The sequence below is a fragment of the Mesocricetus auratus genome, unplaced genomic scaffold (genome assembly GCF_017639785.1).
Source record: "Mesocricetus auratus isolate SY011 unplaced genomic scaffold, BCM_Maur_2.0 Super-Scaffold_6730, whole genome shotgun sequence".
NCBI lineage: Eukaryota > Metazoa > Chordata > Mammalia > Rodentia > Cricetidae > Mesocricetus > Mesocricetus auratus.
In genome coordinates this window covers 35,025,845-35,170,023 of record NW_024429184.1, presented here as the reverse complement: position 1 = coordinate 35,170,023, position 144,179 = coordinate 35,025,845, and the positions used below count along the sequence as shown (strand labels likewise).

Sequence of the window (144,179 nt, the reverse complement as noted above, 5' to 3'; positions counted from 1 at the left end):
TACTCACCTATAATCCTACAACTCAGGAGGTAGAGTCCTCAGAGCCAGAAGCTGCTACAAAGCAGCAGCTTTGTGCTGCTGTACAGTGAGCTTGAGGACAACCCATGCTGTGTGAGACCTTGTCCAAATGACAAGACAATATATAAATGTTCTTCTCTAAGTTATAGAGACTTCTAAATCAGCTCACAAATACAGTGGGAGACTAGATACACAAACAGGAACAGGATATGTGTGTGTATGCATATGTATATTATGATTATGTATGTATGTGAATATTAATGTATGTATTTGACTCTGGTCTCAAAACCAGCAGAAACTACCAGTGAGTCAAAGTCAGTGACCAGACCAGGAAGCCATAGATAGTCCATAGACAGACAGACCAATAAGCCAACCATGAAATTCTGTCTTAATTTTATTGCAATGGACAGTTTCCCTAGTTTTTGTTCCTGCTTCCAATTTATATTCAACCTGAGAAAGCTAAGCATGCGCTCTTAACCAATTATGTAGGATATCTCATCAATAGTCAACCTATCTACTGCCTCCCTATGTTTAAAGCTTCCAAGTGTACTATGCTCAATGGTTCCCTCTCTTCTATGATAAAGTATTTTTCTCTCCTCTGCCTGTGTTTGAGTTTTTGCCAAAATGTAAACAATGACTCTCTTGCTGTGTTATAGCAATTTTGGAAAAAATTACTATTGCTTGTTTGAATTTGATTGTCTTCATTCATTTCCATAGTCATTATCTGGGAAACAACCTAATTGTTTAATGTATGCATCTGTAGTCTTTGCTGTGAATAAAAAGAAATCTGGAATTCTATTGATTAAAATAATATTTTCAATTATATATTTAATGTACCTACTTATTTAATTAATTGATTTGTGTGCATAGAGTGCTGAGCTAGGATTAATCCAGGGATTCATACATGCTAGGCAAGCATTCTATCAATCATTAAGCTGTGTTCCAAACCCACATATTAAAAGAGAAAAAAAACAAAAAATAAACAAACAAACAAAAAAACACATTAATCCTGCCAGGGTCCTAATATTGCTATCTTTATCTTATAAATGAAGAGCCCAAACCCACTAAGCATTAATGATTTACAATGAAGGAAAGCCAGAATTAAAATTCAAACTTGACATTTTTGCCTCATAATTAATCTTTTAAAAACTATAATGGAAATGGTAAGAAAAATAAGTCTACAACTAGGTTTTATTTTTATCTCATTCTTTGGAGAGACAAGAGTGAAACTGAAAAATAAAGGAAAGACTGGGCACTCAGGAGGCACAGACAAGTAGACCTCTATGTGTCTGAGGCCAGCCTGGTCTACAGAGAGAGTTCTAGAAATAGCCAGGGCTGTACAGAGAAACTTTGTCTTGAAAAACAAACACAGCAAGAAAGCAAACAAAAACAAAAACAGAAAAAATAAAGGAAAGAAATCACTATTTTACTCCTGATCTAAAACATGTCTAAGTCTGCTAAGTGGACAATGAGCTTAGTAGAACTCTACCTTTAAGCACAAGCCATAGGTCTACTTCTCAACTTGGGCTTGCCTGAGTAGCTTCAGGCAATTCATGTTACCTCTCTATATTTTAGTTTCCACATTGCTCTGAGCTGCAGTTTGCAACTTTTATCTGGCAGACTACTCTATGGTTCACTGAGATAAGGGGTAAAAGAGTGTACAACGGGCACCTAAGCATGTTTTGGTTTGCTTTTCTTCCTAGTTCTGGATGTCATCACTATAAGAACTGTAACTGTGCATTAATCATGTACTGTCATCATGACTGGCTTACTCTTCATTGCCTCCCTTGTCTGAACTTCCCCAGGGTAGGGGTAAAACATCACTCCGCTGGGTAACCAGACTCATAAACCCTGGAAAGAACAGTCAGTACAGATAAAGTAGGAGACAAGTGTTCAAACTTCAGGAAGCAGGCACTTTTAAAGAGTAAGGTGAGATGTGATTGAGGAATTATATAAGACAGCAAACATTAATTAAAAAAGAGTAAATAAAGGTGGGGGAAACGTCATTGAGAACGGATGAACCTTTTCAAGGTAGACCTTAACAAACAGATGGTCTTGGTACTGGGGAAGCACACACATTACAGTGCACGATGAATAAATGAAGATGAAGGCGTAGCTACAGACACGAGTCTCTTCCAGGGATGATGAAAATGACATAACTAGAAGAAAAATCCTTGAGGAGTGAAAAGAGAAAGATTATGTAGTGATGATCAGATTAAAGTGAATTTTGCATTTCCATAAATGTGAAAGCTTGCAGCAGCCTACATCTTTTGCTAAACAAAAGAAGAAGGCATTATAAATCTTAGACTAAAGAATAAAGCTTAAGTCTGAATAGCAGCTCTCATAGCCCTGCTGGTCTATACTCCTCATTGGTCTGCTTTGACTTCTCTTACTCATGCCCAGAACTTAACACTACTTTTTTTCCATTCTTTTTCTTTTTAACTATTTCTGGAACATTCTGGCCATCAAGCTGCCACCGTGTTTGTTCTTGCTATTTTATCTGTCTACTGTGCTCTTTGCCTGGATAATTTTGTAGTATTGTCCCTCGCCCTTCAGTTTTATTCTGTTCTTTTTTCCCCGTGAGGTCTACTTGGCCCTCACATTTAGTGCTACAGTGCCTTCAATCACCCAATTGTCCATCTTTTTCTCATAGCACCTCCTACTCTATGAACATCAATTTCTATTTTTGTTGAGCACATTGTCTTATGTTGCTGATAGTGAATATTTTACTTTTGTTCAGCGTTGATTCTCAAAGATCTGGTACACGTTGGGCCTGATAAGCAATCACTCAATGAGAAATAAACACATAAATTTTAGTTGTAATAAAATTTGAAAGAAAAGAGATGGAACTGGAGCGATGGCTCAGTAGTTAAGAGTACTGATTGCTCTTCCAGAAGTTTTGGGTTCAGTTCCCAGCACCCATATGGTTGTTTACAATTGTCTGAAATGTCTCCAACCATTTCCCAGGGTCTTCTTCTGATCTCTGCAGTATCTTGTACATACATGCCACATATTTTCCACATACATACACTTATACACACACACACACCCTAAAATAAATAAATATTAAAAAATAAAACCACGAGTAAGGCTTCAACTTATGCAACCCCTCTCTGGCTAGTGTTAGGTAATTGATGTTTTAGTATCCTAGTCTGGCCATTTTAGTAACAGCAACTTAAACGGAATCTGGATTTGTAATTGTTTACTCATTTACCTGATGAAAGTCTCTCACTTTATAAAGGCAAGAAGAGAAAGGAGAAAGTAATGAGGAGAGAGGCACAGACTTGCCAGCAATATTGACTAAAATAGAAGAAATAAATGCAGAACCAAAAGCCCTCAATCAATGAACTTGGTTTCAAATGTGTATTAAGAAAGTCCGAAGTCTTAATTCCTTTTCTCAGAAAGGCCAGGAACCTTGGTGACAGAATTTTGTTTGATCTTTCAGCTGAGGTTTCCAAGTGTTTTTCAGATATTTAAATGTGGATAAAAGGTCAAACATCATGAACTAAAAGTTGCAGTCAGGTTTGAAATCTCCTCCCTTCAAACAGTTTTGCTAAACAGTTCACCACAGGAGGATAAGAGTAACTTAGGCAGAAAAGCCATGGCACTGAAACATGGGTACACTCATGGGAACTTGACAATTGCCTCAGTTCTGGGCAAGAAACCCTTTTCTCCTTAGTAGGCATAATGGCTCTAAGCATAATGAGAATTCTGTGCCAAAGGGAGGTAATTCAACCATCCACTAGAAATTCACGTAGTTTCTTACTGAAACGCATGATGCTGTTTGTCTATGGCTGTCTACTCATCTGACTCAAGCTCGTTAGCTGAAAATGAAGTAGGAACATAAAAGTTATCTTCAACTTTTAATACACTGACATCTATTAACCTATGATTAAAGCCTGTGAGATTTTCTTCTAAGAACTCACTAGTCTAATTCCTTTTCTATTTCCATTGTTACATCTCCATAAATATCTCTAGCGTTTGTTTCTTTCTTATCCAAGATCTGTTACATGTTGCCTCCAAAACAGTCTTGCCAAAATTCCTCTTTCAACTTAGTAAAGCTGCATTAGCCACTTGTATATGAACTTAACTATGTGGGGCATCATCTCAGTCCTCTGTAAGCAATGTGATGGAGGCTTTGGATCATGGAACATCTGTCCTATTATCTAACAGAGAAAATGGGTGTCAAGATAGATTCTTTCCAGTGCTGGTCAGTTTTACTCACTGAATATTTTTTTTTATATTTTATTTTCCAGTTTAAATTTAGATAAGAAACAAGGTTGCTTCACACGTCAGTTCCAGGTCCCTCTCCCTTTCCCTCCCCTCCTCCTGTGCCCTCTCCCCAACCCCCCCCCTTATCCCCTCATTCCCCGAGGGAGGGTGAGGCCCTCCATGGGGGTGTCCATAGTCTGTCATTTCATATAGGGCAGGGCCTAGACCCTTCTCCAAGAGTTCAGGGTGAGAGTGCCCCTCACATTGTTCTATGGGAGTCCAAAGTCCATGTGTATACTTGGGATGGGTACTGATCTGCTGCCCAAGGCTCAATAGATTACCTAGGCCTCCTCACTGACACCCGGATTCAGGGGGTCTTGATCAGTCCCATGCTGGATTCCCAGGCTGATGCCTGGGATTCAAGAGATAACCTTTGTCTGGTCAACTGTTTCTGGGGGTTAAACCAGCCCAGTCTTAATCCCTTTGATCATCAGTCCTCCCTCTCTGTTACTGGCTTTCTTGAGTTCAGCTCAGTACTTAACCAAGGGAGTCTGCCTCTTCTTCGATCAGCCACTAAATGAAGTTTCTGTTTCCCAGACTCTCTGGCCATAGGATTGTAGGCCGACACTCCCCAGATCTATGTCTAAAATCCATATATGAGAGAGTACATGCCATGTTTCTCTTTTTGTGACTGGGTTACCTCACTCAGGATGGTTTCTTCTAGTGTCATCCATTTGCCTGCGAATCTCATGATTCCATTATTTTTTTCTGCTGAATAGTACTCCATTGTGTAGATGTACCACATTTTCTCTATCCACTCTTCGGTTGAGGGACATCTAGGTTGCTTCTAAGTTCTGGCTATTACAAATAAAGCTGCTATGAGCATAGTGGAACAGACATCTTTGTTGTATGAATGGGCATCTTTTGGATATATGCCTAAGAGTGGAGTTGCTGGGTCTTGTGGTAGGTTTATTCCCATTTTTCTGAGGAATCTCCATACTGATTTCCAAAGTGGCTGAACCAGTTGGCAATCCCACCAGCAATGGAGGAGTGTCCCCCTTTCACCACATCCTCTCCAGCATAAATTGTCATTGGTGTTTTTGATTTTAGCCATTCTGACAGGAGTGAGATGGTATCTCAGAGTTGTTTTGATTTGCATTTCCCGGATGGCTAAGGATGTTGAGCACTTTCTCAAGTGCCTCTCAGCCATTTTAGACTCCTCTATTGAAAACTCTCTATTTAGTTCTGCAGCCCACTTTTTAATTGGGTCCTTTGCTGTTTTAGAGACTTGCTTTTGAGTTCTTTGTAAATTTTGGAGATCAACCCTCTGTCAGATGTGGGATTAGTGAATATTTTTTCCCATTCTGTGGGCTGCCTTTTTGTCTTGCTGACTGTGTCCTTTGCCTTACAGAAGCTTCTCAGTTTCAGTAGGTCCCATTTATTAATTGTTGTTCTCACTGTCTGTGCTACTGGTGTTATGTTCAGGAAGCTGTCTCCTGTACCAATTCGTTCAAGGGTACCACCCACTTTCTCTTCTAAGAGGTTCAGTGTGGCTGGATTTATGTTGAGGTCTTTGATCCATTTGGACTTCAGTTTTGTGCATGGCGATAAACATGGATCGATCCGCATTCTTCTACATGCCAGTCTCCAGTTATGCCAGCACCATTTGTTGAAGATGCTTTCTTTATTCCATTGTATATTTTTAGCTTCTTTGTCAAAGATCAGATGTTCGTACGTGTGTGGGTTAATACCCGGGTTTTCAATTCGATTCCATTGGTCCACCTATTTTTGTGCCAATACCAAGCTGTTTTCAGGACTATAGCTCTATAATAGAGCTTGAGGTCAGGGATGGTGATGCCTCCGGACGTTGCCTTGTTGAACAGGGTTGTTTTGGCTATCCTGGGTCTTTTGTTTTTTCATACAAAATTGATTATTGTTCTTTCAAGGTCTGTGAAGAATTGTGCTGGGATTTTAATGGGGATTGCATTGAATCTGTAGATTGCTTTTGGCAGGGTTGCCATTTTTATTACATTGATCCTACCTATCCAAGAGCATGGGAGATCTTTCCATTTTCTGAGGGCTTCTTTAATTTCTTTCTTTAAAGATTCAAAGTTCTTACGATACAGGTCTTTCACTTGTTTGGTTAGCGTTACCCCAAGGTATTTTATGTTGTTTGTGGCAATTGTAAAGGGTGATGCTTCTCTGATATCTTTTTCAGCCCTTTTATCATCTGTATGTAGTAGGGCTACTGATTTTCTTGAGTTAATCTTGTAGCCTGCCACTTTGCTGAAGGTGTTAATCACCTGTAAGAGTTCCCTGTTAGAGTTCTTTGGGTCATTGATGTAAACTATCATATTGTCTACAAACAGTGAAAGTTTGACCTCTTCCTTCCCAATTTGTATCCCCTTGATCCCCCTTTGTTGTCGTATGGCAATAGCTAGAACTTCAAGTACCATGTTGAAAAGGTATGGAGAGAGTGGACAGCCTTGTTTTGTTCCTGATTTTAGAGGAATTGCGTTGAGTTTCTGTCCATTTAGTTTGATGTTGGCTGTTGGTTTACTGTATATAGCTTTTATTATGTTTAAGTATGTCCCTGTTATCCCAGATCTCTCCAAGACCTTTATCATGAAGGGGTGTTGGATTTTGTCAAAGGCTTTTTCAGCATCTAGTGAGATGATCATGTGATTTTTGTTTTTCAGCTTGTTTATATGGTGGATTATGTTGATGGATTTTCGTATGTTGAACCATCCCTGCATCCCTGGGATGAAACCTACTTGATCGTGGCGAATGATTGTTTTGATGTGTTCTTGGATCCGATTTGCCAGTATTTTATTGAGTATTTTTGCATCAATGTTCATGAGGGATATTGGTCTGAAGTTCTCTTTCTTGGTTGTATCTTTGTGTGGCTTGGGGATCAAGGTTATTGAAGCCTCATAGAAAGAGTTTGGCAAAGACCCTTCTGCTTCTATTGTGTGGAACACTTTGAGAAGAATTGGTATAAGCTGTTCTTTGAATTCCTGGTAGAATTCTGCACTGAGGCCATCTGGACCTGGACTTTTTTTGGTTGGGAGACTTTTGATGACTGCTTCTATTTCCATAGGGGTTATAGGTCTATTTAAATTGTTTATCTGTTCTTGATTTAGTTTTGGCAAGTGATATCTATGCAGGAAGTCATCCATTTCCTTTAAATTTTCGAATTTTGTGGAGTACAGGTTTTCAAAGTATGACCTAATGATTCTCTGGATACCCTCAGAGTCTGTTGTTATGTCCCCCTTTTCATTTCTGTTTTTGTTAATTTGCGTGTTCACTCTCTGCTGTTTGGTAAGTTTGGACAAAGGTTTGTCTATCTTGTTGATTTTCTCAAAGAATCAACTCTTCGTTGCATTGATTCTTTGTATTGTTTTCCTGGTTTCTACTTTATTGATTTCAGCCCTCAATTTGATTATTTCTTGGTGTCTACTCCTCCTGGGGGAGTTTGCTTCTTTGTGTTCTAGAGCTTTCAGCTGTGATGTTAATTCTCTGGTATAACTGTTCTCCTGTTTCTTCATGTGAGCACTTAGTGCTATGAACTTCCCCCGTAGCACTGCTTTCAAAGTGTCCCATGGGTTTGGGTATGTTGTGTCTTCATTCTCATTGAAATCGAGGAAGTCTTTAATTTCTTTTTTTATTTCCTCATTGACCCTGGGATGGTGCAGTTGAGCATTATTCAATTTCCATGAGTTTGTAGGTTTTCTGCAATTTGTGTTGTTTTTGAATTCTAATTTTAAAGCATGGTGGTCTGATAAGATGCATGGAGTTATTCCAATTTTTTGTAGCTGCTGAGGTTTGATATGTTGCCAAGTATGTGGTCGATTTTTGAGAAGGTTCCATATGGTGGTGAGAAGAAAGTATATTCTTTTTTATGTGGATGAAATGTTCTATAGATATCTGTTAATCCCAGTTGGGTCATTACTTCTATTAGACCCTTTGCTTCTTTGTTGAGTTTCTGTCTGGTATTTCTATCTAGTGATGAGAGTGGTGTGTTGAAGTCTCCCACTATAACTGTGTGGGGCTTTAGATGAGATTTAAGTTCTAATAATGTTTCTTTAACGAATGTGGATGCCTTTGTATTTGGGGCATAGATGTTCAGGATAGACACTTCATCTTGGTGGGTTTCACCTGTGATGAGTATGTAAAGACCTCCTTCATCTCTTTTGATTGATTTTATTTTAAAGTCCAGTTTGTTAGATATTAGGATTGCTACCCCTGCTTGTTTCTTGGGTCCATTTGATTGAAAAATTTTTCCCAACCTTTAACTCTCAGGTAATGTCTGTCTTTGAGGGTGAGGTATGTTTCTTGTATGCAGCAGAAGGAAGGGTTCTGTCTTCGAATCCATTCTGCTAGTCTGTGTCTTTTTATGGGTGAATTAAGGCCATTAATATTGAGGGATATTAATGACCATTGATTGCTCATCCTTCTTCGATTTGCAGTGGTTGTTGGTGGTGGAATTATGTGTGGAATTTCACCCCTTTGTTCTTTTGGCTGTTGGTAGAGAGGGATTCTCTAATGCCTATGTTTTTCTGGTTGTAGTTAGCTTCCTTGGGTTGGAGTTTTCCTTCCAAAATTTTCTGTAGGGCTGGGTTAGTGGACACATATTGCTTGAATCTAGTTTTGTCATGGAATATCTTGTTTTCTCCATCTATAGTGATTGAGAGCTTTGCCGGGTATAGTAGTCTGGGCTGGCATCCATGGTCTCTTAGTGTAGGTAGAATATCTATCCAGGACCTTCTGGCTTTCAGAGTTTCCATGGAGAAATCAGGTGTAATTCTGATAGGTCTGCCTTTATTTGTTACTTGACCTTTTTCCTTAGCTGCTCTTAATATTCTTTCTTTATTCTGTATGTTTGGGGTCTTGATTATTATGTGGTGAGGGGATTTTTTTTTTTGTGGTCCACTCTATTTGGTGTTCTGTAGGCTTCTTGTACCTTCATTGGCATGTCTTTCTTAAGGTTGGGAAAGTTTTCTTCTATGATTTTGTTGAATATGCCTTCTGCCCCTTTGAGGTGGATTTCTTCTCCTTCTTCTATACCTATTATTCTTAGGCTTGGTCTTTTCATGGTGTCCCATATTTCCTAGATGTTTTGTGTTAAGGATTTGTTGGATTTAAGGTTTTCTTTGGTTGATAAATCCATTTCTCCTAGTGTATCTTCAACACTTGAGATTCTCTCTTCCATCTCTTCTATTCTGTTGGTAATGCTTGTATCAGTAGTGCCTGACCATTTGTCCAGCTTTTCTATTTTCTGCCTTTCTTCTGATTGTGTTTTTTTAATGTCTCTATTTCAGTTTTCAACCCTTGTAGTGTTTGCATTGCTTCTTGCAATTTTCTGTTTATCTTTTCGTCCATTTGTTGCCTTTTGTGAATTTTTTGGTTTGTTCTTTCTTCCGTTTCTTGCATTTTTTGGTTTGCTTTTTGTTCCATTTCTCGCATTTTGTGCTTTGTTTCTTCTTCCATTTCCTGCCTTTTTTGGTATGTTTCTTCTTCCAATTCTTGCATTTTTTGCTTTGTTTCTTCTTCCATTTCCTGCCTTTTTTGGTATGTTTCTTCTTCCAATTCTTGCATTTTTTGCTTTGTTTTTTTCTTCCATTTCTTGCATTTTTTGCTTCATTTCTTCTTCCATTTCCTGCCTTTTTTGGTTTGTTTTTTCTTCCAATTCTTGCATGTTTTGATTAGTTTTTTCTTCCATTTCTTTGAGGGATTTTCCTATATCCCCTTTTAGGGCCTCTATCATTTTCATGAAAGTGCTTTTAAGGTCGTTCTCTTCTGCTTCGTTCGCATTGGAATGTTGGGGTCTTGCTGGTGTGGAGTCTCTAGAATCTGGCGGTGTCATATTTGTTTTTCTATTGCTGAGTGTGTTTTTGTATTGTCTCTTTCCCATCTCTTCTTCTAGTGGGTGCAGAAAGAGCCCCTTACTGGTCTGGGGACCAGAGTTCCCTTTTGGTGGGTGCTAGCAAGTCCAATAATCTGGTGGTTCTTCTATTCCTTGTCCAAATGCTGGTCCCGTGGGTGGAGAAGAAGAACAGGAATCTGGGGAGCTTAGCCTCCTACCTGGTCCCCTGGACCCTATGCTGGGTCCTGTTGTACCTGATCCGGAACAGCTACTCCCCTGGTCTCCCTGGCTCCTCTGGTTTCCTGGTCTCGTTGGGAGAGAAGACCTGGAGTCTGGGGTGCTTGGCTCCTGCCGGGATTGGGAGCTCTGTGCAGTTCCCAGGCTATCTGCAGGCACTGGAACACAGGCCGGGAAGCCGGCCTGTTTACCTGATGCTGCCGGAGGAACAGCTGCTTCCCTGGACTCCCAGTCTCCTCTGGTTTCCTGGTCTCGTTGGTGGGAGAGACGCCCTGGAGTCTGGGGTGCTTGGCTCCCACCGGGATTGGGAGCTCTGTGCAGTTCCCAGGCGATCTGCAGGCACTGGAACATTACCTGATGCTGCCAGAGGAACCCTCATTGAATATTTTTAAATCTGACTTTTCTTTAATTTCCACTGATATTGTGTTAGTTTAATATCAGCCTTTCATTAGTGGATACAGTGAGCTCTGAAATTGGAATCTTTGTGTGTTTCTTTGGGTCTTTACTATATTTAGAGAATACTTTAAAATGTAAGTCTCAATTTGTCTTTGGACACTATAATTTTTTTTCAGTAGTTTCCCATTTCCTCCAGTATAAAATTCAACTTATTTGATGTGGTCTATACCATCTATCCTAGTCTGGACTTGTCTTGAGCTGGTCCTTGACATCATTTTTGCCTCTGTTTTCCATGACTTAAGTCCAAGCATTCTGGTGATGATAGAGATGGGGTATTGCGTAGAGAATATGCTTCATTCTTTAGCAGTGCTCTAGCTTTGAGAGTAGTCTCCAAGGAAGTAGGTTCTTCTCTTCTGATCAAATGGTCTCCTTCACACCAGGTTCATCAAATCCAGAAAAAAATCCAGGCAGGCATTCCATGCCAATATCCACTAGACCAAAGGTGAAAAGTAGTTATATTTTCATCCCAAAACACAGTGAAGATTTTCAAGTTCTATCTCTCTGTATGGAGTATACCAGAGTTAAGAATTAGAGTATGGAGTGATATCACCCCAGAAATTATTACAACACTCTGCTGAGCTTGAGGACCAATCTTTCAGCAGGCGTGTGTTTCCTGTTACTTTAGGCTGCCTGAGAAAAAGTCTTAGGGTAGTGGCCTCAGGATATTAATTGGGTGGAGACCAGGTTTGTTCTGAGAACAATAGGATTCCCCGGAGGAGGCTATGTGCTTGTGTTTGGTATTTCTAGACTTTGTCTAATTTCCCTTTCCCCTTTGTTGATCTTCCTTTTCATCTTACTGAAATTAACCATCACTAGGACTAAGGTAACTTTTTCACTCTTGACATTGGTCTGCACACAAAGCCACAGGACCGTATATTTTTTTTTAAAAAGGTGATTTGCCTATTTCTATTTCAAACACTGTTTCATTTAAGTTTATGTCATTATGAAAGATGTCATGATCTTCTACTACCTTAGAGCTGTAGGCTCATTTAACTTAGGATACATTCAGATCAAAGAGTTAAAAGATTAAACAGTGGCATCTACTTGAAACATTATTCCCCAAAGCAAAACCAGCTGGACATAGATTTAAGTCCTCACCAACCTACACAAGTGACTTTCATGAGACACAAAGTGAGTTTCTTGATTGGGCCAAAGTTTGATAGGTAATGAAAGTTCTGGCAAAGTCAGAACTAGGGAAGCAAGTTCAGAGTTCAGAACAATGGCTAGTTCCCAGAAGAACAAATCTTTATACCCTCTGCAATGAAGAGGCAATTGTGATTAATTTGTTCCCTGAAATCTACGCTCTATTCAGACTTATGCACTAGCAGCTGTAGCTCTTTGTAGTTCACACTTAACACCACTGTCTAGCAAATGTCCATTGACCTGCCACACTCGCCTGCCAGCCTGGCAGGCCTTTCTTTTTCTTGCCCACGTGGCTAATGGCTATTTATATCCTCAAAGGCAGATTCTATATCTTTACTCTTGCACTTTTATTTCTTCATATTTATCCTGATAGAAACAAGAGAATATTCACTGAACTGAGTGGGAGAAGAACTCAGCTAAAGAAAATAAAGAATAAGACTAGAGGCAGACCTTTAGAGGATATATAAACTTGGGTTCTGGAGAAACAGAATATGATGGAGGATTTTTGTACTATCAAGTAATAGTATGTTATTACTTTATATCACCTGTGTCAGTTTTTATATGTGATGTGGAAGTAGGGGAAGAAAGGACCCAGGAAGGAGGCATATGAACTATTAGACCCTTCAGAGAGGTCAAGTCACCAAGATTACCAATTGACATCATTCTCAGGTTGACACAGCAGCCTAACTATTGACTTCTGATCAAGAGGTTAAATCTCTACCCTGGTGGAGACCTAATATTCTCATTGGGTAAGTCAATGTCCTGCCTAAGGCACTACTACTAGCTGATGAAAGAGGCAGAATAACTAACCCTTTAGTGAGGTAATGTATTTTTAGTTCCCAGAACTCCTACTCCCTAGCATAGCAGCTGGCCATGGTTGCTTGTCCTCTGACTGGGGGGTTGACTTCCCTGTCAGTCTAACTCAAAGAGCAAGGGATTCTTTCCTTATTTTTCTTCAGGCAGCTGCCTTCATTTACAACTTCCCTGCCCTGGGGTTTTTCTTTTAAACTCTAATAAAATTGTCCTTGAGTTTCTATTTGAGTCCATTCTCAAAATCTCTTATTTATCTGACTACCGAACCTCAAGTGGGGAACCCCTATTTCTTTGGTATTATCCAGCAACTGAGATGAGAGTCTGTAAGATTTTTCCTAGCAAGACTAACTCCAATTGGTGTGGCCATGTCAACTAACTAACAAAACAGCATCTATTCCCCACTGTCTTCAGCAAGAGACTCAAGGCTAATCTTCACTAACCCTGATGAACCAGCCACATGGCCAGAGACAAAGGGTTATGCTAGGCCAATTCTATTTCATGGGGCTTCTCCCATGGTGGGTGTGGGGTCAGCCCCATCTGAACTCTACTGAGAATGTGTGAGACTCATCCCTAAGTCAAGTACAAGTACTGTAAGTAGGCAAAGGAGGGTGTACAATCTTTAGAAAAAAATAGAAATCTGCTATAGAAGATACTAGTTAAAACATCTGAAACAAAATGCGTATACACACACACACACACATATGTGGTCAACCTAACTTTTATATAAAGGAGCAATAAATAGTGGCGATTAAAACCATTTGTATACAGGTTTGGTGGCACATACATTTAATCCCATCACCAGGGAGGGAGGCAGAGGCAGGCAGATCTCTGAGTTCCAAGGCAGGCCTACATAGTGAGGTCTAGGCCAGCTATGTAGTAGACCCTGTCTTGAAAAATCAGAAACAACAACAAAAATCTGTAAACACACTTGGATCTCCATGGATAAAACAAGTACATTAGCTTCCTGAATTGTGGGTGATGGAGAGCAGAAAGCAATTCAAAGAGAACAGGGAAGAGGCCTGAATGAGTTCATGCAGAGATGGCTCTCTTAATACTTTGAGCTAGAGATGGATAGAGCTTGGCAGAGTGACTGTCCCTGGTACTGAAAATGAGTGTGGTGATGCCTGCCTTTAATCTGAGTATTTGGGAGGGGAAAGTGAAACCTAAGGTCAGAGTTGTATAAAGGGACCTTTCATGCTCTGGGACAGGCAGAATTGGTATTGGAAAAACGGTCTTATCTACAGATTCAATTCAATTCCCATTAAAATTCCGACATTCTACACAGAACTGAAAAGAAACAAAAAACAATACCCCCCACAAAAAAACAACAATTTAAAAATTCACATAGACACACAAAACGCCATCAATAACCAAAGCTATTCTTTTTTATTATTATTTATTTATTTATTTTTCGGGTTAAATTTAGATAAGAAACTAGGTTGCTTCACAAGTCAGTTCCAGGTCCCTCTCCCCTTCCCTCCCCTCCTCCCGTGCCCTCCCCCCAACCCCCCCCATTATCCCCTCACTTCCCCAGGGAGGGTGAGGCCCTCCATGGGGGTGTCCATAGTCTGTCATTTCATATAGGGCAGGGCCTAGACCCTCCCCCCAAGAGTTCAGGGTGAGAGTGCACCTCACATTGTTGGATGGGAGTCCAAAGTCCGTGTGTATACTTGGGATGGGTACTGATCTGCTGCCCAAGGCTCAATAGATTCCCTAGGCCTCCTCACTGACACCCACATTCAGGGGGTCTTGATCAGTCCCATGCTGGATTCCCAGGCATCCCAGGCATTCAAGAGTTAACCTTTGTCAGGTCAGCTGTTTGTTGCTGGGGGTTAAACCAGCCCAGTCTTAATCCCTGTTCAAAGCTATTCTTAATTAAAACAGAAGTGCTAAAAGTATCACAACACCTGACCTAGGGTTGCACCAAGCAGTCCCGCATGTCCCGTTCAAGTTTGATTTGACTCAAGCCTGGAGCCTTTGCTTCACATGCTAGTCTCTTTCCCATTCTGTAGCAGTTAAAGAGCCAGGGCCATCGTTGTTCAAACTAAAAAGGATTATCAGCCCTTACAGGGGGACTGGTACTGAGAGAGACTGCCCTTATATAGTAGCTAAGTTCTCTACAGGCCTTTATGTCTTGTCTTCATGGACTAACAGCCATTCTTCCTCTTTAGCCATACAGGTTGATAGTGAACTTAACTAGATAGAAGTATCTGGAACTACCGTGCGTTCCAGGCATGGCTAAGGTAATGTAGTCTGACCCAAGGTGGTTGAGCTTCTTATGTTGGGCTGGACGATTCATTGCTCTTCACTGTTTATGTTCCTTACTGTCTATGTCTCCTGACAACCTGATAGGGGATGTCCTTAGGTATATATGTTTCTTTTATTGGTTGATGAATAAAACACTGATTGACCAGGCAGGAAGATACACAGGACTAGGAGACAAGGAGAATTCTGGGAAAAGTAGGTGGAGAGAGACTGGAGAGATGCCATGTTGCCACTGAAGGAGTAACATGCTGGATTACGGATAAGCACAGCCTCGTGGCAATACATAGATTAACAGCTATGGGTTAATAATTTAGAGAGAGCTAGCCAGTAAGAAGCCCAAGCCATCAGCCAACAGTTTAATCACGAATATAGCATCCATCTGTGTGTTTATTTGGAGTTGAGGCGGCTGCTGGACCAGGCAGGCAGGAAAGAAACAACAACGTCTTCACACCAGAGCTGGCGTTGTCAGCCCAGTATAAGCAGTCTTTCCAGAAGTGTCTGCTTCTCCATCAGCTGTTTTCTCCCTGGCAGTGCCTGTCACGACTGCTTGCTTTCCTAGGAACAGTGAGTGTTCAGCCACACAGTTTGCTGTGTGGAACCTGTCACTGAGGGCACTGTGCAGCTCTGCACTTCTGAGAGGCAGGGACAGCAGAGCTGCACTGGAGCAGATTCATCCGCTATTAGAGCATAGGGGCTTTGATGCCTTCGGTGTCTCAGTTTTATTATCCAGTTTTAAAAAAAAATGGGGACAACAGTTACATCAACCAGGGAGCATGCATTTCTTTTCCTCGTCCAAGTTTATGAAAACAGATGCCCCTTTATTTTTTTCCATCACAGGATGATAATGTAGGATTTTTTCATTCTCATTTCCCCTTTCTGGTCCTTTACACTTTCTGTGTAAAGCTATATGCTGAGCTATCTCTGTAGTTCTGAAATGAACCTACCATTCCTTCTTTAATACTTAAAATCAAAGTGATGTTGACCTTATCACTTTTTTCCAGTTTTGTGTCAGCTCTTTAGGGTGTCTGGTCTGAAGTCTGTGCTCACTTGGTTGGATGGATGAAGGCTTCAAACAAGGAACACAGACAGCTCCTTTCTTTATCTATGTCCTGAACCAATTTATACAGCATAGAAACAATTCATTCCTGGAAAGCTTGAAATAAATTGTTTGCAGAACCATCTGGACCCTGCACATTTTTGAGAAGTACTTCTACAACAACTTTATTTTTTTTCATGAAATTTGATTTCTTTAGATTTTCTACCTCTTGAAGGGCCAATTTTAGTAATTTATACTTTCCTAGACTACTGTTCATTTCTTTGGGGTTTTACTAATATAGATGCATGCAAAGTAATTTATTTGAGTTATTTTAATACTCTATCTGCTCCCTTTTAAGTTCTAGCTTTGAGGACAGTGTAATTACAACAGCATAATTTGTTCTTCTATGATTGAAATTGTGTAATACTTAGGTGAATTCTTTTCATCCTACACAGTCAACATTCTAAATTAGAGATAACAATACTATGACAATCATAAAAGTAAATACAAGGAAAGTTCACAAAATGTTTGGTAACTAGAGATGAATATTTATAAATACATAGATGAAATATTTAGAATAAAGTGCAGTTTTTAAATATTCTCCTCAAAGGGTTTTTCTGTCTGTAGTTAGACTATGTACGATTCCTCAAAAATGAATTTGGAAAGTTTGGAATTGCTTATTTGTTTCATTTTTCTGAAAGATTCATTGAAGTAAATCGAAGCTGTTCTGCTTTGAATATTTCTACTACAGCAAGCTATTGAATTCCAGATGCTGGGTTATTTTACGCTAATTTCATATGGGTGATCCTAGGACACAATGGGAAGAGAAGAGTCTGGAGACTGGCAGAGCACAGCACCCTCTGTGTCATGTATGCGTTTATGGTGCCATCTGTAGAATTTGGGGCCAGCATCTGTAGATGGAGGAAAGCTCTTTAAGAGCTGAACTCATTTGTGAAGCCTGGTCATAGTGCATATGTAGTGTCTAGCGGTGACTGCACAGTAGGTGAATGGTTTAGAAGAGGGGAGCATGAAGTCGAGGATCCCAGTTATGCCAGTGCTGTGGACTATTAGTTTAAGATGTATTGCATTTGTTTATGCTGTGGAATATTTGTTTAATGAGGCAAAGATGTGTTGCTTTCTTTTATGTAGCATTTGTTTAACTCTATAAACCTGTGTTACTTTGCCTGCCTAAAACACTTGGTTGGCTGGGCATTGGTGGCGCACGCCTTTAATCCTAGCACTCTGGAGGCAGAGGCAGGCAGATCTCTGTGCGTTTGAGGCCAGCCTGGTCTACAGAGCGAGTTCCAGGACAGCCTCCAAAACAATACAGAGAAATCCTGTCTCAAAAAACCAAAAAAAAATTGTTGGTTTATTAAAGAGCCAAATGACCAATAGTTAGGCAGGAGAGAGAAAAAGGCAGGGCTGGCAGGCAGAGAGAATAAATAGGAAGAGGAATCTTGGGAAGAGAACCAGGAGCCAGAAAAAGAGCAGGGTAGTGAACCCCCAGGGGTAAAAAAAAACCACTTATCCTACAGTACAGAAATGAGTTTGGAGTCCAGAGGGTCAGACACAAATATCACTTAAAAAGCAGGATAGCAAGTTTGAGAAACAAACTGAAAGTGAGTGGTAAGGTAAAGGTAAAGTTTCTAGATCACCTAAAACTCAAGTCTTTGGGTGGATGACAGCATCAGTCATTAAGATAAATTGGAAAAGGAACATGGGTTCACAGGAAGACAATAATTAGCTTTGCAAATGTTGAATTTACATTAAATCAATATTATCCAGAACATTTAAGAACCTGCTGTATATTTTAAAGTTCAGTGGGAAGGTTGGAGCTGGGCTGGGCATTTTGGTGTGACTAGAGTGACTAGCACATTCTGACAATCGAAGTGAGTTTGTCTGGAGAAGGTGTGCTATGTAAGTGAGGAAAAGAATCCAGTACCAAAGCCTGACAAACACTGCACTATAAAAACAACTGTGTTTCAATGAAGGGATTTCCATCATTCCTTTTCCAAACCGGATCTCCCTTTTCTGATACATTTCTCCCCAGGAATTCAGACATGAGCCCTGGAGTCAAAATACAACTTTTTGCCCTCCTTCTGTGTTCATTAAAAACTACTGGTAAGTCTTTTGTAAACCAATTTCTTACTTTTTATTTCCCCTATCTTATCCACCTGAGAAGACACTTCTCAACATGGAGGACTCTGATCTGGGCCACTGGACAAATAGTTTATCAGTTCTTTTTTTTCCCTCAATATATGTTTTTATTTAAATTAGAAACATGATTGCTTCACATGTCAATCCCAGTTCCCTCTCCTACCCCTCCTCCCTTGTCCCTCCACCAACCTCCCAGCCCCCCACCCAATCCCCACGTCTTTCCTCAGGGAGGGTGAGGCCCTCCTTGGGGGATCTCCAAAGTCTGTCATTTCATCCAGAGAAGGACCTATGCCCTTCCCCATGTGTCCAGGCTAAGAGAGCATCCCTCTATTTGGAATGGGCTCCCAAAGATCATTCATACACCATGTTAAACACTGATCTACTACCCAAGGCCCCAGTGATTTCTGTGGCCTCCTCACTGGCACTACATTCATGGAGTCTGGATCAGTTCCCTGATGGCCTCTCAGCCATCAGTCTGGGATTCAAGAGCTCCCCCTTATCCGGTCAGCTGTCTTTGTGGGTTTCACCATCATGGTCTTGACCCCTTTGCTCATCACTCCTCCATCTCTGTCACTAGGTTCCAGGAGTTCAGTTCAGTGTTTAGCTGTGGGTATCTGTCTCTCCTTCCATCAGTTCCTGGATGAAGGTTCTAGGATGGCATATAGGGTTGTTATCAACCCTATCATCAAGGAGGGGCTATTAATGTAGTCTCTCCACTATTGCTTAGTTTTGCCAGTTGGTGTTATCCTTGTAGATCTCTGGAGATCCCACTAGCATCAGCTCTCTCCTCAAGCCTATAATGACTTGGTCTATTGTGGTATCTAGCATACTGCTCTCCTCTATTCTTACCTTGACTCAACCTTCCTGCTTCCCCATGCCTTCTTCTCCCCTCCTCTTATCCCCCTCTCTTTTTCTTGGTTCCCTCCCCCTCCCCTGATGTTCCCAATCTGCTCAGGAGATCTTGCCTCATTCCACTTCTCTGGGGTATCATGCATCTCTCTTGGGAACCTCCCTGTTTCCCAGACTCACTGGCACTGGGATTGTAAACTATCAGTTTTGTTTAAGCCAGCATTCTGCACAGCCCTTTTCTAAAAATCACTTCCATGATGCACAAAAAATAATAGTTTAAAAAACTATATGAAACAATCTTCTATAAACTTTAATATTTTAACTGTATTAGTTGCTACTATAAAATATGAAATAGGTATTGTGAGGAATTCTAATAATAAAATAAACCATAGGGCATAGTAGTTAAGTGACTTATCCAAACACATATAAACCACAAATGATATATTTGAAACTTGATTTACTGTGTCTTGCTCTGTTGGCTCTAACTATCTATTATGCCTCTGAAAATGCAAGATTTGCAAAGACCATGAAATCCTACACAACTCTACTTTTCTTCCCAGTCTTTTACCTCTGTCTCACTCATTCTTAATTACTCATTTAGTCTTTCCTAAGCAGATAGTTTGGATTTCATGAAAACACTTACCCTTTTTCTTTCTGTACTCATAATTTTTGAACATACTTAAATTATGTATTACAGCTAAAGCTCAGAAAGTTCCATGAAAGCATGGGTTCTGACTTTTGCAGAAAGTCCTCCTCGGGAAGGAGCAAGCATAGACCTGATGTACTAACCTATGGCTATTTCTTTTGAGACAGGACTTTCCTGTTCTTGTGAGTGTGTGATCCTCCTGCCTCTAATTCTTGAGTGATGGGATTGTACGTGTATATCACTACACCCAATTCAGCCTGTGGATTTTGGAGACCACATTGAGAGCAAGGTTAAAAAGGCATTTAATCAAGAATCGGTCAGTTAAGAGAAACTACTGGTTTCTGTTTCCAGACTTGCCAGGCTGTTTCATATTGCTCAGGGCTTTCAGGAAGAGGCTATTTTCTAATGGTTATGTCATTCACTGATCAAAGACAGGCATCCATTTCTCCATTGCCACAGAACAAAGTCCTGAGGCCATCACAGACTCACATTCTCAGCATGGCATTTAAAACCCTCAGTGATTTATCACAAGTCACCACTCCAAAGACATTTGTCCCTTATCTCTTCTATGCTCCAGGAATATTAATCTAAACAGAGTTTAAACTTTGAGAATCCATTAATAAACCTTACTAATAATTTCCCTAAGCAAAGACTAATCATATTTAAAACTCTGCCTCCCTCTTCCTTCAAATAGTAAGAGATATTAAGGGTCTAGGAAAAGGAACAGAAGGGAAGAAACACAGTATTTATTCTTTAGGGCCCTGTATCAGCTTGAATTTTCCAAATACAGCTATGGCAATATTTCTGATCTGCCTACTTCCACCATTATTTTTAAAAATGTTTTGTTACATTGTGTGTGTGTGTGTGTGTGTGTGTATGTGTGTGTATGTATGTGTTTCCATGTCACATGGTACATATGTAGAAATCAAATAGCAAGTTTCAGGAGTCATTCTCCTCTTCCATCATGTAGGTCCTAGGATTGAATTCTGGTCATCAGGATAGCTGCAGACACCTTTACCTGCTAAGCCATCTCCACAATCCCTACTTTTGCCATTCTTGGTGAGGTGTATTCTTACTTAACTGTGTATCTGGATCCTGTAAACACTTCCAAAAAATGAATATGACAAAATTACCAGCACTATTTGATTTACAAAGGTGGGCCACCAGACAAGACGAAGCTATACTTCCCCCATTCCTTGGCCTTTGGCTTTTGAGCTCTGCCAATGTAAAAAAAAATGAGGCCAAAATGCTTTTTGCAAGAGGGATTCATGGAAAAGCACAAGTAAGAGGAACTCAAGTCTCCAGCAATTATCCAGGGTTGAGCTGTGAGACATGAGATGGAAGTCCAGCTATCCACTTCAAAGCTGAGAAAGAGTAGGGTTGATACAAGACAACCCCATTGTCTTGTTCCAAATCCTGACCCCCTGTTTCCAAACATATAAACTGTCTTGCTCTTCTAGTTTTTGAGTGATTTGTTATAGACATAGTAAGAATAAGTCCCTTGGGCAAAGAAGCAGCAGTTTAGTCAGAAATTTCAGCTAGAAGTGACTGAGAAGCTTTTCTATTTGGGGATTATCTTACTCAGCCTTTCACATTGAAGTTTGAAGTGCTACCTGGGGCCTGCTGGTCTCCACTGACAGATTCTCACCTCAAGTTACCCCTTGTGCCTGCTTACTGTCTCTGTGTCACAGGTTTGTCTCGCGGTTCCTTTGGGTACCACTATGTCTCTCCTGGTGAACCCTTGAAATGTTATATAGATCACAATCCCTAGTTGTTTTGAGTCATTGGAGTAAGTAAAAGTATTTCCTAAGTGTGCTCTAGAAAAATCACTTTGGGGTCTGTGAGATGGATCACAGACCAGAAAGCTGCTTGCCACGAATTCTGAAGACTTGAGTTCTGTTTCTGAGACCCACATGGCAGAAGGAGAAAAGCAACTCTCACAAGGTGCCCTTCACCCACCATGTCTTGTACGAGCATGCACAGGCACACACACACACACACACACACACACACACACACACACACACACACACCCTGATTTCATCCTCAGCTTTGTAGCTGGATGCCTTCTGTGGTCTCCCTTTCCTCTTAGATCTCTTCCCCCAAAAGATCACAAAGATCATCTCCTTCCATTTTCCTTCCCCCAACTCATCCCAATTACCCAGCCTCTAACTCCCACAACCCTTCTCTGTGAAAGTACCAGCTGAATAAGCCAGGAAAACAAGTAACACACAGATATCACACTCTGAAAATACAGAGAGGAAAGAGAGACCCAACAAAAAGTAACAAAACACCCACCCAATAAAGACAAACCAAGAAATCAGCTCCTTAACTATCCCAAACCCAAAAGTGGGCAAAGGGACTGGTCCTTCAAAATAGTAACTGGAGGATCTCCCTGACTCTGGGCAACCATAGGATATCCCAGAGGAGTTGAGGGCCTAGTGATGATGGTGTGCCAGAAACCAGAGGCCTTGAACCATTGCAATGAACATTTTGCCAGTAGGGATGATTGAAAAAAAAAGGGGGTTATTTCATGGCACACAGCAGTGGGGAGCAAGGGGCAGATACGGAGAGACAAGGAGGTGAGCAAGATTGGGATGCATGATGTGAAATTTTCAAAAGATAATTACATTCAAAAAAGAATGAGAAAATCTGAGGGTGAACTTTTGAACATCATAAGTGATTGAAATATAAGAAAAAATTAGTACTTTTTATTCTTACCCTAAATTTAAAAACTACTAGCATTTTGCTATTCCAAAGGATTTACTAGACATATTGAAGAGTTTTTGACTTTGGGAGTTAGATAACCACTTAAAATAATTGTTTAGAACAAGTGTGCATAAATGCATTATTTCTTACTAACTATATGATCATCCATTCAAAGATATTAATATCAAACCTTTCATTATGCAAGATTTTCCAGCTATAGCATTCAATTAACATAATCATCTATTTTCGAAGGAACAGGGGTCTGTGCTAATTTTGCACTAGTTCTAAAATGAATAATTGAGATATTGGATGCAGTGTGTCAAAGAGGTGTCTGAGGAAAAAAGTCCAGAGCTGAGTTAATCAAGTAAACTATACATAGTGCTTCATGAATACACTAAGAATCAGACCACAGATAACAGCATCACATTTAAAGGTGACAATTTCAATCACATAAAGCACAGTCTGGAATATCAATATCTTAATTATTCTTCATGCTTACAGGGACTAGAACCTTCCTGTGGGAAGGGCACAGGTCTTTTGCATATTTGCCACACTTAAGAGCAGCTGTCATTATCCACACTTGACCATGTAGCAAATGAAGAAATAACTGCCAAGATCACAATGCCAGAGAAAGTTCTAAAACACCTGTAGACATCCTGCTGTAATTAGCATACTCTATGTTTCTGTCTCTGGACCCTTCCAGGCTATTTGTGGGTTCTCAGCAGTACTGTCATTGTTTTCCTCCCAACAACACATGTAGTGAGTGAGAAATACTTGGGCTTAGGGAATTGGAGGTAAAATAGAGGTGCTAGAGTTGTCTAGACAACTGACAGTGCCTAATTTTGGTGTTTGGCTGGTACCTGCATCTAGGTAAAGAGTGACAGATAAATAAAAGGAAAGAAAATCATGTTCTATAAGTTAAGGTTGGTACTAGCTCTGGATTAAAAATAAGGCTTATATACCCGCTTTTCTCTGCCCTTTGGCACTGGAAATAAAAATGATTTGCCATCTTGGACTACATGGGCTTTGGGAATTCTACTACATATATGATCACCTTTACCGAATCAGATAAAACACTTGTAAAAATTACAGAAAAATTCAGTGTATCCCCTATATTCTGGCTACTTGTTTTTTTAATACATATAAATGTGGCTAATTTTAAGTGAAACACCATGAGGTCCTATCAGCATCAAGAAAGAGAACAAAATGTTCTCTGTTTATATATGTACACAGCAAAGTTTGCAGAGAACGTGACCTGACTGATTCAATGTGTTTCCAAAGGAGAAGGCTATATTAGATTCCTGAAGAAAAAAAGGCTGAGGAAACTTTGGCCATAAATCAACAATTACTGGTAGTTATTCAATATCATAGGTTTGATGAAGTGCCAGAGCTTACTAATGGTATGAGAACATTAAGACTTTGGTCACAAAGTCACAGCAAGTCCTTATGCAGATTTACTTTGAAGCTGTCTGGACTTGGAGCAGTTGTTCTGAATAACAAGTGTAATGTTTTTGCTTATGCCCTCATTTCCAAGGCACCTGGTTGCTCTCGCACTTGCTGAAAACAAAAGCAGGCCAGAATGGACAGCAGGTGCAGAGGTGACCTTACTGCACCAGAGCTCTGGCATATAGAAGATAAAGTGTCACACTCAGGTATTCACAATATGAACCAATGTGTTATCCCCTAAATTCTGCTAATGTTGGCTACTAGGTATTTCCATTACTTGTGATATTGGGCCAGTTGAAGTCTTTTGAGATTAAAACACACCTTCTCATGCCGTCACCTTGTGGCTCTTATTTTGTATCACGTTTCATGGTAAATGAGCATAGAGCATGTATTGACTCTTCCCAGTTCTTGGGACATCTAGAACAGTCTAAAGGAATGAAAATAAATGTTTAACATGAGTTGATTCATTTGTCCCACTTCAGTCTCCAACTTAAGTTCAAATATTGCTTTGTAATATTAGTACCTGTTCACGGTAAGTCTTCACCATTTAGGCACAATATTCTATAAGTCAAATGACCTAAAGTTCTCTACTCAAGATGTAATGAGAGTTTTCTTGCATCCATGACATCTAGGAGGTTATTGTAAGGCCACAGTGAAGACCCAGCCATGCCCCAAATCAAATTTTTCCTTTTAGTGTGATCCCTAAAAGATTCCCAAGCAGATGAAGCTTGGGCAGTACTGGCTGGTACTCATAAAAGAATACCTGGTCATATTCTTATACATAGTTAAAAACACAAAATATAGGCATTGACTATACTAACAATTTATATTTGAGATCCACTCCTTATTTGAAGTGAGCATAATTTTTAAATTTTTATTTTATTTTCATCAAAATAACTGTATCATTTCCTCCTCTTCCTCCTCTCCCTCCAACCTCTCTCATGTTCCCCTGCTACCTCGAGTTCATGGTCTCTTTTTCTTTATTGTTATTGTTAATAAATATATGAATACAACCATGCCAAAATTCTATCTCCTTAATTTTAGATGTCTTGATTACTTGTGATATTGAACTAGCTGAAGTCTTCTGAGATGAAAACGATACCTGCTCCTGCCACCTCACTCTTTCCCCTTGCATCAACTTTCATTTTTATGTATGTGTATGTCTTTGGAGTTGACCAGTCACAACTGGATACCAAGTTAGGAGTTCATCCCTGGGGAAGATTAGTTGTCCCTCTCTTAGAAGTCATTAATTGTTTGTAGCTCTCACACACACATTTTTTCCCTTCATCAATTTTGCTGTTGAGAAACATCTAGGTGGTTTCCGGTTTCTGGCTATTCCTAATAGAACACCCTGAGCATGGTTGAACAAACTGTGTTAGGAGGAAGTATCTTTTCAGTATATGAACAAAAGTAGTATAGATGAATCTTGAAGTAGAACAATCCTCATTTTCCAAAGGAAGCACTACACTAATTTCCATAGTGGGTGTACCAGTTTGCACACCCACTAGCAATGAATGAGTGATCTCCTTACTCCACATCCTCACCAGCATGAGCTGTCACTTGTTTAATTGATCTTAGCCATTCTAACAGGTGATGAAATATCAAAGCAATTTTGATTTACATTTCCTTAATGGCTACAGATGTTGAATATGTTGCTTCTAAGCCATTTGAGATCAGGAATGGTGAGACCTCCTATAGTTCTTTTATTGTTTAGGATTGTTTTTAGTTACCCTAACTTTTTTTGTGTTTCCATATGAAGTTGAGAATTGTCCTTTCAATGTATTTAAAGAGTTGCGTTGTAATTTTGTTGGGGATTGCATTGAATCTGTAGATTGCTTTTGGTAGGATGGCCATTTTTACTGTGTTAATCCTGCCAATCCTTGAGCATGAGAGCTTGTTCCATCTTCTGATTTCTTTTTAAATTTCTTTCTTCAAAGACAAAGATTTTTATCATACAGATATTACACTTGCTTGGTTAGAGTTATGCCCAAGATATTTTACAATATCTGAGGCTATTGTAAAAGAGTGTGCTTCCCTGATTTCTTTCTCAGTCACTTTGTCATTTGTATATAGGAGGGCTACTGATATGTATGAGTTAATTTTGTACCCAGCTTCTTTGCTGAAAAGGTTTATCAGCTTTTAGAGTTTCATGGTGGCATTTTAAGAGTCTCTTGTGTATACTAAGGTATCATATCATCTTCAAATAAAGATATTTTATTTTACCTCTTTTCCCATCTGTATCCCCTTGGTCACCACCTTGAGTTGTCTTATTGCACTAGCTAAGACTTCAAGTACTATGTTGAATCAGTGTATGTTGGCTATGGCAGTGTTGTAAACTATTCTCATTATGCTGGGGCATGTCCCTTGTATCCCTAGTCTCTCTAGGACTTTTAACATGAAAGGGATTTAAATTTTATCAAAGGCTATTCCTGCATCTAATAAGATTACCATGTCAGTTTGTTCATATGGTGAATTACATTTGTTAATTTACATATGTCAAGTCATAACGCTCCTTGTATCTCTGGATCAAATCTCCTTGGTCATAGTAGATGATCTTTTTGATAATATTTCTTGAATTTTTGCAGCTATTTTATTGAGAATTTTTGCAGCTATGTTTATAAGGGAAATTGGTCTGCAATTCTCTTTCTTTCTTTGGTCTTTATTTATGAGGTTTGGGTATGAGAGTGATTTTTACCTTATAAAACATATTGGGCAATGATCCTGCTGTTTCTATTTTATAGAAAACCTTGAAGAGTATTGTCATTAATTCTCTTTTGAAAGTCTGGTAGGCTTCTGCAGTAAAATCATCTAGTCCTGACTGTTTTTTGGTTGGGACATTTTAAAAATTACTACTTCTATGTCGCTTAGGGCTATAGGTCTGTTTAATTTGCTTATCTGATCTTGACTTAACATTGGTAAATGGTATGTAGTGAGAAAATTTTGCATTTTTTCCTTTTTTTTTAATTTAAGTTAGAAACAAGCTTGCTTTATATGTCACAACCAGCTCCCTCTCCCTCCTCCATACCTCCCAACCCCCCTCAAGTCCCCACCCAATCTTGTTCTTGTTATCCCTGACCTCTCCAGGACTATGATCACGAAGGGGTGTTGGATTTTGTCAAAAACTTTTTCCTCATCAAGTGAGATGATTATGTGGTTTTTCTTTTGCAGTTTTTTTTATATGGTGGATTACATTGATAGATTTTCTTATGTTGGACCATCCCTGAATCCCTGGGATAAAGCCTACTTGATCAAGGTGGATGAGTTTTCTGATGTGTTCTTGGATTTGATTCACTAGTATTTTATTGAGTATTTTTGTATCAATGCTCATGAGTGATATTGGTCTGAAGTTCTCTTTCTTAATTGTGTCTTTGTGTGGCTTGTGTACCAAGGTAATTGTAGCCTCATAAAAAGAGTTTGGCAATGAACCTTCTGCTTCTATTGTGTGGAACACTTTGAGGAGTATTGGAATTAGCTCTTCTTTAAATTTCTGGTAGAATTCTGCACTGAAGCCATCTGGGCCTGGGATTTTTTTGGTTAGGAGACTTTTGATGACTGCTTCTATTTCATTAGAGGTTATAGGTCTGTTTAAATTGTTTACCAGTTCTTGATTTAATTTTGGTGATATATGTCCAGAAAATTATCCATTTCCTTTAAATTTTAGAATTTTGTGGAGTACAGGTTTTCAAAGTATGACCTGATGATTCTCTGGATTTCTTCAGTGTCCATTGTTATATCCACCTTTTCATTCCTGATGTTGTTAATTTTCATGTTCTTTCTCTGCTTTTTGGTTAGTTTGGATAAAGGTTTGTCTATCTTGTTGATTTTCTGGAAGAACCAACTCTTTGTTACATTGGTTCTTTGTATTGTTTTCTTTGTTTTTACTTTATTGATTTCAGCCCTCAATTTGATTATTTACTGGCATCTGCTCCTCCAGGGTGAGTTTTCTTCTTTTTGTTCTAGAGCTTTCAATTGTGCTGTTAATTCTCTAATGTGACTATTCTACAGTTTCTTCATATGAGCGCTTAGTGCTACTAACTTTCCTTAGTACTGCTTTCAAAGTGTCCCATAAGTTGGGTATGTTGTGTCTTCATTTTCATTGAGTTCTAGGAAGTCTTTAATTTCCTTAATTTCTTCCTTGACCTAGGAATGGTGCAGTTGCGTGTTTTTCAATGTCCATGAGTTTGTAGGGTTTCTGCAATTTGTGTTGTTGTTGAATTTTAACTTTAAAGCATGGTGATCTGATAAGATACAGGAGGTTATTCCAATTTTTTTGTACTTGTTGAGGTTTGCTACGTTGCCAAGTATGTGGTTGATTTTAGAGAGGGTTCCATATGGCACTGAGAAGAATATATATTCTTTTGTGTTTGGATGGAATGTTCTATAGATGTCTGTTAAAATCAATTGGGTCATAACTTCTGTTAGTTCCTTTGTTAAGTTTCTGTCTGGTAGTCCTGTCTAGTGGTGAGAGTGGGGTGTTGAAGCCTCCCACCATAACTGTGTGAGGTCTTAGGTGTGCTCTGAGTTTTAGTAATGTCTTTTAAGAATGTGGGTACCTTTGTATTTGGGGCATATATGTTCAGAATTGAGATTTCTTCCTGATTGATTTTTCCTGTGATGAATGTGAAATGACATTCTTCATCTCTTTTGATTGATTTTAGTTTGAAGTCTAATTTGTTCAATACTAGGATAGCTACACCAACTTGTTTCTTGGATCCATTTGATTGGAAAATCTTATCCCAATCTTTTACTTTTAGGTAATGTTTGTCTTTGAAGTTGAGGTGTGTTTCTTGTATGCAGCAGAAGGATGGATTCTGTCTTCATATCATTCTGCTAGCCTGTGTCTTTTTATAGGCAAATTAAGACAATTAATAATGAGGGAGCTTAAAGACCATTGAATGTTAATTCTTGTTTGTTTTTTATTTGGTGGTGGTGGTGTTATTGTTCGTGGATTTATCCCGTTTTTTCTTTTGACTTTTGGTAAAGTTGGGTTATCTATTGCCTTTGTTTTTGTGAGTGTAGTCACCTTCCCTAGGTTGAAGTTTTCCTTCCAGAACTTTCTGTAGGGCTGGATTAGTGGATACGCATTGTTTAAATTTGGTTTTGCTGTGGAATATCTTGTTTTCTCCATCTATAGCTATTGAAAGTTTTGCTGGGTATAATAGTCTGGGCTGATATCCGTGGTATCTTAGTGTTGGTAAAATATCTATCCAGGACCCTCTGGCTTTCAGAGTTTCCATGGAGAAGTCAGGTGTGATTCTGATAGGTTTGCCTTTATATGTTACTTGGTCTTTTTCCTTTGCTGCTCTTAATATTGTTTTTTTTATTCTATATTTTTGGGGTTTTGATTATTATGTGGCAAGGAGACTTTTTTTTGGTCCACTCTATTCAGTGTTCTGTAGGCTTGTGTACTTTCATTGGCATGTCTTTCTTTAGGTTGGGTAAGTTTTCTTCTATGATTTTTGTTGAATATGTTTCCTGAACCTTTGAGTTGAGTTTCTTCCCCTTCTATCCCTATTATTCTTAGATTTGGCCTTTTCATGGTGCCCCCTGGACATTTTCTGTTAGGGATTTGTTGGACTTAAAATTTTCTTTGGTTGATGAATTTATTTCTCCTAGTAAATCTTCAATGTCTGAGATTCTTCCATCTCTTGTATTCTGTTGGTTATGCTTGTATCTGTAGTTCCTGATCGTTTACTCGCCTTTTCTAATTCCAGCATTCCTTCAGACTGTGTCTTTTTATTGTCTCTATTTCAGCTTTCAAACCTTGTACTGTTTGAATTGTTTCTTGCAATTTTTGGTTTGTCTTTCTATCCATTTCTTCAACGGATTTTCTCATTTCCTCTTTTAAGGTCTCTATCATGTTCATGAAGTTGTTTTTAAGGTTGTTCTTTTTTGCTTCATCTGTGTTGGGATGTTCAGGTCTTGCTGGTGTAGAGTTCCTAGACTCTGGTGGTGTCATATTGGTTTTTCTGTTGTAGAATGTGTTCTTATATTATCTTCCCATCCCTTCTTCTGGTGGGTACAGGTGGAGTCTCTTCCTTTCCTGGTGGGTGTGGGTCCAAGGTTCTCTTCTGGTAGGTGCAAGCAGATCCATTACTCTGATTGGTCTCATTGTTGGTGCAGAGGCATCTGAGGCACTCCCTTTCCTGGTGGGTCAGATTAGCACAGTGCTATCAGCATACTCAAGGTTGCTTAGTGAGCTGGGGGTGGGTAGATATGCCTGCAGTCCCCAGATCAAGAGATCCCAGAGAGGGTAAGAGGAAGTAAGTCAGGACCTAAGGGGGCCTGAGCTCACCTCTGTCATGAGTAGGGGCAGGAGTAGACCGGCACTCTCAGCAGTCTCCTGGTTGCTTTGTTCTTTGGGGAATATCAACCTGCCTCTAGTCTCCAGACCAGGAGATCCCAGATTCACCATTTCTTTTAGATATTCTAATTTGATGCAGAACAGATTTTTAAATCATATCCTTATGATTCTCTGGATTTCCTTGGTGTCTATTGTTTTGTCCCCTTTTCATTTCTAATTTCATTAATTTTAGTATTCTCTCTCAGCATTTTAGTCAGTTTGGATAAGGGTTTGTCAAACTTATTGGTGTTCTCAAATTACCAAGTGTTATTGCATGGATTCTTTATATTGTTTTTGTTTGTTTGTTATTTTATTGATTTCAGCCCTGAGCTTACTTCTTGCCATTATCTATTTCTTCTGGTTGTGATTTCTTCCTTTTGTTCTAGAGCTTTGAGCTGTTCTATTAAGTTACTAGCATGAGACATTTCCAAGTTTTCTATGTAGGCATTTAGTGCTGTGAATTTGCCTCTTAGAACCATCTTTATTATGTCCTATAAGTTCTGGTGTTTTGTGTATTAATTTTCATTGAGTTCTAGAAAGTCTTTAATTTCATTCTTAATTTGTGTCCTGACCCATTTTCATTCAGTAGCGAGTTGCTTAGTTTCTATGAGTTTGTAAGATTTTTCTTGTTTCTGTTGTTTCTGTTGCTAGCTGACACTTAGGAAGAGGGATGGAATGGGATGGGGGTGCTGTGAGGGTCCACAAGATGGAGGTAAACAGGCCGTTCCATGAGGATCTGCTTTGAGAATGGCAGCAGAAAGGGAGGGAAGGCTGGACCACATGTTCTGCTGCAAGGCTGGGGAATGACACTTCAGGGTTGGACTTGAAGGAAAGCAGCGAGAGGTGAAGATTTTAAGTTAGCTTACCTGCTTCCCTGGTCAGTGTTCCCTGTGGGTTGCCAGGGAGTGCCTTCTGGGGTTGGGGTGTGGAATAAAGCAACTAGAAGTGGGAGGGAAGTTAGGGGGAAGATGTGTGTGACCCACTGGAGATGGGGGAAGGGAAAAGGGCTGGACTTCGAGGATCTCGGGGATACGTGAAGATCTGCATTCGGTCTACCTGATTTCCTATGCATCACATGTTCTTTGTCCTTTCATCCCTTGAAGGACATTTAGGCTGTTTCCATTTCCTAGCTATTGTGAATAAAGTGGCAATAAACATTGCTTGGCAACTATCTGTGGAATAGAATTTCAAGCCCTTTGAGCACATACCAGAGAGGGATACAGCTGGCTTGAACACAAGTCTTTAATTAGTGAATGAGTAGGCTATTGATATCGTGATTCCCCCAAACAACCCTGTTTGATTGAGAAATACCCCATGGGCTCATGTGTTTGAACACTAAGTCTCTACTTGGTCATGCTGTTTGGACAGGCTGTGGAACCTCTGAAATGGGTCAATGGGAGTGGGTCTTGAAGTTTAGAGATTCACCCTGCTTTCTGATTGGTCTCCTGCTCCGGCCTGCATGCCTTCCCCAACATGATTTGCTGTGTATTGCCTCAGTCTGTAGCCAATATGAAACTATTTTCTTCGTGTCGATTACTTTACTGTTGTTGTAACAGAACACCCTGACAAAAATCAATGTAGGGGAGACAGTTTATTATAGCTTGTGATTCTAAAGAGATAGAATCCATCCTGGTGGGATGGCATGGCAAGGAAAGCTTGGCAGCAGGACCAGGAAATGGGTTGTTGACATTTTTATCTGGACACAGGATGAAAATAAAGGGGACAGGAAGTAAAGTGAGGTTATAAACCTTCAAGGCCCTCCCATCGTGCGGGCTTCCTCCACCAAGGCTCTGCTGGCTAATGGTATCATAGACGTCTCTAGTAACTCCACAAGCTGGGGAATAAGTGTGCAAATACATGAGACTCTGGGGCACCTTTCACTTCTAAAACACTATGGTCCTTTAAGTTGCTTGTCACATTTTGGGTCATGACAATAAGACAAGTGTCTAGCAAAATTCCCATCATCGAGATTTGACTTCAAAGAAAGTAGCTCAAACCTCTGTCTTTAAATGCTTGTGCTCATCTTCCAGGAAGGTACTTTAAAGTGGCTTTCTTTCACCTGCACCAAAAGCTACAAAAAAAAAAAAAAAGTCATCAATAGGTGATGGGGGAAGTCCTGTGTATATGTCAATAAAGTACTATTGGCCAATAAGGAAGCAAGATAGGTGGGACTAGAAATCCAGGAGGACTCTGGGTAGGAGAAACACAGAGAGACACGATGTAGCCCGCCAGAGAAATAAGATGTCCAGAACTTTGCTCCGGTAAGAGAAATACTTAGATTAACAATTACGGGGTAAATACTTAAGTCAGAGCTAGCCAGTAAGAAACAAGCAAGGCCAACGGCTTCATAATTAATACAGCGTCTTGTGTGTTATTTGGGGACTACAACACGGCAGAGCCCAGGAGACTGGCAGGGGATAAACCAAAGCTGCTGGCAAGGAAAAGGCTTCTCTTTACAAATAGGGATAGAGGGTACATACATATGGAATGAGCTCACAATCTCTCCTCTTATACAGTAGTCCAACACTATGTGAATGGCAATGTGCTTAGTAAACAGTAAATAAAGTACTGGTTTCCATAACAGATTGAGCCCAACTAGCCATCATTAAATTTTATCTGGCCCATCTCCAAGCTGTTTGTGCTGTCCTGGCAGCTGCAGGCTTTGGGGGGCGAGGGGTGGGGGCGGGAGGTTGGGAGCGGGCAGAAGTAGGAATGCGGCCTACATGCAGCAGATCCTGGCCCCTTGCCCTCTTTTGCTCAGTGCTCTCTGTGAGTCATTTAATTTGGAGGAAAAACAAAAACAAAAATAAAATAACCAACCCAATTCTTACTTATTTACCATGAAGCCTGAAATAATAAGCAAGAAAAGAAATAGCAAGAGAATACTGGGTTTGGAAGCTTATTCCTGGTGATATTTTCATTTTTACCATAGAAGCAAGGATACTTTTTCTTTAAAATTCCAATAACCTTCTGCCAATTTTTAAACAGGAGAGAAGATGAAAGCCTATTTAATACTAATTTTCAATTTAAAAAATTTTTTGATTTCATTTTATATTCCAACCACAGTGCTCCCTCCTGCCTCCCTCACCTCCCCGCCCCCCTGCCCAGCCCATTGCAGTCCACTCCTCCTCATGGGTAAGGGCTCCCATGGATTTGAAATAAAGATTTTTTTCCCAAAAAAATGGTACCAAAGAACTTAGCAAAGAAATTCCAACGTGTGCATGGTAGCTTAAGTCCCAGCACTTATGATATTGGGGTCTGAGGCTGAAGCTGGACATGGTAGCATCAACAGTAAGTCCCGGCACTTAGGAAACTGAAGTGTGAGTCAACTTTAAATAATGTCTGTTATTTATTCTTGGACAAATGTAGATGCAAGCAATGTATTTTGATTGTATCTAGCATACACCCTGTACTTCTCCCCTCTGACTCCTCCACAACTGTTTCCTCTCAAGGAACTCCTCTCCTTTTTTTAATCTACTGAGTCCATTCAGCGCTACCTCCACATGTGCACAGGAGTGGAACAGGGTCAGCCTACCAGAAGCTACACCCCTAAATCAGTGACTCTCCTTCCTCCAGTGGCCATCAACTGGAGTAGCTCCCCAGTTGGGGGGGTAGGGCCTCCGTTCTCTCCCCATCAATATGGGTCAACCATGTTGACCTTATGCAAGTCTTATGCTAAAACCCACAGTTCCTGTGGGCTCATGAGTGCAATGGTGCTGTTATGCCTGGAAGATAGAGTTGTAGCAGTCCTCCCTGACATCTGACCCTTGCTTTCTGCCACCTCTTCACAATGGTCCCTGAACCTTTGGGGAATGTGGTTATACAGATGTCCCTTTATGTCTGAGCACTCCATTGGACGACATAACTAACTAATGCAGATACAACTCTTCAAGAGTGTCACCACATAAAGAAAAGAGAATGTTGGAGTGAGGACTGTAGCCTGGATATTCAAGCTTCTGGCTTGAGTTTCCTGGCTTTGGGTTCCACCCATCCTAGAACTACAGAAGTGAAGTTACCAGACTTTTAAGTTAGATGTGTAAGCTGTATCTTCATTAGGGTTTCTATTGCTGTAAAGAGACACTATGACCACGGCAGCTCTTATAAAGGAAAATATTTAATTGGGTGGCTTATAGTTCAGAGGTTTAGTCCTGGCAGGGCATAGTGGCAGGCAGACATCGTACTACAGAAGATGCTGAGAGGCCTACGTATTGATCCACAGGCAACTCAAAGTGAAATGACCTAGGCATAGCTTGAGCATAGCAGACCTCAAAGCTTGTCCCCATAGATACATACTTCCTCCAACAAGGCCATACCTACTTCAACGAGGTCACACCTCCTAATAGTGCCACTCCCTGTGAGCTTATGGGGATCAATTACATTCAAATTACTACAGGTTGTGTTATCCTGGGGAAGGGATATTATTAGTTGTGCAGAGGCACAAATAAATAGGTAAATATTGAAAGTTTATCACTTGTTCCCTTTGAGTTCAAGACCAGACAGTGACACAGCAAGACCTTGTCAAACAGAAAACAAACACACAAACAAAAAAACAAAAACTCTATTCAGTATTTGTACCACAAAAGAGGATATTTAAAACTGTACTTAATGTTGGGGCCCATAAAGATGTCTTCTCTCCATCTTGCCTCAAGATCAGACAGTTCAAAACTGTCCTTAATAAGTCAAAAGACCTAAAAGTCTAAGGCTTGGCTACGGCAGAATGTTTTGGCCTTGGCAGCAGATGCCTTATCTAAATAACAACAGACACGGGCTTAGGTGTGTTTACTCTTGACCCTCAAGGCTGGATAACAGGTGTGGTTACCAAATGCTTGAAGGATTAAGGGAAGATAGTCTGTTTGCTCCTTATACATGATAATAGAAGTCTTCTGTCAGGTCCCCCTTTGGTTGGGGTACTTAAGAATGTTGAAGAATAAACTTGGGCTATTCAGTATTCACTGGATTTGACCTTCTGACAGGTTTCCACAACTTAACAGATGTTTTATCTTTCTTTATGGGTAGAATGCTTTGCTCGGATGTATATATGTGCACCACATACATGCTTAATGTCCATGGAGGTTACAAGAGGGTGTCTGATCCAGTGGAACTAGAGTTGTTGACAATTGTGAGCTGTCATGTGGGTACTGAACCCAGATCCTTTGTAAGAGTAACACGTGCTCTTACCACTGAGCTATCCCCAGCCCCTAAAGAAACACTTTTGAAGGAGATTCTTGTGAGATTATCATTTTATTCTGACGAAGTACTCAAGAGAGACACCAAAGACAAGCATTTTATGATAGAGACTATATTGTTAAAAGGTACTGGGCTCAGGGGAAACTTCATAATAAAAGCTCATCAGCTATGGTAACCATTAATTTTAAGTTACACACAACTCACTTTGAATCATTTCTGTTAAGAATATGAATTGTATTACTTATGTCAAGAATATGGAGAAATATTTATGACTCAATAACAAAAACAGGATTTATGTCTCACGATCAAGGGAGATGGATAACCCAGAAAATCATGATCTTTAGATTTTTTTTTCATTTAAATGTATAGGTTGTGTTATCATGGGGAAGGAATATTAACAGACATGTGCAGGTACAAATAAATAGGTAAATATTGAAAGTCTATCAGAATCTGCTCTCTTCAAATCTTCTACTGGGAGTCTGGGTAGCACACTTGTCAATCATGTGTGAGACCTTGGGTTTGAGCCTCAGTGATGATAGGGATCTTCCAATGTGGACACAATGGTGGTGAGAAACTCAAGACCTTGATCTTCGTTGGTGTCTAAGCTGAAACTGCATGGACCACCTACCACGGCTGCTTTAAAGGAATGGAAAGTCTTTGTTTTTCTATTGATTATCTTGTCATTCTGAATAAATGACACAACTAAAGCAGACACAATTATTTCAAAAGTGGCACCACATAAAGAAAAGAGGAAGTTAGAGGGAGCAATGGAATCTGGGTACTCACTCTGGCTTGAGTTTCCTGGCTCTGGGTTTTACCCATCCTGGAAGCGCAGAAGTGAAGTTACCTTAGAAAAAAAAGACCTAGGATGTTTCGTCATTTATCCCCATGCTACCTCTCTCATATTTTCCCCAAGTACTGACAACCTTTATTAATGCTAAATTTTTCAGTAAATGAAGGAAGTTTCATAAAAAGAAAGGCTGAAATGAAAACTGTACAATCAGGGTAGGTTTTTATTTCTCTAATATATTTCAACGTGTTTGTTTTAGGCCTCTGCCAATTTGGTGTACAGCTTTATGAGGTTGTTTTAACCTATCTTAATGACTTTAGTTTATGTTCAAATATTAAGTATATTCGAAATTGTTCACCAGAAGGTGCAAGGAGATCTGCATTCAGGTCTCTGCTTTATAAGCCACTTGCTGAGAATCTAAACCTGGGTAAATCACTGAGTCACTTGAGGCTGATAACCATTTAAAAAGTTAAACTAGAATGATCTTGAAGGCTCTACAGTGACATTTTGCATTGGAGAGTCTCAATTACTGATCTTCAACATGTTTTAATACATATTAATAATATTCCTCCATTTGCATACTATTTTATCACTCACAAAGTGCTTTCACTTACATGATCTCTTTTAAATTTCTCCAGTGTCTGTGAATTAGGCACATTTCACAGAAGTGCCAACAAGCTCAGAGAAGTTCTAACTTATCCAGGATCACAGGTTACTGAACATGGCAACGCTGGACAGACAGCTCTTCCTGCTCCCCATTTCTTTTCATTTTTTCTACCTATTGCACACAGTTACTTCAAGGTTATGGTAATATGGAAACATGATTAGTTGTTACTGAATTGTAAAGTAATTCATTATCATTTTCAGAGAGCCCTTTTGATTTTGAGGTGGAGAACGAGGCATCATTGACAGTTCTGACACTATGTTGTAGGCAATTCTTCTAATTTCAGAGCCTGCTTCCAGGTCTGTCTGTAAAAACGGAGCTTGGACTATATGAGCTTGGGGCTTTTTCTTAATGACTTTCTTCTTGCTTAAAATTCTGAGTTTTGTTATTAATGACAATGACTATTTTTAGATTAATATCACGAAATATTAATATTAAATGAAAATGTTTTATTAGTAGTGTGATGTTGAACACATAGACTAAAAGATTCCTAGGATGGCTATGATTCAGGCACTTTGGACATTAGTATATTGAAAATCATAAACTACCACTACTGTATGAATCCGGCTTTTTAACAAATGAGTTCATTTGAGGTTTCACAGAGCCAAACTTAGTGGTAGTGCAGGTCTGTTATCCAAACTACTAGGGGTATGAGAGTGAGCCAGGGAGGTTGCAAATTCAAGTCATGACTAGGGTACAGAGTGAGTTCAAGGGTAGTTTGAGAAACTTAGGTAAACCTTGTCTCCAAATGAAAAGTAAAAAGAACATTAGGTATCTTAGAGGACTTATCTAATAAGTATGATGACTTGGATTCAATGGTTCAGTCTCAACAACACACCACACATACAGGCACTTACAGTCAGGCATACAAACACAGGCACACACACACACACACACACACACACGTATACAGGCACACAGAGTCACACACACATACTCACAGGCACATGCAGGCACACAGGCACACACAGGGGCACACACACACACACACACACACACACACACACACAGGCACACACACCAGCACACACAGGTACATACAGGCACACAGAGTCACACACACATATTCACGGGCACATGCAGGCACACAGACACACACAGGGGTACACACCTCTCCCGCCACACAACAGAGGGGGGCATGTGAGAAGTTGCATTTTTAAGGAAATCTTGATTGGAAAAAACAACTACTTGAAACTAATCACAGAAGCCTAAGAGGAGCTCGTTGTAGGGACGCTTTCATTTTGAATAATGTCTTTGCCTTCCTGGTATATGATTTTATGGTCATGCAACAACATGATCCCAAAAGGCATCTAATGGAGACATTTCATTTTAAGATGAAGAAAAGCCACTTGAGAGTAGTGGTGGGGAGGACCACTTCAAGAGGTCAGGACAAAGAGGAGTTTTGAACCTGCTGCTTCTGTCCCTGCCTCCCCACTGTAGTAGAACATTGTAACATTTGAAACGAACATAAATGGATCATAAGCAACTTGCTGAGCTGGTGACTTTATTTACAATTAAGCCTTGTTGGGACTTTATTTTTAATAGTGCCGTTACAGCGTGGGATGCTTTTCAGCTCTGAAAAACATTCCATTTAATAACCAGGCATTAGTTCACCCACTAAATCAGGCCACCACTAAGTGGTGATAAGCATCACCCTTTGGCCTCTCTTGTGTCCCTACCCAGAAAACAAAGTATGGCCTTTGGGAAGGGAGATTTGCCTGAGCTATGATAATTCCATTAAGTTGCAGAAATGAAACCTTTGCTCTGAGTGTTTCTTGTCCTTAAACACAAACCTGTCTACTTTGCAAGCAGTATTTTAAGGAATATTCAAAACAAAACTTCAGAGTCCCTGGTTTCAATCCCTATCACCAGACTCCAACACATACTCCAAAAGAAAGTAAACAATAGCACCAACTACATCTTTGAAACTGAGTAGAAAATAAAGAAATTAAGATGCATATAGAAGGGTATGCACCAAAATAAACACAAATGCTAAAAGCAGCAGTTTGTAATAATAAAAAATAAAACTGCATTCTTTTTTGTAGGAGTGAACCCCACAAAGTTATCCACCCATGAGGGCGGAGACATGTAAACTGACACAGGTAGATATAAAAGGAAGTGAAAGGAAAAGGAACCTCCCTTTTCTCCTGGAAGCCAGCCACGCTTCTAACTCCTGGTCTGTGCAACTCTCTCTCTCTCTCTCTGGTAAATAAATATATTGTTTTCCATATATAGCACCGAATATCGTTATACTTTTTACTTTTTAATAAATGAACATAATTTTAACTCAAGTTTTATTTTGTAATAAATTCAGATTTACAAAAACCCAGTGGTGAATAGATTGAGATATGGTCACACCTTTCTGTTAATAAGATGAAAAACCCTGCCCTTGAACTCACTGAGATCTGCCTGCCTCAGCCTCAATAGTTGGAATTAAAGGCATGCTCCACTGCACCAGCTCCAATATTCTCTTCCTAGGAAGCATCTCACCAAGTACTAAGTGTGGAAGATGAAAATCCAATTTGAATTTCTTGTTAAATATTTCACTTTTGTATAGTTTTGCACTGTATACCATAACGTTCACTTCATGTCCTACTTTGAATGAGATTCGTCCTATATTCTAGGGAATTTAAATACCTGGTTCCTAGCTGCACTTTTTTGGGAGGTTTAGGAAGTAAGGCTTTGCTAGAGAAAGTAAGTCACCAGGGCTTGGCTTTGAGAGTTCAAGGCTCATGGCATTCCCAGTTGGGTCTTTCTACTTCATGCTTGTACTTGGAGATGTGAGCTCTCAGATGTTCATGCCACCATGCCTGGTGCTTGCTGAAATGCTCTCTGTCTGTAATTGTGTTGGGTTCTTAACCATCTGGAACCCCACGCTCCAAGTAACCCTTACTTGCATGAACTGCTTTGGTCACGATGTTTTGTCACAATAGACATGTAAGTAAGATACTATATGTATAAAATGAATAAGCATACTTTCTGTTTTGCTTCTTCAAAAGCAATTTAGAAATGATGAACATTTCCATCTCTCCATTAGTGGGGCTGGAGAGATGGCTCTTTCAGAGAACCTGTTCGGTTCCTAGCACCCACGTCTGACAGCTCACAACTGCTTGTCATTTCAGGGAAGGTTTATATCTGGGACCGGAAGAGTTTGGTAACCAATTGGTGGATTGTGCCTGCAGAGCACTGGTACACACATTCCACCGCTTCTGTGCAGAAGCACCCTTTGCATAATACCGGAGTTGAGTCACCAACTCGGAAGAAGGCCCAGCAGAAGCACACGACACGTGGAGGGCTGTCGTTGGAGGGACGAGTTCCGTGAAGGCTCAGCAACCACCTCCAGGTTCTGCAACCGGGAGCAAAATAGGCCATTTATAGACCACCACCACTGACTTTGCTAGGTAGCTCAAGCCGCTGGAGCAGTTCAGTAGCTGCCACCCCGGGCCGGCCCTGTCCCCTCCCTCCTCAGGCCCCGCCCTTCGCAGGCCCCGCCCCGCCCCGCGGCCTCGGTCTTCCTTCCGGGTCGCGCTGGGCCGGGTTCGCCGCGGCGGCAGCGCGGGATCCTGGGAGCGGCCTTCCGCTGCCCACGCCGGGCGAAGCCCTGTGTGCGCCCGTCCGGGAACCTGCAGGGTACGGCCCTTTCTTCCTTCCTCCCTCCCTCCTCAAGGTCTCCACGTCTGCTCGGCCGTGGGCGGGGCCTGGCGAGCGCCACTCCGGGGCGAGCGGGGAGGAGGCCCCCGGCCCACGCATGGCCGTGGTGCTGCGCGGCTGCGCTGACCGGCAGGGGACGTGAGTGCTGCCGCCTCTCCTCGCCGCTGTCTTGGACCCGGCGCGCGCAGGGCGAGCTGCGGACTCGTGGGACCCCCTCCCCTCCTGACAGGGGCTGCGCAGCCCAGACTTTCCCTCCCGCGCCGGACGGTTTCTGTCCACGAAGGCCCATGCCACTAGATGCCTTCTTTCCACCGTCAGGGATGGGCCCAGCCACTTGGCCACTGTGTTTGGACGTGGGGCTGGTTTTGCAAGTGCTCTCGGCAGCAGGGCTTTCGGGGAAGCCGCTGTCCTACCTGCGATCTGCAAAGGATTAGGAAGTTGGGTGGGCGAAGCCTGGGGTCACGTGCTCGTTGTAGGCTGTGGCTCACTAGTCACCTCTGTTGGGAGCCACCTGCCCCCTCTGCTCCCCGCGCACACTCCCGTGTGTAAGTTCGGAAGGCAGACACATTGCTTATTTTGCAAACTCCCATCCTACATGATATTGACTAGCACCCTTCAGAGCTCCTTGTCCTGGAGTAAGTTCTTGGGTGGAAACGCAGTCTAACTAGTGGGCCTGAGAGCCGCCTTATTAGACAGTCTTAGTATTCATTGAATTGCATTATTTCCCCTCTCCAGTCCCACGTTTTAGTTCTTTTGAACCCTGTTCCGTCTTTGCTTTGAAAGTCGGAGAGGTGAGCGCCTGAGATGGTTAGTTCTTGTACTTCCATCATGAAGCTGTTTGTGTCCCTCTCTGTCTTCAGTGTTGTTCACAGCCGATGTTTTGCTTCCGAGTTCGGTCCTTGAATAGAAACGATCCCATCTTTCTTTAGCATGCCAGTCTCGTTGCCCAGCCCTCTCAGTTTTGGTGCATAGTATTTGCCGTCTTCAGGGATCTAACTTTGGAGCCCCCTTTGGTCTTTCTTCATCATATGAATTGTGTATGAAGTCTCTCAACCCCCATAGTTCGAAGTCTTACTCAGTTTTTGGTTATTACTAGCCAATGACTTCGTCATCATTTGTTGAATTCTGTTCTTTTTCTCCGTACCAAGTACTTATATATGGTGGGCTCTTGTTCCTGAGTATTGAGACCTTATGTTGGCAGTGACCTACTTCCTGTGGTAATGCCATGCTGCTCTTGTTACCCCAGCTTTAAAATGTGTTCTAAAGTCTAGTGATTTGAACCTTGCTTGCCATGTTGTGAACATCCCTGATTTTTTCTCTTTTTTTGTAGTGAACTTAGTTGGGTACGAGTCTGATTTCTTTCTTTTGCTTGCTCAGATGGAGCTCACTATGTAGCCTTAGCTGGCTCACTTAGAGGTCTGGTTGCCTCAGGCTCCTGAATGCGGGTAGTGGGGTGGAGTGGGGTGGGCGGGTGGGGGTTGAAAGGTGTGCAGACCCCACCCAGTTGAATTCCTTTGTATCTTGATCTTTCCCCTAAAATGTCTTGCCAGTATTTGAAAAATTTTTTAATGTTTGTGTTCCCCATTGATCAGTTGAATTAATGGCCATTACTAAATAAACTTGTTGCTGGCTCAGTTCCACCTGTAGACGTGCTCCGGACGGCTGTATGCAAATGCAGATTCACAGTCTGCACATCTGTTGGCTTGTGTGTCTGTTGGTGTCAGTGACGTTCAACATTCTGTGCTTGTTTTTAGCCCTGCAAACTCAATGCTTTCTCAAATGTCCCCTTGAGTCCCAAATGGAGTCAGTTTCCTGTGTTGCTGTAGTAGATACGTGAATAATAGACATTGCTTAGTATTTTGTTCTTTCCAGACATAAAACTATGTGTATAAGTGTGTTTCATATAGTTTGTAGTATAGGTGAGCATACCTGTATAGAGATACATAAGATACCCTACGTCTTAAAGGTCTTTTTGGTTCATTATCGTAGGAGGAATCTAGCATTTTCAATCATCTTCTGATATTTAGAATATTATAGATTTATTTCTGTTACAAGTGAAATTATAGGATCATTTCCATGTGTGAGTAGCCCTTCCTTGTTTCTTGTTTCTCTTTACTTGATTTCAGTTAGTCCTAGTTTGAAAATATTAAGTGGAAAATTCCAAGGGTAAATAGTCTTTAAGTTTTACGTCATGTGCTATTCTGAGTAGTGTGATAGAATTGTATGCCTTACTGATCTGTGAGCCTTCTCTTTGTCTAGTCTGTCTACACACTGTGTGCCCATTATGTATTGAGTGACATACCTGGCCATCACATCAGCTGTGTTCAGGTAACCCCCTTTTTTTTATTATTTAAATTGCCCTGTTTGGCACAAGAGTACTACTGTTAGAAATTCAAGTGTGTCAAGAAACCAGCCATTAAGTGCTTCCTTAGATAATTAGATATGTATAGGAAGTATGTATGTATAGAAAGATGCGTTGTTTACATAGGATTTTCTGCTACCCACATAGTCCACTGTGGAATCTTAAAACATCTCCTGGAGGATGAGGGACATGACTATATATTTGTTTATTTGTTTGTTTTCTTGGTGAAAATGATTAAATTGCTGGGTGAAAAGATATTTATAGCTTTTAAAGTTGCTGAGATTCTGCCGTGGTGTTTTTTATTTTTATTTTTATTTTTATTATTAAACTTTTTACACATGCTACTCTCAGTTCCCTCTCCTTCCCCGGCCTCCCAATCCTCCCAACCCCCCATCCCACTCCATATCCCCCCTCTGCTCCCCAGGGAGAGTAAAGGCTTCATGAGGGATTTCCAAAGTCTGTCATAGCATCCTGGGCAGGGCCTAGGTCCTCCCCCATGTGTTCAGGCTGAGAGAGCATCCCTCCATGTGGAATGGGCTCCCAAAGTCTATTTGTATGCCAGGAATAAATACTGCTCTACTCTCCAAGGTCCCACAGATTGCCAAGGCCTCTTCTATAACACCCAGGTTTGGGAGAGATGTCTGGATCAGTCCCATGCTGGCCTATCAGTAATCAGTCTGGGGTCCATGTTTAGGTCAGCTGCCTCTGTGGGTTTTGCCAGCCTGGTCTTGATTCCTTTGCTCATCGTTCCTCTTTGCAACTGGGTTCCAGGAGTTCAGTTCAGTTTTTAGCTGTGGGTGTCTGCCTCTGCTTCCGTCAGCCACTGGATGAGGGTTCTAGGATGGCTATAAGGTAGTCATCAATCTCATTATCATGGGAGGGCATTTAAGGTAACCTTAATGCCAGTTGTTGTCATTCTTGTAGATCTGTGAAGATCTCACTAGTGCCAGATCTCTCCTCCAACTTATAATGGCTCCCTGTTTTATGGTATCTCTCATCCTTCTCTCCTCTCCTGTCTTCCTGCTCTCCCATGTCCTCCTCTCTCCTCCTCTTCTCCCCCTCTCTTTCTCCCATCTCCCTCTCCCCTCCCCTACTCCCTGCTCCCAATCCAATTAGGAGATTTCCTCCCATAACCCTTCTCTGGGTTACCATGCATATCTCTCTTAGGGTCCTCCCTGCTTCCCAGACTCTCGGGGTGGTGGGATTGTAGGCTGGCAATCCCCTGCTCCTTGTATAAAATCCATATATGAGTGAGTACATATTTGTCTTTTTGTGACTGGGCTACCTCACTCAGGATGATTTCATCTAGTGCCATCCATTTGCCTGCAAATTTCAAGTGCTGATAAGGAGACTAGGGAGATGGGTCAGTGGTCACAAGTGTTAGTTGCTATTGCAGGAGTCCTGGATTTAGTTCCCAGCGCTTACAACCACCTGTAACTCCAGTTCTAGTAGATATGATATCTTCTAGCTTTTGCAGTCACCAGACATGCACATGGTATACATGCATAAATACAGTAAAAATATTCATATGCATAAAATTTATAAATCTAAAAAACAAATTTAAAAAATATTTTAAAGACCAAATGTATACAGTTTATGATGCTGCCTTCGACAAATCATTGCTGAGGATGGTAACTTTATGGTTATGTCCTACTTGGAAGTCAAGAGTCTGCGGATGGTTTTGGAAGGCATGGGACTCCTGGATCAGAGACAAAGTACTATCCACAGAGTGATGTGACAGGGCCATATGATACTAGCACCTGTTGTCAACTTTGTTAAAAGGGGAGAATCCTGAGTCTTTCATGGTGAACCCCAAGTAAACCTGCCTGAAGGAGGAGATGTGCTGGTAATTTCCCTGGATAGTTAACATACCTGTATGCTGTTACTTACTAGGGAGACTTCTTTATCTATCAAGGCTGTTGACTAAAAACCAGTACAGTTGTATTTGAGACATGCAGAAACTTCCATACCTGAACAGTTACTACTGAGATAATATGGTCACTTTGCACATTTGGTAGTTTGGGGATGAAAAGTGCTGTCTTATTGTTTTAATATTGCATGTCTATGCTCATTGATGAGATTGAATATCTGTATTTGTTTACTGGTCATTTAAATTTTTGTAATGTACCATACTCCTTGCCTATTTTTATGCTAAAGTTCTCCTCTCGTATTGACATGTTTCCTCTTTATATTTTGGGCCATATCATTAATATTTTTCTCAGTCTTGTTCCTTTTAATTTTCATTTTTATTTATGTGTATGTGCATTGCTCTGTGTACATCACCTGTGTGTGGGTGCCTGCAGAGACAAGAAGAGGATGGCAGAGTTACAGGCAGTAGTGAACTGCCTGGTGTGGGTACTGGTAACTGAACTCAGGTCCTTTGGAAGAGCGATGAGCATCCACCACCGAGCCATCTCTTCTTCGGTCCTACTTCAATGTTGTTTCTGAGAACTTTTGCTATGTAAATATCTTGATTGTACTTTTCTCAACTCATATTGCATTTTAATATGATTTTTTGTATATTATCTTGGAATTATATATTTCTTGGAATGCAAATTACTGCCCAAAGTTAATTAAGAGTTATGACATTTTAGTTAATAGAGATCTATGATATTGAACTTGAATTTTTGCTAGGCAGGCTATCTGTAAATATTCTTTTCTTTAAAGTAATTTATTTATTTTTATTTTTGCCTGTATGTATATATGTCTGTGTGAGGTTGCTGGATTTCTTGGAATCAAGTTGTGAGCTGCCATGTGGGTGCTGGAAGAGCGTTTGGTTCTCTTAACTTGTGAGCTATCTCTTTCTTTTTATTAATGACGTAAATATACTCTATTTTGCTATACAAAAATGGATAGCTAGTATTCAGTTAAACTAAATTCATAGACTCAGAATGGTGTTAACAATTGAGGATGCTGGGGTTTTTGTTTTTCTCTTCTTCAATCTCACATGCCTGATTTATACTACTTTAGTTAAACTTGTGTGTGTGTGTGTGTGTGCGTGTGTGCGTGTGTGTGTGTGTGTGTTAGTGCTAAAAAATTCAGGGTTCTAAATCCTTAGACTTCTCTCTTTTTGTCCAAGATGAGACAATGAAGGAAAAGGTTCAATGCAGATAGCAGATACTATATTGAGTACTGTAAGATAATTTGTCTTGTAGCCTGTGGCTATAAACACCTTCCTTCTGCCAGACATCACAGTGGGCATGAAGAGGCTTTCCACATCCATTCCTCAGAAAAACATCACTCATCTCATCCTTCAGATCTCCTTTTTTGTTGTTGTTGCTGTTGCTGTTGTTTTAACCCTGATTTCTATGTGTTTAACTAAACCAAACAAAAGTGTGATGGTGAAATGCTTTAGAAATTTGGAGGTGCTTGTTAAAGGAACCTGGAGAATCAGGGCAATGAGAGCAGATTCTGCAGAACTAACCTTTATTAAGTCTTCATTTTAGTTCAGTGGGAGTCCAAGCTCCTGCTTCACTTTCTCATGAGACACCTCTTGTAGACAGAGGGCTTCTCAAGAGCCTACTGTAGTCCAGAGTCTTTGTATTACTCCTTCCTTCTCTTAGGAATACTTTGAAAACTGGAGGAGAGCCCCCCACTCCTTTTAAGTTTTGCATCATGTGGATTCCCTTGCCTTTTCCCCTTTTTCATTTGCTTGGATTTTCCAGAGGCTTCAAAACTGGGCACGAGTTGTTTCTCTTCATTTGTCCATTTAAGAACTCCTCCTGTGTCTTCTATATTGGAGCTCTGCGTGTGTCAGTTTTTTGTCACTGTAACAAAATAACCGAGGCAATTTAAGAAGAGGAAGGATTTGTTTGGATCAGGATGTTAGAGACTTTAGTTACAGTCATTTGTCCTTGTTACTCTAGGCCGGTGGTGGTGTAGAACATCATAACAGAGCATGTGGTAGAGAAGCCTGTTGACCTCATGGAAGTTGAGAAGCATAGAAGGATCCAGGATCCCCATGTTCTCTTCAAGGCCATGTCTCTGGTGACCACTTTAATTTACCTCACCCCTTGAAAATTGAATATCTCCTATAGTACCTAGAGCCCAGCAACTAAGCCTTGTCACAGGGGCAGGTGACACTGAGCCAAATCATAGCAGGCATTGGTGGAACTTTTTAAGAAAATCTTTTTGTTCTTAAGACATTTGAAGATATTGTTTTAAATTATGCTTGTGTGTATTTTTCAGTATGTGGATCTATGTACACAAGTGCAGTGTTCTTGGAGGCCACAAGAGGTGTTGGATTCCCTGGAGCTGAAGTTACAGCTGGTTCTGAGGCACCTGAGACAGGTGCTGGGAATTTAACTCCAGTCCAGTGTAAGAGTGGGACACACTCCTAATGACCTAGCCATCTCTCCACAATAAACAAACAAACAAACACTTAATAAAATGCTTAACTGGAGCATTTACTTAGAGGAAGAGAGGCACTGAAAGGTTTAAAGTGCTGTCTTCATATCTTTTTACTGTGCAGTATGTTTTTTCCTTAATTTTTTCCCTTTTTTAAAAATTTAAATTAGAAACAAGCTAGTTTTACCTGTTAATCACAGTTCCTTCTCCTTCCCCTCCCCCTGACCCCACCAATCCCCTATCCCATCCTATTTCTGTTCCCCAGGGAGTGTGAGGCCTTCCATGGGGATCTTCAAAGTCTGTCATATCATTTGGAGCAGGGCCTAGGCCCTCCCAATGTTTCTAGGCTGAGAGAGTATCCCTCTATGTGGAATGGGCTTCCAAGTTCCATCTGTATACTAGGGATAAATATTGATCCACTACCAGAGGCCCCATAGGTTGTTCAGGCCTCCTAACTGACACTCACATTCAGGGGGTCTGGGTTGGTTCTATGTGCATTGAAACCATTTGGCCCTGGGCTTTTTTTCGGTTGAGAAACTTTTGATTACTGCTTCTATTTCATTAGGGGTTATAGGCCTGCTTTAATTGCTTATCTGTTCTTGATTTAATATTGATGAGTGATATCTACCCAGAAAATTTTCCATTTCCTTTAGATTTTCAAATTTTGTGGAGTACAAATTTTCAAAGTATGACCTGATGATTCTCTGGATTTCCTCAGTATTTGTTATTATGTCCCCCTTTTCATTTCTGATTTTGTTAATTAGCATGTTCACTCTATGGCTTTTGGTTAGTTTGTATAAAGGTTTGTCTGTGGGGACACCAGACCTTGAGCAGAGACCCACTTCCCCTTCGGCCTGGGAGTAGGCAGCAGTAAGACCAGTAAGACAATGTTTACTAAAAACATGTTTACTAAAAACAATACAATGCCCGGGGCAATAAGTTCCTGGAAAAGGCCTGCCCACGGAAACGCCCTGACCTCGACCTTGTCCAAAGACTAACCGCCTCTTCTGACACGCCCAGATCAGTTTTTGGTGTCAGAGCATATAATAACCAGCCAGAGTAGGAATAAAAGAGAGCCTTCTTGAGGAGCCTTTGGGTCTATGTGTTGTCAATCCCCAACATCCTCCGCACATTCTGGACACAGGCTGCGCAGCAGCAGCAGAGGCGACATTTGTCTATCTTGTTGATTTTCTGAAAGAATCAACTCTTTGTTACAATGATTCTTTTGTATTGTTTTCTTTGTTTGTTTCTACTTTATTGATTTCAGCCCTCAATTTGATTATTTCCTGGCATCTGCTTCTCCGGGGTGAGTGTTCTTCTTTTTGTTCTAGAGCTTTCAGTTGTGCTGCTAACTCTCTAGTGTGACTGTTTTCCAGTTTCTTCATGTGAGCACTTAGTGCTATGAACTTTCCTTAGTACTGCTTTCAAAGTGTTCCATAAGTTGGGTATGTTGTGTCTTCATTTTCATTGAGTTCTAGGAAGTCTTTAATTTCTTTCTTTATTTCTTCTGTGACCTAGGCATGGTGCAATTGCACATTGTTCAGTTTCCATGAGTTTTTAGGGTTTCTGTAATTTGTGTTGTTGAATTTTAACTTTAAAGCATGGTAGTTTGATAAGATACAGGGGTTTATCCCAGTTTCTTTGTATTTGTTGAGGTTTGCTATGTTGCCAAGTATGTATTCTATTTTAGAGAAGGTTCCATGTGGAGCTGAGAAGAAGGTATATTCTTTTGTGTTTGAATGGAATATTCTTTAGATGTCAGTCAAACCCAATTGGGTCATAACTTGTTTTCGTTCTTCTGTTTCTTTGTTAAGTTTCTGTCTGGTTGTCCTGTCTAGTTGTGGGAGTGGGGTGTTGAAATCTCCCACTATAAGTGTGTGATGTTTCATGGGTGATTTGAGTTTTAGTAATGTTTCTTTCGTGAACATAGGTGTCTTTATTTAAATCTGTTTTTTTTTTCATGGAATATCTTGTTTTCTCCATCTATAGTGACTGAAAAATTTACTGGGGATAGTAGTCTGGACTGGCATCTGTGGTCTCTTAGTGTTGGTAGAATATCTATCCAGGACCTTCTGGCTTTCAGAGTTTTCCATGCAGAAGTCAGGTGTGATTCTGATAGGTTTGCCTTTATATGTTACTTGGCCTTTTACCTTAGCTCTTAATATTGTTTCTGTATGTTTGGTGATTTGATTATTGTGTGGCAAGGGGATTTTTTTTTTTTTTGTGGTTCACTGTATTTAGTGTTCTGTAAGCTTTTTATACTTTCATTGGCATGTCTTTATTTAGGTTGGGAAAGTTTTCTTCTATGATTTTGTTGGCTATGTTTTCTGCACCTTTGAGGTGGGTTTCTTCACCTTCTATACCTATTATTTTTAGTTTTGGCTTTCTCAGTGTCCCATATTTCCTGAATATTTTGTGTTAGGCATTTGTTGGACTTAAGATTTTCTTTGGTCGATGAATCTATTTCTCCTAGTGTGTTGTAAACACCTGAAATTCTCTCTTCCATCTCTTGTATTCTGTTGGTGATGCTTGCATCATTAGTTCCTGATTGTTTACCCAGCATTTCTAAATCTAGCATTCTCTCAGATTGCTTTTTTTTTTTGTCTCTGTTTCAGCTTTTAAACCTTGCAACTGTCTGAATTGTTTCTTGTAATTTTTGGTTTATGTTTTCCTCCATTTCTAGAAATTTTTTGTTTTTCTTCCATTTCTTTAAAGGATTTTTTTCATTTCCTCTTTTAGGGTCTCTATTATGTTCATTAAGTTGTTTTTAAGGTGGTTCTCTTCTGCTTCATATGTTTTGGGATGTTCAGGTCTTGCTGGTGTAGAGTCCCTAGACTCTTGTGGTGTCATATTGGTTTTTCTGTTGTTGATTGTGTTTTTATATTGATGTTTTCCCATCTCCTCTCACAGTGGGTGCAGGTGGGGTCTCTTCCTCTCCTGGTGGGTAGTGGTCCAAGGTTCTCTTTTGGTGGGTGTGAGCATGTCCAATACTCTGATGAGTCTCATGGTCAATACAGGCTGGTCTGAGACCTTCCCCCTCTTGGTGGGTGGAGACAGGACTAGCACAGTGATGTCAGCAGACTCTGGGACCCACAATCACTTCTCCCCTGTGTGTGGCAGGGTTAGCACAAAGATGTCAGCAGACTCTGAATGGTTTGGTCTGCCTGGGGCTAGTTGACTTGCCTGCAGTCCTCAGGCCAGGAGATCCCAAAGAGCCCATGTTTTAAACATGTAGGATTAGAATGTAAATTGTGATGAAAGAAAAGAGAGACCAACTCTTGAGCTTTGCTACTGAATAGCGTATCTAATTCTAGAACAGCATTAACCTCCCGTTTTACTCTTACCCCCAGTCTTGCCTCTTGGTATGTCTCTTGTCTCAGGCTATTGCTGTTAGTTTTCTTCATCCATCCTTCCTTCCTTCCTTCCTTCCTTCCTTCCTTCCTTCCTTCCTTCCTTCCTTCCTTCCTTTCTCTCTCTCTCTCTCTCTCTCTCTCTCTCTCTCTCTCTCTCTCTCTCTTGTCTCAGGCTATTGCTGTTAGGTCCTTCCTTCCTTCCTTCCTTCCTTCCTCCCTCCCTCCCTCTCTCCCTTTCTCTACTTTTTTTTTGAGAACTTTTATGTTTTTTTTTCTTTCTAGTGCTCTATAATTATCCTGAGGCCTTATCACAGATTTGGAGGCTAAAACTGTTTTGTATTTGAGAAAATAGCTTTCTTTTACTTCTCCAATCTTATCTTTTGTGAATCTTTCTTTAATTTCAATCAGAGTTCCTTTGTGGCCAGAGTCAAGTTTCTTTTATGTGTTCAGGGGCTGCTTTTGTACTGACAGAAGTTGCCCCTTTTTTACATTCTCTTTGAACAGTAAAATTTCAGTATTCATACCATTCCTTCTTAGATGACTTCAGGGAAGTTCATGCACTTGATTCTTTCCTATCGTGTTTCAGTTTTTATTACCCATTTTCCTCCTTTTTCTTTTTATCGAGGTACAGAATAATTTTTCATATGAACCTTGTCTTAAAGAATCCCTGATTAGTTTTTTCTCTGTTTGCTTTAAAGTTGTTTCCTAATTCTTCTTTGGTAAATCTATATAAATCAGGAAATGTGTGTTGAGTTCATATTGGCATACTCTAGATCAGGCATAGTTAAAAGTAGGATCTTTTTGCAGGTGAGAAATTGGGCTAAGAGAAGGTGAAGGTAAAATGAATGGTACGTACATTCTCAACCTGCCCTTGCATGAGAGGAAGGAAGTATGCCCAGCCTCACTTAGCTGAAGACTTGAAGATACCAGACATGGATACTTAGTGCCATTGTGGGCATGACAATGGGTCTGCAGGAAGGAGGGGTGCTGTAGAGGAGAAGGGACAGGAAGATAGGAAGAGTGGGGGCCTGTGGAAGAGAAGGGATGGCGAATATAGGAAGAAGAGTAGGGGCCTATGGAAGAGAAGGGGCGGGGAAGACAAGACTCTAAGGGAGTTGAACTCTGAGGTACCTGTCATACCACAAACCCTTCCTTAAACATTTCCCTTTCTGTACAGGGGGAAGAACACTGGGGGAGGAGGAGTCTGAATGTCCCTAGAGAAATAGAGAGACTCTATGGATGTTTGTTACTCTACATGCCTAGAGGGGGCGGGGTGAGTGTTGGAAATAATTCAAATACAACTAACTAGTTGAGTGTTGTATGAACCACACTCAAATATAATTCCACTCTCATGACCTTTCATCCGCATGTTTGGATTTCTAGATTGAACCCCAAAGTCCTTCCTTGCATAGCATTTCTTGACAAGTTTCAGATTCAGAAATGATAGACACCTTTGCTTGATTTGTCTCCGCATTGTTCATACTGCTGCTTTGGTATGGTGCTATGGACTGGACTCCATCATCTTTTTCCTGTCACTTATGGGCACATCTCTGTATGGCTTTTTAAGTATTTTGTGTGACCTGCCTGTGCTTTTTTCCTGGTATCCCCCTTTTTCCTGGATCTTTTCATTTTTGTAAGTTGTGAATTCACTTTGGAGTTTTAGCTGGTTTCCAGGTTCTTACATTGTCTGGCTGTGGATCATTCTGTCGCCACTTTTTGTTTATTTTTGTGAAGTCCCTTCTTCTGTGCCAGAGTATGAGCTGTCTAATCCAGTTTCTAGTGGTTCCTGCCATCCTGCTTCTCTCTGGTTCATCAACTTCTATCTCGCTTCAGGTCTCACTAGTAAACATATGTCCTCCCTTGTCTATACCTCTTAGTTTCTCTTTTCCACTATTAATGCTTTCTGTGTAATTGTGCTATTTAACTTGGTTAAGCATTTTATAATGTGGAAGATGTGATTGAAAATAAAGTTGTATTATGTTGTGTAACACAAGATGTCTCCCAAGGAGTAGAAGAGTCTCAAGATACTGCTTAAAATGGCAGCTGCTTTGTGTTCCTTGACTAGACTTGTGTGAGGTTTGCTGTGTCCTGTGGAGTTTCTTTCAGAGGGCAAGCTCTAGGGAAACCAGGAGTGTTCAGCAGGAAGCCTTGTCTCTTTGACACAAGGCTGGGAGTGGATGTAGTTAAGAGCCTGATGATCTGTGCTATCTGTAGGACCAGGCCACACCTGAATTCCCCAGGTTGTTAGCTTTGTTTCTCAGTCAATAGAACCCAATCTTTAGGGCGATGTCACATGTACTTTACAGCCTGGTGACCTCTACACCATCTATATTTCTAAGACCACACAAGATCCTATGCTCTTAAGCTATAGATAGAACTCACCTTCATGATAGAGGTCACATGGACTCTGCAAATAGTTTTGATGTAGTCATGCCTTGATCTTTATTGTGCACCTGGGATTCGGATAGTTGTTACTAGGACACTTTTTTTTTTCCAAAACTGTACTGTTCCTAGATATGTCTAAAATAAACTGCCTGGTGTCAGACTCTAGAAGCTTGAACCAGCTAAGTCATGTTGAATTGGATTTCCTTTTTCCCCATGAGGACTGTTCCAATTCTGGCTGTTTGTAGAGACCCCCAGTTTCTCACCTCATAATCACTGTTGATAAGAAACTGGATTAAGCAACAATGAGGGTCACTCTGTTGCTAATTTTGGTTTATTAACTGCAAAGTGATATTTTTATATGCTGTGAGAGTCTTGAGAACAGCTTTTTGAATGACCTTAAAAATTTCCCCCTACAGGTATACATTGTAATCACTCTTTTGTAGTATTTCAGTGTTCCATCAGTTTTTGTCTTTATTTTACGAAAATTAAGTGAAGATCTTTTTATCCAGAAGTGAAGAAAACAAAACTTCCACGTTCCATTTCTAATCTGAAGAAACTTGACAGTATTACATATCTTTATAATTTATGACTCAGGTTTTACATATGTTGCTTCAATGCAAATTTTGCTCAACTTTTACACAGCTTAAAAGTAATATTGCCCATATGACAGTCTTGTTGATTTTTATATTATCCTGTAGTCTGCAATGGTAAAAACTAGTTGAGAAACCATTGTAAATTTGTGCCATGTTACATCAACCAAAATTTAACTTTTACAGTTTGTCTCCACCTTCTTTTTGCCAAGAGTGATTGTGCAGGTTGACATAAATGAAGTTACCTTGTTTTGTAGATGTTTCCTAGGTTTCATTACATTGACTGCTTTCTGAGAGACAGTTTTGAGAAATGAAGGAAAAGAAGCTTAGTTTGGAGTGAAAGGCGATGTCTGAAGGCTGTGTTGACTGTCCACTTGACCAGAGTGCTGCCGTGTGGTACATGACTCTCTTTCCCTGAATGCCTCTTTGCCGTTCCTCATAAGGTCTTGCTCTGCTTGTCCCTGAGGATTCAAATTTCTCTCTGCTGGCTTCACCAGCTGACCCTTTGTAATTCATTTTATAGTGACTGACTTTTCACTGGCAGGATCTTCAGTAAGGGTTCAGTTTTTTCCAGTGTGAAAACCACCTTACAAAGAGTCTTCATATTTATGCCTTCCATGTCCAAAAAAAAAATGTCCCCAGTTTGGAACTAGTTTTTTTTTTCACTCTGTTGGATGGAATTCCAAACTGTGGAGGTGGTGTGGTGCAAATTCAGGCCCTGTGCATGTCATGTATCTGATTGAGTTAAGGCTGTGCCTATGGACTTCTGAAAAGTGAGCGGAATTTTATCCCTGGTTCCATGGACAGGATTCCTCCTGAACTGGGGCTTCGTGAAGGTCCTTCCAAGCATGACTTGCGTTGGTAGACATTAGTAATGTTCTCTCTTGTTCATATGTTCTGATAGTCTGTGAGTCTGGTTAGCCCCATTCCATTCTCTGCTCTGGACTTTCTGTTTCTCACAACTGCCTTTGCTAAGCTTGCTTCAAGTGTAGCCTAGCCCTTCATGACTGCACGAGTTAGCATTTCATGTTGCATCTCAGTGTGTGTGGACTAGGATGGTTTTGAGAGGCAGTGTATTTTCAGATTAGTTTTTGTTCTTTGGTTTTGTTTCACATTACCTTTCCATCATGCTGAAATACACAGTATGCAGCAAGCCCCACACTAAGAGATGAAGACCTGCTGGGTTGCCTCACGCAGCCTTAATACAAGGAGAGGAGCTTAGTCCTACCTCAGCTTGATATGCCATGCTTTGTTGATACCCTTGGGAGGCCTGCAGAGGTGGAGGAGGGGTGGATGGGGGTGCAGAGGGGAGGTGGGGGAGGAGATGGGAGGAAGAAGGAGGAAAACCTGCAGTCAGGGTGAAAAACAAATGAAAAATCTAATTAGTTAAAAGAAGGAAATAAATAGAGATCATTGTCTGACTACAAAAAAAAAGTATTCCTAAATATAAACCCTGCTAAAGTATTCTGAGAAAAATGCAGGACTGTTTGGTGCCAGAGAGTAAGCTTGCTACCACCAGGCCTCGTGGGTGGAAAGAAGCAAGTATTGAGACATGCAGTAAAATATAAGGGTTAGAAGTGGGTTTTCTGCAGGGTGGTGTGACACACACCTTTAATCCTAGCTCGTGGGAGGCAGAGGTAGGTGGATCTCTGTGAGTTTGAGGCCAGCCTGATCTGCAGAACAAGTACCAGGACAGCCAGGAAATACACAGAGAAACCCTATCTCAAAAAACAAAAAACAAAAAACTGGATTATCTAGGTTAGAAAAGAAGTGCAGATTGTGTCTTGCATATCAGAAAGAGTTACTGTAAGGTTGAATGAATTGGTACATGTCATATTTTGTGATCTTAGTGCTAGTTTTCAAGTTTTGGAAGCTAGAGGACTGCTATACTGAAAAAAAAAAGGTGGGGGGAGTTAGTGTATTCTCCTTCTATTTAGTTCTACTTAGAGGAAGCTGGAGCCAGGACTTTACAGTATGGAGCAAGTATTAGATTCCTTGTTCCTATTGACAGGCCATTGCCTCCTCAGCGAGGATGTGTTGCAAGTGAATAGAGATGGCTTGAAACAAGTGTGGCCTCTTGGTCTTCTTGACTGTTGAAGTTACAAATTAGTCTAGAAATTTATAAATTCTATTTGGCTTTCCTAAGATATTTCTTCAGGCATAGTTTGAAACAAAACCATGGTTTAAAACCTCCAGTATGGTATCGTTTGTTACACTTTTTTCAAATTCTAATAAACACATTTAAAAAGATTATTAATTGAGGATTGTCCACTAATTCTGAGAAATATAGCCTAGTTGGAAGATTTTATTTTTTTAATTATTTTATGCTCCCCTCCCCCACCTCACTTTTCTATCAACATGTCAAAATTTTGTTAAGTGTACTTCTCTTGGAATAATTCCTAACTCAGTAGTAAAAGTGTTCATTTAACTCTGTTTCAGGCTGTCTTGTTTCCGCATCTGTACCGGAAAGCAGCATGTGTGTGTCAGACACGTGGATGGGTGCCAGCGCCTGCACTTCCTGTGTGTGCTCCATGACCATTCTAGCTAGGGTGAGTGATTCCGAAGAGTAGCTGGCAGCAAGTCAGATGCTAGGCAGCTGAGAATTGCCCTAACAAACAGCGCTGTGGGTAGAAATTAAATACTGTCTACTGGTCTGGATATGTATTGCAGCTAACTTAGTTGGTCTGAATTAACTGTCATCTCAAAAAACTGTATTCCCGCAATGTAGAGTCTCCACATAGCATGTTTGGGAGAGAAGAATTAAAAACAGGCACCATAGGACCAGGAGGTTGGCTTAGCAGGTAAAAGTGCTCGCTGTGCCTGACAATAGGGGATTGCTTGTTAAAATGTTCAAGTATGTCAGGGCCCAAGATGGTTTGAGGTAAAAGAAGTATTTTAATAGTTTACCACACATGTTAAATAACTTTAATTTTAAAAGTTCAAGGATTTGGTGTTTCCTGAGGCTGACTATTTTATATAAAATATGGCTTTGGGATTCATATGTGTTCTATTGCCTTATTTTAGCAGTTTATTCCCTCCTTTAGCATGAAGTTATGTATGTAAGTTTCTTATAAGATATGTTTGATAAATTGTTTATACCAGAGATCATATTTATAGTTAAAAACTTGGGTTTTTAAATTTCATTTTGGGAACTGATAATGGGTAAAAAGCCTCTTTGTTGCTGTATCCATGCATTTTTTCTTATTTAAATTATTTTACTTCACCAAGTCATTCATTTTGTAGACCATCCTTCAGAGTTCATGCCTCTCACTGAGGACATCTGACCTTTCGAAGCTTCATAATTCACGACTAGATGTCACCAGTCTTTCCCATGTTAACAGTTCTGACCATGTTTTATTATATGTGCCTTCGGCGCCGAGCCAGGACAGCTACGAGAGGAGATATGATGAACAGCCATAGGACTATAGTATCCAACAGCCGGACTTCACCTCACAATGCAGAGGTGGTCCAGTACGCCAAAGAAGTGGTGGATTTCAGTTCCCATTATGGCAGTGAGAATAGCATGTCGTATACCATGTGGAATCTGGCAGGTATACCAAATGTCTTCCCAAGTTCTGGTGACTTTACTCAGACAGCTGTATTTCGAACTTACGGAACATGGTGGGATCAGTGTCCTAGTGCCTCCTTGCCATTCAGAAGAACACCATCCAGTTTTCAGAGCCAGGACTATGTGGAACTTACCTTTGAGCAACAGGTATATCCTACAGCCGTTCACGTGCTGGAGACCTACCATCCTGGAGCAGTCATCAGGATTCTGGCTTGCTCAGCAAATCCCTACTCCCCAAACCCCCCAGCTGAAGTAAGGTGAGACTGATTTTCTCATTGTTAATGACGCGTGTCCTGTGGATGGAAGGTTGGGTTGTGTCAGTACGGGAGGTGGTTGTTTTTTATTTTATCCTTTTGGCAGCATCCTCTTAAGTCACTTAAACACCTATGGTTTTGAAATTTATTTTCTTAAGGTTCAGATAAAGAAGAGAGGTCACTCACATGAGAATTTAATGCATGTTTTCTGCCTAAAACGCCACCACTATAATCATAGACTGTGTTATTTGCTTATCACAGAATTTACTGAAAAGGCACAGTTTAAGGTAATGGAGACTGGGTGTAATCTGCAATGTCAGTAGTATAAGGACTTCTAAACTTATTTTCATCATGTTAATTGCTTTTAAATACTTCTAAGTACAACTCAAGGTAGGCCTATAGAGTGAGGCCATAGAGGGGCTCTTTGGGAGATTTTCCTCGATGTCAGGTGAATGATTTCATAGTCAGCACATTCATTTAACAGTAAATGCTAAGTGTTAAGGATTCCTGTGTTCCCCTGCAAGTCTGTTTATATCATTAGCCTACAGAGCAGCCCCCATGACTCCGTTTCTGTACAGTTCCTTGTAGAGGTAATATACTCACATAGACCAGCTGTCTAACGGTACACACTGTAGTCATTCATACATGTGCTCTCCATGTGCCTTCAGTCCGCTCTTTCCCTAAAGAAACCACTTGTGAAGTTTTCTTTGTATCACTTCTTTTCTCTGAGCAGATGTAAGGGAATCAAATATATGTTGTATTTTTCTTTATTTATTCAATAGCATTACTATTTAGGTCATTAAATATCTGATTTGCTTCACTACTGAGCAGTAGCCATGAAGCAGAATGCTCCTTTGTTTCTTTCCTGTAGCTGCATGCAGTGCGTCCCACCTGTGTGTCCTGCTTTTTAACTGCTCCTTAACTGATAGGCGCTTAGCTCTTGCCAGTCTTCTGCTATTATAAACATTAGTGTAGAGAACAGTCACCACACCACTTCGCTCTCCTGTAAGTCTGTGTGGGCTAAGAGTCTCAGAAGAATTGCTTGGCCAAGGAGGTACATGTAATTTTGATGCCTAGAGCCAAATTTTCCTCTAAAGTGTCTGTACCTGCTTATATTTCCACAAGAAATGTAAATGTGGACAAGCTTTGCCAAAAGATGCATGGTGTTAGTAAGTTTCATACTTTTGTAGTTTATTATGTAGAAATGTTATGTTTTATATTCTTTATTAAAATTCTTTCATTGTCTCTTTTCCTATCTCTAAGAACCATTTATATAACCTTTTTCCTTGCATTATCTGATCATTTTTATTGATCTATTCTTCTGTTACTTGTTGATCTTTCAGATTTTAGATTTTTACATCAATCTTAGGTTACTCATTCATTGATCATAGTGTCTGTCATGTTCTGTGTTATTCTGAGTATTGAGGATATGTAGAACAAAAACTTTTGCCCCATGAGCTTATTCTAGCTGACAGTGGTTTGTAGATGACCTTACCAAAGAACTGTGGGACCCCAGATGCTAGTAGGAGAAGTGGAGCAGAGAGTAGCTCCCAAGACACAATGCTGGCTTGTATCTCTATTCCCAGTTCTAAGGATTGTGTTTCCATCTAGCCAGGAAACAAATACAGAGGTCAGCTCAACTACTGCTTTGATAATTTGTTGTGTACAGTGTTGTTAATGAAAGCACAAGACTATCATCCTTTATATATAGACTGTTTGCTGGGAAAAAAAAAGAAACAAGCAGGAATTTGGACAAGATCTTTTCTTATATGAGAATTATTTATAATCTTCTTAGGCTTTCTTATAAAGTTACATGCATTTTAAAAAATGTGAATAGATTTGAGATCTATGAAACATGCATAGCCTTTTCTCTGATCCCAAACATTGCTGCATAACCGATTTGATTGTGTACTTCTAAAACTTAAGTTTGTAGATGCCTCTGATTTGCTTTACTGATTTTTAGCTTTATCCCTCACAAAATTTGAATAAATTTTAAGAGAAAAGGAGTCAGATCAATATGTATTCCTGTAGTATAAGAAATTTTGTTTTGTTTTGGTTTTGGAGACAGGATCAGGCTGGCCTGGAACTCACAGCATCCTCCTCCTTATATCTTCCAAGTGCTGAGCTTACAGACATGAGCCTCCATACTTATCTTAAGGAGTCCTCTTTAAGTTTTACTGATTGTGAGTTTAATAGATGCTTCATTGTCTAAAAACAAAATGAAAAGTTACCTATAGTTCTTCTGCTCAGATTCAGTGACTGTTACTATTTTGGTGACTTTACTTAGACAATGAGAAACATTCATTGAACATCCTTTCTCTTCTGGGAACAAACTAGAGAGCCACACAAAGATGGCTTTTGTTCTGAGCTAGTAGGCTGTCCTCGAAGAGGACTGTGACATTTTAGGGGACATGTATTGGCCAGGGGGAAAATCTAGTGTATGTAGGGCTCTGGGAAGCAGGGCTAAGAAAAGTGGAGAACAATATCACCTTTGATGGTGTGAGATCAGTGTTTGAAGAAGTGAGAAAAGCCCAAGCTATTGGTGGCTGTAAAACTGGGAAGAATGATCGAAGTTCTTAACAGGGTTTTCTGTAGCTTTCCAGAAGCTACAGGAAGATTCCTACTCCTCTACAGCTATTTTCTGTGGAAGTGGTCTGGGCGATAGTAGCAAAGAGTGGGGAAGCTCAGGTACAATTCTGTGTGGGCATGGGCTGGAGAGACCGCAAACACTGGGCTTTTGCCACTCAATAGCACATGATAGTTTTGTGAACAGGGTGGGCAGATGAAGGTCCCAAATTTAGCACCAGCGCTACAACACTTCTCATGAATTCAGGCGAGGGGCTTGAGGTTTTAAATAAAGACAAGACAGCAAGGGGAATGCTATTTATTAAAAAGGAGGGAAGCCTTATATACCAGTGAGCAGGCATGGTAGAAAACTACCAAGATCAGAACTTCATGTTTCCAGGCCCCTCTGGCAATAAGGATGAGCAGATAACAGGAACTTGTATTCAGACCTCATCAGAAGGAGGGAAACAAGATGTATTTGCTAGATAAGCTCCTACTCACAAGTTGGTCAGCAGATCCCTATGGGGGAAGGGCCCAACAGATGTACCTTTTATATATAAACAAAACTGAGCATCTGTCTTAGGTTGTCCGGGATGTCAACATCTACCTTACTCTTCACTGGAAAGCCTGCCCAGGCCCTGCAGACCCTCTGTCTTAGGTTAACAGATGTCCCCCCAAGTCTTACCCATCATTGATTGATCATTTGTCTTGTGGGCTCAGCCAGGGTTATCTGCTGCCAAGGAAAGCATGATTTGCTTTGTTTGAAAATGGTGCTGGGCTTGCCACCTTCCCATGTGGCAAGGGCAGACTAAGGCTAAAGCTGTGCTGCCCAGGGCCGTAATTCTGAGAACTAGTGATCCACTCCTTCCTTAATTAATCGACCTGTCAGCTGCATTCCCTTTAAGAGGGAGTCTCCCAAAAGGGGAGGCACCCTGGTCTCAAAAAATCTTAATTTGGGAAAATTAAGAGAGAAATTTGCTGATTAAGGTTTAAAGAGCCCAAATGTACTAGAGAAATGATACTACTTTGGGAACTTAAGGCAGAGGCAACCTCCCCTAAGAGTTTATTCAGTGTGCCTGCTGCAGCAACTGAATGGGAGAAAAAATATAGCTGCCATGGGCGGCTGCAATAGCAGCCACAATGGCCGCCGTGATGTCAAAATCTCTCTTGTCATGTAAGGATGAGCTGGTTCTCTCCTGAGTGTTCCACTGGCGTAGGCATGATACCAGGAACAGGGACCACCAAGGCTGGCATTTCACCATTCCAGCAGCTTCTCAAGCAGCATTCCTGGAGGGAACAATTAAGCACTTCTCCTGAGGGAGTGATGTTGAATATAACAAAGAGAAAGGAAAAAGTATCTACGGAACATGGGCAAATTGTAATTTACCAAAGGTGGCACATGCTTCACATCCATCTGCCAAGTGATTGGGCAAAAGTCCTTGGGATTAACTCCCAAGTAAGGCACAGGAAGAAATTCTACACAAAGAGGGCAATCCTTAACTATTTGGACAGCTTGTTCTTTAGTTATTCCAGTATGAAAGTACTTATGTAAGGATAGGGCTCTAGTGAGCTCTTATTAAACCATAATGATTTGAGTATACCTGCCGGTTGTGCAATTTCCTTCACTGAGGGTTCCTAACAAAGAGGTGTGGGCCTCAAGATGTTCCACAAATACAGGTTCGCTCCAATGCCCTGTATCTGTAATAAACTCTCTTGCACCCTGGAGACAGGAGCAGCATAGGCAGCTGTCTCCAAGGGTTGAATAATATGAGCAACGTATTGACTATCGGTATAGATAGTTTTTTGGGATGGCCACAGGGATTGGCAACCCTGGCAGAGTGGCACCCATGAGCATCATGGTGTTATTAACCTCTCTCAGGTCTTATAATAGCCTCCATTTATCCGATTTTTTTCTAAATAACAAATATGGGAGTATTCCAGGGAGAGGTAGCAGGGACAATATGGCCAGTATTGAGCTGTTCCTGAACTAGAGCAAGAGCAGCCTCCGACTTTACTTCAGATAGGGGCCATTGTTCTACCCAAACGGGTTCATCATTTTTCCAGGTGATAGGAATTGGAGGTATGTGAGGCTGTGGAACAATGGCCCCCCTTTAAAAATGTTCCAACCCTCTCCAGTCTCAAGGAGATTTTTGTACGAGGGGTTTATCCGACATGGGCAGGGGATCGCCCTGCAAATTCTTTCCAGTCCCTTTGCTTGGGCAATAGCCTTGCTCCCTAAGCATATACTGTACAGGAGGTGTGGTCAGTCATTATGGCCCCCATGGCTTTTAGGATATCTCTGCTCCAAAGATGATCAGAATGCGAGGCAAAATGAAGGGCTGAAATATACCAGAGTGTCCCTCTTGCAGGGACCAAGCCTTGGGCCAGTGGTTGAGGGAAATGACAGATGTATCTTTACCCATGTCTAGGAGTCCCTGAAAGGTCTCCATCAGTAATCATGAACATTAAGAGTCTGGACTCCAAAATGGACACCCAGCATGCCATAGGTCCCATAGATCCAAACCCCCACTTCTCTTACAGGCTTAAAGAAGGGGTTATTAGTTGTAATTTTAGGGGGTAGAGCTAACTGAGCAGTTCTAGCTCCTTGGCAGTGACTCCCTTGCCAGCTTCCACCATAATTTTGATCTCTCCTTCGGTATCTTCATCAATCTACTCCTTCCTAAAATCAATCCAATTGAGCCCAGTGGTAAAGGGCCTTTGACTCCCATGCCCAAAGCTTGGGGTCCCATCTGAGGAGTCAATATTGCTCTGGTGGTTGAGCAGAGGTCCAGTCCTGTGCTTTCTGGGGTAACTCTGACATGGTCCTGGATACAAAGGGGTTCCTCTGGGGTAGGAGCTGAATAAGGTGGGGAACAGGTGTATCCAAGGCTGCGTATACCTGGGAGTGAGGGGCCCAGAGCAGACCCCGACTCCTGTTTCCTAGAGTTGGCAGAGAGTTACCCTGTACATCAGTCTTTGATAGATAATTATTGCCCCAATGATGTCCTTTTTTATAGTGAGGGCAAAGACCTGGCCCTAGGTGAGGGGGTGCAACAGAGTCCTTAGCAGGACAATTTTTCTTAAAGTGGTCCATTTCCCCACGTCCAAAGCATGTATTAGGTCTGGTCCCCCACTGACCTTCCTATTTCCCTGCATAGCAAAAGTGATAACTTGTCCCATAATGGGGTATCTGTCTATATCTCTATATGCAAATATAATCATTGAGGGTTCTGGTTTTGTGAGGCCATAAAGCCTCCTTGTAGTACTTGTTGGCATTTTTGGAAAGCTAATTGTTTTACTATAGGCATGGCATTATCAGCATCCCCAGATATATGCCCTGAAAGTTGTAGGAGCCGATCCACAAACTCAGAGTAGGGTGCAGATGGTCCCTGTAGGACCTTAGAAAGTTGGTCTTTTGCAACCTTATTAGGTAAGACTTTCCATGTCTTACTGAAGCAACTGCTGAGATCTGCGCATATATAGGTGGTTCGTCAAGAATTTGCTGGCCTAGAGCTGCATAGGCTCTGGTGCCAGTAAGCATTTCTATATTCCTACTGGGGAAACTGACAGCTGTGTTGCGCTGCATTGTTTGGTTACATAGTTCTTGGTATTCACCCCTCCAAATCAAGTAATCTCCCCCTGACAGCGTAGTTCAACATAATTGCTACCAGTCATTGGGGGTGTAATTTAAGACTGCAAAGGATTCAAAAATGGCCAGAGTAAAAGGGACATGAGGTCCGTATGCCATAACCGCCTCCTCCAGCTGTTCTATAACCTTAAAGTTAAGACAGGTATGCTCTCTCTGACTCTGGCCTTGGGGATTAACTGTCAGTATGACTGAGAACATCATCACTCCTCCCCTCTTCTCTTCAGGAGGAGCTGAAGGAAGACAGAGAGCTAGAATGTTCGGGATTTCAGGCAGGGGGACGTGGCTCAAGTGAGCATTTTTTAAGCTTATGCTTTAATTTGAGGACACCCTTCTTGAGTTGAAGTTCTTCGCATTCCTCATTCTCATCCCCTGAAGAGGGGGGAGAGGACTCAGAGGAAGAAACATTAGAAGCTGAAGTGACCTAACAGACTCTTGGTCCTGAGCCTTCTCGAAGGCATCTTTAGCTTTCACGACCTGCTCTTTCACGTCCATGTTATCACTAAGAAGCTTGTCCTTGACAAGACGCCACACAGAAAAGGTAGCAATTGCTATGGTACTTGACCTAGGTCTCCCTTCACCTGCTCCCAACTGAGGACATTAAGATCATCAGAGACTAAAAACGAAGGGCTGACCTCACGTGCAGTTTTTAATAAGCCTTTTGCTGTCTTATGTTTGATACCGGTGCCTTGCTTTTTAAAGAGTTGGACCAGCTAGTCCCCCATAAGAGAGTAGAAACTAGTGACACCCATGTTCACTACACCCGCTCCTTACCTTAATGAGAATGCTGGCCAGCCTTCACTGTAAAACTGAATTTGATTTTTCAGATACCCTTAACCATTGATTCTAGTCTTTAACCAAGGTGAAATCTTGGGAAAATACAAAGATATTTTGGAGGACTCGTAAAAATATTTTAAGTGGAGGTATCTAACGTTTAGTTTTTTTAGTTTTTAAAAATAAATTCTTGAGGTGACTCTAAAGTTTGATTCTGTTCACCTAATTTGTTTCTTTTATTTCACACTATCCTAGTTGGGTGGGGGATTGTACCCTAACAGTACCTGTCGATCTTATTCTAAACTGCAGGGATGTTTCTTTCTTTGGCAGATGGGAGATTCTTTGGTCAGAGAGACCTACGAAGGTGAATGCTTCCCAGGCTCGCCAGTTTAAACCTTGTATTAAGCAGATAAATTTCCCCACAAATCTTATACGACTGGAAGTAAATAGTTCTCTTCTGGATTATTACACTGAATTAGATGCAGTTGTGCTACATGGTATGAAGGACAAGCCACTGCTCTCTCTCAAGACTTCACTGGTTGACATGAATGATCTAGAAGGTGATGACTATGAAGAGAAGGACAGCTGTGGAATGGATGGTCTTAACAAAAAGTTTAGCAGTGCTACCCTCTGGGATGGGCCAAATAATGGGTATTTTGATAAACTACCATATGAGGTAAGCCAAAAGTAGTTGCAGTATTGGATATAGCACTACATAGTTTTAATGCTGAACTACTGTTTGCTTTGCTAAGTTTCAGAGGAATAGCAGCATTGGTGAGACACAAAAAATCTGATGTGTTGGAGATTTGCAAATTGGAAGCAACTAAAGAAACTTATTTTAAATAATTTTAGTCTTGTTTTGGATTGACTTCAGAGATTCTGGGTAAACTATTAAATGTGTATTGTTCCATCAGTACTTAGTAAGTACCCAGTACATATACCAATAATAAACCACATTCACTTTTCTTTTTTTTATTAATTTACTTTTTATATTCCAATCCCAGTTCCCCCTCCCTCCTATCCTCTCACTCCCTCCACTTCCCCCTCCTTCATCAGCTCCACGGAGAGGATCATGCCTCCCATAGGAAGTCTACTAAGTGTTGCATCATCTGGCTGAGGAGGACCAAGGCACCTCTCCACCCCCACACCCCTGTGTCTAGGTTGGGCATGGTATCTTTCCACATAGAATGGGCTCCACTAAGTCAGTTTGTACATTAGTGCTAGGTCTTGGACCCACTGCCAGTGACCTCATATATTGTCCCAGTCACACCATTGTTACCTATATTAAGGAAGTCTAGTTTGGTCTTATGCAGGTTCCCCATTTGTCAGACCTGAGTCAGTGATCTCTCACTAGCTCGGGTCAACTGATTCTGTGAGTTTTCCCATTATGGTCTTGACTCCTTTGTTCATATTTTCGTTCCTCCCTTACTTCGATTGTACTCCAGGAGCTTGGCCCATTGGTTAGTTGTGGATTTCTGCAACTGCTTCCATCTGTTTCTGGAAGAGGGTGCAAGCTTCTCTGGGGTTATGGATTGTAGGCTGGGTATCTTTTGCTTTGTGTCTGGTATCCACATATGAGTGAGTACATACTAATTTGTCTTTCTGGTTTTGGGTTACCTCACTTCATATTCACTTTTCTTAATTGTGTAATATAGTAGTGTGTGCCTGACTTCATACCTATTAGATTGAAGATTAGTAGGTGAATGCTTATCCCACTTAATAGTCACAGCTTCCATGAGGGTCATCTTCTTTACCAGCTCCACACTATATTCTTACTATAAACTTTGGTCTAGCCTGGCCCACTGTTCCTTTTTTTTATTAGAAAAACCATTTGATATCTAGTTTGAAATCTTTTCAGGGTGTCTCTTTGGGAGTCTTTCCATGCCTAATTATCCTTCCTAGCTCCAGACATCAAATGCTGGGAGCATTCTGTAGCTGTGTGATGCCAGAATCTCTCCCCACCTGTTTCGAATGCCCTGGGGTCAGGTGGACCAGGCATTATGTCTTCTTTTGAAAACTGTGTGTATTTAAAATACAATATGATCCTTTTTTAAAATGAAGATTTTAGATCCAAATCACCCATCTAAATATCATTCTTGTAAGTAGATGGGTATTTTACTTTTCATTGTACTGACACAAGTAGCTAAACTTGCACGGAATGATTAGGCAGCCTCTTGAATGCGAAAGAGTCATAGCAACTACATTTGTTGAACAGTTTCCAATTCAGATGCTGTGGTACATTGGTAAAGTTGTTGAGTATAGAATTTAAGGGTCTGAAGTACCAGTCTGTAGGCACAGACCCAAGGTTTCACCAGGCTTTTCTGGACTGGAAATCACAGATTATCCAAGATCATCGACCCTGAAGAGGGCAGAAGGAGGCTCCCAGGGGAGATTGAGTTGGGAGAGAGGGGCATAAGATGGTAATAATGCCGTTCCTTGGGAGCACTGAGATCTGGTTGACAATAGTTTGCCTCTAGAAAGTGAGTCACTTCTCATTTTTATCTGCTTCCAAAAACTATTAAGATGGGAATTTAGATTTAATATATTTTAAATGATTTTGAGTTTTTTCCCCAAACCTGATAAAATATCTAGCTTATGGCATTGAAAGGAGTGATGGAAGCAGAGAGAGTGAGTGTTCAGAGATGAGAAGGACAGCTGTAGCCTGCTGACAACAGCAGCATTTCTGCATGCCTGCAACATTAGATCTGACAATGAAAGTGTAGGGCACACTGCATTCACATAAGCAGCAGCTGTATGGTCACTCTGGTGTTGCAGAACTGTCTACTCTCCTGCACCAAAGAGCATCCTCAGACTTTATCAGGAGCTTTGCATTGTTTCCATCCAGCCAGTGGTCTTCAGGGTGCAGTGTTTCTCCAATGCTTAGTAAAAATGGTTGGGATGGGGCCATAGGAAATTTAGAATTAGTCAATAATTCGCTAAAAATCTAGAGAAGATACATGATTATAATTTCATGCTCTATGCTTTCTGTATAACTTTTTGAATGGGAGAGAAGGATGTAGAGTAATAGCTAATATTCCAGAAATTGCCCAGTGAAAGGAAGTAATGGGGGCTTCAGTAGAGTAGGAGGTCTCTGTGGAATGGATTTTGAAATTTTAACTTCTTTATATGGTGAAATGTAAGAGCCTGTAGAGAGTTTCTCATACATGATACAACATAGTCTAAGGAAGAAGCCAGGACACACAACCTGTATTCTTGAAGGGGGCTCTGAATAGGCGTGATGAAAAGAGTTTCATGTAAAGAATCAGAGTCATAAAATAGGCTGAACAGTCTGGGACTAGATTGAGGTTCAAGAACAGGTAGATCAACTGTGTTCGGGATCCTTTTGAACACATCACATCCTCTATTCCTCTAAAAGTGCTTCATGCTAAGATGTCCTTAGGAACACAGTTTGATAGACATTAGATACTGTACTAGTAATGATTAAGAGCTGTCTCTATTTGGTCCAAAATCTGTCATCTTTTATTTAATCAGACTCCAGAAGAGCTTCTTTCCATGTTAGTGTAAAAGCTTTGGTGGCTTTTCATCCTTTTTATATTTTGATATTTTCTCACAAGGTCATATGAAGTATCAGAATGTGATTATATTAACACTATATGTCTTCACAGAGTATATACATTTTAGTATGGAGGTTTTGTTTTGGATTATGCCACAAGATGCTAGTGGATATTTAAGTAATGACTCCTCTGGAAGAAATGAGCTGTTCATCTTCTGGTTCAGAGTGTCTTTCTGAACTAATTGTTTAAAGGTTCTATGTAGCGAGCATAGTGATGCATACAGTAATCCCAGCACTCAGGAGACAGAGGCAGTGGATCTCTGTGAGTTCTAGGCTGGCTCGTGCTGCATGGTGAGACCCTGTCTCAGAAAAGGAAAGAAAGAAAGAAAAAAAAGAAACCTATGTAAATAAATTTGAATATTTTTGTTAAAAAATACATTATTAATTTTGTAAGTTTTAAGGTAGTTAAGTTGCCAAGGTCAGGTAATTCATATTTTCCTTTAAACACTTAACAGTTTATCCCTATTAAACTTACATTTAATAAAGAAAAATTAATTTTTTGTGAACTGGTAAATTCCTATGTAAGACTAAGCAATAGACAATTTCAAACCATTTCTCTTAATATTTATTTCTACATAAATAAAATAATGCCAGAAAGAATTATTTTAAAGTAATACAAAGATTTTCAAGGATGTATCCCTGATACTTAAACATATTTTTATATTAGAGAGTCAAAATGATTATACCATAGTACTGTCAAAAGAAAAAAAAAAAGACTCAGGGTCTACTCTGGTAGGTAACAAAACTAGCTGGCAAGCTAAAAACTGGGGAGGTATCTGTATTTTTACAGGTTTTTTAGTAAGTACTTTGTTATTTGCTAATTAACTAATATATAGTTATGAAACACTAGCAATACCAGGTCCTAGATGGTAGCCACTTGAGACACTTGAAAAACGTAGCTGAATTGAGATGTCTACAAAGTGAGTTCCAGGCTAGCCAGGCCTGCAGAATGACTGTGTCTTTAAAAAATAATGTTTATTAAAGTTTTGAAACTACATATGTGTCTCACCTTCATGGCTCATATTTAAGTGACCTGAATTCATTTGAATCTAAAAACAGCATTGCTTAATACCATTCTCAAAGTTCTAGTTAATGCTGTAGACATGTGACATATAAAAGGTATAATCTTTGAAAAGTAGGCATAAAATTATTTGCAGACAAAATGATTATATATTAGAATATTGAGGAGAACTAGGAAATAAAAGTAAGTTGACAGTTAAATATAAATATCCATAGCTTTAGAAACTCCTGGACAGGAAAAGATTATCAAATGTTAAGTCATAGCATGCTCCTGAGTAGAAAGATGCAATAAGACAAAAGTGTCATGCGTGTATATCCCATATTCACATGGATCCCACAAAGTGTCAGCCTTTCTTAAAGCTATAATGTATTTAATGAAGTCCCAATTGAACTATAAACAGATTGTTTTATTTGAAAAGCTCACCTGAGAAAAACGAAAATAATGAAGAAAATTCTGGAAAATTCATTCTAACATATACACTTAAACTGTAGAAGAAAACTTGGTTCACATTGAAGTTTAATGAAGTGAGAGAGGTGATGATTAGGTATAGAAATAGTTGAGTCCGTGAGTAGACCAAGAGGAAAGCCAAGAAAACATTTGGGACTAAATTTCTGTAACTAACAACAGTAGTCAAAAGAAAGAGGAATATGAAGAGGAGGTGGCGGAGGATGAGGAAGAGGGCTGAAAGAATAAAGACAGTTGAGTGTGTTCCTTGCTTTTGTGCCTTTCAGAATGGTAGCATTTTAATACTAGTATTGTCAAGTATGTAGGCGAATGGATACTTGTGTACACTATGAATATATAAGTTGGTATTAACATTCAGAAGAGCAACTTTTAAATTTGTGTAACTTACTCTAAAGATACATTGCCAGTTTGCCAAGATGAACATGCATACATAATGCATACACACAATGATATTGCAGTATTATTTGCAATAAGAAAACAGCAGGAAATACATCAATAAACAGCTATTTTATTGTTATTGTGTCATGTGTGTGAAATGGAATAAGGTGAATCTATTTGTACAGATAAGGTGAATCTATTTGTAAGATCTACAGGGTATGTCACTGAATAAGAAAAGCAAGATGCTAAACAGCAAATATCGTCTCATTCTTTTAGTATATACCCAAGAACACAAGTTCATTTATCTGGAAGAGATCAGGAAAAACTGTTAGTAGTGCTTTTCTCTGGTGTGTGTGTGGTGGTGGTGTTGGGGGGTTACCTCATTTTCTACATTTCTTCTGTGTTTGGCTTTTCTAATGTTTTACCTTCATATTTTTGTTTGTATATGTCATCAGGGTTATCTGAATGATGGAAACTTGTTAAAGTGTTTGGTTATGATAGGGATTCTTCAGTGGTAATTTTCACTTGAGGAGATTGGGCACTTAGAGTCAGTGAGCAGGTTGAGGATCGGAGGATGAGAAATTGCTAAGAAGCACTATCAGGAGAAGGGGTGATTTAAGCTGACCTGAAATAATGGGATTTGTATTTAGAGACAGGTGATCAAAACTATTATCTACATCATCATGGAGAATGATGAGCATTCTTGCTAACTTAATGATTCCATATTTTGTTTGTTTTGGTAAAACTGAATTTTATAGATCAACATAAGATGGGTCCAGGAAAGTCTAGAAAACAGACTAAGTAATGGTCAAAGAAAGAATCATATCTGCTTTTACATGAATAATTTTTATTTCCATTTTCTAATAAATAAGTATGCAGACATACAAACATTTTCAAGACATTTTTACAGCCTAGTTCAAATGCTAAAAATAAACAGCAAGCCTTATTAGATACAATATGTTATCAGCAACTGCTCTTGTTTTATAAATAATCTTGAAACTTATTTTAAAGATTATATTGTTATTCATCTGAATGTTGGAATATTTGGCTCAGAATAGTGACATTCTGATCTAATATTAATATTGAATTTACATGATGAGTTGAAGATCATTTATGTTAAAGGGTATAATTACTTACAGAGAAAATTCAGGTAGATACTTTGTGTTCTTAACCTCTCATTTAAAGATTTTTTTATCATTAAGTACATATGCAATTTCTCATTATGATTCTTAGTTCAGTTTAGACCACTAAGACATTATTCTTTGAAAACTAGTTTAGAAAGCCTCAACTGGAAAACAAATCTTGGACTAGTTCAAAGAGGTAATTGTGATTAGAGTTATCTTTTGTTTTCACTTAGTTAATAATGTGTGTGGCAGCATCATTGCTACCAGTTGCCTTCAGTGGGATCCCTCTGTTTTCCCTTTCGTGGAATTCTGTGTTAGCTCCTGGGAATCCCCTTCCGGTTTCCTGGGGGTACTCCCGGGTTCCTCCATCTTTCACAGGCTTACTGTGCCACTGTAGTTTGAATCCTTTCTACTGTCCTCATTGCTTTCGGGAATAATCCAAGTGAGGCTCTCTGCAACCCCATTCTCACCACTAGACTCCCTTCACCCGCTTTGGCCCTCACCTGTACGTGGTACTTGTCTGGCAGGATTGTACGTCCCCCCTGAGTCTGGTCCTGGTAGCTCTTCAGTGACACTGTGGGCCTATCTTTGTCAGTGTTATTAAAACACCCTACTCACTGATTCCACCAGAACTGAGTGAAAGTGCTTTTCATTTGTTTTCCCCAGTATCTGGTATGTAGAAAATGTTGTTCATGAAAATGTTCATTATTCAACAACTACCAGTGTATATAGCTTTGTACAGTATGAAAATGAGTTGTTAACATGAGTTGAGAATTTGAGCAGCTTTTAAAGTCTAATGTATGTGTAGTTTGTTTCTATTTGGATACTTTAGTGAACGTTGATTCAACTATTTTGTGAAGATACTGTTTGAAATTGTGACACTGCTCTTTTTTAGACCACATTCTGTGTTTATAATAAGTGATAGTGTCCTTCACTCTTGATGATCTTGGCTTTCTGTTTTATATAGCTCATTCAACTGATTCTGAATCATCTTTCACTACCAGACCTGTGCAGATTAGCACAGACTTGCAGACTTCTACACCAGCATTGCTGCGATCCTCTACAGTACATCCACCTCAACCTGCAGCCATACTGGGCAAAGCTAGACGATACTTCACTGGAGTTCCTACAGGCTCGCTGTGCTCTCGTCCAGTGGCTTAACCTGTCTTGGACTGGCAACAGGGGTTCCATCTCCGTGTCAGGATTTAGCAGGTAGTTACAAAACCTTGTTGAATCTTTTTATCAAGAGACTAGGCTTGCATGTAAGGGCTTTCACAATAGAATTTTTAACTGTATTTGTGTATTTTATAAGAACAAAAAGAAATAAGAGTTCATATTTAGAATATTGATGCTTATAAAAATGAATGAGTGCTAACTGTCCTCTTCTGCTAAACTTCATAATGATGTAAGGGCCAACTGTATTCTTTAGTTCTTATTTAAATCTCAAGTGACTTTCAACTGAACTGCTTTTTTTTTCTCATATTTTCAGCACAGATGATTAACACATTTAAAAAACTATTTCCAAATCAAAATCTACCTCTCTAATGTGATTTGTCAGAAATGGAAAACAATTTATTACAGAACATTTTTAATTAAATCTTAATTACATGTGCAATACATCACCCAAATTTAGAAGCTCATTTAAGCTAATTATGTTGAAAATGAAATTGCATGCTAAATAGAGGACGGCACTTGCAGACCTGCCCAGGTGTTTCTGCTCCTTTCTATTTAAGCATTTAGTTTCCTTACTATTAAATGTCACCTGTTAAACATTTGAAAGCTTACAGAAGTGCATATTCATTTAGTAATGCCACAGTAATTTTCCTAGGATACAAACAGGTGCTTTTCTCTTAACCTTGATGGTTGTTCTTATTATGTGCCGCATGATCCCATCATTTTCATAAAGTTAAAGATGGAGTAGAAACTTTGGAGACACTATCTGTTGTTTTAAATGACTAAATGTTCTTTTATCTTGTCACTGGGGCTGAACCTAAGGCATCACACATGCCAAGCAACTGCTCTTGCACGGATGTGTGTACCCACCGCTCATCTTGTTGCTGCTATTTTACTTCCTGTTTTGAGACAAGGTCTTGTGAAGTTATCCAGGTGGCTTTGAACTTGCTTTGTAGTTCAAGACGATCTCTGACTTGGAGTCTTCCTGCTTCAGCCCCCTAAGTAGCTGGGATCTGGGGGCTGTGCTGCTAGGGCCAACCAGAGAGCCTCTCTGTGGACAGGAAGGCCAGGAAAATTAAAAAAGAAAGTTTCATGGTGAGGTGGGATCATGAAGTTAAATTTCTCTAACTGTCTTGGGTAAGAGGAATACTGCTGTCTGTGACGTAGTCTAAGGGGAAGAGACAAGTGGGGAGGAGAAAACCAGAGAGGCTTTGCTTCTGAGGCATGTTTGAGCCTGTCCACTGCCCTTACAAAGTACTTTGCAGGCCAAGTCTCTGTATAGGGGTCCTTGGATTCCAGCAGGATCTTAGTCAAGTGCTTATTCTGTCTGCCTCAAACACTCCATCTGCAAATTTTGCTCATGGCTAATGAGACTGATGAGAACTGAAAGTAACTATGGCTGTCCCAGCATACACTGTTGATCATAAACTTAAGACAAGTTATGAGACAGAACAAGTGCTGCCAGTAGACATTGGTTTACATTATGAAGGCCCAGCTCTCTCCTTAGGAATTTCCACTGGAGAAATTAATTTTCTGTTTTTAAAGTTAGGAATTTAGGGCCGGGCAAGATGGCTTAGTGGATAAGGGCTCTTGCTGCCTAAACTGAAAACTTGAATTGGATTTCTGGGACCCACAAGATAGAAGGGGAAATGGAGTCCTCAAATTGTCCTCTGACTTTCATAGACACCAAGGAATGCATTCACCCAGACATATTGACATGTTAAATAAGTGTAATAAAAACAATTTTAAGTAATGCCTTAATGTTTTCACCCTATGTGTCAGGGCATGGTAACAGGTATTGTTGACCATGTAAAAGGATATTTGCAACATCTGATATAGCCCTTCCTTCTACAAATGAAGAAAAAGATATATGAAGATAAACATGTAAGCATAGTCTTTGCATACTTTCATAAAAATGACAGGGTGCTGAGTGGTGATGGTGCATACCTTTGATAACTGAACTTGGGAGAAAGAGGCAGACAGATCTCTGAGTTCAAGGCCAGCCAAGTCCACAGGGTGAGTTGCAGAATAGCCAGGGCTACACAAAGAAACCCTGACTTGAAAAACCAAACCATAACAAAACAAAAAGATGGGGTGGCAGCTGGTTACTGTAGACATTAAGGAAAACTGGTGGTGAGAAACTGAGGGATGAGTTTGTCACCATTATGTGAGTGATGGTGACAACAGTGAGTGCTCTGTAAAAACTGTATTAAACAGGTTTTCGAAACTGTAGTTGGAATAATCAAGAAAAGAAGCATCAATTGTGAGGGGACGTCTTAACAGTGCTGCCTATTTAGACTGGCAGTAGCTAGGGTCTTGTTTGCAGTTAGAGCTCCAGTCTGCTTTCTCACCAGCACTGAGAAAGTCTGCTTCGGGTTTTCAGTTCACCTAGATTTGTTATGGTGGGGCTGTCTGCATGACCACAGAATATGTATATCCATTTTAAGTTACCCACATCCCATTGCAGTATGTCACCCAGTCAAACTATCCTTCCTTTATGCTATCCTTCCTTTCCTATGTAGAAATGTGTTTAAATACAAAAACAGAAAGGTAGGGATAGGGACATGCTGCGACTTTGTCTGCTGATTGCTTTTGCCTCCTCGACTTGACTGAGCTGACAGTCATTATGACTTGGAGGCAGCCTTCTCAGAATAAACAATAAATATGCATGGCTTGATTATTAATGAATCAAAAATGAATAAGTGGTGCTCTATTTATATGCATTACCGTGAAGGTTTATTTATATAATACTACAAAGAAAAAAGCACATTTTACAGTAGAGGCCACTGGTGATGTTGCGGATGAGTATTTGGGAAGAAGCGTACTGTTGTTTGTGGTCTAAAAGTCTTATTTATGACAGTTAGAACTGGGCAGATGTTAAAGAACTTTTAGTCATCAGAAAAGAGCAGAGAAATTTGTTAAGTTGGAATAAAGGACAATTTAATCAGTTATTAAAACCTACTTTCAGCCCCAGATTTACGAGTACTGCCCATGCATATCATTACTTGGTAAAATCAATTCTGTCTAATTCCCCTTTGCTATCCACCCTGTCTCTAAGGTCTGGTGTATTCACTTGCCTCTCTGCTGGTTTGTGCTTTAAAACTTAATATTCTACTTAAAAGCCTAGGGTCCACTTTAGCAGTGACTGTTTTTCAGTAGATGCCAAGTCTCTGATACCCCTCCCTCTATGTAGAATTTTATCCTTGGACTCTAGGTCTCTTTTAAGTCATTTATACTCATTTTGTCAGGAAATATTTTTGAATGCTTTTTAGATTCAATAATTGTCTTATTTGCTTTCTTGTTGCTAGGATAAAATGCCCTTTGGGGGAGGGGGTTATTTTGTTCTATACTTCTAGAGGGCTATGGCCCATCATGGTGAGGAGGGTGTGGCAGTAAATGGGGAGGGCATAGTAGCAGGAGGAGAAAGCTGGCTGTATATCTACACTGAGGAGTCAGATCTATCAACCACATTCGCCTGCTCCCCAACCCATGACCAGTGACCCACTCCCTCCAGTGAAGCTCCATATCTTAAAGGTTCTACAATCTTCCAGAACAGCTAGGGATCAAATATTCGCACACATGTGTCCATGAGGGCCATGTAACATGCAAAGCACAATGACTGTCTTGACAGAGTGTGAGTTTTATAGCATAAGGAGATTGTTAGCCCTTTGTGTACTTACCTTTGGCCTACTTGTATTGTAAATGGTTTTCTCTTATCTTGTTGACTTCTAGTAAGTACAATTTTGAAACTTGATTCTCTCCTATCTCTATGTGCTGGCTATTTTTATGTTCACTTGGCACAAACTAGAAGCATTGGAGAGGAGAGAGACTCAACTGAGAAAATGTCTCTATAAAATCATTCTGAAGGCAAGCCTAGGGCATTTTCTTAATTAGTGGTTGATGGAGAAGGCCCAGGCCATTATGGGTGATCCCATCCATGGGTTGGTAGTCCTGGGTCCTTTAAGAAAGCAGGCTAAGCAACCCATGAGGAGTAAGCCAGTAACCAACACCCCTCCATCACCTCTGCATCAGCTCCTGCTTCCAGGTTCCTGCCCTGACTTCCTTCAGTGATAAACTATGATTTGGAAGTATAAGCTGATTAAGCCCTTTCCTCCTCAACTTGCTTTTGATCATGGTGGTTCATCACAACAATAGTAACCCTAATTGGGACAGCTACCATTGGTGTGCATACAGAATAACTAAGAAGTTTCGGGCCTAATGGCTTTATTTTTGGACCATATATATTAAATATGTTCCAAGTTATTTGGAATCAAAAATATCTTAAGTATGCTTTGTTATAATACTTGTAGGCTCAACTAAAAAATCATAATATTAAGAAGCAGAAACCATGGACATTTATATCTAATTGTCTCCTTATCTTTGCATCAGACTGATTTTAATCATCAGTGCCTTTATTTTATCATGATTAAACTCACATTAAAATATTCATGTGATGTTAATTATTTTAGGGTACAAGTTATTTAGTAAAGTACTCCTTATATATGTATTCCTCTAGACCAGTGGTTCTCAAACGTGGGTTTCAACCGCTATATCAGATATTCACATTATGATTCATGACAGTAGCAAAATTATACTTATGAAGTAGTAACAGAGTAATTTTATGTTTGGGAGGCTTATCACACCATGAACTGTTAAAGGGTCACAGCATTAGGAAGGTTGAAAGCCACTGCTCTAGACGAATTAATTCATCTTGTAAGAATAAGCAATATATTTCTTTCCAAAGACCCCCTTTTTCATAGCAGCAGACCTAATTCAGGATTGCCAGGATGCAAGCTCATAAAACCCTTAAAGAGAGAGACCTTGGAGCACACAGATGGGATGTCTCCATCAAATCCCACCCCTTTGAGCTCAGGGAACCCCATGGAAGAGGAGGTGAAAAGAGCCTAAGGGCTAGAAGGAATGAATGGAGGACCCTAAGAAAACAAGGCCCTCTAGATCAACATGAACAAAGCTCACACAAACTCACAGAGACTGAAGCAGCCAGCACAGGACCTGCAGGGGTCTGCACCAGGTCCTCTGAGTATATGTGATGGCTTCAGTTTAGTGTTTCTATAGGGTTTCTGAGTGTGTGAAAGAGAGGGTCTCTGCTTCTTATGCTTTTTCTTGGGCTCTTTTCCTTTTGTTGATTTTCCCTGTCCAACTTGTTTTTTTTTTTTTTTTTTTTTTTTTTGAGACAGGGTTTCTCTGTGGCTTTGGAGGCTGTCCTGGAACTCGCTTGGTAGTCCAGGCTGGTCTCGAACTCACAGAGATCGGCCTGCCTCTGAGTGCTGGGATTAAAGGCGTGCGCCACCAACGCCCGGCTTCCCTGTCCAACTTTGATGTGATAGTTTTTGTTTTATCTCATTATATTATCTTTTGTTGCTATCTCTTAGAAGTCTGTTCTTTTCTAATGAGAGTCAGAAAGGGAGTGGGTCCGGATGGAAAGAAAGGTGGGAAAAACTTGGAGAAGTAGAGGGAAGGGAAACTATAATCAGGGTATAGTATATGAGGAAAGAATCTATTTTCAATAAAAGGGGAAAATTATAAAAGGAAGTTCTAAAAAAAGTAAACAAAACCCTTAATATCAAGCAATACTAGATGGGAATTCACAATGCAGAACAACACACTAGCTGGGGGAGATTAAGTTATTTTCCTTCCAAGTCATATGACCCATGTTATAATTGAGATGAATAACTAGTTGGCCAATGCAAAAATATCTGTAATTTCATTAAAGATAAAACTTTCATGGTGAGTATTAAGAAATGATTCATGTGAATCCGTTGCTGCTGCCTTTGTGAGATTGATATATTTTGTAAGGTCAGAAAAAAAGAATCAATATAAGCATTGATTAGATAACCTACTCAGAGTAAAAATAATGCATATTTGAATCTTGGACAGAGGGAAAACCATAAAAGAGCAGTATAAGAATCGGCATTGTCAGTTGGCAGTGTGGCTTATGCCATTAATCCCAGCAGGAGGCAGAGGCAGGTGGATCTCTGAGAATTAATGGTCAGCCTAGTGGTCCTCAGAGTGAGTTCCGGGACAGGCAGGGATGTTACACAGAGAAACCCTGCCTCAAACAGAAAGAATGGCCATTGTCTTTTGTGCTTTCCAGTTCTGTCATTCAAGTCATCTTGAAATTTTCCTACCTGTTAATGATGAGGTTTCTGGTGATTAGTTTGACACTCCTCTATAAATTTTTTGGAGGAAAAGTTTCCCATAATGAGAGAAAAAAAGGAAAGAAGTGTCAAGTCATTCTAACTCAAGTATGAAAAAGAAATGTAGATAAAAGTGCTTTGCCCAGTAGCGAAGACCATTAAGAAATAAGAAAACTAAAGCATCTAGTTCTTAGAATTCACATACTTATATTTAACTTTTCTAATCTGCAAATCATTTTAGAAATTATTAACTTAAAAGTAGGACTTTTTGAAACCCAGTATTCATTCTTAGATCTCTAATTTACAAATGAATGACTCATCATAGCTACTTGTGTACACAAAGTAAAGTAACAATGTTAATTTGTCCAATTTGGGGGAGTAGTTTGATTCCATGAATAGAAAAGTACTTTTAGTCACTAAAACTTTTTAAGAATGGGTCTGCACAGGTCTAAGCCAGATAGGGCCCAGCACTGATGGGGAAGTGGACACCAAGTATCCATTCCTAACCTGGAAGCTGTCTCCAGTTGACAACTGCCACCAAAGGAAAGATTATTTTTCTCCCATGAGTCTCACTGGGTATACAAACTCCACTCAAGGGCAAGCTCTGTTTCCAGCAGTAGATGGCTAACACCAAATGAACTCAAGGGTATTTTTGGAGGTTTTTTTTTTTTTCTTACAATGCTTTGTTTGGGCAATTTTTTTAACCTTACAGTGTATTTTGCTTATATATATGGTTTTTGATTTTGTGTTTTTATGAGATTTCTGTGTGTCTATGGCTAAATGTGTTTCTTTTGTTCTTTCTTTGACTTTTTTTCTGTTTGTTTCTGTGTTTTTTGTTGTTGCTTGTTTGTTTTCTTGAGAGAGAGAGAGAGAGAGAGAGAGAGAGGGAAGGAGGGAGAAAGAAGGAAAGAGAAAGAGTATGGCTATGAGTGTGAGAGGGAACTGATCAGAATATATTGTATGAAAAATATTTCAATAAAAAAGAAATTTATGAAGTGAATTTTGATAATTGGAAGATTTACTCAACGACTTTTGAAATGCTACTCGTTTCTCTAACTTGTCTTGATTCACAGCAGAATGCCCTGGTAAAGCATCTTAGGAAGAAAGTTTCCTTTGGCTCACGGTTCTGGATGCAGTGTGTCATGGCAGGGAAGGCACTGCAGTGGAAGCTTGAAGCCTGGGCCTGCAGTCAGGAAGCACAGAAAAGAATGCTGGTTTGTAGTTCTCTTCCTCCTTTGTATTCAGACCAGAACCGAAGCCCTAGGAATGATGCTGTTCTCAGTTCAAGTTGGGTCTTCCCACCTCAGTCAACGGAATCTAGATCACACCCTGCAGACCGCAGACCTGCCCAAAGGCTAATGGGATCTCAATAATGGCTCACAGATTCCCAGAAGCTGATGTAGTCTAGATTATCTCTTACAGACATACCCAGAGACTTGTCTTATAAGTGATTCTCAGTCTGTAATGTTGATAGCATTAGCCATTGTTCTATGCTAAGGAGTGTGTGTGCCAAGGATGTATTTCAGTTGCTGAAGGACATGAAGAAGCTTGAGGAACTCAGTATAAAATGTTAATAAATAAGTAAACTGTGGATAGAAAAACAATAGGAAACAGATTGTGTTAGAGTTGCGTCTGCTGTGTTGGAAGTCTGTCACCGTTCAGCACTGCTAGTTTGGAAGTGGATCGAGAACCTGGCTGTCACCAAGTTTGATACTACCTTGTGGATCTAGTGGGCTGTCCTCACTTCCTTAAGTGTTGGGGAGTGTCCTGATGGCATTCTGCTCTTGCTCCCACTCCTCTCAGTTAAATTCTACACAAACCAGAGTAGTCTTGGTAGAGCACAAGCGTTACATCACTCCTCTGTTCAAAGGTTCTGGTAAATGGGAACCTTTCTCTCCCAAGAGGAAAGGCAGAACTTTCATAGTGACCCAGGAAAGTATTTCATGTCCTGTGATGTACTCATTGCCCTCATCCTCAGCCTCCTGCATCAGTTTCTGCCCCAGCCAGTATGCTTGCCCTTCCCTTGGACTGGAACGTTCCTTTTCCGGATGCCTGCTTTGGTTACCCCCTCTCGCTTCAGTCCTACCGCTATACTTGTTGAGACATCTCTGACCAGGCTTCTGTTGCCCTTTCTTTACTTGTATTTTCCCTTGACTTTTTTTCACTCTTTAATATGCTGTTTATTCTACTTATGGTTTTTTGTTTGTTTGTTTCTAGTCTCCTTTCACTAAAATGAAAGTCAGTTTTGTGAAAGTGGGAACCGCGTTTTATCCATGATGTCTCCCAGTGTACACTGCATACCATAGTGGAAGTTCAATAAACATTTACTGAGTGAATGAATGTACTGCACGAGCACTGCAGCTTAGTTATTATAATTAGCAGAGCTGTAATAGATCCAGGTAAGGGAGCCACAGGAGAAGCATCAGAATGTTAAGAAGTGAGCAGTTGTGTGAAATGTCACAGATAATCACACTAATAAGATAGGCTGCTTGAATGTAGAGTTTAAAAGGAAAAGGTGAATTTAGGAAGAGCTGAATACAGATTGCAGAAGTTTACCAGGGGATAGGCATTTCACATGTAAATCTGTGGGCTACTAGGATTTTTATAGTATTTAGAGCAAGTCAGGAACAACCATTTTTTGTTTTGTTTAAAAATGATGTATAGATGGCAAGATAGCTCAGACCAATAAAAGTCCTTGCTGCACAAGGCTGAATGTTCATGCTTCATCCCTAGAACCAGCAAAAAAAGTAGAAAGAGAGCTTTGATTTCACAAAGTCTTCTGACTACGCACATGTAAACACAAAATTTTCAAAGATTAAAACTTTGCTAGTCAAGGCTTAACTTATATTTTTAATGTTTGTGAGGTGCTTTGATCTTTGTGAACTGCCTTCATAATACCATTTAATGTTCAAAACCATGAGGCAATCAATATGATGAGTACAGTTTAAGTCTGCCTTTGATAACAGAGAAAATGATGAAATATGGGTGGTGATTTGAATTAAAATGCTCCCCAGAGGCTCATGTATTTGAATGCTTGGTCATCAGGGAGTGGCACTACTTGACAGCGATTATGAGATGTGGCCATGTTGGAGGAAGTGTGTCACTGGGAGATGGGCTTTGGGCTTTAGAGGCCCAAGCCAGGCCTAGTGTCTTTCTTCCTTCCTACCGCCTGCCAATCTGGATGTAGAACTCAAAGTTGTCTTTTCCACACCATGTCTGTCTGCTTGCCACCGTGCTTCCCATCATGACAGTAATGGATTACACCGCTGAAACTGTAAATGAGCCAAAACGTAATGTTTTCCTTTATGAGTTGCCGTGGTCATGGTGACTCTTCACAGCAATAGAACCTGAAAAAGACAGTGGTGAATCCTACCCCCATATTTGATAGAACAAAAGAAAAACAATCCGTATTTGATATCCATCCCATGTCATTTTTTAGAAATTTGAGTTATCTGATTTAGTTGGATTTTATTTTGAGTGTATATTGGTAGGTTCTTAAATCACCTAGAAGAACATTGTAATGGAAGTTAAGAGTGCTAATGTTGCTTTTGTGACACTGAAGGATAGGCACTGGCCGGGTATAGTTGGTGCTTGTGTGAGGGTGCAGCTTGCTCAGTTGATGAAGCTTCATAGATTTCTATACTTTCACATTCATGTTGACTCTTAAATTCTTTTCTACGACAGCTATGAACAAACAATTCAACACCAGTTTTTATGCAATCAAGATAAATAATGTGATTTCTATTCTGATAAAACATTTTCTATTCTTTTATCTTTCCTTGTTTCTTTGTGTTTGTGGGAAGTGGCAATTGGATATTTTATATTGATTCTGAAATCTAGCAGTCCATCTACTAAATGGCAACAGCTAGGGGGAGCATAGTACAGTTAAACCAACCTAGATATTTCTTGAATTAAGAGGAAGCCAGTCTAACTAATTCCAAGTCCATTTAATTAAACCCGTCATTTTGTGTGCTTTATTCAAAATATACTAACCCATTCTGAATGGGCATTGTTAAGACATTGATATATTCAAAGAGCCTAGGGTTTTATATTTTTGATTTTACAACTCAGGTGTGACTTACAGGTAGTAGAGCTATCTTCTCTGACGTCTTAATTTCCACTTAATAGTAAGCTGACTTTGTGACATGTGAATCCAGGAGAGTCCATTATCTCCTCAGTTTGATTCATGTTAGTTAGCCATGAATTTCAGCATCAGTAAGAACTTCAGTGAATCAATTTATGTATTTTATTTAGTAGAATCTGTTCTTCCAAGCATGTCTGTCAAGCAGTGATGTAATTTCAAAGTTCTTACGAAAATATTTCATAAATTTTATGAAATTTTCATGGAGTCTTGCTTTCACAGGTTTCTAAAGGTGTGTGGATCTGAATTGGTACGCCTTGAGTTATCATGCAGCCACTTTCTTAATGAAACTTGCTTGGAGGTTATTTCCGAAATGTGCCCAAGTCTACAAGACTTAAATCTTTCATCCTGTGATAAACTGCCACCTCAAGCTTTTGGTCACATTGCCAAGTTATGTAGCCTTAGGCGGCTCATTCTCTATCGGACAAAAGTAGAGGTAAGAACGTCATTTGTGTTGTTCCTGATGAAACATCCAGGTTAATATTTAATTGCCTTCAATTTTTCATGTGATTTCTCATTTCAAAGCAAAGGTTATGATATCTGGATACTATAGGATCATTATAGCTTGGTTAGTCGCTTCATTGTTACAGCATGTTGTGGTTCTAAATGACAAACTTTTAATGTTGCCATTGTCGGGGAGTGAGCCAAGGGGATGATTTAGAGGTAGGGGCCGGCAGGTGCCATGCAGGAGGACTTTCTCTTAGAGGAGGAGGAAGCAAAATGCACAGTATTAGAAGTAGCCATAGTAAATTAATGTCACCATCGTTCCCAGTTCTCATGTTAGTGAAACAGAATCGTGTCATATATATGCTTGCATCCTCACACCTGTAGCACACCTTTCTGGGTCAGTATGTGCTGGTTTCTGACTTTCCATGAGTGTGTACTGTATGCTATACTACTGTTTACTAACCATTCTCTAAATGATGAAGATTGCATTTTTCTAGGCGTGTCTATTTGATAAAATGTCTAACTAGTAACAGTCTCCTCTGTGTGGTCTCCATTTGCTTGTTGTTGTCACAGTGGGACAGTGATACGTCTGGATTAAAAGAGAGACTGGAAGATCCCCTGATAAACAGTGAATTTCTGCTTGCTTTTCCTCCTCTAGACTCCTAGGGCTGCTTTTGGTTCTTTTAGCATTCTTAATTAAGTCCACTCAGTTCTTCCTTCATCTTTTTATCTGCACTGTGTCCCAGCATACTGCATTTCTTAATAATGAGCAGGGTTCTAGCACATTTAAATTTTTTACAGATGGCTTCTTGAGCACTGATTAGAAGGAAGCCTCTTTTGTGGTTTGTGTCTCTTGTATTACCCAGTTTTATTTCCTTTTTAACATCCCTGCAATACTCTAGCATGATCATTATTTTCCTTCTTGTATTCTGTCTCTTTACATTAGGATATATAATTTTATGTATAGTAGTGAATAATGCCCTTGTATTTCATTGTGCTGTTTCCAGATTCTAGAACAGAATTTGGTCAAGATTGGCCATCAGCAAATATTTACTAAGTGAATGAATAAAAGAACCCAGTTGCATTTCTTGAAATGCTATTTCCCACTATAATGAACCTTTATGTGTTCTGAATGTTACTTGGTCCAAGGTATTCAGCATCTTGGTATTTCAGTTTCTCTAAGATAAAAATACAGATCTCATTGGGTCATTGTGAGTACTAAATTATATGTAATATATGTAGACGTTCCTAGAGAATGTGTTAAGTTTAGCGGTCATGTAACATTATCAAGGAGCTTTATAGTGTAATGTTTTACTGTGAAGGAAAAGCTTTCCTCACTGTGGATTCAAAGACTTTTTGGTGTGTCTATAGACTTATCATACCTGATGTCTCTTTCATTGGGTTTCATTTAGAAGTTAGTCATTCCATTCCATTTCACTCTCTGATAAAGCTTCCCATCTGCTCCTGTGGGTCTTGCTTTACGTCTGAAGGCACAGTGTAGCTTTCTTCACTTAGATCCACTTATGTGTTGCATGTTTTACTTTCAGGTGCTATTTTTCCCTTTCATTTGATTTTCACTGGCTATTGTTAATATATAAGGAAGCTTGGGTCTTTAAATGTATTTTTCTCATATCTGTTCCCCTTTCTGATGCTTTTAATTGTCCTAGTCATTTTTCATTTGCAACTTTGGGATTTTCTTATAGTTACATGATCTGGAAATCTTAATTATTAGGTAGAATTTTTAAATGATGTAGAATTTTAACAGATTTATCAGTGTTTTTCCTAATACGTTGGGAATCTCTAATATTTCTTTACGTACCAAATTTTTTCTTCCTATTAGGCTCCATGCTTCGAACTCATAGTGAATTAAACAGACAATATCTCATACAGCTTACTGTTTTTATACTTTTTGCTATTACTTTTTAATAAGCGGTTTTGATCATCCTTATTTAATTAAGACCATTATAGAGAAATATAATAAAGTTTTGGGCCTCGGTTAGCACGGTCCTTACATTGCTGGATAATCCCTTTGTGGCCCTGGTCTCACCACTGTCCCCATGTTCAGGGGGCCTGGTTCGTCCTTAAGCTGGTTCCTTAACTGTCAGACTGGGGTCCTTGAACTTCCACTTGCTCAGGTCAGTTGCTTCTGTGGGCTTCCCCAGCATGGTCTTGACTCCTTTGCTCATCACTTACAGGCTTAGAGAGAAATCTGACACTGCCTCCATGTTTTAAAGTTAGCGCGTATTTAGGTTGATTACCTAATATTTTGGAACCATATTGCTTGGGTGTGGAGGCTGATGATCACCTAATTGTGTGCCTTGAGGTTATTAACTATCTTTACTTCCCTTTTATAAACTGGGCACACACACCATCTTGAAAGGCTGTGAGGATTAATGTTTTAGTGTATCAGAGCATTCACTACAGTGCTTTGATTCACAGCCAGGTCGGTGCTTATAGATATTTGTTACATCTGTTGTCTTCAGTGAGATTAGTTATGATCCTTTTATTCTTAATCAGGCTTGGACTATCGCAGTTTAGTAAAGTGTTTAGGAAATCATTCCTTCGATTTGAAGTAACTTGAGTAAATGTGAATAAACAGAATATACTTAAAAACCATGTAGGCATATAGCACCTTTAGTTGTAGATCAGAGTAGACACTTGGTTTCATGGGGGATGCTGTTTATAGCTTTCCCCTTGTAATCTATAGAAGCTTGAATGTGTGGACAGGAGTTGTGATCAAAGCATTTGGGAACAGATTGTTGAGGGGGAATTTTAAGAGGTCACTTGGGATCACAGAAAGGAGACTGTTCCAATTATGAACCTGCCAATGGTAACCTTTTTGATTCAGACTAAGTCATTCTGCCACTCTGAGACTTTTTTATTTGAAAAAGGAGAAGAATGTCCCGAGTACCCCTTTAAAGATAGCCCCTGTTTCAGTGGTCTGTGGAAAACTAAGCCAGCATTTTTGTGGGTATAAAATTTTCAGCTGTCAATTTTTTTCAACTATCTTTTTAAAAATAGGAATACCCATTCTGAAATGCCATTGTTTTTTTCTCAATATTTATTTAAATTAGAAACATGAATGCTTCACATGTCAATCCCAGCTCCCTCTCCCACCCCTCCTCCTTTGTCCCTCCACCAGCCCTGCCAGCCCCCCACCCCATCCCCACATCATTCCCCAGGGAGGGTGAGGCCCTCTTTGGAGGGATCTTCAAAGTCTGTCATGAAATGCCATTGTTTTATTGTTATACTTACTAAATATAATATTTACATGCAACTTGTTGATATATATATATTTTATGCTATTGTACTTGATAATTATATTTTATGTGACTGTGTAACAGGAAAAATAAATGACCCAGAGACTGATATTAGGGGTCAAGCTTCAAGCTGAAAATCAGAAAAGCAAAGCAGCCGACCATTAGCTCTCACCTCTAGCTCAGGCTGAAAGTGCTGATCCATGAAGAAGCTCTTCACCGAGTCTCAAACTACTGCCTCTCCTCAGCATGGCTGTAGAATGGATCCTTCCCTTAGACTTTGCTTCTGTCTGACACGCTTCCCCAGTAGGATTAAAGGTGTGAGCGATAATTATCTTTCAGACTGAGTCAGTCTTGTGTATATGAGGACAAAGGGTAAAACTGAGCTTTTTTTTTTTTTTTTTTCCGAGACAGGGTTTCTCTGTGGCTTTGGAGGCTGTCCTGAAACTAGCTCTTGTAGACCAGGCTTGTCTTGAACTCACAGAGATCCTCCTGCCTCTGCCTCCCAAGTGTTGGGATTAAAGGCGTGCGTCACCACTGCCCAGCTGAAACTGAGCTTTCTGGGAGAGGCTGTTTTGGTCTTGCAGGGCTATGCTTAATTGTTTAAGATAACATTTCATTATTAATCCCAGGATGTCCTTGAATTCCTGGACTCCAGCTGTCTTTTGTCCCCATCTCCCGAATGACTGGGATTACAGGTGTGCACCGCTGTGCCACATGGACCTTTAGTATACAAAATAAAAAACAAGCAAATATGAACATTACAGAGTATTGACTCTGCTATGAAGTACTGATGCTATATGTCAAATTATGATACAGTAAGATTTTATTTCTATGTCCCTATAGAATTCATATTAGTGAGTGCAGTATGCTTGTGTAATTTTGTAAAACCTAAGTCTGCGTGTATAACAAGCAGAGGCTTAGAGGAATTTGAAGACATATTTTAGTTCTAAAGTTTTATAAATTTGGGGATGTTTGCTTTGCCAGATGCTTTTTAATTCTGACCATTTCCACTGAGAGTAGGCAGTGGTTCCATTTCATAGATGTTGAAATTGAAGTTTCAGACAATATGACCTGGAACAATATTTACATTCAGATTTGAACCTAGGTCGGCTATCCATGGTGATATAGTTAAATTTGTAAGAGTACATAAGACCATAGAAAATTACTCTAAAAACTTGACTGCTTCTGTTGAAAGCAAACAATGCAATCTCTTTACCACTTACACCTGTTATGAGGGTTTGTGCTTTAGGAGTGTCTTGCAGATAAGTCCTGTGCATTTCCTAGAACAGTCTGGGCTACTGTTAACAGTTTGAGCCTGTTTTCCTTCCTTCCTTCCTTCCTTCCTTCCTTCCTTCCTTCCTTCCTTCCTTCCTTCCTTCCTTCTTTTATTCCTCCTCCCTCTTTCTTCCTTCCTTCCTTTTTTTCGGAGTGGGAAATCAGAATGGAATGATAGATTTCTCAGTGAGGATACCATCCTGTTGCTTAGCAGCAGGCAAGAAAACCAAGAGTGCTTTTTAAAAGTTGGAGTTATAAATGGAACACCTGCATCCAGTTTTGATTGCCTCACTTCAAGAATGATAGAGCATAAATTGAAAGAATCTGAGGAAGTGAAAAAACTGATTATAGGTTTTGTGGGGTACTAGTATATGTCAGTAATCCGCAAGTATAGTTCAGCAGCTGTTTACCGGCGTAGTAGGCTGTGTCAACAGTTTCAAGGACCCCTTTGCCTACATCTTGATGAACTAGCATACAACAAAAGCAGTTGATCTTCACTTCTGTTGGGGAACAGCATACATCTTTTGTTTTCCATGTGCCACTTTAATCTGTAAAGTAAAATTTCATGTAGCCTTATTGGTGAAAATGCCTTGATTTTTTTTTCCCCTCAAAACACATGAATTGTCTATCAAAAGCAGTATGATTTGATTTGGTATCGTGAACTCGCTTTCTGACATGCAGATATGGTGGACTCTTTGCTGCTTTTGTACCTGATTTAAAAACATTGTGTGTTGGCAGGCACAGTGCAGCTCGCAGACAGACACTCTAAGGGAATGGCCTCTCACATAGCAGAACCAATGCTGATGGCTAAGATCAAGAGTTGAAATTAGTAGGAAGAAACACATTTGGCTGCTTATGTTAACTAATGCAGGCTGCCATTAGCTGTCATCTAATATCTATTTCAGATAGGTTGATTTAGCTAATGAACATGGGGCAAAGGGATATTAGTAATTTGTTTTTAAAAGAATCTATTTATTTTAGCAGTGAAATGAGGAAATAACCCTCATAGGCTCCAGGATTTGAACATTTGACTCCATTTGGTGGCATTCTTTAGGGAGATAAAGGGTGGGATGTGAGAACTTAAATCTTCATCCCACTTCCAGCTTACTCTCTATTGCTGTGATAAAACACCGTGACCAAAACCAACTTAGGTAGTAAAGGGTTTGTCTGGCATACACATCCCATTCACAGCTCATTGTTGAGAGAAGTCAGGACAGGAACCCAACCAGGAACCCAGAAGCAGAAACTGACACACAAGCCATGGAATAAAGTTGCTTACTGATTTCCTGCCATGGCTCACTCAGCTTGCTTTCTTACAACCCATGACCACACACACTGGACGTGGTCCTCCCACATCAATCAACAATCAAGAAAATGTCCTGGAGACTTGCCCACAGGCGGGTCTTGTAGGGCAATTGCTCAATTGAGGTTCCCTGTTCCTAGGTGACTCTAGTGGTGTCAAATTGACAAAAACCTAATTAATACAATAATAAAGCTAGTAGTCATTTTTGTAGTCCTTGATACATGTCTCCAGGCTGGAATATATCTGTACTCTAGTCTCCTGATTGGCCTTGAAGGAAACACTGAGGCTTTTGGTGACATTAGTTTGTGTTACTTAAGTGATTGGGTTGTTGTGGTTAGGGTCACGTGCCTGATTTGTCACTACATTGAAAAAGATTATCCCTCATTTACTGACTCATTGACCATAGTCATGACAGTGACCAGAAGCCAGGTATAAGAAATCTCCAAAAATAAGCTCATTGTGGTGGTTAATTGGGAATTGACAGAGGCTGGATGCAACTGGAGAATGGGATCTAGGAGAGACTGTGAAGGATTATCTTGGTTGCGTTAACTGAGGTGGGAAGACCCATTCATTGTGGGTGGTGCCATCCCCTGACTGGGATGCTGGACTAAATAAATGGAGAAAAATAACTGAGCAGAGCAGCTTTCATCCTTATCTGCTTCCTGATTGTGGGTAGTTTGTTTGCGATCAGCTGTTTCCACTTCCTGCTGCCTTGACTGACTTACTTACCTTCGGTTACCCTACGACCTTCTACTTACCCTCTCCTCTTAGGATTTCTATTGCTGTGATAAAACACAATGATTGAGAGCCACTTGGAGAGAGGGAGTTTATTTTAGCTTGCACTTTTAGGTTGATAGTCCATCACTGAATGAAGTCAGGACCTGAACTCAAGCAGGGCAGGGATCTGGAAGCAAGAAACCACGGAGGAACTCTACCTGCTGCCTTGTTCCTCATGGCTGCTAAGCCTACTTTCTTATACAGCTCAGGACCACCTGCCCAGGGGTGACATCACCTACAGTGATCTGGGCCCTCCCATATCACTGATTGATCAAGAAAATGCCCCACAAGTTTGTCTATAGACCAGTCTACTGGGGGCCTTTTCTCAATCGTGAGTCCATCTTCTCAGATGACTCTTGCTTTTGTCAAATTAGCAAAAAATTAGCCAGGACACCTGTCATGATAGACTACACCCCTGAATTGTGAGTCACAATAAACCCTTCCTCCCTTTAGTTGCTTTTATTACAGTAACAGAAAAAGAAATTAAGGTGCCCATTCTCTCATCAGTATGTGATAAGGGCAGACAAATGATAAGACTTACTGGAAGATGGAAGGACCCTGAGAGTTATATGAATTGTCTTTTTAATTAGTGCATGTGGTTGTATAAAACAATGGAGCATGACATTTTCATACATACACGTTATATACTTTGATAAACACCATTGATCTATTACTGTCTCTTGTCTCTCTCCTCACGGTCCTCTTTCTCATAGTTCATCTTCTACTTTAATGTATATTTTTTATATCATTTTTTATTTTAATTTTAAATAGCTTGTTTTACATGTCAATCAATCCCAGTTCCCTCTCCCTCCCCTCTTCCCGCACTCCCCTTCCCCCTCCCTCCCACCCTATTGCCAAATCCTTCCACATAGGGGATATCTAGAGTCTGTCATTTTACTCTTGGTAGGGTCAAGGCACTCCCCTAAGAGTCCAGGCTGAGAGAGCATCTCTCTTTGTGCTATAGGCACATGAAGACAGTTTGTATACCAGGGATAGACACTGATCCACAGCTCAGGGCCCCATAGGTTGCCCAGGCCTTCTCACTGACACTCACATTTGGGGGGTCCAGATCAGTCCCATGCTGGCCTCCCCACTGTCGGTCTGGGGTCCAAGAGCACTCCCCTGTTCAGATCAGCTGTCTCTGCTGGTTTTGCCAGCCCATTCTTTGCCAATTTGCTCATCACTCCTCTCTGTCACTGGGTTCCTTGGGTTCAGTTCAGTGATTAGTTGTGTGTTTGCCTCTGTTTCCATCAGTCACAGGATGAAGGCTCCCGGATGGTTATAGACATCAAGTTCATTATCAGGAATGGGCATTCGAGGTGGTCCCTCCACTATTGCTTAGCTTGCCAAATGATGTTATACCTTTAGATCACTCGAGGTCACTCTGGTGCCTGTACTGTCTTCGATCCTATGATTCCCTCTTCCCCCTATTCTACCCCCACCCCCTCAACTTCCTGTTCCCCCATGACCAACTCCCTTCCTCTTTACCCCCTCTATTCTTCCCAGGTCCCACTCCCCCCCACCCCTCGCCGTGTTCCCCATCCAGAGTCTGGGAAACAGGAAAGAACTTAATGTATATTTTTAAAAATCTAGATTGTGGATATGAGAGAACAGCTCTTTCTGAGTCTCTCTGATGTATAACCATGATTTCTATTTCCATCCATTTACCTGCAAATGACTTAATTTCACTCTTCCTTATGGCTAAATAATACTATATTGTAAATATATGCCACATTTCCTTTTTCCATTTGCCTTGTGAATTATCCTGGCTGGTTTCATAAGCTGGCTCTTGTGGCCCATTGTCTGTCTCTCAGTACCCATTGATCTCAGTGTGGGTCTTATGAGACATCTAAGTGTGAGTCTTATGAGACTTCTCGCCAACCTGGTTGACATGTCACCAAGTGGTGTCATTATGTCACAGCAGACATTGTGGGCCTCTGGCTCTGCAGTCTTTCTACCCCCACTTCCATGACATTCCCTAAGCTTTCGGTGTAGGAGTTGTGTTGTAGACTTATCAATTGAAGGTGGTACTCACAGTTGGTTGTTTTCTGCATTTTGACCACTTGTTGATTTATGTAATGGTCTCCATCTGTTGCCAAAAACAAACTTCTCTGATGAGGAATGAGAGCTACTTTTATTTGTGAGTATAAGGATAAGTGTTTAAAATGCAGTTAGAAAGTATACTGGTTTAAGAAGGTGACAATACTAGGTTCTCCAGGGTCCATGACCTCACCAGCCACAGGTAGTTAGCTAGGTTTACAATAATGTTTTGTGATATCATAACAAAGAGGAAAGAAGTACTTTTGGAAGAAAAAAAGTCTTTAGATCAGTGAGTGTATCTTAGCTGGGCATCATTTAGATGGATAGTGTCAAACAACATGTATTTCAGATTCCTCTTTTAAGCTTCTGTGTCAGCTTAACCCCTTATCCTTTGATAGAAACGCAGTTACATTTTCAGTAAGGATATTGACAAGTCCATTGTGTAAATGACCATGTCTTTTTTTTTAACTGAACCGTTCTGATTTCATCTGTGTGAACTGTAAAAGAAATCAGTTTACTCATCTATAAGGAAAAATAAATGCAAGTATTTATGGTGTGTATATAGTATTAAGATACCATGGTAGGATAATTTCTCATGGAAGAGGGTTGAGCAAGACAGAGGTGTAAATATGTAGTCCTGGATTGTGTTCCTTTATACATGCAGATTATTAGAATGTGGCCAGCATCTGAACTTTGTACTGAAATTGAAACTTAAAGCTAAAATTTTGAGTCTCTGGTTTAGAATGGCTGTGTTTGTTTGTAGTTGTGTTTAGAGAACATTCCTTTTCCCCATCAAAGGCCTAGGTAACATTATTTATGTCATGTATGATCTTGGACCCTTCTAAACAGAAGTATAGTTTTTCTACCACAGTATTGATTGATCATAAAATTCAATTTGTAAAAGACAATATTTTCAAGTTGTGATTATGTCATATATAATTTGTAATAAATAGCTTATAGAAGATCTGTTAGATAAATGTAAATCATCTAGAATAATTGTTCTTTCTGTGTATAGATAGTTTGAAGTATTCAAAATACTTCCTAAGAGACTACAGGTTTTCCCTTTTTCAAATTTACTGTGTTTGGCACCCAAAGATAAAAAACATTTAAAGAAATTCACATGTATGCATGTATTTTAGGGTGAATGACTGTGTTCTTAGAATTTCTTCAATATCTACATGTACATTTATCAATTTTCATTTACTGAATATAAAATCCAAATTTATTACTTGGAGTTATTGCTCTGAAGTATTTGGAAGATATTATGATCAGTGACATGAGTATCATTAGTCATATTCTAGGTTCTCTGTCTGTAATATATAAACTTATTAAATGCCCTTTTATCAGTTTACTTTCTAGGAATCATGTTTTAGAGTAGAGAATCCTGGGCTGGAGAGATGGCTCAGTGGTTAAAGGCTAGGCTCACAGCCAAAAATAGAGTAGAGAATACTGATTTGGAATCCTGTCTTCCATATTGAGTATGTATTTGGAGGTTGTATTTTTTATTACAGATAAGTAATGATTTTTAGCATCAAGCTTCAAAAAGGGTACTAGCTAGTTATAGCAATTATAACCCTGTGTTATTATATAGTAAGAAACAAAGTGTACCAAACACATCGATTGTGAAATGTGCATGATATTCTTAGGTAACTCTATTAAGCCATAAATCTAGATTTCCTAAAAGTTATGTGCTATAAGTGTCATCATTTTAAGTGTTTTTGCTTAGCGCTTTAGAAATCTAGAGGACAAGATATAATGAAGCTTGTAGGAGGCATTCCTTAAAAACCTGTCAGTGAAGGTTTGAATTCATGCCTTCTTTTATCTATTAATACATTTCCTTGTAATAGAAAGGCATCAGTAATAATTCTCTATAACCACATAAGACTTCATATCGGCTTAAACCAAAATTTCATGTCTATCAACTGTTCTTTGATCTGTCAGCATTTTTCTTGAAGTTGTGTGTTTTGCAAGTATCTGTTAGAGCATCTAACTACTTGGGGGCCCTACTGAGAACACTATTAGTAACTGCTAAAGAACAAAGAGGGGGCAGCTGTGATCAGAGGCCCGAGGACGAACCTTCAGCCTCTTGTGATAACTGGGATGGAGGATTTTAGTTGGATTTCTTGACAGTCAGTTGCCTCAGACCTGGGAGCAGGCCTCCTGTGGGTTTTGCCAGGTTGCCTTTTGCTTTTGTCTCTATTCACAGCCTTTTACAGTACATTGCCACTTACTCCTTTACTTTGTGTAATCTACATGAATATTGTATATTTATTCTTATAAAATGGTACTGGGTTATGAAGCTGTATTGACAGACTTGTTGATTTATTAACAATACTGGTCCTTTGGATTTTGAAAGCTGCTGAATAGGTTCGGTGGATTTTAGATAAGTATAGAAGAATTCTTTCTTCTCTGAAAATATATTCTACAAATGACATCATTTTTCTAGAGTATGGTTTGATCATTATGCAGAAAACATGGTTTCAGTCACTCCTTAGCATATTCCTTCTCATAGCAATTTGTCTAAGACTTGAAAATTATAAATTTACTTAAAAGTGAATATGCTGTCTTGTGTTCTTAAAGCTACTATTTAAATTATTTCATATGTGCCTCTACTAAGTAAATTTTGCAGAAGTAACCAGTAGAATTTGTGAACTTAGAATTCTGAAGGGTAATTAGAGCCTTAGAAAGTAAAACTTTTTACTTTTGACTGTTGATTATCTTTTTTGTTTGTTTTTATTTTGTTTGTTTGTTTGAGACAGGGTTTCACTATGTACCCCTGGCTGTACTAGATCTCACTCTACAGATCAGGATGGCCTCAAACTCACAGAGATCTACTTACCTTTGCCTCCTAAGTACTTGGATTAAAGGTGTGCACCACTACTGCCTGTTGAATATCTTTTTTAATAGTACACTTTGTGCAGTTTTGATTCACTATTGGTATGCTGTAGATATATAGAGATGTTGCGAATACTTACTATAGTAGAATTTTTTTGAGTGAGCAAATATTTTAGATCCTATAGGTCTTATGTTCTCTTCCACAGATACTTAACTGTATTGCTGAATGCAATAATATTTAGAAACAATGCTGAAATGACAGGTAGCAAAGTGTATTTTGCCTGTGAGTTGTAGCTTGCCAATTCTTCCCCTAAACTGTTGAGATTCCCAAAATCTGCCCTCTTCTGTATGAAGAGTTAGTTTCTTCTCTTTGCTTTGACATTAGTAGTGATTCCTCCATTCTAAATACGAATGCCATAGACATAGATGGTTATGTAACTAGTCTGTGAGGAAACAGGTTTACTGGTTTAGAGAGATTGCAGACTGCTGCCACAGTCTCCTAACCTAGGCCTGGCTCATCACTACTTAGCCCTGCTGGAGAGAGCCTTGAAAGAAGGGTCATTTATTTTGCTGGCTTCATCCTTGGACTCCCGCCTTTGGTTTATCTTGCTTCAGCTCCCTGTTAAGTCCCTCACGGCATCTCTTTCTTTGTCATCATTCTTATCCTTCTCCACTGCAGTCTTCTTTGATCTCACATCTCTTTCTTAGCAAAGATGAATGAGATCCTTAAATGTGAAACTTCTTTTGTTCTGTGATAGTTCCTTTTTAAAGTGACAATAAGAATGATAGTTTTCTTTACTATTCATAACTTGTAATTTCTGATTTAATATGAAGGCTGACTAAACTTTTGTAAAATATTGGCCAAAATATTCAGGCATAGCTTCCTTTTCTATATTCTAAAGTTAGTGCAGACACTTAGCCCTAAATGGGATGTCTCCATCAAACCTCTCCCCTCAGAGCTCAGGGAACTTCTAGAAAGAGGGAGATGGAAAGAGTGTAAATGCCAGACAGAGTGGAGGACACCAAGAAAACAAGACCCTCCAAGTCAACATGAACAAAACTCCTATGGGCTCACAGACACTGAAACAGCATGCTCAGGGCCTGCATGGGTCTACACCAGGGCCTCTGTGTATGTATCAGTGTAGTGTGTTTATGGGTTCCTGAGTGTGTGAATGAGTGAGTCTCTGATTCTTATGCCTTCTCTTGAGCTCTTTTCCTTTTCTTTCTTTGTCTTCTCCTTCTTTGATGTGGCAGTTTTTAGGTTTTATTATATTTTGTTATATTTTTTGAAGGAATGAATGAAAGCCTAGCCACTAGGGTAAAGGTTAAAAGCTGTCGTTTATACTTGTTGGGAAAGGGAAAATCAGGTTTATTCAATAGACTGACATTGGGATATCAATCACTCCAGGGCAGACCTTGTGTTCAGGAGTGTTGACCAACATAAAGTAGACTCCACAGAATTTTTTTGTGTGTATACTTTTATTTGATTACAGTTTGGTGGTTCTTTTCTTTTTGGGTGTGGTTTTGTTTTGGTGTTTTGTTTTGGGAGGGGTTGTAGTTTGGGTGTTTTGGGTTTTTTTTGAGAAAGAACTTAAAGTTGTGTGTGTAGGGAGTGAGAGAGAATATAGAAAGACTTGGGGGAGGTAAAGAATCTAATCAAAATATATTTAGACTTAAAATTGTTTTAAATAATAAAAATATAATTTAAAAGGAAAAATTTGTTCTGAAAGTTTGTTCTGAGAAAAGAATGTATCAAGATGTTTTCTAGACTAGACTCTTAGTTCAAATGCGAGTTGGGCCAGGCAGTGGTGGTATATACCTTTAATCCCGGCACTTAGAGGGCAGAGGCAGGCGGATCTCTGTGAATTCGAGGCCAGCCTGGTCTACAAGAGCTAGTTCCAGGACAGCCTTCAAAGCCACAGAGAAACCCTGCCTTGAAATCCACCCCCAAAAAAACAAAACAAAACAAAAAGTGAGTTGGGCAGGAAGAATCAATGTCAGGAGCGCTTGCCACTCTGGAGAGGGCCTGGGATTTGATGGCTCGAAACCCTCTGTAAAGCCAGTTCCAGGAGATCCAGTGTCCTCTACTGGCCTCCACAAACACCAGACACACATATAATGAATATACATGCATGCAAGTAAACACTTACACACTTAAAGGAAGTTGGCTCTGTGCTTGGAAGGTAGGAATCTGGATAACACATGGACTTATTTGTAAACCACTGCAAACACCGGTCCTAGGAAGAATCTAGTGTTCATGGAACGGAAAATTCCAGAGGAAAGGAAGTAGGGCCGTCAGAGAAGTAATATTGGGAGGGAAAATTATTGTAGAGCAAGTTTGTTAAAAAAAAAAAAGACCCACTACTTTAATGAAAACAACTGTAATGTTGTTGCACTCTGTCAGTTGGGTAATATGGTTATGTTCTTCAGAGATTTCCCAGGTTGACCTGTCTTCATATGGCCTGTCTAGTGTTCACATCCTAAAAATTGCTTAGGATTGTCTTACAAGTGTTATGTTAGAAACTGGGCATAAAATCAAGATAATCTTTTGCTTAGCTTTGAAAACTACTCAGTAGGGTAATAGACTGAAGTTTACTATTTTCTAATGCTTTTTATAATTAGTATATTATTTTTTGTTTTAGGTGATTTTACTTTATAGGGAATACCACATTCCTATTGAAAATTTTCTAGGGTTTAGCCAGACCTTCAGCTGATCATTTTCAATTCCTGAACACAGGGAAGATTTAATAATTGTTAATATCTTAAATTTGTCACAAAAATTAGTTTAACTTTTAGAAAGTTTACCATGTACATTTGAATAGTTTTCTTCTGATAAAAGAGAAACTAGAGCATCTTTTGCTTTTTGTTGTTGTTGTTTGTTTTATAATTTTTCATGGTAGAGATATTATGTAATGAAATGGCACCTTAAATACACTTTTAGGGCCTGGGAGTGTGGCTCAGTGGGTAAGAGTTCTTGACATGCAAGTCTTAAATTCAAACCTCTGTGCCTGTGTGAAAAGCATGACTGCATGTGCCTGGAGCCCAGCACTGGGGTAGAGAAAGGAGAGCTTGGCACATGAAAGCTCCTGGCCGGCCAGCCAGCCTAGCTGAAATGGCGAGCTTCACTTAGTGACAGATCCTGTCTCAAAGGTATAAGGTGGAGATAGGGAATAAAATAGACACCCTTCTCTGCCCTTATAAAGTATATATGTGGGCACAGGTGCATACCAATACACACACACACACACACACACACACACACACACACACACACACACTGAAAATATATTTTACTTAAGACTATACAGCAGTCTAGCATACCTGTGGATGTTTAATGGTCAGAATTTTCATTGCAGAGGACAGGAATAAATGGCAGAAACATGACTAGAAAGTGCATGTTAGATATGTTTCCGTCAGCATCTGCTACTGACAGGTGTTCAATGGTTGTTGCTATCCTTGTCAGCAAAGAAGATCCTTTGACATTAAAGTCACCAGCTCAGTCCTGATTTGGGGTGACTCTATTGGCAGTTCCATCAGACTGCAGCTGATCAGTGAATGTCAGAGCTGCAGCTGCTCTTCAGGAGTGTCACCAGCCCCCTGTGGGGTTGCTCCCTCCCTTTCCTTCTCCCTCCCTCTCCCATTCTCTCCCTCTCTCACTTTCTTGCTTTTGCTCTGTTGCTTTCTTGCTCTAGCCTCAGCTCTCTCCCATTGCTCTCAAATAGACTTCAAATACTTTCCTGAGAAATAAGCTGATAGGCCACGGGGAATATAGATGTCTTTAGAGTATGTAAAACCGTACTAAGTGATGACTTACATGGAGACTGCTAATGATTACCTGGAAACCAAGCCAGTCAATGGTGGGAGCACCTGGGGACTCATTAAATGGCATCTGTGGACTCTGTAACCTAGGTTTTCAGCTGTGTTTCAGGAAAAGCAGTGACAGCCTTTAATGTCTAATTGACCTCTTCTCTTTGTTTCACGTTCGTTCATTTTCTGCCTTCGCCTCTGATGTGGTCCCTGACGGCAGCAAACAGCACTGCTGAGCATCTTGAACTTCTGTGCAGAGCTTCGGCACCTCAGCCTGGGCAGCTGTGTGATGGTGAGTGCTTGAAAGTCCTTCATTCTCAATGGCTCGTTCTCTTCATGTTCGCATGGGTGAGGTTTCCTTGACCCACCCCACACATACGTATTTACAGACTTTGTACCCCACATTCAAACATTTCCCCCCCTTGTCTTTGAAGCAGTCTCTTTGGTGGAGGGAGTGCTGCTTCAGGCTGTTTACCTGTCTGGATCCTTTAAAAAAAGTGTTGGGCAGGTATATCTCACCCACATAGCAGTGGATTAGTAAGGTTTTCACAAAATTCATTTTAAATCGCGAGACTGATTCTTACAAGTGTGATAGAAGATAGATGTGTTGTTTCCATGGGTTTTTTCTTTATCAGGTACAATAAAAAGATTGATACCCCATTTTAGGACTCAGTGGGATTTTTGTTTGTTCTTTTTAAAATTGTCCTAGTCTGAAATTCAGATGCCTGATTCTTAACTTCAAAAACTTCTCAATGCCTTCAAAGTTTAAACTGTGGCTTTATATGTCCTGATAGCGTTAAGGAGAAAGTTTGAATTTGCTAAACTAAACTATATAGTTAAATGGCTTATAAGTTATTCTGAGACCTAAGGGACGTTGAGCTGTTGGGGTCTGTGTGTCCACACCTCCATAGGCAGAGAAGTGAGTCTTCCCGTGAGCAGTCCACTGTTATGTCCTCCAGTGCTTGCAACCAGAGCAAGTGGGGATGCCCAGACATGTCCAGCACTGCACTCACTCAGTTGCAGGCCCTCATTAAGTGGATGGTCATGGAATCTGGTATCCTAGGCTTCCATACGAACTGGACATCTTCATAGGTTAGCAGTCACTTCAAAGATATCCAAGTTGACGATGTAGTCTAGACAAACCTCTTATGGTGATGTATGTAAGATAGGTTCACAGCTGCCGTGCCCCACTAAGATTGATAAGGGACCTATTTCATTTAATTTGAAGTATTTTATTCTGTTTGTTATTGCCACCCCTTTCTTAAACTGGAGCACCATTCTCTGGGAAAGCAGGCCTGTGGCCATAGCTTGAGTCAGAAAGAGAGAGAGAGGAGAATAAATATTTATAGGTAAAATTACAGTGTTTTCAGAATTTATCTGTGGAAAATTAGCCCTGAAGGATATTCAATTATAAAAGAGTTTACATGTGAGTGAGAGCAGCTTAGGTATTCCTAATCAAAATTAGGAAATGACACTGGCATGTTTTACTTTGGGGCATTACCTTAAATATTATTCCCTACAAAGAAACAGTTGGCCTTTGTTTAATCCTTGCTTTCCAACCTTGCTCAATACTGAACTCACTTTCCCATATTACATATATTAAAACATAGTACCTTGTAGCACCCTGTAGGAAATGGAGCCTGTCAGTAAACAGGCGGTTTTTAAAATGAGGTTTGTGGTTACCAGTGAGATGCTGCTATACTGATTCATCCTGCTGACATGCCTAGGTCCTCTTCTAGTTGCCAGCACTCTTTAGAAACTCAGTTTTCCTGTAATTTGTGAAGAGAACAGAATGATTATTTTGAAGAGATGATTGAGTCTTCAATTTAAAGTCATGGGGGTTTGTTTTATGTTAACATACAAGTCTACTTTTGTTTATTTCTTTTCCATTAGCTTAAATCCCCACGGAGTATGGTACCACATGAACTCATGTCCAGTAGCTTTGGTGGGAAGGTTGTTTCAGAATTTGGCAAGAACTGTACCCCTGTTTCTAGGTTACTCTTGTTTTGCTACTAGGCTTTTCTGCATTTTTGGTCTGATGTGCATAGGCACACCTCTTCCCCAAGGAGAGCTCAGCTCTATTTCAAGCTCAAATTGTCTGCCTCCTTTCCCTTTGGAAATGGACTTATAGCCAGTACCACTTAGAAGCCGTGTTCCCAGCATACCTGCGGAGGTTCCAGGACACCATCCATATTGCAACCAACTTACCATAATATTTTTTTATGTAATTTTTTTTATCGTAGTAAACCAGTGGCCATGTAGGTAATAAAACCTCGTAGCAATCTGAAACTTGCCTTAATAATTCATTTAATTTTTTCATCTTTAAAAATCTTTCAACAAGTTTGCAAGCATACTGGGTAAAACCTACCAATGACTGCATCTACAAGATTATTTCTCTTACCATAAATGGAGTGTGGGAGTGAAGAATCCAGGCTGACTTGCCAGCTTGGCAACTCATTCCTCTAAGAGATCTAGACTCCACTCTTGCAGACTGTGTGTTCAAATATTTGACCTCAAGGTTAGGTCTGGACTCCAGCTGTCTCGTTCCCATGTCAAACTCTAAGGAAGGAACAAAGGCCTATACTCTCCATTCAGGATTCTTTCTAGAAGTTTCATGCCTTTTCAGATTACTTCATACCATACTACCCAGGACTCAGTCATATGGCACAGTTTGTAGCATGGGAAGCCAAGAAATATAGTCTGTGTTCTGAGTAGTCATGAGAGTAGGCAAAATTCAGAATAAAAGTAAAAACTTCAGTGAATGGATTTGTGTCTTTACTTTCTACCCAGTAGGTACGAGGAAGAGAAACAGATATGTAGAAAGAAAACACAGCTAATACCCCAAGCACTGTACATTCTTCAGTAGTTTCTCTTGCTGTGCTGTGTAGTCTGGTAGCTGATGACCAGTTGGAAATACACTACTTTTAATTTGTGCGTGATGCAAATGTAAGATACATGCCAAATTTTGAAGGCTTAGTATCAAAAAACGTAAAACATTGTACTATCTTAATGTCGATAACATGCTGAGATGGTAGTGTTTGTTATGACTAGTGAAAGTGTATTCTTAAAATTAATTTTCTTTCTTTTTGCTATTTAAAGGATGATTAAGTCTATGTGCTCTTTGCATTATTTGGTGTTTCTTGAAGTAATTTAAAGTTGTCTGGAACCAGCTTGAATTTCCTTAGGTTTCCTGTTAATTGTTTGCCCCTAGTCAAGTTAGCTGTCTTCTTTTTGATAGTTCCTTGGAGACATGTGTCATATTTTTTAAAAAATTAGATGATGAAAGCCAGGCATGATGATACATGCCTATAATCCCAGAAGTTGAGAGACCGAGACAGAATGACTATGAGATCAAGGCCAGCCTGGTGTAAACACTGAGACCCTTTGTCTCAATAAATAACTAAATAAGAAAGGTATGCCTAGAGCCGGGTGTTGGTGTGCACGCCTTTAATCCTAGCACTTGGAAGGCAGAGGCAGGCGAATCACTGTGAATTCGAGGCCAGCCTGGCCTACAAAGCGAGTTCCAGGACAGCCTCCAAAACAATACAGAGAAACCCTGTCTCGAAAAACCAAAAAAAAAAAAAAAAAAAAAAAGTGTGCCTAAACACTTTTCAACTATTTCAGTAATTTAGAAGAAGTTGTAGTTATTAAGAAAAGAATAGGTTTCTCTCAGTTTGGCAAAATTAGGCAGTTAGATTGTTATTTTTTTAGCTTGTTCTTGTTTGTTTAATGATGCTGTGAAAAACTTACAACCAGAGCTGTTGGAGGATTTTCACATTTATGGTGTGCTGGTAGAGAATCATTCTGTGTGTGAGTTTCCCAAAGGCAGAACCGGCACCATCGTAATCATAGCTGTCAGAAAGTTTGGTTGCTTCTTTTAAAGATACTAATTGGATGTACTAATTACCAGCTGCATGTTGTGCAGGTGAGCTCACTTGTAGAGGTGGCTATGTTTCCCCAACCTGTTTGTTGTGGACTTTGCAAAAGTCCACCAGATACACTGGCTTAGTTAGACCAGAACCTTAGAAGTCACCTGCTGTGTCAGTCTTTAGTTCCTACTCAGTAGCATAGCCCCAGATTAATCAGTGTCTTCTTCATCAGGGACTGTTTTGTTTCCTTCTGACTTCTGGTGGTAACTTTGATACCTGATTATAATGAAATCACATGACCTCCTTAAAAGACCCTCTTTCAAGAAACATTAAAGCATAGAAAACACAAGAGTAGGAATGTTTAATCCTTAGTTACTAGATGTTTATAATTTTTTATTAAATTTATTTATTTTTAATTTCATTTTACATTCCAACCAAAGTTCTCCCTCCCACCCTTCCTCCCGCCTTTCCTTCCTCCCCTTCAGCCCACCCTCCATTCACTCCTCCTAGCAAGTAAGGGCTCCCATGAGGAGTCAACATAGTCTAGCACATTAAGTTGGGGCAGGACCAAGTCCCTTCCCTTGTGTTAAGGTTGAACATGGCATCCCTTCATAGGGGATGGGCTCCAACAAGCCAGCTTATGTACCAGAGTAGATCCTGGTTCTACTGCCAGTGGCCCCTGAGATAGTCCAAATCTCACTACTGTCTCCCACATACGGAGAGCCTAATTCTGTCCCGTGAAGGAGCCACAGCTGTCAGTCCATGAGTTGTCAGTTCATGAGTTTCTACAAGCTTGGTTCTGTAGATTTCTTCCTCATGATCTTGACCTCTCTTGCTCATGTATTACCTCCTCCCTCTCTGTGACTGGATTCCGGGAGCTAGGCCTGGTGCTTGGTTGTAGATCTCTGCATCTGGTTCCATCAATTACTGGATGAAGGTTCTGTGATGATAGTTGGGGTCTTCACCAATCTGATTACAAGGGAAGACCAGTTTGGGCACCCTCTCCAATATTGCTTGGAGTCCTAGCTGGGGTCATCCTTGTAGATTTTTGGGACTTTCACTAGCACCAGGTTTCTTTATGTGAGTGCACGTGTCTGTGAAGATGTGCATGTACATACATATGTAGACCAAAGGTCATTGTTAATCAGACGTTAATGTGGGCATCTTCCTCAATAGCACTCCACTTTATTTTTGAGACATGGTCTCTCACTGAACCTGGCTTGACTAAATTATCTAGCCACTGAGCTCTAGGTAGCCATCCTCCTGTTACAGGGAGGATAAAGAATTTTCTAAGCAGCTGGGCAGTGGTGACACACATTTTAATCCCAGCACTTGGGAGGCAGAAGCAGGCAGATTTCTGTGGGTTCCAGGCCAGCCTGGTCTACAGAATGAGTTTCAGGACAGTCAAGGCTACACAAAGAAACCATATCTCAAAAAAAAAAAAAAAAAAACCCGAAACAACAACAAAAAAAAGAAGAAAAATGTTCTATGCAGTTTATATTCCTGCATTCGACATGTAAAAGATTGGAATTATTTGATTTCCAGATTGAAGATTATGATGTGATAGCCAGCATGATAGGAGCCAAGTGTAAAAACCTCCGGACCCTGGATCTGTGGAGATGCAAGAATATTACGGAGAATGGGATAGCAGAGTTGGCTTCTGGGTGTGTGCTTCTCGAGGAACTGGACCTTGGCTGGTGCCCCACCCTTCAGAGCAGCACTGGGTGCTTTGCCAGACTGGCACGTCAGCTCCCAAACTTGCAGAAACTCTTTCTTACAGCTAACAGGTCTGTGTGTGATACAGACATAGAAGAACTGGCATCTAACTGTACCAGATTACAGCAACTGGACATATTAGGTAAGGGTACACTATATCGATATTTTTAAGTTTGCATGCAAAATGATGGGCTTAATACGGAATTTTCATACTGTACACTTATTTACTGTATTCGTACTCATTCCCTTCTCTGCAAAGCTCTTCATTACCCCATAGCACCCTTTCTGGTCCCTACCTCCCCAGATAGCACCTGCGCTTACCTTCATGTCAAACGAATTCCATTACTCATATTTCCCTCCTGTCCTCTCTTAAAGTCTCTTCTCCTCCTCACACTCTGTTTTCCACTGCTGTAAGAACTCCTAACTATAAGCATACACAAGTATGTACAAATGGAAATCTAGTGTACACATCTGAGAGAGAACCTGTGGTGTTTATCTATCATTCTGCTTAACATAATTCTCTCCAAAGGCTTCCATTTCATGCAAATGTCAGGATTTCATTTTCCTTCATTGCTGAATAGAGTTACATGCATTTACCAGAATTTCTTCATCCCTTCGTCCGTTGATGGACATGTAGGCTGGTCGCAATCACTGCTGTGAATAGTGCAGCAATAAACAGATATAAAGGAGTCTCTGTGGTGTGCTGCCTTGAGTCCTGTAGATAGATTCATAGGAATAGTGTAGTTGGGTCATATGTTAGTTCTGTTTTTAGCTTTTTGAGGAACCTCAGCACTGACTTCCATAGTGTCTGTACCTGTTTACATTCTCACCCACAGACTCTGAGGAATCCTCTTGTCCCATATCCTCATCAACATTTACTGTCATGTGTTGTCATTTATTTTCTTGATGTTGGCTATTCTTCAGGAATCAGGGATGAAAGTTCCCATCTGCATTTCCGTAATGATTAAAGATGAACACTTTTTCAGATATGTGGTAGATTACTGTATTTCTTCTTTTGAGACTGCCTGCTCAGTCCATTAATGCACTGACTGATTAGGTGGCTTCCTCTTTGGGTGTTCTTTGTGTATTTCTTTATATAGATAAGTTCCAATCTCCTTTCCAGTGTACAGTTGGCAAGGATTTTCCCCCATATCTTTAGTGATTATTTCCTCTGTTGTGCTGAAGTTTTTAAATTTCACGTAATCCTATCTGTCAGACTTGGAATAATTTTCTGTGATTGGAGTCTTTTTCAGAAAGTCCTTGCCTATTACCTGTATTTTGGAGTGATTCCCATAGTACCTTCATTCACATCTTTGGTCCATTCTGAATTGATTTTTGTAGAGGATAAGAGATAGGGATCTAGTTTCATTCTGCTACAGGTGGGTAACTAGTTTTCCTAGGAGCATTTATTGAAGCGCTCTTTCAACTGTGTCAAAATATGTCAATTTATTTAATAAATATTCTACCCCACTGGTTGTTGTCCCTGTTTGCTTTCTATTGCTGTGATAAACACTGCAACCAGAAGCAACTTGGGAGGGAAGGCTGTATTTCATCTTACAACTCTTAGTTCACAGCCCATTGCTGAGGGAAGTCAGGACAGGAATTCAGGTAGGAACATGGAGGCCCAGACTGGAGCAGAGACTGTTGGGGCATGGTGCTTACTTGCTCTTTCTTCTAAACCAAGACCACCTTTCCAGAGGTGGCACTGCCTGCAGTGAGCTGGACCCCTCCTCATCGTCATCCTTTAATACAGAAAATGCCCCGGAGACTTTCCTACACATCAGGCAGATGGAGACAACCCCTCAGTTGACATTTCTACCCTCAAGGTTTGTCTAGATTTGTGTCAAGTTGATGAACACCAACAAGCACAGTCTGTGTGTCTGTGTTTGTACCGTGCCGGTCTGTTACTGTGTTTCTGTAATTTACTGTTTGAGGCTACGTATTATGATACCCAAGAATTGCTCTTTTCCTTAGGATTGTATTTGTTTGTTTGTTTGTTCTTTTAAATTCTGTATGAATTAGGATACTTTTTCCTATTTCTTTCAAGAAATAGGAATATGGATGGTAATTTCATTGCATTGTACAGCCATTTCTGATATATTGAAGGCTTAAAATTCCTATATATAATTGTGTATCCTGTTACTCTCTGGAATGTGTCAGACATAACTTAGAATTCTGGTGGAATCATTTGGGTCTTTTAAGTACAGAACAATGTCTTCTATAAATAAGGGTACTTTGACTTCTTTTCTATTTGTATACCTTTTGTTTCTTATCTTAGCTCTTGCTAAGAGTTCAAGTGTTATATTAAGAGTAGTGAGAGTGAATACCACTGCTTCATATATGTTTTTGAGGAAATTCTTTCAAGTTTTTCCTCATTTACTGTATTTTGTCCTTAGGTTTGTTGTTTATAGCCTTTATTATATTGGTTTGTTTCTTCTGTTTCTGGTTTCTTTAAGACTTTGATCATGAAGGGTTGTTGAACTTGATTAAAGATCTATTTTATGTCTTTTGTGGTCATGCTATTCCTTTCCTTTATTCTATTTATGTTTTATATTTGTTGATTTGCATGTTTTGAATTATCCTTGGATCCGTGAGATAAAACCAACTGACTATGGTGTATAATCTTTCACATGTGTCTTTAAATGTAATTTGGACAAATTTGTGGGATATATGTAAGGGTGGGTTTATTTTGGAGGTGCACACACTTGCATGAGGAGAACAGAGGCCAATGTCGAGTAACTTCCTCAGTTACCTCTCCATCTTGGTTTTTGAGACAGAATCTCTAAACCTGGAAATCACTGATTTGGCTAAGCTGGCTGGCCACTGAGCTCTAGGGATCTGCTTATCTGCACCCCAAGCTTGACTACTATCACTGTCTCTATCCATAATCCACTCCCTTCCCTGGTGTTGGAGTGACAGATGGCTACTGTTGTGTTTGACTTTGTGTGGTTATAGGATGTCCAAATTTAGATCCTCATGCTTGTGTAGAAATCTCTTTACCAACTGAGCCATCTTACTGGCCCCGTGATTTGGAGATTATCTTATTGGCAATTGTTGCATATGTGTTCATCAGAAAAAAAATATTCTGTAGTGTGTTTGTTGTTGTTGTGGCCTTATCCAGTTTTAATAACAGGGTAATAGTGGCTATATGTAGTGAATCTGGTAGCTTTCCTTTCTTTTCCATATGGTGAAATAGGTGGGGGGAGTATTCATCTTTAGCTCTTCCTTAAGGGTTTGGTAGAATTTAGTGGTGAATGTATCTAGTCTTTGGCCTGCCTTTCTGGGAATACATTTTTTTTTACTATTGTTTCAATTTTTTTTGTTATAGATCTAAGCTGCTTATATATTCTTGATTTAATTTTGGTACATCATGTATATCTAGAAATTTGTCAGTTTCTTTTAGATCTTCTTTTCTTATACATTTTCTGAGCATTCTCTAGTGTTCCTGGTTTCCACTGGTATCTATTCTAACTTCTCTTTCCATCTTTGATTCTATGTACTGTTATTTTAGTTTCCATGAATTTCTACCTTGATCTCTACTACTTATGACTACTTTGTGCTTTTGAGTGTAGCATATTTTTGTTCTTCTAAGGCATCAAAGTATCAATAGTTATTTGTTTGAGGCATCCTCTTTTTTATGCTAAAAAATAGGATATTTAAACTTTTCCTCTTAGAATTGTCTGAGCTGTTTTTCAAGGTTCTGGTATGTTCTGCTTTAATTTTTGTTTGGTTATAGAAATTTTTAAAAATTCTTCCTTGAGTTATTCAGTGACTCTTCCTCTTTCAAAAGTATAGTGTTCAGTCCCCAAGAATTTCTCTAGTTTCTCTTCCTGGTGATTCCAGTTTTATTCTACTGTGATGAGGTGGGAAGTTATTTCAAGTAATAGGTATTTGTTAACACTTGCTTTGTGGCCTAGAATGTGACTATGTCTAGGTGATCCCATGGACTGATGAGAAGACTGTGTATTCTTTTGCTTCTGGTTGGAAGGGTCTGTAGACATTTGCTAGATATATTTGATCTACAAGATAGTTTAACTCTGAAATTTCTTTGCTGATTTTAATTTGGCTTAACTAAAAATAAGAAGGATATTGAAGTCACTCAGTATTGTTACATGAGAACCTTCCGAATTTTTTATGGCCATTAGTGCTTATTTTATGAAAGAATGTGTTCTAAAATTTGGTGCAGATATTTTTACATGTATATATTTTACTGACATATAATCATACTTACTAATATGCAGAGGCCTTTATCTATTTTGACTAGGTTTGGTTTGAATTCTACTTTATTGGATATCAGAACAGTTATACCAGCTTGATTTTGGTTTTGTTTGCTTGACAGATTGACTTCTGTCTTTTGATTCTCAATCTGTAGGTGTCTTTATCAGTAAGGTGTGTTGCTTGAGCACAACAGATAGTTGGATCTAGTGTTTTAGTCTATCAGCCAGCCAGTCTGAGTGTCTTCATTGATGAGTTGAGACTAGTTATCTTTAAGGTTATTAGTGAGAGGTCCTTACTAAGTCCTGTCAATCGATTGGTTGACTTCTGGTTAATTGAGTTATTATCTGTTCTTTTCTTTCTCCTCTATTAGTATTAGGGGATTTTTTTATTGTTGGACATAATGAATTCCTTCCATACAATTGTTATTAAGTCTGTCTTTCTGACATAAAACCTAATTGTTGAGATGCAGCAAACATTTGTCCTGATAAGACTTGTTGGTAGAAAGTATAAGATGGATGGATACTTTGGCCTAGGGAGAGACAGAGGCAGAATGTTATGGTGACTAGAGCAACCTAATCTCACAGTTGAACTTTCCAAAAGCTTTATGTGCTCTAAATAATTGGCAAGTTTGGGTCCAGTCAAAAGTGTAAGACTTACATGAGTATATTCTCCATTTTTATTAAGGACAGAAAATGAATCCATTTATAAAATGAATTCAGGTTAGATTTTGAAAGGTTTTAATGTTAAACTCTTGATTCACAAGAGTCTGAAAGAAATCTCTGCCCCTAGCAATTCTAGCTTTTAGGAATTGTCCTACCACAAGATAGATTTGTTGATAATTCTTCAGAATCTCAGAATTCCATGTGTCGTCACTGCATTCATTGGCAAGGAGCCGGTGCCAGAGGTGCCAGCAGTGCCATCATCATTGCCCATATATCATCACAGTGTACATGAACTGTCCCTGGCACTATGTCAGTACTGATAAAAAGTAGTCTCTAAAGTACTTGCATGTCCTTTCGTCTTTACTGAATATTCAAAGTAAAAACCTGAGGGTTTTCAGCATCTGGGTTTGGTTTTGTTTAAAATTTCTTGATATCCATGTTCATGATGCTTATATTGTTTTATATGACTGATTATAAGTATAAGCAGAGTCATACATAATTTACACACTTTGGACAAAGTGCTTCATTTGTGTTGTGTTGTATTACCTGATCTTCACAGCTAAGGGAGTTGTACCGTAGCTGAGCCCAGCATTTGCAAAGAGAAAGAACAAAGCCTCAGGGATGTTGAGCCTGAAGTCAGTGGTTCTCAGTGCAAGAGTCTCATGCCCAGTTGTTCTCTTGTTCCCTATTTTTTGACTTATCTTGTTGGCTCTCTCTCTCTGTCTCTCTGTCTCTCTGTCTCTGTCTCTCTCTCTGTCTCTCTCTGTCTCTTGTCTCTCTCTCTCTCAAGCCAAAAGAAAAAAAAGAAATCCCCTCAAAAACAAAAGTCAAAACACCATAAGACAAAAAATAAAACAACAACAACAAATAAACCATACAAACCAGAAAGTCCACGAAAATACCATGGAATCTGTTTTGTGTTGGCCAACTACTCCTGGGCGTGGGGCCTGCTCTGGACTGTGGTTAATATAACCAGTGTCACTCCATTAGAGAAAACTGATTTTCTTTGCCCGTAGGTATCAGTAGTAAATAACTTTTTGATGAAGGGTGGGAGCCTGTGTCCTCTTCTGCCTCAAAGTGCTGGACCACATCTGACTTGAACCTGTGAAGGTCTCGTGTGTGCTGCCAGTCTTTCCCTTTGCTGTCTTACATGCTCCTCCCTTCCCTGCCCCCTGCATTGCCCTAGACCAGTGTGTATTCACAAAGACTTCCATACATGCTTCCTTCCTGGTTACGCTTGTTTTCTCTGCATAGAAGTCATCCCTGCTTCTCTGGGCACACAGTCAAACAGTGCAGTGCCCGCACAGCTTTCTATGTCCTTGAGAACTGAGGATTGGCATTTATGGACAGTAAAGGCTTTGCTGAGTCCCAGTCCCGGGGAGAATCTGGGCAGGTTTAGCTCAGGACCAGGTACAAACAGGTGGCAGGAAGTGCTGTATAGTTACAACTTGGGAGCCCATGAGAGTAAGGGGTATGGGAAGGAGTTACACAGAATGAGGTTTGTGTTATCCTGGTGTGAAACTAGATTAATATAGAGCACTTGCTTAGTATACACAAGTCTCTGGGTTTGATCCAGCACAACAGGAAATAATAAATGAATGAATGAATTAATTATTGAATGAATGAATCAATAGCACAGATCCTAATGCCTCTGCCAGTAAATGTGCATAATGTATTATGATAGTAATTGTTTCTCCCAGAAAAGCTGTAACTAAATCAGGGTTTGTTCTATATGAGCATTGCTTAGACTCACGTAATATATGATATTTATTAAGTGTCTATCATGTATTAGATGTTTTTCATAATTTATTAACTTAGCTTCCTCCTGGATATCCTATAACCACTCCAAACTTAACACAGGCAGACATCACTTGTCGTCCTGTATCTGTCTTCAGCCTCCCACTATAAGACAGTGAGGTGTGCTGTGCGGTTTATTTTATGCCTTGCTCAGTAGCTCCATAAGACAGGTATGTCATACTCATCTTTCCATGCCCAGGCCTAACACAGACGCTCAAGATTGTTGGGATGGTTGCTCAGTTGTAATTGGAGGGTCGATTATTTATCAGCTTCACTGTCTAATGGGCAGCATATGGGTTGACCATGGCTTAAGGCAGGTGAGATGTGAGTAACCTTTTGCACTGGCGTGATGATGGAGGGAAGTGAGGAGACAATCAGAAGATGATAAAGTAGGAATGGAAGTGGCAGATGGTAAGGAATTGACAAGGTTCGGGTTCTCATTGTCAAATAGTCTGAGAATATTCAGTGTTTCTTTTGTTAAGCAAACCATTTAATATATCTTGTTTTTAAAACGCTTTGCTTTAAAATTTTACTGATGTCATATAAGCTTAAAATAGAAATGAAGGAACTCATTAGCACGTTTTAATAGACCTATGTTTGCATTTTTAATAGACCTATCTTTTCTTAAACAGGAACAAGAATGGTAAGTCCAGCATCATTGAGAAAGCTTCTGGAGTCTTGCAAAGATCTTTCCCTCCTCGACGTGTCCTTCTGTTCCCAGATTGATAACAGGGCTGTGTTAGAACTCAATGCTTGTTTCCCAAAAGTATTCATAAAAAAGAGCTTTACTCAGTGACTTCACACCTGTCTTGTCACTACAATCAACATACTTGTGGGGGTATATTCGGGAGATGGCTTTGTTTTTGTTTTGCTTAGTTTTTATAATAGTGAGAATTAAGACATTTGTAGAATTTAAAGGAAAATGTAAAATTACCCAATAAATCAAGTTAAAGTGTAAAGAATGTTCTTTAAAATACTACAGGCACCTTTCTTTAGGAATGTGTGGCTTGTGATGTTATTTCCAATTATGTTGATCAGTGGTATGCTTTAATCAATAATTGTATATTAGAGGAATAATATGGAAATACTCTAATTTATTTTAAAGGAATACCTTGAACACCAAAATAATCATAATATTTATGAAAATAAAGTTGATTTTGCACATCTCCTCTTTGTAAAGAATGTTTTTTTAAACTTTGGGACCTGGCAACTGTTTTGCTTGCTGTATACGAAATTGGGAGAGCCAGTTAAAAGTAGAGGCACTGAGAATATAGCTCAGAGTCGCAGAGCTTACCTAGCACTAACACACAAAGAAATTAAGTGAAAAAAAATCAATTGAAGAAGCTTGTTTCTGTCAAGAACTATTGTTTTTATATGTAATTGGGTTTTTATTGTTGTTTGGTTATTTATTTTGAGACAAGGCTTGCTGTGTCACCCAGGCTAGCCTCAAATCCAGCATCATGGGGATTCTTTAGCTCCCAAGTGAGATTTTTTTTAAGCTAATGTATTAATTGTTCAGCTGGAAATAAGTGCTTTTTCCACTTCTCTCTGCATCTTTCTTTGGCTGCTGGATATATAAAACCATAGGCATGTCAAGAGTATAAATTGTCAACTGAAGCCCTTCTCCAGCTACTGAGTAGACACCCTACAGGCTTGCTTCTGATGCTGAAGGCTGCTCAGTTACGTATAACGACATATGTGAACTTCACTTAGGGCTGCTCAGTTACATGTATAACAATGTATATGTGGATTTCATTTATCCTTTTTTATGTTTCAAAATGTAATTAGAATTCAGGTGTAGTTCAGGGTCAGGAGGAGAGGAAGATTTTTTACAAAATGAATTGATTGAATTTTCTCCTTTAGAAAGTAGAAAAAAATGTTTCATGACCTTCAGATGTCGGACCCTAATAACCCTGTAGTGTACCAGGGTTTTCTACTCAAGGCAGAAAGTGATATACCAACATCATGTCATCCTGGAAGTTTGTGCTGTCTGATTATCCATTTAATTGTATTTTAATTGAAAATGTTGTCCCTCAGTTTGCATGGCCCACATCTCAGAGGCTTATTACATGAATGCAGCCAGCTTGGACATGTATGTGTAGAATATTCTCATCATTGCAGAAAGCTTTTTGGATAGCAGTAGCCGAAATTTTTCATAGTGCAAGTCACTTAAAACTGGGATTGGCATGTGAAACAAGATTGTTTCTAACCTAAATAAAAAAAAAAAAATAAGGGCACTTTTCCCTTCAAAGGTGTTAACTAGTAAATTTATACATAAGCAAATGGCAGGCATTCGACATATATTTATTTAACAAGTAATGTATGTATTTTGAGTTGTCACGTTTAAAAAGTGTGAATATCATACATTACTACTACTGTGTTTATTCTTATTTAGACTATAAAGAATGTAATATGAAATTCAAAGTAGTAAGAGATTAACACAGTCCCTACTGAAAAGAGGGGTATGAGAATTGCAGTACACTCTGCCTGATCTTCTATTTGATGGAGACAAGAATGGTAGGCAAAGTCTTGATTAGGTCCCATCTTCATGCACTGGGACTTTATATTTTTATATTTGTCTCCGAATTGATGCACATGTTTCTGATGTCTTATCCAATGAGTAGGAAATGTGTGTTTGATTACAAGCTTTTATCTTGAGCTAGCAGCTCTCCTTCCCTGAATACTTACCTCGTGCCAAGCACTGTTACCAAGTTTGCATTTACTAGCTCACTTCATCCTTATCCTAGCCCTGGAACTTTATGAGGAACTTCAGCAGGAAAAAGCTTGATGAGCACTGAAGATCAGCTGGTGACAGAGCCAGCAGGAAAACCCAAGGCATTTAGCCTGTGCTTTGTAAATGTTCCGTGTGGCTTCTGTTGTAGAGCAGAGGCCAGGAAACCTGTTGTAGGGCTACACAGTGACTGGGAGGCTTTGGTAGCTTAGAGGCAGAATTGAAAACCTTGTGCAACATGGCTCTACTAATGAAAAGGATTAAGCACATTATGGGAAGATGTCACTTAATTGTGTTCTAACCTCAAAATTAATTACAGGAGCTAAGGATGGAGGTTCAGTGGCAAAGAGCTTGCCTAGCATGTGTGAGTTCCTGTGTTCAATCCCCAGCACATACACACAAACCACCTGGACACACACTCTAACACCTTAAGTGCCTTAAGTGTTTGTTTGCTGACACTGGTCTATAATAAGAATCTCTCTCTCTCTCTCTCTCTCTCTCTCTCTCTCTCTCTCTCTCTCTCTCTCTCTCTCTCTCTCTCTCTCTCTCTCTCTCTCTCTCTCTCTCTCTCTCTCTCTCTCTCTCTCTCTCTCTCTCTCTCTACACACACACACGTTCATGAGAGAGAGTGAGTGAGAGTCTTTTTACAGATAGATATTTACACAGGTGAGTGAAAAAATTGTGTTTATAACCCATGTTCATTACCTGAAAGGAAGGCACTGATGGAATTTTTGGTTAGATCGATTTTTTTCTCTTGCTATGTTTCCTTTAGCATGTGTAGATTAATCACTTCCAATTAAAGGTTGGGTAGGAGCTCCTCTATCACATTCTTGAGTAGATTTGGGAATTGGAAGTTACCTTTCATTTGATCAAGGCCCCTAACATGTTGCTCAAACTAATTTGAACTACAGCTGTATGTGAGGGAACAGGTCTTGTCTACCTGTTGATAGTACATGAAGCTATAAAGAGACTAGATGCTCAAATGTGTTTCATATATAAGTACTATTTACCCTACAGTTTTGGGTTGAATTTATTGTAAAACAGTATCAGATCTGCAGCAGAGGCTAAAAGCAAAAGCCATTCAGTATGATACATTTATTCTTACAGTATTTGAGGATATATCAGCCTTAACACTCAGCTAATTAACTGGTCTGGGTAAGTCAGGAAATTCAATGTTCATTTGTTCGTTCGTTCATTCATTCATTCATTCGGTTTTTCGAGGCAGGGTTTCTCTGTGTGACAGTTCTGGCTGTCCTGGAACTCACTGTGTAGCCCAGGGTGACTTTGAACCCTCTGAGATCTGCCTGCCTCTGTCTCCTGATTGCTGGGATTGAGGACCTGTGCCACCACCACCCTGCCAGGATGTTTAAACAGCAGACAAAGGTCACTGTTGACATCCCTGGTTCAACAACACAGGACTGAGTGGCATGCATTCCACAAAGCAACTGCTGATGAATGACACTGCAAACAAGCACAGGTTGTAAACACTACATTTTCACAAGGTTTCTAAGTTTAATCAACACTTTTTTGTACCAAACATAATTTTATTACTCCCAGTGACAGCTGTTCCCAGCTTCTGCTGTAGGCTATGTGAAATCCCTACTTCTTAGAAAACATTCTTGCCTGTAGTGTTCCATACAATAATTTGGAGACCTCCGCTTCAGTCATTTCCTCCGTGGCATTAATTCCTCAAATACACTATAATCCTTGATCCATCAATACCCAAGGGAAACCATTTCCCTTGTTTTTAATTGCTATTACTGACAGTTGATGTTCCTTAGTGCTCTCCATTCTTCAAATGTTCTTGACAAAAAAATTAATAGTCTTAAGCAAGTTGACTCTGCACACATTACTTCATCTGATAAAACCAAATAAAAGTAGGTTACTATTGGTTACCATTGGTAAAAAGCTTATGTTGCTGTGTTAGCATTTGAATCCCTTGGGTGAAATTTTCATCTTTTTATTATGGTATATTCTGCCATGATAAATTACCTTGTTTTAAATTTTTCTAGCCACTAAATCCTATGGGTGAAAACCATCCCAATGAGTCTTTGTTAATCCCGATGCATAAAAATATTCTTTTAGGACATTAGTTGTGTCATTGCATGTTAAGTGTCAAAGTTTGCCATCTAATTTTATAACAAGATAATCTTTACTCCTGTGTCTTCATCACGTGGTACTTAAAGTTTACTGACTTTCTTATTTTGACATGATGGATACTGGTGCTGAAAGTAAAGAAATATTATGATCTGTGAGGCAACCACAGTGCTGGAGGTTACAACATGGTCATTACAGTTTACAGGGTTCCAAACAGCTGAGCCAAAATGACAAGAGCGTGAGATGAGAGCACCATCTAAGTCTCCTTGGCATTTCTTCAACTGTGCCATTTCAGTGTGAAAGCAATTATGGTCAACATGTAGCTGAGGGATGTAGCCATGTTACAGTAAAAATTTTTGTAGTATAAGACCACACAGGAACAATATACTAAAAGTGGGAAAAATATACCTTGCAGGTAAAGATTTCTATCCATAGTTAAAGAATAAATTCCTGCTTGTCTTCTGTTAAAGTCCTTGCAAGTCAAGATTTCTATTTGAAATTAAGAATAAGTTCCTGCACAGCTCACAAAATCAACTAACTGGGACTCGTGGGAGTTTGCAGAGATCAAGGAGCCTATAGGGCTCTGACCTGGGTCCTCTGCATATATGTTATGGCAGAGTGGCTTGGTTTTCTTGTGACATTCCTAACAGTGGGAGTAGAGGCTGTCTCTCTTGCCTTGGGGGACCCTTTTCCTCCCGCTGGGTTGCCTCGTCCAGCCTTGATGTGATGGTTTATGCCTGGTCTTATTGTGGCTTATTGTGCTGTGTTTGGTTGATGTCCCTGGGAGGCCTGCTTCTCTTGAAGGGGAGTCAGAGAGAGATAATGAAGAGAGGGGAGGCTATGGTCTGGTTGCTATATATGAGAGAAAAACTAGGAAAGAAAAAGTAAAAAAATATAAAAATTGTATTTATATTAATATTTATAAAAGAAAAAAAAGGATGAGTTCCTGTTTCGTAGATCTGATGTAAACTGCAAAACCTGTTTTAGGACTTACACTAACCGTGAGACCCCATTCCAATGATGTAATCCTTACCCTTGCTCTTCCCTTTTCACTGCATCTTTCTAACATTGTGTAACAGCCACTTCTCTTGCCTTTGGAAACAGTTTATCTCTCCTATCAAAGGGACCTCAAGAGGCCAGCAGGGGCTGCTGTCTCAAATCCTGACTTAGGGTGAGATAACCAGCTGGCCAGTCCCTGGTGCACTTCAAAATACAGCTTGCTTTAATTGGACAACCATGGATTTGGTCTTTCTCCTCACTATTTTTAGGTTTAACAGTAGCCAGAAGAACTTGAATTTTCTTGCATTTCATGTGTTAACAAATGAAAAATTGTTTTAAAATTTGCAGTTATTGTAGTTATTTAACTTACAAGCTAGTATTATAACTCACTGGAGGATATTGTCTTTTGGTTCTAAGTCTTGTTTTATTTGAAACAGGGTTTCATTATATAGTCTAAGCTTGCTTCTCCTTCAAAGTAATCTTTCTGCCTTAGTTTCTTGAGTACTAAGATTAAAATGCTAGCCACCATACCTTGCCTTTTGCTAGGATAATCTTTTCCTATCTCTCATTTTCTAGACTAAATTCAAACCTGTTTTCAGTCCTTATATTTCTTATGTTACCATTTAGAATATAAAATGTAAGAGTCACAACTTACTGTGTTGGAGAAAACTAATGTATTTACCATAATAAATAATTACTGTAGCTTCTGGTCATTAAAATTTGAAGACAAATGACTAGTCAGCTTTTATGTAACTGATTGTTTTGAATTATTGTTAATGTTGGAGCCAGAATTGGGAAATTAATTGTGAAATTATTTTTATTTCCTCAGTGTTTGCCACAAATAACCTGAAGTCTTAAAACTTTTTTTTGCTGGTCCTTGATGTACTTCATATAAATATCATGGGTAAGACTGTTGGCTGCTTCCCTCCTTTGGAAACTTGCATAGTGTCTTCTGATACCATGAAAGCTAGTTTGTAGGAAAAAGGCATTTGGGTCAATGCCATCTCAGGTGTCTCTGGGCCCTGTGTCTTAATTGCATGGTGTCTTCAGCCATAGGAACTTAAATTCCACCTCTAGTGGGCTATGCAGGGCTATAGACATGGGCTGTATGTTTGGGGAGTCTCTAGTACAAACAAACCTGGCCAACAACTGAAAAGAGAACTTCTCATGTTTGGTTTTATTTAGATGGACTTTGGCTTTAGTCATAGCATGATAACCCTAAGGGTACAGTAGTGACACACATAATATTAACCAACGGGTCTCTGATTGAACTTAAGACCCATTCAACAAGAGGGAAATCATTCCTGGTACTGGAAACCCAGTAAATATTCAGTGCTAATGAAGTCATGGATATTGGAGGAAAATCCACAACCACTACTAAACATTTTTCCTTATGTCTATAAGTAAGTGTAGTCATCACCCCTCATCAAAGAAACTTGTCTACAACAGAAAGAGTCCAAAACGAGAAACCACAACTGATCAAAATGCAGAGTTGTGGAACCCAGAACCCAGGTCTATCTACAAAACACTCCCATTCCTGGGGTTTAGTGAACATCAGAGAATTGGGGGGCGGGCAGCAGAAGAATGATATGAGCCAGATCAGAGTTTGTTGTGAGACTGTCTCCTAGCAATGTCAGAAGCTACGCCCATAAAGTCACACCAATATGACTGTCAAAACATGAACTGAGAAAGGATGACACCAATACACATGGCAAAGTGCCTGGGGCAAAGCCTGTAAGGTCACAACTCCACACAAAGAACTACAAACAACCAAGAATGCTGAGAGCAGGAGAGATCATCTTCTGAAGGGAAGAGCACACCAACTATTTGTACAGTACCAAAAGGTAAACCCTTAGAACACATACAAAAGTAAGATTATATAGACTGAGCTTGTTGTATTTAGAAATGTATATACATATAAGCATGTAAGAAATTAATAGAACAAAGATATCATGAATTTGAAAGAGCAGTGAAGTGAGGAGGGGAAAGAAGAAATGTAATTATATAACCTCAAAAATAAAAATTTTGAGAAACCACACAGGCTGCCACAAGTCCAGGTAAGCTGCCCGTTTGCCAAACTCTCATTGTCTGTGTCTGCACAGCTTATGCCCAGTCTTGTACCCTCCTATTCACCATACCCAAGTCCCCAACTGGGGCAAAGACCTCCTTACTCTACCAGAGACCACACCAGCCACCAGAAGTCCAGATAGGCTGCTGGCCCACCAAACTCCCCTATCTCTCTCTTGATGCCTGCCCATGCTATACCTAGTCCTGTGACCTTGAAATTGCCATATCACAGCCCCAAACTACTAGAGACCACACTGATAGCTAGATGTTCAGCACCCAACTCAAATGGAAACCACCTACCAACCACAGGACACACCCACAAGGAAGACCAGAGAGGAAACGGAAACAAAACATCCACCCAACAAAGACAAACATAGAAATCAGCATCTAGACCTATAGGCACCCCAAACCCAGAAGCCTAGATGCCAGCATAAAAGTACAGTCAACAACAGGCAGGGTAATATGTGTCCCAAACAGATGCCAGCTATCCTACTATATCAATCCCTGAAAATTTCAACACAGCTGAAGTACAATTAAAAGACCTTAAAAGCAACTTATGAAGATGGGTGCGGTCCTTAATGAGGAAATGAACAAACCCCTTAAGCAAAGCCAAGAAAATACAATTGAAGGAAATGAATAAAACTGTTCAAAACCTGAAAATGAAAATTGAAACAAACAAAACCCAGAGGGAATGCTGAAGATGAAATATCTAAGCAAACAGGAACTACAGATGCAAACATCACCAACAGAATACAAGACATGGAAGACAGAATCTCAGGCACTGAAGATAGGATAGGAGAAATAGATATATTGGTCAAAGAAAATGTTAAATCTAAAAAAGATGCTAACACAAAATGTCCAGGAAATCTGAAACACTATGAAAACACAAACCCAAGAATACTAATAATAGAAGATTCCCAGTTCAATTATTTCCAACAACATCATAAAGGAAAATTTTCCTAACCTAAAGAAGGAGATGCCTATAAAGGTATAAGAAGCTTTCAGGACACCAAATAGATTGGACCAGAAATGAAATTCCCCTCACCACAAAGTAATCAAAACACTAAACATTCAGAACAAAGAAAAAATATTAAAACTTGTGAAGGAAAAGAGCAAGTAACATATATGTGCAGACTTATTAGATTACACCCAACTTCTTGATGGAGACTAAAAGCCAGAAGGGCCTGGATAAATTTCTTGCAGACACCAAGAGACCACAGATGCCAAAGCAGACTACTATACCCAGCAAAACTTTCAATCATAGAAGGAAAAACAAGATATTCCATGATAAAGTCAAATTTAAACAGTATCTACCCAAAAAGTCTGCCCTATGGAAGGTCCTAGAAGGAAAACTCCCAACTGAAGGAGATTAACTTCACTCAAGAAAGCACAGGAAATAATCTCATACCAACAAAACCAAAAGAATGGAACAACATACAAACACACATATTCACACAGAGAGACATATCACTACCACTACCACCAATAACAATAACAACAACAAAATAACAGTAATCAACAAACACTGGTCTTTGAAATCTCACAACATCAATGGACTCAATTTACAATGAAAAGACAAAGACCAATAGAGTGGACATGAAAATAGAATTCATACTTCTGCTGCATACAAGAATACACTTCAATATCAAAGATAGATACTACCACACAGTGAAGGACTGGAAAAAGATTTTTCAAGTAAATAGCCATTTTAAAATCTAATAAAATAGACTTCAATCCAAAACTAATCAAAAGAGGGAAGGACACTACATACTCATCAAAGGTTAAATCTACCAAGATGATATTTTAATTCTTAGCATCTATGCCCCAAACTCAAGGCCAAACTCAAGGCCACCCACACTGTAAAAGCAATATTACTAAAGTTTAAATCATACTCTGATAGTGGGAGACTAAAATGTCTCATTCTCACCAACAGGCCACCCAGATAAAAACTAAACAGACGTGCTAGAGCTAACAGATACTACAAAATAAACGAACCTAACAGATATCTACAGAACATTTCACCAAACACAAAAGAATGTATCTGCTTAGCACTTCATGGAACATTTTTCAAAACTGACTGTATACTTGCTCACAAAGCAAGTCTGAACAAATACAAGAAAACTGAAGTAACTCCCTGCATCTTATCAGATCACCATCGATTAAAGCAGAATTTCAACAACAGAAAGCCTACAAACTTATGGAAACTAAACAACTATTGACTAATTACTGGGTCGAGGCAAAAATAAATAAAAAGAAATTTAAAACATTTTGTAATTTAATGAAAGTGAATGCACAACATGCCCAAACTTATGGGACACAATGGAAGCAGTGCCAAGAGGAAAGTTCATATCACTAAGTGCCTACATAAAGAAAATGGAGAGATCCCATACTGGCAACTTAGTACATCTGAAAGCTCTAGAACAAAAGGAAGCAAACACACCCAAGAAGACTGGATAGCAGGAAACAATAAAACTGAGGCGGAAATCAACAAAATAGAAACAAAGAGAGGAATATGAAGAATCAACAGAACAAAGAGTTGGCCCTTTGAGACCATCAACAAGATAGACAAACCCTTATCCAAACCAACTAGTAAGCAGAGACAGAATATACAAATTAAACAAAATCAGAAATGAAAAAGGGGACAAACCAACAGACATTAAGGAAATTCAAAGAATCATTAGGCCACACTTGAAAAAGCTGTAATCCATAAAATTGGAAAAATCTAAAAGAAATAGATAATTCTCTCAATAGATACAACTTACCAAAGTTAAGCCAAAATCAGGTAAACAATTTAAAAGAGATCTATAATCCTAAGGGGAACAGAAGCACTGAATAAAAATCTCCCGACCAGAGCAGGCTATGCACCTGGTCAGGACAGCACAATTAGAACTGACTCTGTTGATGTGTGTAGTGGGGTGCGGTGGGCAGGTGATCTGGCCTTGTGAATCTGGGTTGGAACTCTGGCAGGTGGGAGAGCTGGCTGGCACAGTACTTCATCAGCTGCAGCACATGGGACAGTGGCCCTGGACCTCACCTGGGCAGCACAATAGAGCTGACCTTGTTGGCAGGAGTGCAAATGAGCTGGCTTAGAGTGCATGAGAATAGGAGGGCTGATCCTGCTCCCTCTCCTGCCCCTCCTTTCCTTCCCCCTGCAGCAATTGGGAGAGATGGCCTTGCACCTTGCCTGAGCAAAACAGTAGAACTGGCCCTAGTGGTGTGAATGTTGGTGAGCCAGACCTAAGGGCCCAAGAGCAGGAAAACTGGCCTACTCCTTGCTGCTTGCTGCCTTGTGTGAGCTAGCTTGGGCAGCACTGGAGAGCTCGCCTGAGTGGTGAAAATGAGGGAAAGCTGACCAACCCAGCTACCACCCAGGACCAGAACCAGGGCTTCGAATTGGCCCTCCCAACATCCACCTCATCTATGAACTGCAGGAGCATGTGAAGAGGCCAGACCTGCAGATTCAAAGCTACAGGATCTCCATGACACAGGATATCCAAGAGGAGTTCCAGTGAGGGCTCAGTATCAATAGTGCAGCATAAGCCAGATGCCTCAAACCAGACCAATGACTCATAACAATGATCACTTACAAGTAAAGATGTATGGACTAAAGGATACTCTGTGTGACTCACTGGGTCACACTACAACTTCCAATTCAAGAAATTTTCTTGTGCATTTGTGTCTGTTTGGTTGTTCTTTCAAATATTATTTTGTTTTGGGGAGAGGTTGCAAGGGCAGGGGATGGGAGATGAATGGGATCAGGTTACATAATGTAAAATCCACAAATAATAAGAAGTTTCTTAAGTTTATAACAAAATATAAACAATAATTCTTTCAAAATACTACTTCAAAATGTTTGTATAATGTGAAAAATAAGCATTATGCAGACATTTGCTTTGTAATATAGCTTACCTTTGTTAGTATAAAATGCATGCTTACAAAGAAAAGTAAATAAGAGTCTCCTAACTAACAAAAGCCAAGGGCCAGATGGTTTTAATGCAGAATTCTACCAGACCTCCAAAGAAGACCTAACTCCAATACTTCTCAAGTTATTCCACAAAATAGAAACACAAGGAATATTACCAAATTCATTTTATGAGGCCACAGTCACCCTGATATCCAAACCACACAAAGATTTGGTAAAGAAAGAGAATTACAGAGCAATTTCCTTTATGAACAGAGACTTAAAAATACTCAGTAAAATAATTGCAAGAATACATCAAAAAGATCAGGCACCATGACCAAGTAGGTTTCATGCCAGAGATGCAGGGATGGTGTGGTGCCTGAGCCACGAGCAAGTCTGAGGTATCAATGAAAGACAAAACATCCAGCTGTTTGTGCTAAGAGAATGTGTGTGCATGCCTTTATTGCAAGAGAATGTGTGTGTGTGTGTCTTTATTGCAAATGCTAAGATGTCTCTCTCTATAGTAGAGAGGGAGCAGCCTTATATACAAACTTACAGCACAGTGGAAAAACCCCAGGTGGAAGAGATCATGTTTTCATCGTGCTAGATGTTGATGTCAGTAGGGCAAGGCTGGGGCAGTAAGCCAGGACTAGAAAACAGGATGTACTTGTTGGCTGACCAGGAACTCACAGAGACCCCCATGGGGGCTGAGACCCAACAGGATGGTTCGACATAGAAAAGCAATCAAAGTAATCCATCATATAAATAAACTGAAAGGAAAAAAAACCCAATGATCATCTCATTAGATGCTGGAAAAGTCTTTGATAAAAATCCAACACACCCCTTCATTATGAAAGTTTTGCATATTAAGGACTAAGCCAAGGAGGCCCAGGCTTCCAGAAGTCCACTCTGGGTGCCTGAGAGGAAGGAGTCATGGCATTGCTCAGAGCCATTATGGACTGAGTGAGGCAAGGAGACCCACATGCAGGCACATGTCACTCTGACCCAGGTGCCAAGGAGGAAAAATGGGCTAGGCTGGTGCCTTGCAATGCTGGGCAGTCAGATACTATTACAATGAGCAAATGTAAAATGTGGTATGGGAGACAGACAAACAGAATGGCTCATGTCCAGTAGACAGAGACTTATCTGAAAAGGTGGAAGCAGTGAGGAGCAAACTGATGTGGGTGGTCTGACTGTTACCTAGGGCCATAGTGATGTCTGGGCCTGGGCTGCTACCAGGGTACATGTCTACATTCATATCCATGGCTCCTGGTATCACCGAAGGCAGAGAGGGAAGTGCTGTATACAGTTGGCCCTACCCCTCCCTGGCTGCTACACTAGGGAGAACTGGTCCTGCTGCTCGCCTAATGCAGCACTCAGGAAAGTGGGTACTATACCTCACCTGGGCATCACAATAGAGCTGAGCCTGTCTGGGGAGTCATGGGTGAGCTGGCCCTGAGGGCATGAGAATACAGCAGGCCCTGCCCCCCTTTTCCACCATAAGGTGGATGCTTTCTTCCCCCTCACCCCCTGCTGCCTGTTGCAGGTGGGAGCTGATGCTCCCCATTTCCAACTGCAGCACTTGGGAAAGCAGGGCCAGCACCTCACCCTAGCAGCTTAGAATTGCTGATGCTGTTGACTGGGGTGTAGGTGAACTGGCACTGAAAGCTTTGAAGATCTGGCCCAACCTATCATCTGCCATATGGTGGTGTTGGTGAGGAAGAGACACCACCTGTGCCAGTTGGGAGAGCTGGCCCTGAAGTCATGGGCGGGGCTGTCCCTGCCCCTCTAACCCTCAGGACATGAAAGCAGGTTCTCCTGCTTTCAATGCAAGAGGTGAACAAGCCAGGCAATGCCAGAGAGGTCAACCTGGTGGGGAGTACAGGGGAGAACCAGTGGGCTGCTGACCAATCCTGCAACTACCCAGGCTCAGAACCAGGTTTATAAGATCCAAAACTACAGGATCTCCATGACACAGGGCAACAACAGACTGTCCAAGAGGAGTTGCAGTGAGGGCCCAGTATCAGTTATGCAGCATAAACCAGAGGCCTCGAACCAGGCCAATGTCTCCTTGCAAGTAAAGATATGTGGACTCACTGTGTCACTCTACGGCTTCCATGATGAGATCTTTCTTTATTCCCCTCTTTATTCTGCTCTTAAATTTTATTTTGTATTTTGTTAGGGGGGGGTACAAAGGCAGAAGATAGATATGAAGGGACGGGGAGGTGAATGAGATTGAGATGTATGATGTGAAAGACAAAGTCTTGGGGAGATCAGGGACACAGGGGGCATACCTAAACATGACAAAGGCAAATTAAATCAAGCCTAAAGACAGCATCAAATTAAATGGAGAGAAACTCAAGTAATTCCACTAAAATCAGGTGTAAGACAAGACTGTCCACTCTTTCCATGTCTATTCAATAAAGCACTTGAAGTTCTAGCTAGAGCAATAAGACAACTGAAGATCAAGGAGATACATACAAATTAAAAAAAGAATGTCAAAGTATTGCTCTTTCAGATGATATGATAGTGACCCTCAAAAACTAATAGGGAGTTCTTACAGCTGATACACACCAGTGAAGTGGCTGGATACAAGATTAACTAAAAATAAAAATCAGTTCCCTGCCTATATACAAATAACAGACAAACAGAAAGAAATCAGGGAAACAACACCCTTCACAATATCCACAAATAATATAAAATGTCTCGGGGTAGTTCTTACCAAGCAAGTGAAAGACTTGTATGATAAAAACATCAAGTTCTTTGAATAAAGAAGCTGAAGAAGATATCAGAGAATGGGAAGATCTCCACGCTCATGGATTGGTAGGATTAATATAGTAAAAATGACCACTCTACCAAAATCTCAGTGCAATCCACATAAAAATTTCAACACAATACTTTACAGACCTTGAAAAGACAGCATTCAACTTCATATAGAACAACAACAAACAAAGCAAAGCAAAACAAAACAAAAACCCAGGAGAGTTAAAACAATAAAAGAACTTCCAGTGATACCACCATCATTGGTTTCAAGCTGAACTACAGAGATACAGTAATAAAAAATGGATGGCATTGGCATAAAAAACAGACATGTTAATCACTGGAATTAAATTGAAGACTCAAGCATGAATCCACACATCTATGGACACCTTGTTTTTGATAAAGGAGCCAGAAATACAGAGTGAGAAAGGAAGCACCTTCAAAAAAATGGTGCTCATCAAACTGGATAGACTCGTGTAGAAGGGTGCAGATAGATCCATGTCTATCGCCCTGCACAACACTCAAGTCCAAGTGGATCAAAGACCTCAACATAAAGCCATACATACTGAACCTGATAGAAGAGAAAGTGGGGGATAGTTCTGAACACATTGGCACAGAAGACACATTCCTGAACAGAACACCAACAGTATAGGGGCTAAGATCAACAATTAACAAATGGGACTTCATGAAACTGAAATGTTATGTAAGACAAAGAACACCATCAATAGGACAAAGGAACAGCCTACAGATTGGGAAAAGATTTTTCCCATTTCTAATATCTAAAAAGATTAATATATTAGAGGCCTAATATCCAAAATATATAAAGAGTTCAAGAAACTAAATACTAAGAAAACAAATAATCCAATTTTTGAAAGGGGATGCAGATCAAAAAAGAAATCTTACATGGGTAACAATCTTAGCTATCAAGAAAATGCAAATCAAAACTTTTTGAGATGCTCATCTTACACCTGTCAGAAGGGCTAAGATCAATAGCATAAGTGACTCATGCTTACAAGGATGTAGAGTAGGGGGAACACTCCTCCATTTCTTGTTGAGTGAAGCCTTTTCCTTGCCAGCCACTTTGGTTTTTCCCCACCAGTCGCCTGGACTCTGCTGTGTTATAGTCTCCAAATAACACACAAGATGCTGTATTAAATATGAAGCTGTTGGCCTTGCTTGTTTTTTACTGGCTAGCTCTGACTTAAGTATTTACTCCATAATTGTTAATCTAAGTATTTTTCTTACCGGAGAAAAGGGTCCGGACTTCTTACCCCTATGGCAGCTACATGATGACTCCCCGTGTTTCTCTCTCCCAGAATCCTGCTCGACAACTAGTCCCACCTATCTTACTTCCCTATTGGCCAAAAGTGCTTTATTCAACAACCAATAAGAGACAGATTTACAGAATGGCATCTCCCATCAATTTCTAATGGGAGTGAAAACTGGTACAACTACTATGGAAATCAGTATTGTGGTTCCTCAAATAACTGGGAACTCAGAGGGCACTTCATCTGAGAAACTTGCTCAACTATGTTCATCACAGCTTTATTCATAGTTGACTAGATGTCCCTCAACTAAAGAACGAACAAAGAGGATATAGTATATATACACAATGGAATATTACTCAGCTGTTTAAAAGATGACATCATGAAACTTGTAGACAAATGGATGAAACTAGAAAAGAAAATCTTCCTGAGTGAGGTAATCCAGACCCAGAAAGACAAACATGGTATGTACTCATTAATAAGTGGATATTAGGTGTTAAGTCAATAATCGTGCTATTATCCACAGACCCAGAAAGGCTAAGTAACAATGAGGGATGGAGGTGAGGGAACACATGGATCTTTTTGGGAGGGGGAAATAGACTTTTTGAGTGGATTTGGGGTAGATGGGAATGGGAGCATGTGGGTGGAGGGGGATGGAAGGAGAGAGTGCTAGGAGAGAGGCCTGGGATTGAAAGACATTTAGATTAGGGGGGTGATGATGTGGAAACCTGGTTCTCAAAATTCTCAGAAGACGACTGTAACAATGACTCCTGGTAATGGAGAACCAACCATTCTCTGTAACCAGGCAAGACTTCCAGGGGTGGGACTGGAACACGAACCTAGCCACAAAAACTTCAACCTATGTATAATTTGAGGCCCATACCAAGAGAGGGAGCCCATGCCATACACTGTTTAGATAACCAGGAATTGGAGGCTGACAGCTCAGAGATCTATGATAGAAAACAAAAGTCTTGATGTCGGCAATGGTGATGTCTTTAGCACTGTGCCAATCATGGTGGTCTTGATGGGGGAACCCACAGAGACAGCTGACCTGAGCTTGGGGGAGCTCATGGACACTGGACCAACAGTCAAGGAGCTTGCATGAAACCACCCTAGGCTCTCTGCGTGTGTGTAACTTGGTCTCCTAGTAAGGCTTCTAATGATGAGAGAAGGGCCTCTTTCTGGCACTTAGCTGACTGTTGGTAACCTGTTCCCCATGCTGGATTACCTGCCTCCCCTCCCCCACCCCCATGTGATGGGAGGAGCTTGGTCCTGCTGCAACTTAGATGTGCCAGGCTTTGTGCAAGCCCATGGGAAGCCTGCCTCTTTCTAAATGAAGATGGAGAAAGAGTAAAAGGAGAGGGAGGAAGATGGGAAAGGGAAGGGGATAGGAGGAGAGGAGGGAGGGAAACCTGGTAGGTATGTAAAATAAATGAAAAAATGTTATTTAAAAAAATAAAATAAAAATCAACAAAGTGATTCCTAATGATTCCCTTATATACTCAGAGATCAGTGTCATCAAAGAGACTACAGATACCCAGAGATGCAGAGACCAACAGCCAAACATTAGGCAAAGAGAGAGCCCAACTTGGAACTCTCTATTTGGTTCCTCTCCTTGGAGATCAGGTAACCCCATTGAAGAGAGGATGAAGAAATGTAGGAGCCAGAGTGGTAGAGAAATACCAAGAGAACAAAGCCCACGGATTTCAAAAAAGCATGGCTCATGGAGGCTCACAGAGACTGAAGCAGCAATCCCTGAACATGCATGGGTCTGTGCTAGGTCCTCTGGATTTGTTATGGTTGTTAGCTTGGTGTTCTTGTGGGAACCCTAACAGTGGAAGTGGGAGTATCTCTTTTGCCTGCTCTTGGGACTCTTCCTACTGGGTTACCTTGGCCCAGCTTTGATTTAGTTTGTGGCTAGTCCTGTAACTTGTTACATGTATTGGGCAGCTATTCCTTGGAGGCCTGCTCTTTTCTGAAGGGAAATGGAGAAGAAATGGATCTGGGGGAGAAGGAAGGTGGGATGGGAGAGAGATTGCAATGTATTGAAAACAATGTTTTAAAAGTCTTTTTTCCCAGTAAATGAAACAAAGTAAGGAAAGTCAGTAAAATTACACATGGCTGCTGTTTGTATTAGTAATGAATGTTTGCCTTTTAGTTTGCTTGAAGCTGTAGAGACTGTTACTGCTAGCAGACTTTTAAAAAAATTGTTAAGCCATTTATCAGCATCATATTTAGTTTCTTTTCTTTTGGCACATTTGATGTGGTATGTCATAACTTGGTAACTGCTCTGAAAATCTTGTCAGTGATCCTTAAATGCCAATCACTGACTAATTTGCATGCTGACTATGTATTGCTATATTCCTGGGCTTCAACTATGACATTGTTGGGAGAGCTGCCTTATGTCAAAGGTCATTATTTTAATCACATATCATACTAGTTATATATTTTATATAAGCATTGATAGGGTCCAGGTGTTTTTTCTTGGCACAGAAGAGAGTACATCCAAGATACTTGCTTATAAATGTGAATTTTGGATGTAAGGTTTTTGTACTTGACAGTTTTTGAAATGAAAAGGGTGTTTCTGTCAGAAGTGACACTTTCATGCGGAGCTTTTCAATGTGTTTTGTAAAGTGATATAAAGAGTGGCGACGTCACTGTGAAAACAATGAGAATTGTTACAGCATTATCATCTTATGATGTGATAGACTGTAGAATATACAAAAACCCTTTTCTTCTGGTGCAAGGAAGGCTCTGCAGATAACTAAAAGACATTCTGCATTTTGTTTACATAAAAATGTCCATGTCTAATGGTTCCCACTTTGATGTGTATTTAGGATAATATTATCAGTGTCTTCCTGCCTCATTTTTGAAAATGATCAATTTAAGACACTGGAGAATATAATGGAAAGGTTGGGCTAAGAGATTTGAATCACAGCCCTTAGGGTCAAGACCTCAGCTTCTTAAGTCATGGGTCACGATATATAACTGAATTGGGGGGGGGTCAGGACAATTTGGCTACTATGAAAATCTTCCAAATGTACAAACAACAAATATTAATTCCAAATCAAATGTACTTTGAATCTTCAGTGTTTCTAGCAAAGTTAACCATGCTGCATTGTGCGGTTCTTGCAGACTTAGTTCTGAAACCACCTGTACACTGTGCATTGTGGTTGCCCTCAGACTAACTGAAATAAACAAGACTTGCTTGGAACACCTTGGTGAAGACTCCACCCTTTTGTATATTGTGAATTACAGTGATTTTTACTGTGCATAGGTATTTTCTGCTATGATTTAATTATGGAGAATTAGGATTTTTAATATTGTCCTGTCATTCCTTCATATGTAAGTATCAAAGTAATCATCTTTGAATTGTATTATGTTAAAATGTTTGATTTTTAACAATTGTTGTTTGAGTTACTGACCAATTTCATACAAAATCGTTAAACAAATTTTAGCTTAGGTTTAGAAAAGAATTTCCAACTATGTCTGAAACATACCACTGCTATTTTGTGTTCTCAGTATTGACAATCATAAAATAAAATATTGATCATCTTAGAAATATGGAAGATGCTGAAATATTCAACTAAGTTTTAATTCTTCATGTATAAATAAGTCACATCTTAAAAGTGTACAACACTTGCTTTAATCTTAGTTAATAATACAATTGTTTTTTACAGAATAATTTTGAAATAAATTTATTTATTATCTATTATCAGTAAGTATTTGACTTGTATGCCTACTTTATATACTAGTACATACTTGGATTCATGTAGAACAGCGGTTCTTAACCTTCCTAAAGCTGCCATCCTTTAATACAATTCCGCATGGCATGTTGAGGTGATTCCCCACCATAAAATTATTTCTGGTACTTCATAACTGTAATTTTGCTACTGTCATTAATTGTAAACATTTTTGGAGATAAATGTTTGGCACAGTGGTTGTGGCCCACAGTTTGAGAACTGCTGATGTAGATATTTCTGATGTGCAAAGGAGTCGGTTGTGCACTTTTTAAAAAAAGAAACTCAGATCTAGAAGAGGATAACCTTCCACTATTGAATGGCATTGTTTGCATGCATGCATTTTAAACTCTCATTGTCTGTGTTTGCCATTAAGTAAACTTTAAACTGGTGTTCATGGATACTTCTTTGGACCTTCTTAGTGATAAAACCTTGTGTAGTTTGTAACCTTAACTAAAGTTTGATACAATATTGTCCTCTTTTTACTTAAACAAAGTATCATGTTGGAGCTTGGAGAGATGGCTGGCTATCAAGACTACTTGCTGCTTCTGCAGAGAGCTTTAGTTCAGTTCTCAGCAACCACCTAGCAGCTCAAAAACACCTGCAACTACAGTTCCAGAGAATGTGATGCCTTCCTTTGATTTCCATGGGCACTAGGCAGGGGAAAACATACATACCTGTAGGTGAACACTTATGCACAAAAAATGAAAATTAATATTTTAAAGTGAAGTTGTGGATGTAATGATTTCACTAGACCCAAGATAAATGATACATGGTGTTTTATTGGGGAACAACTTGCACATATCTAATCTGAGGATGGGGGAGGGAGGAAAGGAGGGAGAGAGAGAGAGAGAGAGTGCTGTGCCCAAAGGGGTGTGGCCACTGTTACAGGTTCACAGGAAAATGCTGCTACAGTTCCCCTTTTAGTATAAAGAAGAAAGTTTTAAGCCTGATGCAAAAACTAAATACAATGATAAGAATGTCAAGTATATTCCAGGAAAAGAAAAGGTAAACATACACAAATTAAAACCTACAACCAGCAGGAGCAACACTGAGCAGAAGACACATACTACATTAAAGTATCATCTAGTTGCTTCTTTTGCAGAAACAAATCTTACTAGTTCTGTTGCTAATTCAAAATTCCTCATGTGCAAACAGCTGGTGAGCTGGAATGAATTGAATGTCATGAAGTTAAGCAGTTATACATCTATCTAGTCTGTATCTTAATAGTTTTGTGCCAGGCATGGGTTGGGTAGCAAAACTTGGTATTGATAACTGTCCACTGAGAATTTTTCGGAATTAGTATATGACAAGGAAAAACTCTAGTGAAGTAAGTATTGGTTGAAGCTAAGTTGGTGTCTTGCTTGGTAGCTGAGCTTCAGGGCCTTGAGAATCCAGTGGACACTCTGCTGGTGAGGTGTTGTAGAGTTCCTAATGTTTCCCAGGATTCCATAAACTATGTTTCAATATCTGGAGACTTTAGTGTTTCAGAATGAAGTCTGGAAGGTGTCACTGAGTAGTGCTAATTAGTAATGGGTATTCACCACAGTAACTTTTAAACAAATCTGCCAAAGACTATGCTTTGTTATTCCTAATAAAAATATTTTACATATCACTTAAGACCTAAAAGTAGATTAAAACTTTAGTATTATTCTTATAATTTATCTCCAGGCTGTGGGTACCTGGGTTTGCCAGTGTCAGGGGCATCATTCCCTCTTCTGGGTGCCTCAGTTTTCCCAGGACCCAGGCTGTGGGAAGGGGCTTCCAGGACTTCATCACACCACATTACTTGGTATCTTGAGTTCTGTATTTTTGCCAGCTGCTAGTGCCTGAGACCCAATTCATAAGCCAAATCCAGCTGCTTTCATAACCATTTTAAATAGCAAATGTTAAAGAAGCTGTGATGGCTAGTCTTGGACCTAGCATCAACTGAGAGACACCTCTCTGACTGAGTCTCTGAGGTCTCTGAGGTTATTTTCTGTGAAGGAGAAGACCCTGACCCAACACAGGCAGTACCTTCCTGCTAGCCCCAGATACAAAGGGTCAGAAAACAGTGCTGCTGCTGCAGAGTCACTGAATCAGAGCCAGTGTCCAGCAGCTCCCAGGAATCCTCTAGGCCTTCCACTGGGAGCACAAATGTCCTTGATCCCACAGATCACAGTGGAAACTAGAATGTTCAGCACCTGTGGGGTTGTCTTTTAATAGAAAAGATGTATAACCTGGTTTTCATCCAGAAATCTAGGAATGGGAGCTAATTCATAGCCTGGGCACAAGCATTAACTAAAGGGCCCCAACAACCACAACCAGAGTCACTTGATTGTCTAAATGACCCTTACATTATTTGTATAGTCACGGACTGGCCCAAGCTCCCACAGCCAGGACTGGAGGTGGCTAATAGCCCAAATGACCTCTATGCTATCTGTATGACCAAGACCATGCCAGATCCTTCCCTAAGCGTTTAACCTAATACATGTAGTCTGTCTCTAAAATCCATCTTTCCAGAAGAAATGACATACACTTTGAGTTGAATTTCAATATAATTATGCCTCCTTGTATACAGAGTATTGCATTATCCAGGAGGTTTTTTTCCCAAATTGTACTGTGCTTATGCTTACAGTAAACCTCCTGGCATCAGACTCCAGAAGTTTGATTCAACCTGGCTGACTAAGCAGGACTAAACCAAGTTTTCCTTCTTGCTTCTACACTGATTTTTTTTCTGTAAGTCGATGCTCTTAGGAACCACCTTCATCACCATCTTGGAATTGCTGAGGCATCTTGCCTCATGAGCTGAGCAGATACCAGGTTCTCCATCTCTCCAGCATGTAGGTGGCTGCTACTGGACTACGCAGGTTGCATCATGTAACCTAACAAACTCTCTCTGTAATACTCCCTTTGCAACCATTCTATTCTTTTTGCTTTTCTAGGGAACCATGGCTAACAAAGGTTGTGGTGCTGGACATGTGGCCAATACTGTGATAAGTCTCACTGTGTAGCTTTTAGGCCTTTGGCTTGTTGAACAGTGTAGCTGTGAGATACAAAGGCACCAGAGACATGCAAGCAGAGCTTAATGGATCATCCTGGTAGGAACCTGGAAGTAAGAACACTGAAAGAAGATGGACCATGGAGGCTCAGCTCATGAGGTTTCAGCAGTGAACTGAGTTCATTGAAGAACTAGACTAGGTTGTGATGGTTAACATTATTAGCTTGGTGGACTCTAAACTCACCTAGGATACTTCTGGACATGCCTGTTGCAAGGCTAATTGAAGTGGGAAAATCATCCTGAATGTGAGAAGTGCTACATCCAGGAGACCTAGACTCCATAAAAAGGGGAAAGCCAAGTGGTTATGGTGGTGCAGTTCTTTAATCCTAGCATCTGGAAAGCAGAGGCACATGGGGTGCTTTTTTTTTCTTTCTTTTTTTTTAAATTTATTTTTCAGTTTAAATTTAGATAAGAAACAAGGTTGCTTCACAAGTCAGTTCCAGGTCCCTCTCCCTTTCCCTCCCCTCTTCCCATGCCCTCCCCTCAATCCACCCCATTATCCCTTCATTTCCCCAGGGAGGGTGAGGCCCTCCATGGGGGTGTCCATAGTCTGTCATTTCATATAGGGCAGGGCCTAGACCCTTCCCCAAGAGTTCAGGGTGAGAGTGCACCTCACATTGTTGGATGGGAGTCCAAAGTCTGTGTGTATACTCGGGATGGGTACTAATCTGCTGCCCAAGGATCAATAGATTACCTAGGCCTCCTCACTGACACTCACATTCAGGGGGTCTTGATAAATCCATGGGGTTCTTTAGTTAGAGGCAAGCCTGGCTACGTTGCATGATAATATCTTAAACAAACAAAAATAAAAAGAAGAAAGAAGGAAAAAGTTAAAGTGGACCTATTACAAACATCTATCACTCTCTGCTTCCTGACTAGAAGTATTGTGACCATTGTCCTTACATTTTTATCACTATGACATTCCCTCCGTGATGAACTAACTGTACCTTCAAAGTATGAGGCAAAATAAACTCTTCCATTCTTTAATTGCTTTTGTCAGTATATCTTATCACAGTAACAGAAAAAGTATCTAACATAGACAGTGAATTTCTTAAGCCAAGATGCTCGCCTATAAATGCTAACCAATACTTTATAGTGGAAAAGAAGCCCTGGGGTGCAGGTGTGCTGAGTTTTGTTATGCAAATGTTCTCAGTGCTGATTGGAAGTTGTCTTTGATGAAGTCATTTAATGCTGAGGCACGCTGACATCACAGTCTTTGCTCTCCTGGAGTTGGTTTCAACTGGCTCCAAGTCACCACTGCTAACAAAGTTCTTAAACATTCATCCCATCATTTCTGGGAAAGATCTTAAGATAGGCAGCTTTGCTCAAGTGGTCACATTATTGGTAGTCAAGCAGGCCTTCAAAAATCTATGGAATCTTTTTGCCATTCGATGTATTTGGAAAAAAAAGAAACAAAATTTTCTCAAACATGTTCAGTAATTATCTGAAGCAAATGCAGACTCTTGAAGAAATGCTTTGAAAACTGTAAGGAGAAGCAAATTATTTTTGCTGATGTAATTTATCATAAATCATGTAAATTGACAGAACATTGCATGTTTGTGGGCTTGTAACTTTTTGTAAAAGCCCCTATATTTTCAGTGTTTGAAAATAATCATTGACTTTGAAAATTGTATCCCTAGATTTTTTGTGACATTTCCTTTCTATATCTTGGTATGATTTTACATTATGAAATTGTCATATAGATTCATTACTGTTATTTCTAAGCACAAATTGCTGTAATTCAAATATGTATCATGTACCAAGCTCTAAGCTACATAAAAACATTCTATCACTAATGAATTTGTAGGCACGTTGATATGTATACATTTTCATAGGAAAGATTCCTGGTCTTGGATTTCATCATTTTTACTTTTGATAGATTTCCACAATAACACCAGGTCTTTGGTTCAGAGTTAGACTTATGCCCGTTTACACATGGGTTTTATTAAGCACACTGAGTAGCAAACCTCAAATTCCAGTGATATTAAATAGAATGCCTTTTTCATAGGTGTTATATACCTGTCCTGTGTTGCAGTAGCTACTGTGCAGACAGCAGTCCAAGTTCATGTTTGTGTCATCTGGGGCCTAGTCTGAGTCAAAGGTTCTATCAAAATTTGGCTGTGTGGGTGACAGATAACTGGGAACAATGGGAATGAATCAGGAAAGCCTCTAAATGGATACAGTGGTTTGTTGATGGACGTTTCTGTCCCATCCTGTCCCCCAGCTGGTTAGTCACAAATAAACACACAGAGGCTTGTATTAATTGTTAACTGTTTGGTTGATGGCTCAGGTTTCTGTTTGGTTAGCTCTCTGTTAATTGTTAACCCATTTCTATTTATCTGTGTATCTCTACATGGTGTTGGCTTCCAGAGAACGCCTGGGCAACTAACTGCCTCGTAGTTACATGGAGTCTCTCTAGAGACTCATTGTCCACATTTCTCTTTCCAGAATTCTCCTAGACTGGTAGCCCCGCCTATACTTCCTGCCTGGCTACATTCTGCCTGTCTATTGACTAAAACAGCTTTATTCAACAACTAATAAGAGAAACATATATTCACAGCATACAGAAGGACATCCCCCATCAGTGGTTATCAAGTCTGTTTACATTCTATTGGCCCAAAATTATGTGGTCAAACCTATCATTACTTAATAAGCTCCTGTTCTTGTAGGGAATCAGTATAAATGACATACAAAGGTTTTGGGAACCTGTACTTCTGAACAAGAACTAGTAGACAGCACAGTATACTGTGAATACAGCATCTCACTCCAAGTACTCAAAATATGTTAGCAGGAAAGAAAATAAATAAAATTTCCTTAATTGTCTGAGATTATACTAAAATTACATAATTTCCCCCTTTATTTTCATCTCTTCAACTCCCCTCCCCCATATACTCATCTTTTCTTTGCTCATACTCAAATTCATGACCTCTGTTTTCATTAGTTGTTGTCATAGTGTGTGTGAGTATGTGTGTGTGTGTGTTCCCGAACATGTAACTACAACCTGATCAGTCTGTATAATGTTACTTGTCTGCATGTTTTTAGGGTTGACCATTTGGTACTGAATAAGCAATTGACATGCTCTTCCAAGAAATGTACCACTAATTACATTGGGTTAAGGTCAAAATTTTTAGAAGGACCCTTGTTATTTGCATGTTGTAAAAAATAAAAACATTTTCCAAAATATGATCACCACCAAATTCTGAGGGACATTAGAAATCAGATAAGCCTCTGAAGATGTTGCTAGGTCATTATGATGTAACAATGAAGCAGCCAGGGAGAGGGCACAGACAGTACTGTCTTGCTTTTCGGCCTTCATTTAACTTGGAGTCACAGTCTCTTCATCCCTTATTTAAGGAAGTTGCCCCCAAGCTTACCAATGCCACTGTCACTCTAAAGTCCTCATTCTAATGCTGATTTATTGACATCTTGTTAACCATGCACATTGTTCTCCAATTTTTCTTGAGTTTTGACTCATTATTTTTCTTAGAATTGTGGCAGATCCATGGCATTTTAATGTTTCTTTATTCATATGCCACCTTATTAAAATGGATGGGAGATTAAGTAGGAGAATGTGATATTCCTCTTGTTTTCAATTTTAATATTCAATTCAACCCAACTAGCTCTAAAATATGCAAATTGCTAAAATACTGTTGTTACTGGGAGGTTTGTTTACATCATTATTTATGAAAAAAACCTGAAAGAGTGTCTAAAAGGTAAATTTCTCGTCCACAAACACTTGGAGAATCTGGTGGCAGATAGAGACCACAGGGTCCCAGCTGATTTGGGGGATGGTGATTTCCTTTCTAGCATTTATTAACTGTTCAAAACTGTGCTTCCTCACAGCAGTGCAGTAGAGCCACATTGTATCCTCGCCTCACAGTCACTGTCAACACATTTTTTGATTCTACTTTCTGGACCCTCTAATGCCTTCCCTTCCCTGGGAGGTGCCTTCTGCTTTGATGTCTTCTTTCTATCAGGATTCTGTATGTGAGAGAAAGGAGACAAGATTTGTTTTTCTGAATCTGTCTTTGAAACTTCTACAGTTTCATCAATTTTCCTAAATAATCTGATCTCATTCTCCTTAATGGTTAAATACACTGTTGGATATATGTTTTCTTAATGTATTCATCTATTAAATGGGCACCTAGACTGATTCTCTAACTTGTCTAGTGTGAGCAGCACAGGAATAAATATATATTGGTTATGTGGGTAAAGCTTTTACATGCTGGTGAAGAGTCTTTCTGGTCCCTATACAGGGATGCATCATTTAGTTCTATAGGGAACATAAGCAACAGTTACTTGGGTGGTCTGGGTGCATTAATATCAATAATGAATAACAATTACCTTTCCCACCCATGTCCAGGCAAGAATTTGTTGTTTTAACTTTTTAATTTTCTTGATGATAAGTATGCTTACTGGGGCCTGTAATCTTAGTATAGATTTGATGTTCATTTCCCTGATGGCTGGGACATTGAAATTCTTTTCTGTGTACTTATTAGCCATTTATACTTCTTTTGAGAAATATATGTTCAGTTAATTTGTTTGTTTATTGCTTGAATTACTTGGCTGTTCAGTATATAATATTTTATTTATATATTTTGGAAATATACATATATGTTGATGTTTTACATTAATTAATTTTTGTTTTTATGTATTTTATTATGGTTTATTCATCATACATAGTAATAGACTTCTTTGTGTGTGTACATGTGTTTGAGTGTGTGCACTTTTACATGTGTGACACAAGCATGTGAAAACCAAAGGTCAACCTTGAGAGTTGTCTATTAGGATCTGTCTACCTTATTTTTTGAGAGAGTCTCTCATGTAACTTGGAACTAGGTGATTAAACTAATGTGTCTGACAAATGACCCCCAAGCATCCACTTTCCAAAGCACATGTAACTGTGTGTGTGTGTGTGTGTGTGTGCATGTGTGCACTGTAGAGATGAGTAGATGTTTATACATGTGCACAGAGGTCAAAAGAGAAGACTTCATATTTTACTCAATCACTCTCCACTATTTCTTTGAGACACAGTCTCTCACTGAACCTAGAACTAGACTGGCCCTGTGTCCTGGATCTCATAGTGCTGGTCTTGTAGGAGTGCACAAGCTTGCTTCACATGTCAAACCCAGCTCAATCTCCCTCCCCTCCTCCCCCAACCACCCACCAGCACCCCCTCCAATCCCCAAGGAGGGTGAGACCTTCCATGGGGCATCTTCAAAGTCTGTCATATCATCTCAGGCAGGGTCTACGCCCTGCCGCATGTATCAAAGTTGAGAGAGCATCTCTCCATGTAGAATGTATTTTTGATTTAGCCATTATGACAGGAGTGAGATTGTATATCAGAGTTGTATTGATTTGCATTTCCCTAATGGCTAAGGATGTTGAGCACTTTTTGTGTTTCTCAGCTACCTTAGACTCCTCTATTGAGAATTCTCTATGCAGTTCTATACCCCGCTTTTTAATTGGATCCTTTAGTATTTTGGAGAGTAACTTCTTGACTTCTTTGTAAATTTTGGAGATCAGCCCTCTGTCAGATGTGGGGTTGGTGAATATCCTTTCCCATTCTATTGGCTGCCTTTTTGTCTTGTTGACTGTGTCCCTTGACTTACAGAAGCTTCTCAGTTTCAGGAGGTCCCATTTATTAATTGTTGATCTCAGTGTCTATGTTTCTGGTGTTACATTCAAGAAGTGGTGTCCTGCACCATTTTTGTTCAAGAGTATTTCCCACTATCTCTTCTAAGAGGTTCAGTGTGGCTGGATTTATGTTGATTCATATAGACTTAAGTTTTGTGCATGGTGAAAGATATGGCTCTATCTGCAGTCTTCTACATGGAGGCATCCAGTTATGCCAGCACCATTTGTTGAAGATTCTCTTTTTCCATTATATAGTTTTAGCTTCTTTGTCAAAGATCAGGTATTCAAAGGTGTGTGGGTTATTATCTTCGATTTGAGTCCATTCGCCTATCTGTCTATTTTTTGACAATACAAAGCTGTTTTCAGAACTATAGTTCTACAATAGAGCTTGAAGTCAGGGATGGTGATGTCTCCTGAAGTTCCTTTATTGTACAGGGTTATTTTGGCTTTCCTGAGTATTTTGTTTTTCCATATATAGTTGAGAATTAAAGACTTCCTGGAATTCAATGAGAATGAAGACACAATATACCCAAACTTATGGGACACTCTGAAAGCAGTGCTGAGAGGAAAGTTCATAGCAATAAGTGCCCACATGAAGAAACTGGAGAACAGTCACACTAGAGAATTAATAGCAGAGCTGAATGCTCTAGAACAAAAAGAAGCAAACTCACCCAGGAGGAGCAGATGCCAGGAAATAATCAAATTAAAGGCTGAAATCAATCAAGTAGAAACCAAGACAACATTGCAAAGAATCAATGAAAAAAAGAGTTAGTTCTTTGAGAAAGTCAACAAAAGACAAACCTTTGTCCAAACTAACCAAAAGACAGAGAGAGAGCAAGCTAATTAACAAAATCAGAAATGAAAAGGGGGATAACAATGGACACTGAGGAAATCCAGAGAATCATCAGGGCATACTTTGAAAATCTGTACTCCACAAAATTCGAAAATTTAAATGAAATGGACAATTTCCTGAATAGATGTCACTTGCCAAAACTAAATCAAGAACAGATAAACAATCTAAAAAGACCTATAACCCTTAATGAAGTAGAAGCAGTCACCAAAAGTCTCCCAACCCAAAACAAGCCCAGGCCCAGATGGCTTCAATGCAGAATTCTACCAGAAATTCAAAGAAGAGCTAATTCCAATATTCCTCAAAGTATTCCACACAATAAAAGCAGGAGGCTCAATGCCAAACTCTTTTTACTAGGCTACAATTACCTTGGTACCCAAGCCACACAAAGACACAACTAAGAGAACTATAGACCAATTTCCCTCATGAATATCGATGCAAAAATAATAAAATACTAGCAAATTGGACTCAAGAACACATCAGAAAAATCATCCACCATGATCAAGTAAGCTTCATCCTAGGAATGCAGGGATGGTTCAACATTAGAAAATCTATCAATGTAATCCACCATATAAAAAAGCTGCAAAAGAAACCCACATGATCATCTCACTATATGCTGAAAAAGCCTTTGACAAAATCCATCACCCTTTCATGATAAAGGTCCTAGAGAGATCAGGGATAACAGGAACATACCTGAACAAAATAAAAGCAATATACAGTAAACCAACAGCTAACATTAAACTAAATGGAGAGAAACTCAACGCAATTCCTCTAAAATCAGGAACAAGACAAGGCTGTCCACTCTCTCCATATCTGTTCAGTATTGTACTTGAAGTTCTTGCTAGATCAATAAGACAAGAAAAGGAGATCAAGGGGATACAAATAGGAAAGGAAGAAATCAAGCTTTCACTATTTGCAGATGATATGATAGTTTACATAAGTGACCCGAAAAATTCCACAAGGGAACTCCTAGAGCTGATAAATACCTTCAGCAAACTGGCAGGATACAAGGTTAACAAAAAAATCAGTGGCCTTATTATATACAGATGATAATGTGGCTGAGAAAGAAATCAGAGAAACATCACCCTTTACAATAGCCATAAACAGCAGCAAATATCTGGGGATAACGTTAACCAAACAAGTGAAAGACCTGTATATCAAGAACTTTGAGTCTCTAAAGAAAGAAATCAAAGAGGATACCAGAAAATGGAAAGATCTCCCATGCTCTTGGATAGGTAGGATCAATGTAGTAAAAACGGCAATCCTGCCAAAAGCAATCTGCAGATTCAATGCAATCCCCATTAAAATCCCAGCACAATTCTTCACAGACCTTGAAAGATCAATAATCAATTTTGTGGGGAAAAACAAAAGACCCAGGATAGCCAAAACAACCCTGTTCAACAAGGCAATGTCCGGAGGCATCACCATCCCTGACCTCAAGCTCTATTATAGAGCTATAGTCCTGAAAACAGCTTGGTATTGGCACAAAAATAGACAGGTAGACCAATGGAATCAATTTGAAAACCTGGATATTAACCCACACACGTATGAACATCTGATCTTTGACAAAGAAGCTAAAAATATACAATGGAATAAAGAAAGCATCTTCAACAAATGGTGCTGGCATAACTGGAGGCTGGCAAGTAGAAGAATGTGGATCGATCCATGTTTATTGCCATGCACAAAACTTAAGTCCAAATGGATCAAAGACCTCAACATAAATCCAGCCACACTGAACCTCTTAGAAGAGAAAGTGGGTGGTACCCTTGAACAAATTGGTACAGGAGACAGCTTCCTGAACATAACACCACTAGCACAGACAGTGAGATCAACAATTAATAAATGGGACCTCCTGAAACTGAGAAGCTTCTGTAAGGCAAAGGACACAGTCAGCAAGACACAAAGGCAGCCCACAGAATGGGAAAAAATATTCACTAATCACACATCTGACAGAGGGTTGATCTCCAAAATTTACAAAGAACTCAAGAAGCAAGTCTCCAAAACACCAAAGGATCCAATTAAAAAGTGGGCTGCAGAACTAAATAGAGAGTTTTCAATAGAGGAGTCTAAAATGGCTGAGATGCACTTGAGAAAGTGCTCAACATCCTTGGCCATCTGGGAAATGCAAATCAAAACAACTCTGAGATACCATCTCATTCCTGTCAGAATGGCTAAAATCAAAAACACCAATGACAATTTATGCTGGAGAGGATGTGGTGAAAGGGGAACACTCCTCCATTGCTGGTGGGAGTACCAACTGGTTCAGCCACTTTGGAAATCAGTATGGAGATTCCTCAGAAAAATGGGAATAAACCTACCACAAGACCCAGCAACTCCACTTTTAGGCATATATCCAAAATATGCCCATTCATACAATAAGGATGTCTGTTCCACTATGCTCATAGCAGCATTATTTGTAATAGCCAGAACTTGGAAGCAACCTAGATGCCCCTCAACCAAAGAGTGGATAGAGAAAATGTGGTATATTTACACAGTGGAGTACTATTCAGCAGAAAAAAACAATGGAATCCTGAGATTTGCAGGCAAATGGATGACACTAGAAGAAACCATCCTGAGTGAGGTAACACAGTCACAAAAAGAGAAACATAGCATGTACTCTCTCATATATTGATTTTAGACATAGATCTGGGGAGTGCCAGCCTACAATCCCATGGCCAGAGAGTCTGGGAAACAGAAACTTCATTCAGTGGCTGATTGAAGCAGAAGCAGACTCCCACAGCTAAGCACTGAGCTGAACTCAAGAAAGCCAGTAACAGAGAGGGAGGACTGATGACCAAAGGGATTAAGACTGGGGTGGTTTAACCCCCAGAAACAGCTGACCTGACAAGGGTTAGCTCTTGAATCCCAGGCATTAGCCTGGGAATCCAGCATGGGACTGATCAAGATCCCCTGAATGTGGGTGTCAGTGAGGAAGCCTAGGTAATCTATTGAGCCTTGGGCAGTAGTTCAGTATTCATCCAAAGTATACACATGGACTTTGGACTCCCATTCAACAATGTGAGATGCACTCTCACCCTGAACTCTTGGGGGAGGGTCTAGGCCCTGCTCTGGATGAAATGACAGACTATGGACACCCCCATGGAGGGCCTCACCCTCCCTGGGGAAATGAGGGGATAATGGGGGGTTGGGGAGCACAGAAGGAGGGGAGGGAAAGGGAGAGGGACCTGGAACTGACTTGTGAAGCAGCCTTGTTTCTAATCTAAATTTAAACTTAAAAATAAATAATAAAATAAAAAAATTGTTTATCTGTTCTTGATTTAGTTTTGGTAAGTGATACCTATCCAGAAAATTGTCCATTTCCTTTAAATTTTCCAACTTGGAGTACAGGTTTTCAAGGTATGACCTGATGATTCTCTAGATTTCCTCAGTGTCTGCTGTTATGTCCCCCTTTTAATTTCTTATACTGTTAATTAACATGTTCTTTCTCTGCCTTTTGGTTAGGTTGGATAAAAGTTTTGTCTATCTTGTGGATTTTCTCAAAGAACCCACTCCTTGTTTCATTAATTCTTTGTATTGTTTTCTTTGTTTGTACTTTATTGATTTCAGCTCTCAATTTGATTATTTCCTGGTGTCTACTCATGCTGAGTAAGTTTATTTCTTCTTTTTCTATAACTTTCAGGTGTTCTGTTAGTTCTCTGGTGTGGCTATTCTCCAGTTTCTTCATGTGGCACTTAGTGCTATGAAGTTTGTTTTCAGCACTGCTTTCATAGTGTCCCATAGATATGTTGTGCCTTCATTGTCATTGAATTCTAGGAAGTCTTTGATTTCTTTCTTGATTTCTTCCTTTACCCAGGGGTAATGCAATTGAGCATTATTCAATTTCCATGAGTTTGTGAGGTTTCTGCAATTTGTGTTGACGATGAATTCTAATTTTAAGCCGTGGTGGTCCGTCAGAATACAGGGTGTTATTCCAATTTTTTTGTATCTGTTAAGGTTTGCTTTACTGCCAAGTATGTGGTCGATTTTAGAGAAGGTTCCATGTGGCCCTGAGAAGAAGATATATTCTTTTGTGTTTGGATGGAATATTCTATAGATGTCTGTTAAACCCAATTGGGTCATAACACCTGTTAGTTCCTTTGTTTCTTTGTAGAGTTTCTGTCTGGTGGTCCTGTCCAGTGGTGAGAGGGGGGTGATGACATCTCCCACTATAAGTGTGTAGGGTTTAATGTGTGATTTGAGTTTTAGTAATATTTCTTTTATGAATGTGGGTGCCTTTGTATTTGGGGCATAGATGTTCAAAATTGAGACTTTGTCATGATGGATTTTCCTGTGATGAATATTATTGTCCTTCTTAATCTCTTTTGATTAATTTTAGTTTGCAGTCTAATTTGTTAGATATTAGAATAGCTACACCTGCTTGCTTTAAGTCCATTTGATTGGAAAATCTTTTCCCAATCCTTAACTCTGAGGTAACGTCTGTCTTTGAAATTGAGGTGTGTTTCTTGTATGCAGCAGAAGGATGGATTCTGTCTTCATATCCATTATGTTAGCCTGTGTCTTTTTATAGGTGAATTAAGATCACTGATACTGAGGGATATTAATGACCATTGATTGTTGGTTCTTGTTTGTTTGGGATTCATTTTTGGTGGAAGTATTATGTGAGAGTTTTTCCCCTATTTCTGGCTTTTGCTAAAGTGAGATTATATATTGTTTATGTTATTGTGAGTGTAGTTAACTTCCTTTGGTTGGAGTTTTCCTT

At 39.8% G+C, this 144,179-nt stretch overlaps 1 protein-coding gene across 2 annotated transcripts; it reads left to right on the top strand.

The window, feature by feature from the left end:
- Positions 1 to 40,345: 40,345 nt before the first annotated feature.
- Fbxl4 (F-box and leucine rich repeat protein 4) lies at positions 40,346 to 111,538 on the top strand. 2 transcript variants are annotated; one of them, XM_040740727.1, is made up of 10 exons: positions 40,361 to 40,467; positions 42,748 to 42,816; positions 55,965 to 56,074; positions 56,769 to 57,350; positions 64,663 to 65,008; positions 71,862 to 72,106; positions 82,589 to 82,802; positions 98,331 to 98,402; positions 103,525 to 103,837; positions 111,005 to 111,538. In XM_040740727.1, exons 4-10 carry the CDS (start codon positions 56,839 to 56,841, stop codon positions 111,166 to 111,168), a joined length of 1,866 nt encoding a protein of 621 aa, XP_040596661.1. In that variant the 5' UTR covers positions 40,361 to 40,467; positions 42,748 to 42,816; positions 55,965 to 56,074; positions 56,769 to 56,838; the 3' UTR covers positions 111,169 to 111,538. The 2 variants fall into 2 exon arrangements, with proteins under 2 accessions (XP_040596660.1, XP_040596661.1); XM_040740726.1 differs by lacking the exon at positions 42,748 to 42,816 and having other exon boundaries at positions 40,346 to 40,467.
- The last annotated feature ends 32,641 nt before the right edge of the window (positions 111,539 to 144,179 follow it).

Coding starts and splice junctions, on each gene's coding strand:
- Fbxl4 (XM_040740726.1), top strand. CDS start 56,839: ATGTCACCAGTCTTTCCCATGTTAACAGTTCTGACCATGTTTTATTAT. Junction 82,803..98,330: donor TCTATCGGACAAAAGTAGAG/GTAAGAACGTCA, acceptor CCCTGACGGCAG/CAAACAGCACTGCTGAGCAT. Junction 103,838..111,004: donor ACAGCAACTGGACATATTAG/GTAAGGGTACAC, acceptor TTTCTTAAACAG/GAACAAGAATGGTAAGTCCA.